Source organism: Zophobas morio, unplaced genomic scaffold (assembly GCF_036711695.1).
Source record: "Zophobas morio isolate AGI-343-1 ecotype UQ-CSIRO unplaced genomic scaffold, CSIRO_AGI_Zmor_V1 ptg000011l, whole genome shotgun sequence".
In the NCBI taxonomy this organism is placed as follows: domain Eukaryota; kingdom Metazoa; phylum Arthropoda; class Insecta; order Coleoptera; family Tenebrionidae; genus Zophobas; species Zophobas morio.
In genome coordinates, this window is record NW_026972116.1 from 2,718,625 (window position 1) to 2,829,690 (window position 111,066).

At 33.1% G+C, this 111,066-nt stretch overlaps 6 protein-coding genes across 8 annotated transcripts; 4 read left to right on the forward strand and 2 right to left on the reverse strand.

Moving 5' to 3' along the window:
- Positions 1-398: 398 nt before the first annotated feature.
- LOC135126668 (acetylcholine receptor subunit alpha-like 1) lies at positions 399-55,866 on the reverse strand. 2 transcript variants are annotated; one of them, XM_064052724.1, is made up of 7 exons: positions 55,732-55,866; positions 39,206-39,406; positions 9,620-9,664; positions 9,451-9,560; positions 1,910-2,090; positions 927-1,856; positions 399-876 (listed from the first exon to the last, which is right to left on the reverse strand). In XM_064052724.1, exons 2-7 carry the CDS (start codon positions 39,398-39,400, stop codon positions 673-675), a joined length of 1,665 nt encoding a protein of 554 aa, XP_063908794.1. In that variant the 5' UTR covers positions 39,401-39,406; positions 55,732-55,866; the 3' UTR covers positions 399-672. The 2 variants fall into 2 exon arrangements, with proteins under 2 accessions (XP_063908794.1, XP_063908795.1); XM_064052725.1 differs by lacking the exon at positions 55,732-55,866 and having other exon boundaries at positions 9,620-9,719; positions 39,206-39,288.
- LOC135126741 (uncharacterized) lies at positions 20,361-25,451 on the forward strand. Its single transcript, XM_064052862.1, has 7 exons — positions 20,361-20,394; positions 22,274-22,417; positions 22,465-22,794; positions 23,166-23,317; positions 23,380-24,103; positions 24,229-25,136; positions 25,200-25,451. The coding sequence occupies exons 2-7, from the start codon at positions 22,279-22,281 to the stop codon at positions 25,449-25,451; spliced, it is 2,505 nt and encodes an 834-aa protein (XP_063908932.1). The 5' UTR covers positions 20,361-20,394; positions 22,274-22,278.
- A 284-nt stretch (positions 55,867-56,150) lies between the features above and the next one.
- Positions 56,151-94,924, forward strand: LOC135126671 (uncharacterized). 2 transcript variants are annotated; one of them, XM_064052727.1, is made up of 4 exons: positions 56,151-56,190; positions 79,699-79,892; positions 94,520-94,630; positions 94,679-94,924. In XM_064052727.1, the coding sequence occupies exons 1-4, from the start codon at positions 56,185-56,187 to the stop codon at positions 94,860-94,862; spliced, it is 495 nt and encodes a 164-aa protein (XP_063908797.1). In that variant the 5' UTR covers positions 56,151-56,184; the 3' UTR covers positions 94,863-94,924. The 2 variants fall into 2 exon arrangements, with proteins under 2 accessions (XP_063908797.1, XP_063908798.1); XM_064052728.1 differs by lacking the exon at positions 56,151-56,190 and adding an exon at positions 79,451-79,536.
- On the reverse strand, positions 58,267-73,619 carry LOC135126745 (uncharacterized). The gene is made up of 5 exons (XM_064052865.1): positions 73,451-73,619; positions 62,495-62,876; positions 62,274-62,438; positions 58,535-58,642; positions 58,267-58,402 (listed from the first exon to the last, which is right to left on the reverse strand). The coding sequence occupies exons 1-5, from the start codon at positions 73,617-73,619 to the stop codon at positions 58,267-58,269; spliced, it is 960 nt and encodes a 319-aa protein (XP_063908935.1).
- On the forward strand, positions 73,809-79,128 carry LOC135127406 (uncharacterized). The gene is made up of 4 exons (XM_064053847.1): positions 73,809-73,957; positions 74,009-74,199; positions 78,699-78,806; positions 78,901-79,128. The coding sequence occupies exons 1-4, from the start codon at positions 73,820-73,822 to the stop codon at positions 79,103-79,105; spliced, it is 642 nt and encodes a 213-aa protein (XP_063909917.1). The 5' UTR covers positions 73,809-73,819; the 3' UTR covers positions 79,106-79,128.
- A 279-nt stretch (positions 94,925-95,203) lies between the features above and the next one.
- LOC135127407 (uncharacterized) lies at positions 95,204-96,516 on the forward strand. Its single transcript, XM_064053848.1, has 4 exons — positions 95,204-95,494; positions 95,544-95,740; positions 95,795-95,905; positions 96,336-96,516. Exons 1-4 carry the CDS (start codon positions 95,348-95,350, stop codon positions 96,478-96,480), a joined length of 600 nt encoding a protein of 199 aa, XP_063909918.1. The 5' UTR covers positions 95,204-95,347; the 3' UTR covers positions 96,481-96,516.
- The last annotated feature ends 14,550 nt before the right edge of the window (positions 96,517-111,066 follow it).

Genomic DNA, 111,066 nt, shown 5'->3' on the forward strand with positions numbered 1-111,066 from the left:
TTTACGTGTTTTGTTTAGTCCGCGTAAATCGTAAATTTGTATGTTGTTGTGTATTATTTAAATTTTCGGCTGTACCTTAAAATAAAATTGTGAACAACAAATATCGTATACGAGAATGCCAACATTTTTTTTAAATTGAAGTGAATGCAGTTCATTTATAAAATCGATTTAAATATGCATTTACATTCAAAGTTTGGGTTGATACAGGGTTCACAAATTTTTTAAAAACAACTGTGTCTACGCATCTAATTTTTAGTTTTATTAAATACACATAAAACTACTTTATTTTGATAATAAGAATCATTTTTTTTTCATATCTACACTGAGTTTATTATGTTATGTACAGTACAATGAGCATGGTGCATTTATAAACATTATATAAAATAATAATGATATAATAATATCGAAAAGGATTTATTCAATAATATTATGAGCAAACTACAATATCTTATAAATGAAACAGCTTCAACATTATAATATTATTGATTTATCAAATACAGAGAAATGAGCCGTTTTCTGTTTTATCAATAAAAAAACTAGCTACAGCAACATCATACGGCTCACACCCAAGTACCATGTAACATATTATAACAATTACTATGTTAATGATTATCATCGTTATCTCAACTGAAGTCTTAATGTCAACAAATCCCTTTTTTGGAGGGACTACAATTACAACTCTTCCGGAACCATTTTCAGAAGAGCCATTTTCTTCTTAGCCACTTTTGAGATGAGCACATCAATGGGTTTTGTGGTGTCATAGAGCGATGGTGCATTGAAAATTATAAGTCCTGTTCCAACGACGCAAGCTAGAGTGAAAATCCAAAGAAAAAGTCTGTCTAGGACCATTGCGACGTATTTCCAATCTTCTTCAACCTTAAAGAAAAATTCTGATGACTGAATCTCTAACTTTTGACAAACATTACGTTTTCAAAAGAATCCTTGTTTCTGACATGCTGGGCAATAAACCTCGAGTCAGCTATTGTCTTCTCCATGTCGTGTATGTCCATTTTATCAAAAGAGGGACTTGCGTCGCTAGTACCATCAAAAGTGTTGGTCCGACAACTAGCTGGGCTGTACAAGTCTTCGTCGCCACCTGAGAGGGGCATGGAAGGAAAAGGAGGTTCACCAAAACAAGGACCCATACCTCCAGAAGCTGCTACGTCAAATCTAGAGGGAGGTGGAAGACCCAGATCGAAACTGTCAAAAGATGTTTTTTCGAAAGGTTTGCATTTTTCCATCATTGGGACTTGGATGACGTCGGTAAGCATACTGTCTTGACATTTGTTATCGTCGTCGTCGTCTTTTTTCGGTCGCTCGATGAAGAGGAATTTTGGTAGAATGTCGATAAAGAAGAGACGAACCCAAGGAGCTAATTTATGAGTGACGGGCGATCGAAAGTTGACGTTCAAGACAGCGATGGTGATGACGACGGAGAGAGTGCACAACAACATTGTGAAGAGCAAATATTTACCTAACAGAGGCACTGTTATGGAAGTTGGAGGAATGATCTCCACCAGCAGTAGAAAGAATACAGTCAAGGAAAGGAGAATGGAAATACAGAGTGAGACCTTCTCACCAGAATCGGAAGGAAGGTAGAAGACAAGGATGGAAAGAAACGATATGCCTACGCAAGGAATGATTAAATTGACTGTGTAGAAAAGGGTCTTTCTTCTTAGCGTGATGTTGAAGATGATGTCCGGGTAGGGTTCTTCGCAGCAGCTATAAAATTTTTCGTTTCTCACGGCTGGCACTTTCATTATGTCCCATTCCACTGATATGTAATAATCTTGAAGATCTATGCCTACATCGATCTTGTTGGAGTCTTGTACTTGCGACAGATGGCGTAAATCAACCTGCCGGATAAACATGTGTAACACGTGGCTAAGATTAATCTACGATTACTTACCATGTATCCGTCATAAGTCCACGATCCGAATTTCATGAAACAGGTTTGTTCATCGAAAGGGAAATATTCAACGTCGATTTCGCAAAAAGACTTATAGATTGCTGGGGGTTTCCATACTACTTTACCCGTGTGGTGAAGGATGGCTTTGGTCATTATTGTTACCTCGTAGTTGCCATCGGCACTGGAAAAGCAATTTGTGTTAAGGAAAACTTTATAATCACTTTGAATTTTCGTCTAGTACGCTAATTACTTCATAATAGTTTTATTAAATCGCTTTGATCTTTGTATATGATTGGTAGCGGAAACCGATGTGTGAGGAATACCTAACAAAGACGCGTCTATTATCGGCAATATTCAAGTTGTTTCACAAAGTTGGCTGCGCGTGGCTTGGCTCTGAATTATTTAAATTGCGTCAGATATTGCGAAGGAGGTGCTCATTCTGTATGTTGGATAAAGTGGTAATTGCGATGTAGAAATCTGGTTAAGAATTAATTCATCTTCTTTGTGAATATACTTTGCTGTAACATAAATGAGGAAAATGGACCAGAAGTAATAAATTTATTAGTAAAATTAAGTAATATCAACTAGATTTGTGTAAAAGTATGTAACCTGTACAATGCACTCCCTAGGCTCTAATTTAAGACAGACAGATCCCACAAGTGCGTACGTTAGGGTGCATTTTTAACAAAAGATTTATTTCATCATTTTTTGAAATTTGAAATGACCGACCTCATGAACATAAATAAAATTGGTTCATCGGTGATCTGAACTCTACTCATCAAAATTTCAAAGTAGTCTATTGTATCGCATCTACGTAGAGTGTAAAACTTTCAATTTGATACAGTTTGCAATTTTTAAAATGGAATATGTTCAGAACCAATATGTTATGGAAACATGAATTCATATGGACTTTAAATAGCAAACTGATTAAAAAAAACCGTATTGTGTACTGTCACAACAGTGTAAAAAACCAATCCATTTATACCGAAGTCAACATGTTAAGTATATGATAAATCTATGTTGTGGCAGATTGTCAATGCACAAATCTATAAAACAATAGACCAGACAGTAAAATTCAAAAAACACTCATAAAACAACATATAAAACAAATTAGTCAAAAACTTGAAAATGAATAAAATGATAAATAACGATAGTGTTGTTTTATAGTGATTCATTTGTCAGGGACATACCTAACGAATGTGATTGGGAAACTGAAAGATGAAAAGAAGTTGATGTGCTTGCTATGAGGTGTTATGCATAAGTTTTCCATGAAAAGCAAAAGTCAACAAACTGTAATGGCTGTCTAAATGGTGAAAGAATGGTCTGCTAAACGGTGTTAGAAGTATATCATGCGTCGATATATTGCAAATAATTCCATGTAGTAGGCACCATATGTCTTTGAGGTTTAGTTTTGTGGAAGAGCAGTCGATTTTCAGAAACCTTCTTGAAGTAGTAATCAAGTAAATGTTGAAGTATTCAAGTATTTGAACACGAAATCTTTAAAATGTTTTCTGTAATCCTCTTGCACTCGAACAATTTGAACGACATAAAATCTCTGTTTTCGCATGATGAGGATTTATCGGAATTTGGCAGTAAACTTTGACCAGGTTTAACGATATTAAAAGCCTCTTTATTTTCAAATTTTGTCCCAGCTTATGAAACTATAGTATTTAGGGTCCGATAATCTTTACAAAGTCTTTAAAAGTTGTCACTGTTGGTGAGTGGATGTAAATAACTTATTCTCTCAGATGACGAGAATGATTGAATAATCCTCGTTTCAAGTAAGTACTTGCTACTTACTTTGCTGTTCCCCTTGATGTCTGTACAAATGATAATTTCAACATAGCAGAACTTTTTGGCATTTTGCTTAACACAACGATGTTTATTGATACGAGATTTTGTTATTCTTTATTAGCAAATTTTTTATACTTAACAAATAAAATTGTGTAGAAAATCTGTTTCAGTGGTATAGTCACTCATTAAAAATCTTCGTACCCTTCGATGATAGTATTCGGGTGTAATACGCAATATGTATGTATATGTTTTTACACAGTTCCATTTACACTAGAAACTTTATCAAAAACTGTTGAGAGTTTGAGAGCATTTCCGTTCTGTTTAATTATCGCCAACACGGAACGAATGAACCTGGTAAGAAACCAAACCAATATTTTTATATCCTACAATCATTATTTTAATTTACCGAACTGTTTGCTAGTAAAGAAGCCATGTAGTAATCACTGTTTGTTAACTGGAATAATATAAAATGATGTAAAATTTTTTTTTTAGTAGGTTTCTTATTGTCTGCAATTTAAACTGTTAAATAGTTACTGTGCAGATTTTACACTTTAAAAGCTAGAGCAACACAGGATTACAGTCTTTCATTTTAAAAATTACGGAGTAGTCTGTTTTGGAATTAGAATAAGATGATGATGATCATGATCCTTTTTTTTTTAATTAGAAAGGACATATTTTAAAAGCATCCAGAAACTTTTTTTTTACATTTTGAAAGATCAACGTAAATTACATAATTAATTTATAACTATTACTATATACAACTATATCAGTAATGTACATGCTACTCGATTAATGGTATTTTTCTACAAAGGTGATAGTAGTAGAAAAAACTTTTTATATGTTAGGTATAGTTATACAATAGGATAATACTTTGGTCAGTTTCGTCTCTAATTTTAAGTAAATAATAAGAATATTCGAGAGTTGCGTGATGCACGAGTAATTAATGGACCCTACCATAATGAACGAAGCGAATGTGATAAAATTAGACGCTTAAAAAACTTTCATCGCAAATTTGTTTTTACGGCTATGAATGAACGTATTTGAAATAGAATTAATTTTTTATAAACTATTTACAGGAGAACTGGAAATACTACGTTGGCAGTTTCAGCGAAACAATGTATCAGTAATATAACAAATATGGTTAAGTCTTTTAAACTTGTATATTAATCTGTATGTGGCTACATATGTTTCGGTACTTCAATTGATGAGTAACATCATCAGGACTACAAGAAGTATGTTGGTTGTGGAATATTTTATATAATTTAGGGCTTATCAATCAAGTTTATATGTTATAGATGTTTTGTGTTTATATGTTTGTTGTGGATGTTGTTTTTGAGGTTATGTTGTGTGCGTGGATTTGTCGGTGCCTACTTAGAAGTTTGAATCTTGGTACGAGCGTTCGTTGTAATTGATTTGTCTATTGAGGTTGTGACGTGTGTGTATATTTTGAGGTTGAGGAAGGATTTTATATCATCTAGGACTAGGTTTGGGGAATTTTTGTCACATTCTGAAATGTATATTTGTTCTAGGATGTATCTGACATGATTTTTGGATGATGGGTCTAGAATTAGGGGTCCTGTATCGGTTGTAAGGTCGTGATTTGCGAAAGTTGACGTTGTGTCTGGTGTGTGTTTCTTTTTAATAGGGTTAAGGTGTTCTTTTCTTCTAGTATTGATGGACCTAAAGGTTTTACTTAATTATACAGGGTGTCTCAGAAATAAGTACATTAATTTTAATCAGTTATAGAGCTCATTGAACTCAATAACTTTTTTTAGTAGAGTTTTGTCAAGAACTTTTTAATTATCAAGTTAAAAATTGTTAAAGTTTTATCCCAATTAAGGTTACCCGCCCATTGATCCTTAGTCACCCATGGACACTAATAATTATTACAATTATTAATAATTTATGGTCAAAAACGGTTACTAGGATACGTATTTTCCTAATCTTGTCAATGTGACAAACATTTAGAGAGAAATTGAAAATCCTGCTCCCTAATGGTGTACGGAATTTCATCGGCCCAAATGTGGGTGTTGAACACCTTCCCTCGTGTAACCGACCTCATCAGTTGATCGTATAAGAGATACAAAATTTGCTTGTTCGTTTATTTTTCTATTAACCCACTCACAAAAGTTTTGCCTACGTGGTAAGTCTGTTAGTTTGAATAACTGAACTTTCTGGTCCTGAAAGGGGTACATTTGTTCTCTGAGTATCCTCCAAATACTACTCTCCGATACATCACACTAGACAGTGGTACGTGCTAGTGCCCGGTGGAGCTTCGACACTCTTCAAAACAGCCTCTTCAATATTAGCAATTCTCTTACTACGTAACTTACCCCTATCCTGAGGTGCAGGTTTAAAAAATCCGTACTCTCGAAAATGCTGCAACGTTCATAAAATTGCGCACATTTGGCAGACGACGATTTGGGAGGTTTTCTGAAAAAAATCGTTGGGCGCGAGTGCCGTTTCCCCGAGCTTCACCGTACGTTAAAACGATATCGGTGCAGTCCAAACTTGAAAACAAAGCCATTTCAACACATTTCGTCTATAAATTAGAAATCTGTGCCAAACAAACTTTAAAGAGACAACGTTTAATAAAAACATTGACATAAAAATGATTGTCAGTGTCAAAACGGTTGCTAGGGTACCTTCTTCATTGTTGTAGTGTTGTTATTATTTAAGTTATTATTTAAGGTGAACATAGATGGCTCGTGAATATATGGGTGGGAAAATTCAAAATTCGACTTGAGTTTTTGAAAAAATGCTAGATAAAAAAGTTGTTCCGTTTCATGAGTTCTGTTACTGGTTAAAATTAATGTACTTATTTTTGAGACATCCTGTTTATTTTTTGACACGTGGCAATTGAGTTGGTAGATTCCACTGCATTCTTTTTGTTTGTTTCATCGATTTACATAGAAAAAAATATTCTAATGAACTCAGACCTGTATAGAAAACACATCCAAATGTGGAGAAGATATGTAGACGACATCTTAAACAACTTCCTAACTTTCGTTAACACCTTATACTCGAATATCGAATTCACAGTCGAACAACAAAATTATAATTTTATTTCAATCCTCGACTCACTATCAATACCCACAGAAAACTCGACTTCGCTATCTACAGAAAACCCCCTAATACAAATCTCGTCATCCCATATAACTCATACCAGCTATTTAATCACAAAATAGTCACTATTCATTCTCTTTTCCACAGACTACTCTCCATTCCTCTCCATAATATATCATTCAATCAAGAACTCGATACCATTTTCGAAATTACAACGACTAATGGGTTCCCATATGACATCATAAATAACCTATACCTAAATAAAAAATATAAATACACAACCCTTAAACATACAAACCTAGCACACACCGACAACCACAACATAATATTTTGCAGTTTCTCAGATACAGAAAACGTCACATCCAAAATACAAACAATTATTTACAATTATTTCAGAACACAACACCAAAATCACACTAACTACCAAAAAAACTCTACAAACATATTTACGCCAGAAAATAGATAAAACAAACAAAAAAGAATGCAGTGGATCTACCAACTCAAAAGCCACTGTGGCAAAATATACATAGGTCGAACCTTTCACTACTACAACAAAAGAACACCTTAACCCTATTAAGAACAGACACACACCAGGCACAACGTCAACTTTCGCAAATCACATCCTTTCAACCAGACATAACTTCGATACAGGACCAATTCTACACCCCACATTCAAAAACCGTATCACTGACTTTCTAGAACAAATATACATTTCAGAACTTAATAAAAATTCCCCAGACCTCGTTCTAAACGATGTAAAACCCTTCCACAACCGCAAAATATATACATACACGTGATAACCTAAATAGACAAATCAATTACAACGAACGTCGCACCAAGATTAAAATTTCTAAGTTGGCACCGACAAAACCACGCACACAACATAACATCAAAAACAACATCCACAACAAACATACTTATACACAAACATCTATAACAACTTGGTAAGGCCTTAAGAATATAAAACTATTCCAAAACCCACATACTTTATATTAAATATAACTGAACAAAAATGAATCTCAATACATTAATGTATCAGTATTTCAGGAAAGACAAAAGCAGACAAAACAACTTTTGAATATTAGATGTTTGCAGAAACTTAAAAAAACCTTTGTTTTAAGTATTTGTAAATGCATTACAAAATTGTTGAACAAATAGGGACTCGACGATTATCATATTTGCTGGGTCTTTAAGACTCTTAAAATGCAAAAATATAAGTTTCTAGTTAATCTTTGGAGATCCATTCTGTTCAAGTTATATTTAATTTTGGATATTTGTCTGCCTCTTGAACGTAATAAATGATTAGGAGATTAAATAGTTGTAGTTACTTTACGACATGTTTCGACTTTATTTAACGTCATCATCAGGTTATGTATATGTTCAACAAACTACTAACATGAAACTTAACACTTGAAAGAATATAATGATAAAATTACAATTAAAATTAAAATATATCCGAGATGAATACAAAATGGTGTTACTTTTTATATATTTTTTCTCCTTTTTTAAAAAATGATGAGAACGCAACAACATTATAATCAATGCTAAACTGTATTGTCAAAGTAATATATTTGCCCTCAGCAAAAGGTTAACGACTTCGTTTAAAAAATTGTCGAACGAATTCGTGCTTCGAAACGTTTCTTTTATTTTTCAGGATTCTTACACAGCAACAATAAATAATTTACAGATTTATTTTATTGATTATCTCATAAAAATATTATCTAATTTCCCTGAAATGAGCAGTTGATTACATTTTTTATTTTATTGTACATATTAAAATTTGTATATTTATCAACATTTATAACAATGAGTTGAAAAATTATAGTTTATTCTAAATAAACATTTTTAAAATAAATTGTTTGCATTCAGTTGCACTTTACGTTTTACCGAAATCAGTGCGTAACGACGCCAAAAATGCTAAAAATTTTGGTAAAAAATTGGCAATTTTAGAGTTTGCGAGGTAGTCACTTAAAAACTGTTATCACTAAAATATTCTGTTTATTTTATATCTGATTAAAGGTTTAAGTAGACGTGATGTGTAATCGAAAATAATATTTATATCAGAATTTTGCATCTTATTCGAAATCCTAAAAGTCGCTTGAAATTGGTTTCTTTTCTGAAAAAACAACGTTCGTCAAACTTGTCCTCTTACATCAATGAAGTTTTATAGCAGCAAAGAAAAAAGAGAAAAAGCAATAGATTGACAGAGTTTGTGAGAAAGACGGCGTTAAAGTTATACCGAGCCAGTATTAATGTTTTCATAACACGCTATTGTAAAAAAATTTATTATATACTATACTATAAAAATGTGCATTTTAAGGTGATGAAATCTTTGTTAAAACGAGTCATTGTTTTTAGAAAATGCACCATAAATTAAATTCCCCAATCTTTTTAATGAAACATAACAGTAAAATTATATTCCGTGAACCATATTCTATTTTTGTGCATTCTTTCATATCTTTACTCGTAAACAGCAAGCCCAAAATTACATAAAGAAACATTTCTGTGTATTTTTTAATAAGATGCCGCACTGCGGTGCTATTCCATTGTTCGGGAATTGCAGAGACCGCCACGGATCCCACGTAACTCCCTATTTAGAGAGAAAGTAGGCATCCATCACGGTAAATTGCCTTAATTTCTAAATATGCCGCCCTTAAGGTTTTAAATTACGAATAACTCACTTGTTATAAAGTACAATGTCTGGAAGCCAAATGTGTTCAGATGGAACATGGAGAGTTTCAACGCCGTTGTAATCGTCCGGATTCCACTTTAGCTTATAATCGTTCCATTCCTGAAATGCACAGCTGCGGATTTACACCTGAAATTGGATACGACTAAATCGTTTCATACCTGTTCGACCCAAACGTTGGTGGTCATGATTTGGTTCTTTAAATTCTGTGGGAAAAAGTGGGATTTAGAATTGGTGGAATGTCGTAGATCAATCCAGCAACTTCAAAAAATAAATTTAGGAATATTACATTAAACGATTTCTTTAAATTTAAAGTAAGACAAAGTAATCACACTATATTAAATCAAGATAATTTAAAACTATTACACATTCGGTAAGTAGGCATATACAATAATGATACTGCGAAGTTTTTGAAAAATAAATGCTTATACTTATATTTTCAAAAATGATAGGAATTACAAAATATTTTGTTAAAATTTAAAGCTTGTAGTCAGTTTGTTTTAATGAAAAATAGAAAGAAAGATGTTAAATTAAAAGATGTTGAAGTATAGCTGCTTTCAAAATAAGAGAACAAAACCCCCTGCAACGACTCTACTTGACTTAAGGATATTATAATCTCAAGCGGTTTAGGGTCATAAGCTTAATTCATTATACCCGGTACAAGCTGCCAATCATTTCTAATGACCCACACCTACTGCTTAGGGTTGGAAAACCCTAAAAGTCAAGTCAGTTTTCTAGGTAGTTTTACTCTTATTTTGAAAGCAGCTATAGAAGACAAGATTTTTCGTTTACATGGTTCATTTCATAGTTTTTCGACGTGTTAGAGCTGCTACGGAGAGAGCAATAAAAAATACGCTCAAAGACAGTCGTGGATTTTTAAAAGTTTGTCTTTGATCGTTACACTTTCAACTCAAACTTTCAATTTGACGGTAATCTGACAAGATAAAAATTCTATCAAAAGCAAATCTTCAAAAATCTATGGCTGTTTCTGATTGTGCTTTTAATTGCTCTCGCAATATTTATTGGATAAAAAGAAGGTTTGTCACTTTTATATGTCTGTCATGTCTTTGTTGGGGATTAGCAGACAAATAATTTTCGAAACAATTGCAACACATCACTGTGAAAAACTACAAATTGTTTCGTTCTGTATTTGACAATCTTGGTCAAATAACTACATATATACACGGGGTATTATAGGCTAAGAGAAGTTCTGTCTAAATTTTTTAGATCAATTTTTGTTTTATTGTAACTATGAATGATTACGTCATTTCTACTGCTAAACCATAAAAGCGCATTACTTTAATGAAGTTTCACAGGTGTCATCTGGTTTCGTTTGCCTATCCTTTGTCCTTTGGCTATTTTACTAAAAACACATAAACTCCCAAATTACCAACTGATTATTGGGATATTTTTGATGTCAATATTTGTCGATTCGTTCCCAGTATAAATTTGACAAAATCTTGCGCAAGGTAAATCATATCGCTTGCAATGGTTCAATAGTGAGTTCATGTTTTTAAGCTAACCCATACAGGTTAAAATAAAATTTGTAAAATGAACTTTTACACCAACTCGATTTATGTGATTATAGAACATCGGTTAAAATTTCTTTATTTATCGCCTCTAGAACGTTGATGAGGTTATCATAAATTTTATATAAAAAAAAAATGTTAAAAGCATGTTTCAAGAGGTGTTGCTTGTGCTTCTGTAGTTTTACTGTTCAACTTTTTGGTACAAACTGTTCACATCTGTATACTGGTTCGAGTCACACCCTAGGAATCACTAAAATATAGATGCGAGAGTAGTAGTGGCTACCGGTATTCGACAGAATTAATATTTGGGGCTATCAGTGTGCGTTTCCACACCTATTGATCATTTTTGGTGTTTGTTTATTATCGCCATCTTCATCGCTTCGTAAAGGAATCCTTGAACTCATCATAAGAAGACAACCTTTAATCATTGAGCCAAGGTAGGTTCACAAACCATCGTGGGAGTTTCGCTACCAGTCGGTGTCCCAACACAAGCGTACACAATTACTGAATTACACATACATTTTTTAGTTTTTGGAGACGGATCAGCGACAGATTCGCGAAGCATAGACTCCTTGGGTGCTCATAACATGCATTAATTTGATCGTGAAATTTGTTTTTGTTAAATCTGGCAACACGCCCTACATTCGGTTTCGCATCTTATATCGTTCGTTTTCAGTCGTTTACAAGTTCGTTTCTTTCCTTGTCACATATTATTTAACATTAGTTGGGTATTCGGGCCATACATATGGGTATTTCGCATCCACTTTGGCTTTTACATCTCACTTGCACTCCTTTCAAATATCACGGCTACAATGGGCAAAGTTGTCGTTGTTGGACCCATTGTTTCGTCGCATTGAAAATCTGGCCCGGATCGACAATACCGAGCACGGTGGAAAGTATTCCTCTTCAGTGACGGCTCGGCGTGTTGCAAAGCAGTAAGTTATGCTCGGCATTTGACAGCGTAGCTTCGATCCAGGTTTCAGTATATAGTTGCTTTCTTTGCAAAGTGATATTCAGCCCATTTTTGTGTTCACAAGACTCGATTTTTCGCAATTATTACTTTTGTAACTTTAAACAGAGTCACTGGAAATTCTGCGTTTCAAACATATGCTTCACCACTTCAGTAGTTACTGATCGACATCACGATTGAATATTGCGATTTATTTACTTGGACGATTGCCCGAGGGATATTTTTGCCGCGCTCTGGTTATGATTCATGACCAGAGAACGAATTCCAGCAACTAATAACCCGGCAAACTGCCAGTGCAATGGTGCACTGAAACCGCCCGTTGAAGCAATTAACTTTCGAGTGACTAACTGTACGGTACAAAAGAGGGTTTTCCCCCAAATTCACGTACATTCAACAACGTCCATACAACACATTAGATATAAAACTCAGCCATTATAGCATAGCATTATAAACTCATTTGTACATAGCGTTAACTAAGGTTTGGTTACTTAAACTGCAATCGCACCGTACTTCATTTATGGTTGGAGCCTATAGATTTATAGAACATTTGCGGGTTACCCCGGTAGTCCGCTCTCTGCTCATCACCTACAGTTTGTAGTAGCACACTTTTAGTGACAATTCTCCTACGTACTAAGGATGTTAATTAGAAACTATACGCCGGCACTGTTCGGCCGCTACTCGACAGCAGAAACGGTTCGTGATATGGGCTATAGTGCAGAGAGACACAAGTTCATGTGCCCTCCTAAACATTTTGCTGATTTGTTAATTTTTTATTTACCGAGCGTAAGCTAAGGGAGTATATAGTAATCGAATCCATCGGACGAATTGCTCAAATTTTCTCGACATTTCATGACCACTAGAGTACGAAAAAAGCGATCTCTGTCTGTTTGACTGTCGTTTGAATCATTTTTTATTAGACACATAATCTCCAAAACTACTGCACTGTTTGATGTCAAATTTTGTATGTATGTTAGGATATGATGTAGATGGTAAACGCCAACCATAATTTGGCTAATTATCCCCACCAACTATTTTAAAACGATTTAAATGTTATAAAACAATATACTCCTATAGTTGTGGTGTACGAATCCATTTTGAGTTTTTTCCCTAACCGTCCAAATTTTCGCAAAAACACTTACAAAATACAATAATAATTTACTACAAAGCTGTTGGTAATTTATGACAAAGCCGACCTGCCGTCACACGTTCGATACCAAACTTTTTTTTATTGATCAAATTAACAAAGAGTAACACCATTTTTTCGAAAATGTGAGAATATGCACGTCTTTTATTAATAGTGATGAAATAAACATTATACTGAAATATTCAGAACCTTCGATTATGATTTCATTAATAATTGTAGTACAGTTTCGGTCAGAAAATCTTGGGCAGTATTTTTCTGTCATTAGAAAAAAACACGATGTTATCTATGCTTTATTGTCATAATGATTAAAAAAATAAATTTTGACATACGTCATCATCCACATTCCAGTCTACGTCAAAGTAACAAACATGGCAAATTTGAGGTTATAGGTACGTAAAGCCTGTTTTAGAGCTTATGTCACTGGAATGACAGAACTGCCCAAGATTTTGTGGCCGAAACTGTACTTTGTTAACGTGACATTCTTTCGCCATATGAGGATAAACACTTGATGTTAAGATGTTATAATAGGTAGAAAATATGTTCTCCCGTTGCTTATCTGCTTTAAATATATTTTATATTCTATTCTATATTTCTACTCAAAAATGCATTAATTATATGGTAGTACCATTTAAATAAAAATCAAGTTAGCCTTGCATCTCGAAAACAAATGAAGCAAAAACATTTTTTTTTGCGAATAATATACGATAATATATACCTAATATACATACAAAATTTGGCAGCAATCAGTCCTGTAGTTTCGGAGATTATCTGTTTAAAAAAATCCGGACAGACGGCAGACAGAGCACAACTTCCTATACCCCTATACATAATTTCAGTTGATTGGTACAATTGGTTTTCAAGATATTTAACCGTTTCCATCATTCTAGCGACGGTTACTTCGTCGATAAGCAAATGACGCAGTATATGTTATTGTTTTAGAGTTTTCTGGAGATAATTTTTTAGACATTCATTAATATATCATATTTAGTTTTGGTTATTACATCCAGTGCATTGATTGATCTATTCTACCAACCATAATGGAAAAATATGAATGCGTTGTAAAGCACATGCATAACGACAGTGTAATAATAACAGTTATCTAAGGTAACTGTACCCTATATTGCCTACCTAAGCTTTGAGATTTTTTTAAATTTTTGTAAGAACTTGAAATGGAAGAGTAATGGTGGGAGTTGAAAGAGGTTACATTTTTGTACATAATTTTCAAATTTCAGACATTTTCAAAACTATAGAGCCGAACAGTACCCGGTTTAATTAAAGTGTGTCTGTACGCCAAATTGAGTACAAAATCGAAAAAAAAAACAAAAATAAGCACTGAAAAAAGTTTATTGACAAACAAATTGTTAATTTTCACAATAAGGAAAAATAAAAATATCTTTATCATTTTTATCCTGGTGTACGTATTTCTTACATACGGAGCATATTCTCATATCTTTTAACGGAGCATATTCTCATATCTTTTACAATATTTTCTTGGTACATCTGGCAAAAACAATTTTCGTGCATCTTCTGCGAGCTTGCTTATTGTTCATAGTAATTTAAATCAAGTTATTCACAAAAAAAATCAAACGAGAACTGTAGTATGTACCCAACAGGCCAACAGCCCGCCTAGGCCATATTGATTCCACATCACAAGCGAACATATTATCAGTAACCGCAACTGAAAAGCTGTTAAGCAGTACAACTAATGCAGATCATTTAAAAGCGGAAAAAAGGAGCTACACAATTATAAAGATATGAAATTGCTAACGTAATTGAGATTAAAACTGTCCAGAGAAAACTTAGCGGCATAAAATAGAACGCACACTGACTCGTCAAATCACCATCACAAATAATTCCATTGTAAGTAAATGAAGCGATGTATTACTTTACTGATTGCTCCTAAATGGTATAAAAACGTTCCAGAATGTATCCCAGTGGCGATCTACCACATTTTGTTGAAACATATGAGAAAAAGCCAATAGGCCATATTGGGTACTACGCCATATTGAGTTTAGTCACCTTATTATTGTATTTTTACGTTATGAAAATGGGATGTGCTGTTTCTGATTTGAAGGGAAAAAATTTGACACCGGCAATCGCACCCGGGCCTTTCGTTTAGAAATCAGACTCCCGTACAACTAAGCAATTTTCTACGTTTATTAAGCGATGTATTATGTGGTAAAAGAACAGTGATGTTCAGCAATAATAATAATAATAATAATAAACAAAATCAGGGCGGATTCACAAAACACAAGTGTAGGAGTATAATATTTTATGAAATATAAGATATACTCCTATTAATTATACAAAATTTTGAGGGGAAGTAATCACGTTTTTGGTGGGGATGATTAGACAAATTTGGTTAGCGTTTTACCATCTACATGATATACCTAATATACATACAAAATTTGGCAACAATCGGTCCTGTAGTTTCGGAGATGATCTGTTTAATAAAAATCCGGACAGACGGCAGACAGACGGACGGACAGACAGACAGACGGAAACGGGAGACCAATTTCTTCGTACTCTAGGGGTCATGAAAGGTCGAGAAAACGTAATAGTAGAGAGTCGACCGACGGACTCGATTACAATACTTCCTTCACTTACGCTCCAATACTTGCTCCGCTTACGCTCGAGACTAAGAAATTGGCCGAAGGTTATTTAGCCTGAACTTTCCCTTGCCCCTGAAGTAGAATCTAACAAATCCAACGACTTTTGGAAAAGAGTCAAACAACACCTCTTTTCATTTAAATTATTATTTATTATATGCAAAATTTTATCTAATTTTGTTGAATTGTACACATTTGTACACAAATTAATTTTTTAATATTATTGATACTTATGTGACAAAAAAGTAGCAAGCATTCGTTTGATTAACAAGTAATTAATTTTTTTGAAAAACCAAAAGTGAAAACTGACAGTTATCTTGTGAACTGTTTTAAACAAAGATTTATTTGCAGGCAATCTAGAAAGTGGATGCAGATTCAGACTCTGAATTGCCCTCAGATACAGAAGAAAGTGCTAATTACGCATTAAGTTGTTTAATACTATAAGGGCCGGTTGCATAAACGCAAATCAAATTTAATCTCTGATTAACTCCAAAGTAACGATTGTTATTATCATAGTTACAATTGTTCTTAATCAGAGCTTAAATTTGATTTGCGTTTATTCAACCGGCCCTAAGTCAGAGGAAAGATATGAAGTCGCATATAAAAATTTCGAAGACTGGTAGGTGTCAACAAAGGAAAGTGAATATTGTTAATGGAAAGGTAATGTTGGAATATTTTAGTTCTACTTGTGGGGTCAGGGATCACATTTACAAATTGCACCTACAGTAATTCAAGTTCAATGTTTAATTACAATAAACAATAAAAATAAACATTGCTATGATTTTCATTTCTAATTGTGTAAGAGTTATGTATTTAAAGTTACATAACTAGTTGCGTAATAAATTGAAAGTTGTTTCGACCGAATTTCCCTAATTCCTGAAGTACAATGAAACATATCCAGCATTTTCGAAAAATTATAAAATTTGATTTTGCAGAGTTTATAATTTTTATGAGAACTCCTATATGTTGAAATAAAGATATGTAAATAATGTAATGTTGAAGTAAATGTAAAGAAGCGTGCTACGCGTATAAGATTTTACTTTACAAAATTTTGTAATGCTGATTGGTGCAATGTAATACTAATAATGACAGTATTGTATTCCCCCCCCCCCCCCCCCCCCCCCAAATTTTCGGGAAAATGGAGTGAGCCGTTCTTGATTTAATCCATTAAATAAATTAATCTATTCATGCAAATTTAATAGTTATTTATGTATTAAGGGCATAATCAGGGAGATTGTGGCACGAGGGAATGTTTAAAGCCCGACGAAGGAGGGCTTTTAATTTCCCGAGTGCCACAATCGACAATTATGCACGTGGTACATACAACGTTTTATTCTATTTTAGTTTCTAAACTATTTTTAACGAAATATTGAGTATTTTCGGCAAGACTGTGTGAATTGTGCCGATGCGAATTTTAATACATAGCTGGCTATTATTTTGATGTTGTTATGGATACCACGTTGATTATTTGATAATTCGTTTTTCAAAATGTAAATTAAAGAAGCGGAAAACCTTTATTCAAATGAAAGTTTAGAACAATTTGAACTCGGTCAGGTAATGATTTGGTAAAGTATTATTTTTCCAACTTAAGAAAAACGTTGAATATCGAAGCGTGTTTGAATAATTAATTGATTAGTGTAAATGAACAATCAATTGTTGCTTAGCAATTTTTGACAGATTTGTGCTAAAAAGGCCAATTTAAGCCCGCATTTGGGTGCTTATAAATAAGATTATGGTTCTAAAATAGAATAAAAAATATTAATGCAATGATAAATCACAATTATATATTCATCATATTTTCACATGACGTCATCCATTTTTTGGGGGGCAAAGAGATATATTTTGATTAAAAATTTACCATGCCTGCAGTAATTTCAAAACATCATCATGAGTCATTAATTAATTTTTTGCATATAAGCAAATTGAAAAAATATGAATGCAAATGCGGTAGAAATGTGCGGTACACTACACCTATTTCTTCGTAGTCTATGGGTCATGAAACGTCGAGAAAACGTACAAGTAGATAGTTGTCCGACGGACTCTATTACAATACTTCCTTTGCTTACGCTCGGGAAGTAAAAAAAAGACAATTCATAACTGTCAAAGGTAATGAAATATGCCATGTTTCATAGCGAAATTAGATAAAAACATTGTCCCATGGGGAGATCCAATCGGCAATCTCCTCGTTAGTAGTTTGATAGGATTTCAACTACGCGATTTCCTCGCTAAGCTCCACTTGTTCTGAAACTGTTGTAATAATATATTCTGTTACAACGTTAGAATGAAAATTCGATACGAGTAGATTGAATTTTCATTCTAACCGTGTAACAGAAAGAACGGACTGTATTTTCTCCATGGCCAGAAAGTATGAATCGAAGACAATTAAATCTGAATAAAACAAGACAGTCACCAAAAAATGTAGGTACAACATTTTCGGAAAAGGAGTCAGTTTTCTTTTCTTCTAATAAATCCGCTTGCCTGACGGTGGCACGTGTTGCGGTTTGTAGCTGTCGAGTTTTCTGAAGGATCCACTGTAAAATTCTTAAAAAGTCAAAGCTATAAACGCTATATATTTTGGAGCCCAGTATACTAATTGCATTCGTCGGTAGCAAAAACACTTTGCGCTCATTCTTGTACCTTCTGTACCGGACCGGACCGGCGGATCGTTGTGTTTTCAATCTTTATTATCGATCGTTTGCCATCGAGTTTTTGGTTTGTGTGCGGATACCATGGAGGTAGAATAAGAGGAGGGAAGGTAGTTTGAAAAAGCGCCTGATACCGCGCTTTCGACTGGGATCATCTAACTCGTCTGAGAAACTGGTTGTTACAGTGGCGTGCTCGAAAGCATTTGATGGAGATACGATACAAAAATTAACACGTAGCACGTTAATGGCAGTAATTAAGTACATATATATTTAATTGATGTTGATGGTAAGGGGCATGAATGGGTAAAGGTCAAAAAAAAATGTGAGCCCATTCGTATCCAAAGTGCACCGCCTCTGATCCTCTGTTGACTATTTCCGATGTAGTACGGAAAGGGTCAAAAACGGCTCTTGCGTGGAGCTTTTTACTATTTTCTTTAACATTGGTTAAAAGCGGAATGCTCCCTCCTGTGATTTTACCTCCATGGCGGATACAAAGACATCGAGTTGAATCGAGTGACAGAGCAAATTTTAAAATATCGGTGATGTTTCAGTTGATGATGAAATGTTTGTTCTGTACTATATTAACCACACAACAAAACCGACAAAAAAACGGCCATCCTGAAATATTTCGCAAAATCTTTCTTTAAATAAAATAGCAATCACTAGTTAAATTTTTTGTCGGTCAGTATAGAAGAATCTGGGTAAGAGAAGTATTCTCGAAGTGACTTGATAAAGCAAAAGGAGGGAATAATAAAAGTGTGGTTAGACCGAAAGTCAGTCATGAGTGTCATGACTCATGAATACCGTCGAGCAAAATTTCGCACCGGTTGGAAATTTCAAACACTCGTCGTTCACTTGCTCGGCCTTGCACGACGACACTGCTGTGACGATGTTGTGGTTGTGTAACGTTCCGCAGCAGTGTTGCCAGACCTAGCGGAATTCCGCGACCGGTAGCGGAATTTTGACCAAAGAGCGGCGTAGCGGCATGGTGCAAAAATTCGAGTATACAACACTTTGTATATTGTATTTATACAAAATGTTATTTTGAGTGGCGGGTGTAAATGTCGAAATTTTTAACCGTCCAACCCATCAACGTGACGACGTGATTTTTGCCTATAGCGGCCTGTAGCGGAATTTTCGGCGACATGTAGCGGATTTTTATCATTTAACTCTGGCAACACTGTTCCGCATAAAACGTACGTGTACGAAATGTTGCATCTCAACGTTTTGCCACAGCATAGACATCAATCAGTAGAGACAGCTCGTGTCGGCGCCTTTGTTCTTTCTGACCCGAATTTTAAGCCGTCGTGGATGGTCGTTGCCTAAACTATTCCTACGTAGATGTCGCCACCCAATTTAAAAAGTATCACTTCATTTACAATTTAACATAATTGGTATGGGTCGACGCAGGTAAGAATAATTAAGGAATTCATGAAACCGGAAGTCCATAGGGATTAAGCGAAAAAAGATATTTGACAAAATGTACGGCTTGGGTCATTTTTACCCACGTGCGACTGCTTATGGGTTAAGCAACGTCTCGAAAAAAAACTCAAGATTGTGTAGGTCAAAATATATATATATATATATATATTTATGGCTAACTATCAAAGAGAGGACTCACTGTGGACCATACTAAATGAGGACCTATAGAAAAAAGGAAACTAGAGCCGTCAAAGTCTTGGTATAACTTTTATTGGTTAGATGGCGCTAAGGGAAGCACCAATATACACGTGGAAAATGAAAGGCGGCAAAATTTGTTTTTACGAGTATATTATCACAAAGTGAGGACTGCACCATTCTTCTGTTAATGTGAGAATCGTATATTTCGTTACTCAGTGCAGACACTGTGAGGACCTTTACACATGTATAAAATCATGAACATGCTAAAGTAAGGTCCACACCATGTTGCCATGTTTTCTGAGTTAAGATTTTCCGTATCACACGTTTCTAGACATAACAAACGAATAACCTTTTCATTTTTACGCGTTGGGTTGAAGTGTTGTGTTCGTAAATCGGGAATTGAAATTATCAAAATAAAGGTAAGTATGGTAAAACTGTAAATAACGTACCCTTGAAACAAATTTGTTAGAATATTGTTTGTTGAATGGTATATTTTTATTTTCCGAGCCTAAGCTTAAAGGAAGCTTATCCTCGACATCATTTCACAAATGCTGTATCTCTAGATTCCGCCTGTCTATTTGTCGTTTCTTCTGTAGGCGATTTTATTATGCAAGTATGTTTGTAAACTACTGGACTGATTATTATAAAATTCTAAATATACTTTATTAGTATTGCGCCGCAGATTGTAAAACACTATCCAAAATTTGTTATGTAAGTTCTGTTTAAAATTTGCAAAAAAAATATTTCAGATGTTCTTGTGAATTAAAGAAAATATTTTTTTTAATGTATTTTATCAATTTATCTTTACTTTTGAAATTGGACATGTGGAGGTTCATTAATACATTCATTGTTTTAATCTTACATATGCAGATTTCCGAAAAAAACGTAAATTTTTACAAAAGGCTTGTAATGGGAGTATATCGTTAGTCTGAGTTAATTTGATTTTCTTCAAAAAAAAATTAAATATACAAAACTCCATAATTCTTAGGATAGAAAAATTAACGGATAATACACTAAAACAAATAAAATAGTAAGTTATTCTTCTTATTAAAATTAATAACTGTTCAAAAACATGTACCAACGTCCAATGGTTTTGAATTGCACTTTATATTTCATAGTGTAATGGGCGATAAATTACTTATTTTTGGAGATATCAATATGAGTCAGAACAATCCTCATCGTTGCAAAGATCAAGGATGCCCTTGTGAATCCTGGATTTTATGATTTCACACCGCTTTAATCAAGGTTTATAATTTCACAGTTAAATATTGCCGCCGCTTGTCTGGATGCAATATCTTTCTCCAGTTTTATAATTTTATAGTTTAAATTTGTGAATAATAGCACTTTTGCCAATTAAAATATTAATATTAAACTTAATTAAACCTTATATGGCGGAAATACGAATACTTTTATGACTCCCCAAATAGACTGGTAACTGGTAAATAATTTTGCATAAACATCTCCTTTGGAGGGATTCTCACTTACAAAAGACGAAAGGATTCATGAGAGATCAGAGTCCCCTAACTAGTTGCCAGCCCAGTGTGTGTTTTTGTTGTTACATTAGGGGTAAGTGTTGATATCTCTGAAATGTGCATGATTTCATAAGTAGTTTTTTATTTTTAAAATTGAGTTTAATTTTGATTGTAAACTGCCCTTTGTATTCTTGAATGGATAATGTTTTGAGTTTCATATTTTTGAAATTAATTTGCATTAAAATTATTATTGGTTAAATAGTAATATTGTTTCGATGAACGCTGACTACGTGCTTCTATAGTGTTCTTTACCTTTTTAGTGTTATGTAACATTCTCATTTTATATATATTTTTCAATGTTTGTTTGTTTTATTTTTCAAAGATTTTATTTCATACCTATAACGTTTTCTTGAATGTACCAAAAAGGTTTAATAGTAAAATACATTTCTGTTAATTATAATTGTATGATAACTCTAAACTAAATTCCTTTTGGAAATACGTAGTCATTTCCATATTAAATATAATTATTCATTAGTTAGTATTTTCTATGTCCAGTCACTAGAATGTGTCATCACGAACCAACCTATCAACAAACAAATAATATTTCCATTATATGTCGGGCACGAAGACCACGACAAGAGTTTCACATTTGATGAACTAAAAAAAAGCTAAATTTAAAAATGTCCCAAGCCCGTTACAACAGGCAAGGGAAATTCTGTTTAAGTATCATTTGAACAATTTTTTGCCATCATTCGACAAAGCTAAATGCATTTGTGTAATGTATGATGATACGAATAGTATACATATTGATAATCTTGTTTTGTAGTTAGAATGAATAGAACACGGAAAATATTATTGAGGGCCAAAGCTACTTTGAAGGCTGATGCTAGTACTTTGGATTTACTGGAAATCCCAAAATATGAAAGTACGAAAGGACTAGATCAAAATGAAATAACCATACTTCTTTCCAGTGAGTACTGCACATAAGTTATACCTATTGGCATCATAATTTTTTAGATCGCCATAAGTTATTTAAAGAAGTTATATCAACTGTTGGTGAAGAAGTTACATCAACTCTTGATGATGAAACCGAACCCTATGAAGACAGCGGCGAAGAATACATTCCAGATTCTGAAGAGACATCTTCCGACAGCGATTCTGAATTTCAAAACTTTATAAAGTTTCCACCATGTGTTTTACGAGATCGCCAGTCTGATATGGAGGAACAAAAACAAAATGCGTTGAATGGAGGGAATAGAAATAAGAAGAATGTAATCAACAAAAATACAGGAAGAGAGACACATGTATTAACTAATTTAGACCAACCAAGTACATCTACATATATAAGTAAGTATTGCCAAAAATTTTAAAAGGAATAACATATTTTTATTATAAATTTATAAATATTGTCTTTGAGTCGATAAGACTATAAGCATCAGTCTAATATTTACAAAAAATATAACTTTATGTGAAAAGAAGTAGATATTTCTTACCATGGGAGACGATAAAGAACAATAATACAAATTGTGAAATAGAAACAGTTAAGATTAATGTATTAATTTCATGTCTCCCCAAAGCAGTTGTCTCTACTATAAATAATGCTCCATGTTCGGATGGGGTTTTTATAAATATCTACTTTAAATATTTCGTTGTTCTTCAAGTTTTATTGAGACTTGAATACATCCCTACTGTGTGAATGAAAGTTTATACTTTTTTAGATTGTCCAATATCGTTTAATGAAGTCACAACAACTACTAATGAAACTGATACGTACGAAGATCGTGATGCTGAAAATGTTCCAAATTTTGAAGATACATTTTTTGACAATAATGAATTCGATCAGGCAAATCAAAATTTAGACACAGGAGAGGTGTGTTTCATTGTTATAAATAGTTTAATTTAAAATATCTATGAATATCTATCTATTACTAGGCACCTAATTCGAGAAAGAAACGTGTATGGAATAAAAAAGATTATTGCTTTTTTTGCGATACAGAGGTCATGAAGTTTTCGCGACATGTTATACGACATCACCATTCTGAAATTGAAGTTCAAGAAATTTTAGCGCTAAATGTACGAAGCAAAAGAAGAAAAGATCTCTTTACCAAGCTCAGAAACAAAGGAAATTTTTTGAAAAGTGCTGTTGGTAAACATGTGGTACCAGTAAGGAAGCCTACATTGAATAGTTTAGAGCAACTCTCTACTACCGCATACCTTCCATGTAAGCATTGCAAAGGGTTTTATAAGAAAAAATTTCTTTACAGACATGTGAAAAAATGTCCACATAATAACGATGATAAAACCATAAGAACCAATGCCCAAAGTGAGGGTCAATCTTTGTTTGCTGCTTACAGAGAGAATGATATTTTGCGAAAAGAAGTATTTCCAACGATGAGACCAGATGAGATATCATTTACAGCGAAAACAGATCCTTTAATATGTGCTGTAGCTAGGAGGTATTTGAAAAGCCATCGTGACAAACAATTCCGATTAGTTGCCTCACGCAAAATGAGACAACTAGCCTCCTTACTTATAGAAATAAAAAAAAAGATTAAGGTTAAAAGTTTATTCCAAGCACTAGATCCATTAAATTTCGATATTCTTGTTCAGTGCACTAAAATAATCTCCCGATATGACGCCGAAACGGACTCTTATGGTGCTCCATCACTAGCATCTCACATGGGAACGGAATTAAAAGACTGCATTGACGTGGCTTACAACATGTCACTTAAAAAATATAAAGCAGAAACAAATGATGCAAATAATTTAAAATTTTGAAAGAATTAATTGTTAATGAGTGGCGGTTCGAGGTATCCACCATAGCTAACAGTGACTTACAACAAAAAAAGTGGAACAAACCCTCACTTATTCCATTAGCCGAAGATCTTACTTTGTTAAAAGCATACCTACTTGCTGAAAGCGACAAATGTAGAAATACCCTCGCGGAGTATCCAGAAAATGAAAAAGCTTTCAAAACTTTAACTGAATTAACCTATGTGCAACTGCTTCTCCTAAATAGAAGAAGGGTTGGCGAATTACAAAGAATGACCGTAACTTCTTATACTGCTAATATAAATAACAAAAGTACAAATGAATTCGATAGCTGTATCACTGAAAGTGAAAAAGTCCTGATGAAATCCTTCAAAAGAGTTGTAATAAGGGGAAAACGAGGTCGAGGAGTCCCGGTTCTGTTTACGGAAGAAATGGTCAGAAATACAGATTTACTTTTGCAAGTCCGGAAACATTTTATGCGACACAAAAATGAATATTTATTTGCAAATACAAAATCCTCTAGTAGTATCAGTGGAACGAAGGCAATTTACAAGCATGTAAGGCTTGCCGGTGTAAAAAATCCGGCTGCTTTGACGTCGACTAAATTAAGAAAGCACCTCGCAACGATGTCTCAAGTAATTAATTTATCTGAACAAGATTTGGAGCAATTAGCAAATTTCATGGGACACACGTCTGAAATACACAAAACTTACTATAGGTTACCTAGCGATGTGTATCAAATGGCCAAAGTGTCAAAATTACTTCTACTTAATGAAAAAGGTGAAGCTTCGAAATATAAAGGGCAACGCTTAGACGACATCAACATCAATTTAGATATAGTAGAAGAGTCAGATGGCGACAGTGAAGGTGATGACTTCAATGAACAAAACATAAGAGGCGAGATTGATAAGAACAACGTGAGTATTATAGGTATTTCTTATTATTTCACAATATTTTAATGTTTTTCCTGTAATTTAAAGAAGGAACCCACTTCATCTAAGAAAAATTCTATGTATGTTTCCCAAACGAAAAAGAAACGTACGCTAGAGCCCTGGACGGATAGTCAAAAAGAAGTGGTATTAAGCTATTTCAAAACTCACCTGAAGAAGAAAATTCCACCCAAGAAAAATGAATGTCTCCATTTAAAAAGTGAACATCCCGATTTATTTTCCAATAAATCTTGGGAAAAAATGAAAATCTTTGTTGTAAACAAATATAACCAAAACAAATAAATTTTATTTCAGATTATAAACTTATTTTTACTTCCCGAACGTAAGCGAAGGAAGTATTGTAATCGATTCCATCGGCCGACTCTCTACTTTTACGTTTTCTCGACCTTTCACGACCCTTATAATACGAAGAAATAGGTCTGCCGTTTCCGTCTCTCTGTCCGTTTGTCTGTCCGTCTGTCTGTTTGTCTGTCTGTCCATTCGTCTGTCCGTCTACCGTCCCGATTTTTATTAGACAGATAATCCCCGAAAGTACTGAACCGATAGTTGTCAAATTTTGTATTTATATGAGGAATATCATGTAGATGGTAAAACGCTAACCAAAATTTGTCTAATCATCTCCACACATGTAGTTTATGATTCCGTATTGAGTTTTTATGCGAAACGTCCACATTTTTGGAAAAAAAATCAAAATTATAAAACAACACTTTGCAAATTTAATTTTGAATTTCCAAAACCGAATGCTTTGAAATCTTGCAAATGTTTTACAATTATGATACGCATGATAAATGTTTAATCAAAATATATTTACTTAATAATAATAATAATAATCATATTTTATTTATCCACCAGCTATACAATTACAGGATAAATATATTCCACAATAAACCAAAAGTAATTAAATTAAATATGAATTATAAAATTGATTCCTAAATAATCCACCCTTCCACAAATCATCTAAAAACTATTTAAAATAACAGATTTTAGTCTGCGTAAATTAATGGTGAAAATGTCAACCTCTGAACATAAATTATTAATACTTCTACACATAGATAATATGTATAGGTGACTGCGCGTAATGGTCCATACTCGCTACAGGTAGATAAAATGTGTCCGTCATCTTACTATTTATTCCTGGGACTAGTAAATTAACCGATGCCAATAAGTATCTACTCATCAGAAATTACATATCTAATTAATTTTATAACAAATACAATTTCATACATAATCCTACGATTGCTTAAAGATATATACGAAAACTCTTTCAATAACAAATTAGAAGGATAACTAATGTTCAACGAAGCTTCTATACCTCCGATAATACAAGATTTTTAGGTATTTGCACTGTACTCTTTCAACCAAATCAGCATAATTCTTATAGCATGGATTCCAAACAACAGAACATTACTCCAATTTACTACGAATGTAAGTATTATAGAAACTGACAAGGGCTTGATTATTGAGATCACGCGTACTTCTTGTAAGAAAGCCTAAAATGCTGTTACACCGTTTGCACAACGTCTCGACATAACTATTAAATGTTAATTTGGAATCAAATATGACACCAAGAATGTGTCACAACGTTTCAGTGCTTTTTGATTAATTGCATAGTGATAAACAATGGTATTCTGTTTCCTTGAGAAAGTCATGACCCTACACTTGTCTTTATTTAGTACCAAACTGTTAGGAGTACACCACTAATAAATCATGTTAAGGTCAGTTTGAAGTAACTCACAATCTATTGCAGATTCAATAGTTCGAAAATTTTTAAGTCGTCCGCATAAAGTAAACAATTACAAGAAAAAAGACCCTGCACTACATCATCAATAAAAACAGAAAACAACAAGGGTCCAAGCACTGACCCCTGTGGAACTCCAGTCGGAAGTTCATATAACCGAGATTTGAAAACTTGATATTAAACATAGTTTTTCCTACCCTGCAGCTAGGAACGAACAAACTCAACCAAATCAGCAGACAAACCAAAGACATGTAGCTTATGTAAAAGCATGTATCGCATCAAAAGCCTTAGAGAAGTCACAGTAAATTATATTAACCTGTAAATGGTTGTCACGGGGATGTGAAACATAATCCGTAAAAGAACAAAGATTAGTAACAGTAGATTTTCCTTTGACAAATCCGTGTTGTTTGGACGACAGGTGATGAACCATATGGAAGGAAATGGGTTTGTTGTTCTTTAAATTGCTAAGTGCTGCTAACACCTCAGTATCACTAAATTCCTTTACTACGCAGATATTAACATTAGAATTAGGCAGTAGCTCACATGTAGAATTTACAGCAGAATTTCTTTCATACACAGACTCAAAATGTGACAAATGCATCGGAAATATTCTAGAGACTATCAATAATATCACCCTTGATATTTAACATAGAACTTAGAATACGCCTTTGCCCCTTGAGACTGTTTATAAACGACCACCGTATTTTAGGATCATCTCGAATACAATTAGATACCATCGCAAGATGGTCAGTCTTAATACTTGATTTTACAAGTTTGCGATAATTCTTAAATTTAACACAATAAATAATATTAGACTTGGTAGACCTCCATATTTTCAAATAATGTTTCTTAACTCTTATGACTCGCCTAGTTTTTGAAAAACACCAAACTGGAAATGAACATTCACGTTTACAGATAACTGGTACAGTTAGATTTAAATAAGAATTCAGTATGGCATAGAATGTGTGCAGGCATTCTCAATATTATTACATTTGAAAACCGGAGTCCTAGTCAGTACTAAGAATAAGACTAACAATTCATTAAAATTACATCTCTTAAAATTATATGATGTAGAATTAGATACTATAAAAGGTTTAAATCTCCCAGATGGGTATTGAATATCAAATAACAATGCAGGATGCTGAGTCTTCTCGTACTACGGTAATTTCTGAGTGGCTTAAACATCTGTTATTAACATTTTTCACCTCATTAATTTGTACAGCACCAACAGAACTAATAAAATTTACGATACTAAGAGATTTAGAACAAGCTACCTCATTCAACAGTGGAGCGTTGAAATCATCCGCAAAAATAAACTTTTCATTAAACAAATCACTTAATTTTAGCTTATGAACTTGATGCTCATATATCAAGGATGGGGTAAATGAAGGAACAATAACAATAACTACGAAATTCAGTCCTCTAAAGTGCAATCGTCAACAAATAACATCAACTTTGTAATCATTCAAAATCAGTTTCAAATTCAATTAACTTACAACCAAACCTCGATTTTACACCACCACCGATACCTGAGTCACGATCACACCTAAAAACTTAATAATCAACTGGAAACAATTCAGAATTTAGTATATCATTAGCCCATGTTTCTGAAAAATAATATCCAGGTCATCACCAGCTAGAACATTTTCATAAAACTCAAGAGTTTTAGTCCTTATACCCCGCACATTCTGATAATAACATCTTATAGAAACAAAGTCAAACGGTTGGATAGTTACAGTTTTTTTGCAACAACTATCTGAGGCATACCATTCGAGTATTTAAAAAAATATATTTTCCTCCTTAGCCGTCCTATCATGAAAGTCCGTGATAATTTTTCTCTTCAAACCAAGTTGCCTCATTGTTAAATATTTATTGATAAATAGTTTGAGGTTGCGCACAAAAGTTTTTAGATTTTTGCTTTTCTTTAATACCAATCCCACGTCATCCTTAGAATTTAACACTGTCCTTAAAGGTCGAATTTTATTGTCAGACCTATCTTTCCCTAATCAAAAAATCCCAATTTTGCCAGTATCGACTTTAACATCTAAACGTTTAAAAATATCATTCACCAAGTTTAAATCACCGGCAGCTCACTCAGATTCATTCAAATTAAAGATATTTTTTCTTTGGCATTACGCTCATCAATCTCGCCCCGAACATCATCCATAGTAAAAGAGTCATTATTACAAATACGAGGTCGATTACTTTGTGAGGACAACAATACTTTAAATTCACTCATTTGTTTCTGAAGCCATTCAATGACACTAGTAAGACCGAGAATTTGCCCAGCAACATCAATCGTAGAACAGGCAGTGCAGTTTATATTCTTTTTAGATCTGAGAATACGAATGTCTTTTTCATTTAAGTTCGCATAATTATTACTTATTCCCTCCAACAAATTCGTGACGTCAGCTCACAATTTTGCCGAATAAATCCTATCTAAATTGTGTAAAAAATGATGAATCTGTCCTTGTAATTTACCATTCCTTTCATATTTTTTGGATTTGCGTATACAGGCTGACTCAAAAAAATTAATGAATACGTGAATTTATTTTATTGATTTAATCAGGAACTACGAAACCGAATGCTTTGAAATTTTGAAGATGTTTTAAAGTTATCATAAACATGGTAAATTTTTAATCAAAATGTATTTGCTCATCCCCCCTAAAAAATTGATGACGATACGGGGTGTACCAAAAAAATTAATAACTGGGTCAACTGCCAGTAGGCAACATCATAAGAACGTGTGCGTAAGTACTATACACAAGGTTGCCACATTTACGGTCCTCATTTGCTACCTTGTGATTCCGTTACTGCCGTGCGGTTAGAAAATATACATCAGAGGTAGCGCCTCCAAGCGGAAACATGCCCAACTAAGTTATACAGTTTAGATCATTTTTCTCATCAACTGAGGTCCAACTTGTTTTTGTAGAATTTTAATCTATAATGGTGGGATCGACATATAGTAAAATTTGAGTGGTTTAACAAAGTGAGGTCCATATATTGGTCCTCACTTTGTGCTGGACCTCACTTCAACCGTGAATTTTCCCTTTGAGGGGCTCACTTTATACTCTGGGAATAAATATATATATATATATATATATATACGTATCCAACCGTCGTTACCAAACCCAACATATTAAACAGACGTTACCAAGCCCGGCTGTTTTTCCGAGTATAATATAATAAATTTAATGGTTTTTGCAATAACAAACTTAAAAAAAAGTAGAGGGGTAAAATTATTCCTTGAAAAAAGTTAACACCATATTCATCCAACGTTACCAGACCCACTATGTCCAACAGCTTTCTCAGTCCCATTTCAGTATAAATAACACAGTAAACCGACGTTATCAATCCCGACATTGTTGCCACATTAAATTTATGGAAAATCGCTTCACATTGGACTGATTTGTAAAATTTCTTGTGTATCTTGAAAGTTGGATTTACAACCAGTGGATATGCAAAAGTGTCACAAAAGAAAATAAGGAAAACCAAAAATATATCTTATCTGTCTGTCTTTTTGACGCCATGAGTGCCATGACAAACGGATAACTCATTAATAAAATTAACGCCAAGGCGATTTTTTTATTAACAGATATGCAAATTTAATAGATATTAGTAACATTTTCTTTTTACTAGTTGTACATGTGTATCGAGTTAGTTCAACCAAAATTTGGATACCTATTCCCACTTAAAATTTTAAGAAAATTTATAAAATAACATAATTTTACACTCGCGATTAATTAATGCAATTTTTATTTGACCTTAGACTTACAGATTTGTAAAAAAAAATGTTAGCACAAAAATTTTCTAGTTTATTTCATAAAGTTTTTAAATGATATCTAAGCTTTTCTTACACATAACATAAATCACAAATTAAGATTTTTTAATATTAAAATCCTAAAAAAATCGAAATTTTAACCACAAAATGGTACAATATGTGTTAGACACTTTAAGATTGATTTAGAGATCTAAAATTGCATATTCTTTAAGAGTAACTTTAATATTTCAAATTATTAATTAAAAAATTTAAGCACGCTAAACTAGTAATAAAAAGACCCTCTTCAAAACAGTTACAATGCTCCATAGCAATTATTTAATCAATACTTGTTAATAAGGGCGATTAATAATCGCCTATTAACAAACGAGTTGGTTGCAATACTTCTCCGGTGATTGCAATTTCATACACGAAGCTGCTAAAAATCAGTTCCAAATTTCCTGATATTTATAACATTTAAATAAAAAATTTCACTTCAAGTGCGCGGGGGTATATCTGATTGCTGTATTAACCCATTAATATATAAGTCGTTTATTAATAGCCGTAATTAATGAATGATTTCGAGACAGAATCACCAAAAAATGTTTTTAAGCCTAGCTGGCAGTTTTAGAAGCACAACAAAATGCTCTATAATTTTCTGCAATTTTAAGCTTGTCTCTGTCTATATTGTTAAATAGAAAAAATAATTTCATGAATTATCGGTAATCTTAGTGTCAAAACTCAGTGTATAAAACGTTTGCAAATTTACAGGCCCTCGAAGGATCTCGATCCCTTAATAATACTTAGCGTGGCAAACGCTACAATGAAATTAGTGCATGTGAAGTCCATGTGTCATTTTAGTTTTCGTGTACATATTTTGTCTGAACTATATGAATTCTGCAAATTAATCCTTATGCTTGCTGAGACACATTTTAAGACTTTCATCTTTCTCTAGATTGTCTGTTTCCCATCTAAGTATACCGGGTGTCCCACGTAACATTTTCGGGCGCAATAACTCAGGTATTTTTGAAAGGATTGTTATGAAATTTGAAATGTAAGTATTTTGATAGGTGAAGATTAATATGAACCGGTGAAAATAATCATTATCTTGAAAAAGTAAATTTTTCATGCCTTAATTTAATTTTGAAATAATTAAGTTTAATTAATTTGCATCACTTGATTAAACATGAAAAATAAATACTGTATGCAAAAATTCATCTCCGAAATACGTCTGGTTAGCCAAACCGAAAAATGATTGCGAAAATAATTCAAAAATTATTAAAGGATAGGTAGCTATGGAACAAAAAATTCCTATCCTCGCATTTTGGATACCCTTGCGGGAATTTGATGCCTGTTTGCCAGGCGTAATTTTTTGAATTTTAAGAAAATACTAATTTTCAGTCAGTAATTTTTTTGAGACAGCTGTATACCCAAATCTAAAAAATATGAATGCAGTGATAAATCACAAGTATAAAGTCATCATATTTTGCACATTTAAGATAGGATTTATTTAGCAAAATTTTGAGGTGATGTCATCAATTGTTTTTTAGGGTGGATGAGCAAATACATTCTGATCAAAGATTTACCATGTTTATGATAATCTTAAACATCTCCATGATTTTAAAACATTCGGTTTGGCAGTTCCTGATTAAATTAATAAAATAAATCACGCATTCAATAATTTGTTTGTGTCATCCTGTTTATGCAAATTCAAAAAATATGAATAAAATGCGGATTTATACCGCAAAATTTTGATGTTTCATAATTTTGATTTTTTTCCAAAATTCTGCACTTTTCGGGTAAAACTCAATACGAAGTCATAAACTACATGTGTAGGACTATGTTATTTCATACAATTTAAAACCCATTTACTATGTGCAATTTTAAAGTGACGTCATCACATTGTTGGTGAGGACGATTAGACAAATTTTGGTTAGCGTTTTACCATCTACATGATATTCCTAATATACTCGTAAATACAAAATTTGACAACAATTGCCCCGTACTTTCCGAGATTATCTGCCTAATAAAAATCCGGGGCTGCAGACAGACGGACAGACGGAAATGGGAAACCTATTTCTTCGTCCTGTAGGGGTAATGAAAGGTCGAGAAAACTTAGAAGTAGAGAGTCGGCCGATGGACTTGATTACAATACTTCCTTTACTTACGCTCAGTAAGTAAAAAATCAACTAAATGCGAAATTCTAACTAATAGAAATAAATGAAACATTTGCCGACAAATATATTCATTAAAAAAAATTGAATAAAAACTAAATGTTGCTTTAAAAAGATTGTTGTCGAAATTTACCAATAGATGTACAAATTAGATGTAGCTAAAAGAATGATCTCTGTCAATTAATATTAAGCAAGGATTAATTAATTTAGAATATAATCAAGTTCCTATCTTCAAATAAAAATTAAGTAAAATATGGATACGTACATCATTATAGCGAATTTGAAAATAAGAGAGGATAAAAAAAAACTACACTTACAGAAGTATACAATTTTGCACTTTTCAAATTACATTCAGTTAAACGCTTTGGTGACTTGACCTGACCACGTTCATTATAACTGTAAGTGCTCATTCACAATGGGCATAAAGCATAAGGATGTCATAAGCATTAATGCATAAGAATTTATGTTTAGTGCTCTATGCTTCTATTCGTTTACAATGAGCATAATGCTTAGGACATCCTTATGCTTTATGCCTATTGTGAATGAGCACTTATGCTCATTGTGAACGAATACAACCATAGAGCACTAAACATAAATTCATATGCATTCATGCTTATGACATCCTTATGCTTTATGCCCATTGTGAATGAGCACTAAGGCATAATTATGCAAAATTTTGAGGAGTCGTTTTCTAATTTCTGAAATTAATTGTCAAATTTGTATAATTTTTATATATTTTTCAAAAAATTTACATATGTCGTCTACTAAATATAAATACGACGATCTGATTTAAAAAAACTAATTTTTAACTTTCATTTGTTTTTATCTACGACATACAACTTTTGTTCTTTAAATTACACCAGACACCCTGAATATTTTTTTAAGATTCATGTAGAGATTTTTTCTAAATTTATTGATGTATTATAGTGTACATAATACGTTAATATTTTCAAACATTAATAATTTAATACATCATATTTGCAATAAAGTGTCTTGAGTTAATAATGTTTTCGTATAGAAGTTTAATTTTCAAATTTAAAACTCCTATACATTAATAAGTGTTATAAACCGTGTTAAACTTGCTATGTAACAAAAATTTTGGTACATTTTTCTATTACAATTACCTTGCTATAAAAATTAAATTAATTTTTACCACAGCTTTTTAACAAAATGCGAAACATGGTACATCAATGTATTCAGAAAAAAAAATCACAAGAATTAGAAAAATATCTAGGATGTCATTTAAAAAACAAAAGTTGAATGTCATAGGCAAAAAAAGAAAATTAAAAATCAGTTTTACAATTAAGATCGCAATACATTTAAAATGATTTAATTTGATCTATTCAAAAAAATAAGATAGCTACGGTCCCGGGCTATTTTTTTTTTCGAACATATGGTATATTTAAACTAAAAAACCTTATCTTTATTATTTTTATTAAACATAAGGCTGAATTATGTATTTAGTTAATAAGCATTTTACCCCCGTCTCCACGATAATCCTAAACTGTATCTAGAATTTCAAAATAATCTGTATAGTATATAATTTTGGAAATTGTCTCTAACAAGAACGGCGGACAAATGGCAATGAAAGACATAATTTTTCATATTCTAGGTCTAATAAGAGTTATGTAACATCGAGAAAACATGAAACTAGCCGTTCCTCAAACGATTCATTGTAACAATGCTTTATTAATTCAAATAACATATTTTTACTTAATGCAAGCAGTCAGATACAAGTAGAATAAGAAAAGTACTCATGATTTTCTTAAATACTGAACTGATCTGCTAGAATGCAGTGTTGTAGATTTACGGATCTGGTAACGTTGGTCCGATGTGGACGATTTTATGCAGGCAGATATTATATACAGCTAAGCGACACGACGCCCTCTGCAGAAAAGGGGAATGAACTATTTCTGTATAAAATTTGACGTTCAACAGTTTTACCAGACCCACTTTTTTATTTCAATTTTTAATTGTACTGGGTCCAAGAAGGCGATATACATGGTTAAACGTTGTCAGACCCGAACCCGGGTCTGGTAACGTCTCAAAAGGTCTGGTAACGTTTACTGGATGTATCGAGTCGGGACTGTATAGGCGGTATAACAACTATATATATATACATACATGATGAATAAAAAAATTGTTTATTGAGTGAAGGTCCGCTTATACATATAATTTTTTGTTACGTGTAGTTTGTTTCTTATTATTTTTATATTTAATTTTACCACAACAACGGAATCATATATAATAATTTTTTTATATTTATTTCATAACCACCGTTGTTGTTCGTTTGCGACGACTTTTTAAACAAAAAGTGTGTTATGTTTACTATCCTTTCCAAGAATTCCAAACACGAGGGAGAGAATAAGGCGCACAACAGGGATCCTGTATGAAAATTCATCGAACAAAGATTTTACCTTTTATTGTGAAAATTTTATTTTTATACTATTTGTACAATTCTACTGGAAAAGCAGTCTTAAACAAGCAAAACCGGCAAAAATATTGTAACAAAACTGCCAAATTTCAAATATTTTAGACGTCAGTTGGGCGCCCTCATTCGGTCATAATGCGAACGACCACCCACGAAAACGGGTCACGAAAAACGGCGAGCCGTCTCTACTGATTGATATCTGTGCTGTGGTTTTGCTTCGTGAAGTTTTCTTCTGGGGTTTTTTTGAGTATCATGCGGTTTAGGGCAAAGCTGATTTAAGAGAATGAAATCAGTCGAATTAATATAATAAAATGCTATCAAACTTGTTGAGTGGTAATGAATTAAAAAAATATGGATTCTCAGTTAATAAGCAGCATCACCAAATTATGACATCGCGTCGGGTAGACTTGGCAGATAGGCTATAGGTCATGATCTCTTTGCATTTTTGCAGGATGTATAATTCTTGTCATTACGATCGATTCATCTCGACACCAGCCCTTCAAACCGCTATAACTGTAATAATAATCAATCCGATATAAACGTCCAAGTCTAATAACTAATGTTGTTAAATCTCAAAAAATGAGTAACACTCATTTTGTAGAAAAACTAGTTTCTTTCTCTCCGATAGATATGTTCTCAGTACTTATACACATACAGATGATTTATCTAAATTAAATTTGTTACGGTTGAATTTATTTCAGTGATGTATATGAAAATACAAATTTCCATGACATTTGTAGCAGTCGGGGTATAATTAATAAAATATTTGTTTCACAGTCAGTTTATCAATTAGAATTATTGGGTTTATTTATAAATTAAACTAGCTTTGTGGGGAATTATATAGGGTCGCTAGAATGTATGGAAACTGTTAAATGTCTTGAGAACCAATTGAACAAATTAATTGAAAGTAGGTGTAGGGGTAGAAGAAGTTATGATCTAATTATTATTTGCCGAAGAAATTTTTTTCCTTCAGTTGTTTTCGAGATGCAAGGCCAATCTGATTTTATTTAAATGGCCCTACCATATACATATTTAATGCATTTTTGAACCGAGCTTTTTTCTGAATTCATTGATATATTGGAAAATAATACAGTTAAGTACATGAGTGCCACTTTTTCTTTGCGAACAGAAAAGATACTGTATATAACGAAATTTTCGGGAAAGAAAAGTGATTAACTTTTTACTTCCTAAGGTTAAGCGGAGGAAGCATTGCAATCGAATCCGTCGGCCGACTCTCTACTTTTACGTTTTTTCGATCTTTCATAATCCCTAGAGTACGAAGAAATAGCTTTCCTGTTTCCGTCTATCTGGGTGCCTTTCTGTCTGTCCGTCGGTCTGCCTGTTCGTCTGTCAGCTGTCCCAGATTTTCATTAGACAGATAAGTTCGTCTCCGAAAGTAGTGGGCCGATTGTTATCAAATTTTGTATTTGTATTAGGAATACATATCATGTAGATGGTAAAACGCTAACCAAAATTTGTCTAACCATTCCCACCAATAATGTGATGATGTCACTTCAAAAATGTACATAGTAAATGGGTTTTAAATTGTACAAAATAACATAGTCCTAAACATGTCGTTTGTGTCTCCGCATTAAGTTTTTACCCGAAACGTTCAGATTTAAAAAAGAATCAAAATTATAAAACAACATTTTGCAATTTAACTTTGAACCTGCAAAACCGAATACATATTTTTTCAGCATTTAATAAAGTTAGCGGTGTTGGGTTTGTTATTAATATTTTGTAAAATGCCACCATGCCTTCTTTAATCGAGACGGTCGCTATCGCTATCCAGCTGTTACGTAAGAATCGTAACAGCTTTTGCAGTCAATTCATAGAGGGGTTATTAATTTTCAGAAGTGATTGTATGGTGTTCGGTCGAAACCGCATTTATGGATGAAAAACAAATCTCTTTGAGGAGCTACATGCAATTGGTTTGCGTGGATGTGCATCCCGAGCTTATTGCAAGAAAAGTGCAGGTGGTTATACGATTGTGAATAAAAAATATATTCTTTCGCTTTCTGTACCTGAACTTGCAGCTTTGAAGCATCTTGATATAAAAATTAAAAAACATTCTACGTGTACAGTGTATTTAAAAAACGAAATTAACTGAGCTGTAGTGGAGAAAATAAACATCCAGGAAGAGTTTTGGAGTTTTAGAGTAAAAAAAACCGATTCCTATTATCATGTACAAATTACAGACTCTAAAATTTTGTGGTAGTTACAAAATGAGTATGTAGGGATATAATTAAATTAAAAATAAAATATATAATAAATATTTAGAGATTTACAACTCTTGACACCAGTGTGAAGGAACATGTGGATAAGTGTGCTGAGGGAGGTCAGAAGCTGTCTCTGCACTTATTTGCGGAAAACTCAGAATTACTATTAGTACCTTAATTAGATATTTATTGCAAATTAATTTAACCGAATGGGTTATGGTGTGATTAACAGCATTAAAAAGTCTTTTTGCGTTTTTTACCCGATTTCATAGCGGCTCAGAATTTGTTTTACCACAGCGGCTATTCCAATTGGTAATTTCTAAGAGCATTAAATTGCTGGTATGCAATATCTGCAATGCAAACTTAAAATAGGTAACAGGTTTTTCACGCTTTTCTTAAAAATGTGCATCCTGTGTTCAGGCTGATATTTTTAAAACGCTTTAATATCATTACACTCGTTTTGACTTTTTGAACGATTTGATCACTGCTACAGTGGACGGATAGTTATATGTTAGTGGTATTAATATCTATTAGTTATGTTTAAGGAAACACAGTAAGTATAAACTTTATTACGCAATTTATTTGTATGTAAAAATTGAATTTAAAAAACCTTAATAAGCAGTAACTGCATGTCATCGATCGAAATTAGGCATTTGTAGAAAATTAATAGGGTAAATGTGTACAAGAGTGCGCATATGTATAAGAGTACGCACTGATGATTTCTGCTTATTAGTGCCATCTGGGTAAGATGAAGTTATACCATTCAGAATTTAATGCTAAACCTGAGATAAAGGTGCAAAAGTGACCTGAATATAGTTTATCGTTTGGTCGTACTGACGATTTGATGTTCACACGTTGTGTGGATGTAATTTTTACCGCTCATAGTCTTAGTTTTTTGTAAGGTACGTACCAGTTCTTTTATTTTACAGTAATAATTTTCATTACCTGTAACTTTTAAGGTCTCGTTATACACTAACAGTTTTATACTTTCCATCCATCAAAAGCTTTTAACTTTGAAAACATTAGGTTATGTACAAATGTACAAGAGTGCGCAGCGAGGTATTGTATAAGAGTGCGCATTGCTTGCAATACGTAGTCTAATAGTCTTGGAGATACATATCATACGATAATGAATTATTTAACTCTACTACTTTGTACTGCTTCTCAAGTTGTGTGGTGGTGGTTATGGTGACTTTTTTTTATTTTTACTTCCTGAGCATGTTGTAATCGAGTCCGTCGACCGACTCTTTATTTTTACGTTTCCTCGTCTTTTCAAGACCCCTAGAGTACGAAGAAATAGGTCTCCCGTTTTATGTGTAGTCTGTAGTCACTTATTCCCATTTATTTTCACCTTAGAAACAAATATTTTTTCATAAAATGTAATGCGCACTCATAAGCGTTCAAATGCGCACTCTTGTGCAATGAACTGTCTAAGAGTGCGCATTTACACATCTTGACAAAAATTGAAATTACTCTTAAAATATAGTGGTGTTGGGACGTACAATTAAATATATCGGATCTCTAAACATGTATATAACGAACCTATATCATAAAATTGGTCTATCCAAAAAAATTAAAAAGTTGTTGACAATTTTACACTAAGTGCGTACTCTTGTACACATTTACCCTACCTAAGTTTTTTTGTGTACTACCTGCCAAAGCGTAATTTTTTTGGTGCTAGACGAATTTTGCTGGAATGACCCATTTTCTAACTCACCACATCGATTAGCTGGGATAGTTTGAGACCCATTTTGACGGTGAGTCGATCTGAGTTGTTGCCGACAGGTCTGATGAGGCGGTTGTAGTTTGATAGAAGATCATCGTAGAGACGTTTTGCGTCTTGGTTGCCAACAACAACAGGGCTGAAAGCTCCTAGTATCAACCATGAAAGGGCGAGCAACAGCTCCATCATACCTCCCTGGAATGAAATTAACCCAATTATTGCTTCACTCTGTCAGCTGGTCAACTTTATAATTATAGCGCACTGCACCACTAATAATTTATCATCAGAAATGTCAGTGAAAGGGTGACTCCAAGGTAATAATTAATTAAGGGCCGTCTAGAAATTTACGGCCTTCTAACAACTGTCATAACTTTATTATGGATGAATTACGTCGCTAATTTGTCTAGGCGAACAATATTGAGATACAGAGTCGTTATTTCGCAATATCTGCTTCTGGTGTAGAATTTGGATTATCATGGAAAAATAAGTAACCGATACAAAATTACCTGGTTAGTACAGAGATGTAAGAAACCATATTTTCAAGTAAAATAGTGTTTTATATTACAACTGAGAGAAATGCTAGATATATTATTAGCGAGTAAGAATGTAGTCGCGTTAGAGCTAGTGATACTGCTCTCACGAGCTTGTAATGGTATTTCGCTCACATATGATATACGGTGTTTTATCTTACAGTAGCAGCTTTTACATTAAAGTAAGAGTAAGATAAATCCAAATTGACAGCTCATTTAATCTAAAAAGTCACATTACATAACTGGTCAGCACTTTACTTCACTTGTTAATATGTTGAATTAAATTATTAAAATGAATACAGCATAACACTAGCACAAATTAAAGATAACTTCACTTTATGCAGCAACTTCGCGCATAGATAAACTGACCATTTTTTTTTAAGTCAAAACGGGACGTCCATACATACTACTAATAAAATAAATCTAATATAGAATATAGATATACCATACATACATAACATAACATACCCCAGTGGGAAGGTTAACAATAAAAATAAACAGAACTTTTTAATCTTCTTTCTTTATTTTATGTTCACAAAAATTAAAAATATTTTTAGTATTATAAGTAGTTATGAAAAATAAGAAGCAATCACCAGCTTCATTAAAGTAAAGCACCATTTATGTGACAGTAATTATTAAATTGCAACATAATATTATATTTTTAGTTGTATTTATATTTCTCGGAGGAACAAATTTGCTTTAATATTGATGGTGATGCGCGGTTTTAGAAAACGGAACAATTTTGCGTTCCAGATCATTATATGGGGACAACGGGACAGGTGGTCCAATAAACGGACAGTCCCGTTCAAAACGGGACGTCTGGTCACTTTACGCATAGAGTAAAAGACTTATTAGAAGATACCAGTGGCGGCTCGTGAAGTTTTCTTCCGAGGAGGCTCAAATTTGAAAAGCACTACTTTTTATATCTTTCATTATCTGAATATTTTTTTTTTGTCATGCCCACGAAAAGAACACTCCTGCGTTGATAGATAAACTATTGTATCGATTAGTCTTTTCAAAATTGCCCTATTTTTACCAACTTTCTCGTTATAGTTTTCAATATTCCTCTTATGAGCGGAATCTAAAGTAGTAGAAGAAAATATGTGTTCCTGTGATTTTTCATCCCTTTCTATTGCTCGTGACAAATTTTGTAAATTATTATAGCCTGTTTTATCCCAAACGGAAGATTTATCACTTGTGAATAATACACAATTCCATCAGTATAATTTGTTTCTTAAAAAACTGAAGCCGTTAACCATTTAGTTTTAGTATAATTATTTTCATGAAATGCTCTGTTTTGCTTTCTACCTGTCATTGTCATTAATGGGAGTGGTGGTGTTGGTCTCCCCTTTTGTTTTATAGCGATCTTTTTATCACAATCAAAGCTACTAAATTCATTTTTTAATATATAATTTACGTATCTGCACATGAGACTGAATTATTTTCGTTGCTCATTCTCGTTAATTATGAGTAATATTAATATGCCGATAATACCAGCTGTTTTTAACGATCAGAAATAAAACGCAAATAAATGATACAAAAAACACCTTAGGCTTTACGTAGGTACTAAAGCCTAAACACCACTCACCACTGAATAGGGAGCACGCGAAACCACCTCAATATTTTTCCAATTTACACCCGATCGCGCCAATTAATAAGAAAGAGATAAAATTATCCGTGCGACTTGATCTGAAAAGAGATGAACTAGCCGGAGGCTAGCGGCCTGAAGCGGCACCCCGATCGACGTTTTAGCCAATGCAGTACCGAATGACGATGCGTCAAGGTTGCGGTCTCAATACTAAGATGAATTCTCGGCGGAGGCTAGCTTCTACCTCTGAAGCCAAACGCGGAGTGGTGTGAATTATGATTGTAAGGGCGCAAATATAATTTTTTTCGACATTTTAACCTGATATCTGATGAAAGTAAATTAAATCAAACAAAATATTCTGAAAAGTAACAAATGTCTACAAAAATACAAATTCTTTCATCGAAAAAATTAGAGGAAGCTCAGCTCCAAAAAACAGAGGAGGCTCAGCCTCCCCTGCCTCCTCTGAGGAGCCGCTACTGGAAGATACCCAACATCTTAGCAAATTCAGTTTGTTAATATGATAAATTATTCTGCAGAAATTTAACTAGTACAAATAAATTCAGTTATACACATATCTCTGGTTATACCACTGAGTTTCCAAGTTCATAGGAGGTAACAGCCTTCTGGTCAAAACTTTGATCTTGTGAATTTCAATTTAATCAGCCTTCTAAATGGATTTCTCACAACCGAGAATCGCTCCAAATTAAAGTGACACCAATAAATAATCAAATAAAAATCAGTATATTAATGAATGACATGGCTAAAACATAAAACTGAAAATCGCCAGGAGAATTTCATTTACTAAAACACCAATAATTAATTGCTCCTAAACGTATCCATATTTTTATCTCATAGTATAACATATTTAAAGACAAAGACCAACGAAACCATGAAAAAATTCATCAAAATTTGTTTGTCAATGATTTGTAAAATACTAATCTTATCCATAACGGAGAAAATCAGTACTGTTCTAACTACGACACATTAATGACGAAGAAAAGGGATGTGTTAAACGTTGTGAAGCACGATTCCGTCAGCTTTGAACAAGGAAGAAAAGAATTTGGAAACGTATATTTTTCGTTTATCGATTATAAAAACCACAAGCTCCACATTCTCGGTTGCGCAAAATGATTGAAATATACATGACTGATTACAAAATATGTTCTTTTCAATAGAATTTTACAAGACAACTTTTCAAATTACCTTGAATGATCAAACAATTAAATCAGATCCAGTAACAACGAGAAGTCCACTAGGATTTTGCTTGACAATAAACCTTTTCTCTGAAATCCTCAATAGCTGCAACTATGGTTTCAGCATAGAATTGACAACAAAACAGAAAAAATATTAAATCATTTGCTGTTGTATACATAAGGTTGATCAAAAATATTTCCAGGTACAAAAATTTCGTTTACGTTTACGTTAACAATGAAGATCTTTGTTATCGACAGCAATAAGTTTGGCTGTTGAATTTTTTCATGTTGAAGTGAGCTAATGAAGCTCAACGATGCGTACTGAGCTAATAAAGCTCAACGATGCGTACTGAGCTTCACGCAGCCATTTTCTTCTGGATGCACCTCGACGACACGTCCTCTCCTCCAAGTTAGCGGCGGTGTGATATCCTTTAGGAGGACCAAAGCGTCTAGACTCAGTAGCGAAGCTTCACCCGTTGCTATTTTGACTTGTCCTGTAGTTGACAGAGGTACTCCTTAGACTTTCTCTGCCAGAAGTGTTGTTGGATCTGCGTAACACGCTATCAACTAGACAACCGATTAATGTTGATGTGGCCATACTGCGGCTCTGTCATAACTATTATGGGGCTTCTACTTGGAACGCCCAGGTGTGAGGAGCTCTAAATCGTTGGGGTCATCACTTAGTGGACATAAGGGTTACGAATTTAAGCATGCTTCTATACCTGCTAATACGGTGTACATTTCCTCAAATGTCAGATGCGCGTTGTCTATTATGCGGTTTAAGTGAAATTTGGTAGATTTTACGCCGGCCTCCCATAATCCGTCAAAATGAGGTGTCTTAGCCAGTATAAAGTGCCAATTGATATTTTTTATACTTAAATACAACGTGACAATTTTTCCCCAAATTCCTGCGATTCAAACATTGCTGATAGCTCCCGATTCGCTCCCACAAAACATTATCTGATTTTTTTTGGCATGGCGCGTTTCTCTATAAATCGTTTTAATCAGCTTTAGGTGTATTACCTTTGTGGCGAAACGTAAAAAAAGAGTAATGTGCGCTTTTACGAGCCTTCTATTTTTGGCCTTACCATCTTTAATTAGGATAAGGCATAATCAATTCCAGTGTTGTGGAATATTTTGCCTGATTTTAGTCGAGCTTCAGGTAAATTACTCATTACTGGATTTACTCCGATCGGATTCATTCTGGCCTACCTTCCAATGGTCAAAATCTCGAGCGTACTGAGGCCAAGGTAGTTAATGAACTGGCATCTCGTTTTCATGAAAAATAATCAATTTTTGTTGCATTATGATTAAGCAGTAAGACACTGTTCATATGCAATCTCTGCCCTTCTTAAACGTTCATCTACTCTAACTAAACCTTCACTGTCCCGAAACGAATTTTACGCCTTTAATCTACTTTTATTACTAACAAAGCCATTCCTCTGAAGAATCGAAATTTCTTCCGTAAATTTGACCTCTGCAAACTGTTTACAATCGCGCATGGGTTGTTCTAGTTAAGTCAATGGCCAAAAGGGTGTCCGTAATTTTAATCCCCGGATGTCCAGAATGATGTACAAATTTAAAAAGGATGATTCCAACACGAGTGAAGTGAGTTCACTCGAGTGTAATAATAGCCCATTACATGCGAGTAAAAATACTATTTTATCTACGACTTAATAAAAAAATTGCAGTTAAAAATTTATTTTTTATTTTCCAAAATTGATTGTAGCGTTAGAGTCAGTAATACTGAAGCAATATTAACATTACTATTCAATTTTAAATTTGAAAGATTTGATATTCCGGCTTCGGAATTAGGTCTTGATTCTTCCGATTGCGATTTTTTTTATTACCTGAAGAACAATCTGGTTTTAATTGATGTTAGAATTTTTGTGGCGGCATTTATTTTATTTGTTAAATCCCTTTCAACGTACTCTCAGCCACAGCGTTGGATTTCCATCCCCATGCATTTTTAGATTCATGATATTTGGTCCTATATCGGTAAATAATATAGCTGAAGATCTTCGCAGGCAACGATCCGTATATTTTTTTGCATTTGCTAAAATTTAAATAAGTGGCTACTTGCTTGCCAAACGATCTAAATTTATTAATTCCATTTATTTGTACGGAGCATTTGCCTTTTTGGAAATTTAAAAAGAATGAATTTATAGTTACTTTTGATGGCCGCAAGCCGCAACGAAATATGCTTTTTAACAATACCATAAAATGAACCAGTAATTGAAAACTGGCGTGTTACTTTATTTTTGTTTCCGGAATGTCAACGAGAAACACTGTTTGATGGTCATGAACCCTGATCTGTTTTCATTACATAAAGTTCAGTGGAACGACAACAACCCATAGCTCCCATAATCGCGCAAAAACATTTTTAACTAATTGTTAATTTTTAAAATAGAAAGTGGCTACCTTAGTAGTCAGGTATTGCCAATGAATTTCCGTATTTTTGGTGCTGTGAAGACTGCAGCTTTTTTCGGTTTGTAACCATCGGGTGTTCTTTTTTAAAAGGAACGGAACTTTTTGTAATTTTCTATGTTTACGTCCTGATGCACTCTTAACGTTGCTCTTAACATTGAGTACGTCTTCCGTAGTTAATAAGACTTGTATTTTTTTGACAAATCAATAAAACACGTCGAGATATTGTTTTCCGAAAAGGAATTGTTTTTTTGTGTTCTCTATTTCAAAAATATAGTGTAAGCAAATTTAAAGTAGCAGCTGAAACTGTTTTCCTAATTTCAGGTAGAGTACAGACCATATCATCATCACTGTCGTTGTCCATTTTCGCAAAAACACAGCGAAAAGAAAACACTTTGAAAGAAGAGAGCTCAAGCCTCGGTTTACAGAAAGCGAATTAAAGTTAATTTGCGATTAACTTTTAATTGAGGTCCGTTGCTAGGCAACGTGCATGTTTCAACCAATCACGGGCTCATATTCTACAGTTTAATCAAGTTTTCCTTAAGTAAATATTTTTTAACAGCTACAATCAAGCGGGGAATAACGGACATATTTAACTACAAAATTTGTATAAAGAATAGAAGAGTTACTAAAGAGTTGTAGATAAAATAACTGTTTCCAACTTGTTAAATCTGAACGAAGGTATAACTAAATCTTCACAAAACTTCAATGTTGCCTTTAATTAGTTCCAATGTAGATGTAGTACTAACCCGTTTAGTTAATAATTTGAAATGATCGGTAGTCACGAAAGGCTCATCAGGGTTGGTCGAGATTAGAGAATAACACCAGATGAATCTGTATATTGTAATTCTAAAATATTCAGTGTCGTTAGCTTTTCAACAATCTTGTCAATGTTATTTGGTCTTAGTATTCGTAATAATGGAAGTTTTCCCTGAATGCCGATTATTTCCCGGCTAGTGATGGATTCGTAAAAATAATGATAGTAAATTTATTAATGCTACCACAGTTTTATTTTATACAGGTTCAAAAGTAGGCAAATATATAAGTTAGGTATAATGTGCACACATAACGGGTGTTTAGTTGAAAAAGTTGTCCAGCTGGCGTTGCTTTTTCGATAGATGAAAACGTTCCGAAAAACCCATGTGCAAATTTCACGGAGTTCCCATGTCTAGTGGAATACTCCAAAACGGATTCTTAAGGAGAGAAGGGGGGGGGGGGGAGTAAATGGCATTAACTATTGCTAAACTTAGAATCACCTTAAAACGTTTGCAAGATTTCAGAGTATTCGATTTTGTAATTTCAAAGTTAAATTGTTTACAGTAAAGACGTTTTAATGGTGTTAGTCAACGTTGATATCTTTTTTACTAAAATATGGTTGCGCAGGAGTTTTTTGTTTTATAAAATTTTAATAATATTTACTATTGTAAATTTTGGATACGTCACCCCATTGTTTGTTAGGATTATTAGACAATTTTTGGTTAGCGGTTTACTATCTACACGATGTTCCTAACATATATATAAAATTTGACAACAATCGATCCAGGAGTTTCGAAGATGATCTGTCTAATATAAATTGACATAGACGACAGGCACAGAGACAGAGGGACAGACAAACAGGCGACAGACAGGCAGACGACAGAGAGGTAGACGACACACAGAATAGATAGAAACGGGCAACCTACTTTTTCGTACTCTAGAAAAACGTGAAAACAGCCAGTCTTCGGATGCACCCAATTACAATATTGCTTTTTTATTTGAACGGTCGAACTGAAAGTCATACAGAATTAAGTAAAAGGCAAAAAAAATCCTTACAAGAATGTGTCTTCAATAACGACATATTTAAAGTAATTTTATACAGGCGCACCAATTCAACGATACTTGATTAAAACATTCTTTACGACAATTTGACGTTCACTCACAAAAACAAAATATCAATTCAGATAGGCAGATAAAAAAATGTAGAAATTTTGCCACTGTCGTTAGATTCATCCTAAACAATTTTTAAATTTTTTGTAATGTTATAAAATGAAGAAATCTGTGTATAAGACAGTAATGAAAGTGCAATTGATTTTAGATATTCAACAGAAAGTAAACGATTAATAAAATACGGTGAAATTTCGAAAAATAAAGCTTGAAGCTATATCTTCTGGACCTGAGCAAAAACATATTTTTTAATTATTTATTCTTTGCTCCATAAATGGTCCTGAACAACGTATCATAGAGTTGGTGTGCCATTTTTTGAACACATGTATGTAGAATGCATACTTTCACGAGAAGCGAATCGAAGTGTGGCAAAATAAATTTGGAGGAAGAAAATTTTAAATATTATGGATTAATTAATGCAGAATAGCTGTAGTTTTTAGGGCGCCTCTCGGAATCCTAAATGTCAAGTTGTGTAATAAAGAAATATTTTTGCTAATAATGTTGTTGATGTTATTTTCGTGAAGATTCCATAGTAAAAAAAAATGGTGGAAAGTTTTTTCGAAAGGAGTTCCCTCACACAGTCCAACAAATTCCGCTTTTTAAAACATAAAAAAAAAGATTTTGCGAATTTTTACTTGTGGTAATCTTTATGTATTATAATTAGAGTTAGGTACAACCGAAGTGATGGGTAATCAACCAGATAAATATTGAAAACGACGGCACGACGTCTTAACTAAACAGATGTATGGAGTTACGTTGTGAAGGTAGTACCAGATATTTCTTAGCAGCCTGGATTCAGGTATGGGGAGCAAATTATGGAAAAACATGTACGAAACTGGTGTCGACATACATTAATTTTTTTATTTTTTTCTTCCTTGTTGTAATGTCCACTAGATATGATGTTATCTTCTTCTAAATGGAGCGACTATTGCCATTGGTGGATTATTTCGCGCACTGTTTTCAAATACTATAGAGGGGACAATGTTAAAATTAAAATATTACACCCACAAGATCTAAATAGTTAACTGTCGGCTCCCCTTAATTTTTGCTACTACCTATTAACTATTTATAAGCAATATGACGTATAACGTATTTCCTAACTTATTAAATACCACTAAACTAACCGAATATGTGCTCATTACTAAATAAATTCGATTTGACTAATTTGCTCTTGATTTTAGACTGCTTTGAAGCAACATTGTGTAACTCATTTTTGGAAATTTGATAAGACTCGAACTTATAAAAGAGCAACAGATTTCACACTAGAAAAAGATTTTGACTTGTACGACCACAGGATGATAAATTGTATGAAATAAGAAGCGATTTACGCTAATTGAATATAAGAACGACAAAATTTTGCTCGTGTGTTTTCATGCGGTAGAACATGATGAAGAAAGAAACGCATGGTACATACACATGCTGGTGATGTTGGTCCCAGCACTTATGTTGTTTTTACATTTGGTCAACGTAGATATACTAACCGACATTGAAAACCGAACACCAAGGACGAGTGGGAATTTTATAATGATTTTAACACCATATATTTACAGAGGGTCGGTGACCAATCGATGAAAATTTCAAGTTAAAAAATCAAAGAAGAACCAAGTTTTTAGTAATAATGTGTTTGACCACCTCTAAGACGTATGCACTCATTGACTCCTCTTGGCATGGATCTGATAAGATCATCTTTATCCGGCTGAGGTACCGCATCCCATACGAGCGTATCTCATGTCATAAAGCTTCTAGGGTCTGTGGAGGATGCATTAACTTTGTGAGCTTTTTACCCATTAAATTCCATACATGTTAAATGGGTGAAAGGTCAGGTGAACGGGGTGGCCATGGCAAAATATTGACTCAAATTGATTTAAACTAAAACATGCAACATGAGGACGGGCGTTATCCTGTTGAAAAAGGGATTTGGGAGCGTCTGAATATATGGCAAAAGATGGGGTTCTGCAATCTCGTGGATGAAACGATGAGCATTCATGTTGCCTCTAATAAAGACTAGAGGTGACCTGCTTCCATACGCCATAGCACCCCATACCATTACCCCCACAGTCCGATGCATTTGTCTTTCCATTGCAAATTGCAAATTCCTCCGTTCTCCTCTTCGTCTTCTCAGCCTTACCCGACTGTCATGCATTGCCAAACACAACCAGGATTCATCACTGAAGACGATGTTGTTCCGAAAGCTGTCGTTCTCTGCACCAGAGCAGCCGGTCACAGCGGTGTGCAACCGTGAGCGGAAGCACATAATGAGGACGATACAAGAGAAGTCCAAAGGACCGTATTCGCCTGGAAATCGTTCGTACTGTGACTAGTCGTCCTGTCTCAGCCAACCATTATCTCCAATTGATCGAGAAGTTGCAAAACGGTCTCTTAAAGCTGAAAGTCGAAGATGGCGGTCTTGACGATGTGTTGTTTTTTTTATATATCGGATGTTTCACCTAAGACTATATTTCATTTATTTTTCGGCCGACTTTTTTCAAAATTTGTATTTACGTTTATTGAAGGCTGAAGAGTTAGTTTTATATGTCAAAAATTTATTGGTTGTTGTGATCTTTAATTTTAAATCTATTATTTCATGTGAGGTAAGAAGAAAATTTCGGAATTATTCCTCTTTAAAAAATTTGCTCTTGAAATGGCAGAAAACAAGGATTTTCATTAATGCGTTCAAAACAAATTTGGCCCTGAAAACATTTGCATGTTTTTTCCTTAAAATTGTTGGTCAACCCTGATGGAACAACTAATTTTCTCGCACTTTTGTCACTTTTGAAGTTTCAATTTTGTGCTTCTTTTAAAATGCCTGAAATTTCAATTTTTTTGAGAAAAAAAAATATATGTGTATGGAAAATGTCGCAGAAGTATTCCTGCTACGATTCGAGTTCTCAAGCAATGGTTTCCGGAAGAAAATCTGACAAAATTCAGAGTTAAACATGTGCTTAATTTATGTGAAGATACCGGTAGAGTTCGTCAACTAAAAAGTATTCCATGTGATTAGAGCACCCACCGCAAGGAAGGATTTGCAAAATAGAATTCGACACGCTTTTTCCAGCATTATCGCCAATATGAGCGGCAATAGATGCAATTCTAAATCAAACAACAGTCAACCAGATTTACGAATTTAACTCGTTACTATGGAAATTTGCAATTTAACACTCTTTAAATTTAACAAGTTTGATTCAGAATTGCCCTTAATATGTTACAAATTGTTGTCATAGATTTTACAAGGCGATTACAACTGTGCATGGAAGATGGAGGAGTTTTTGAACGTTAACTAGTGTAATAAGAGATTTAAAAAGTTATGAAAATTTTCGGGAGTGTATGACACCTCAAGTGTTAGTGAGATGTAAACACATAGGTCGTCACATTACGAATCTCACTAACACCTGGTTGCTAAGATTAAGCACATAAACGAAACACAATGAATGCTAGAGAACTCGATGGAATATGCTGTACTGATGAGATCAAACAAGATCGAAACTGCAGTCTACAGCTGTCCAAAGGTTGTCTAGCCTTGGGTGTGATTAAACACTTTGCAATTTAGAGGAACGCGGCCGCTATCCGCGAAAGTGGTGACCCCAATGCACAGATAGGTAATTCAGCGTCCGGCGGAGCTTTTGTCTGGGAAGTAGCTGTTTCTGTCCACTAAGACACGATGTATGTGTTGCTTGGTGTATTAAGTATCACAAGTTCAATTAGCCATTTAGCTGTCTAATGAATCAGTCGAGATTTCTCAGCTATTTTTGATGCTTTTTGTAGATAATTACCATTGTTGGTGAGAGTAGTGTCATTTACAGGGATATGCAGAAGATATGAATAATAGAGGTGTAAGAATAGATTCTTGGGGAACGCTCAACTTAGTAGAGATTTTTATTTCTTTCTCTTTAAAACTAACACTTTGGGTACGAGTGGTGAGAAAGAATCTTAATAGTCTACAACTTAGAGCATGTAAGTTGTGTGTATAAAGTCTACGAACAGGAGTGATGTGAGATGAATTCAATCAAATGTACTTAGTTTAAGAATTCAGGAAATTGTGAATTATATGAGTTCACAGTGGATCTGCAAAATATTTTTGAGATAACTTGCTCAGATATTTCGCAAGGACTTTCTCAGAACTTAAGAAAACAGTGAGCAGTGAGATAGGCCGATAGCTGTTTATGGCTTCAGGATAATCTTTTTTAAGTAATAGCTCCACCACCGCGTTCTTGAGACAATATGTGAACACACTCTGAGTTTTGCAGTTATTAATAAGTTTAGTCAATGCACACACAATAGTGTTAATAGTTTTCAACACTTCCACATTGAAACAGAATAGCTTGACTCGTTCTCAAACTCACAACAGATATTTCTTTAAGCATAAACTAGTTATGACATAAAATACCATAGTTTGTTATTCACGGATAGAAGGATGACATGATTTTGAGACCAGGTAGATTGTTAACTATATCAGATGCAATGTGATTCTGTGTTTAGAATTTATGGTTCTCCAACTGAAGTAAAATTTAGTGTGAAAGATTCTAATGAAGGTATGACTTTTTGACTACAACGTATTACTATTGAAAGTATCTAGCTAAATGTTTCAGTTTATATGTATGAAGGATGTTTTATCTCCACTCATAGATTAGACTATTTGAGAAATAAATGAAGCTAGAGAGACTCTAAAAAATAACTAATAAACTGGAGAGCATAACTATAGCCCCACCTGCAATTTTCATTTTTTTTGTCGTTCACTACAATTGTAACTTAATGTAACTTACAAGAGTGATAAAAAAGACAAAAACAATAAGTAGGAAGTGTATTTGAATTTATTTTTAAACAATTAATGACTTAGGTATTGAAAAAAAAATGTAAAACTGAATGGTGCATAACTATAGCCCCAGTTGAAATAAAAGAAATTAAAAAAAGTTTGCCATGGCCCTACTGTCAAAACATAATTTCACTTTCATTAAATGGTATTTCTTTGTGACAAGAATCGTGAGAATGTCTCGTGGAAGTTATTTAAGTAATTTAGAAAATCGTTACAATTACAGGGAGCGACAAAAAATTGAAAATTGCAGATGCGGCTATAGTTATGTTCTCCAGTTTAGTTTGGTGAAGTATAGCCGAGTTAAACACAAAATTTTATGGTAAAATGATTTTCTGAGTGTGTTTTTTCATTGCGCTTTGTCGATTTCCATAGGTCAAGCTAAGGCAGTATTGTATTCGAATTCGTCTGCTGACTAGGTACTTCCAAGTATTCTCGATGTTTCATGACCCCTGGACTACGAAAAAATAGGTCTCTCGTTTCCGTCTGTCAGTCTGCTGTTTGTCGCCTGAGTCTGTGTCAATCCTCAAGTGAATAGTACAATGCAATTTCTAGCAATAAGAATACAGGTTTTGCTTACTAATGCAAAAAATATATTCGTGTAATATTTAACATTTAGTTTCATTTGATTTCACGACCAGATTGTATTATTACAAGTGCGCGGAATTCTATCTCAGTGCTGCAATTCCCCAGTTGAAGTAAGGTATGTTTTACGGCGAGTAGCGGGGACGCTTTGATCTGGTCCACAAGGTCGTAGCCAGTGCGTCTCTAGGAGTGTTTACAGCTAAGAAAAAAGCTACTTCTATATTACTTCAAATAATAATACTCGGTGCCCTTTATATATTTTCAACCATAGCATTTGTGATCTTGAAATATTATATTATGTTTATATACTCCAAAAGAAAAATATATTTGTAATCAAAGTATCGACGCGGCAGCACTGGATCGAGCGCATGAGATATTATTCCACGCGTTGATTATTACACTTCTTATATGCATCTAAATAAATAGAACTCATTTTAATGAATGAGGATGCAAGAATTGAGTATATACGGTCGTGATAGAATGAAATAAAATTAAAAATTGTGTATGCACGAGGGAAAGACCATAAGTAGAATGTGGAAAATTAAAACAAAAACTAAAACAAAGAATAGACAACCCAGGAAACATGAAGCAGTATTTTTATTATAATCCCAAGCGTGTTAGAAAGTTTATAGAGGAAGACTTGAGATAAAAAACAACGTACTTTTTATGACCATCAAAGGTCCACTCAAATGAAGGCAATAAAATTTTATTGCATAATTATGAACCATTACTTTAAATGAACATATAACTTGACTAACATTATGACGGAATATTTTACAGAAATTATTTGGTACAATACAAGATTTTTTTAAGTGTTGTTTTTTATAACATCAATTTTACTTTCAAAACAACAATTATTATTATTTTGGCTTTGTCACCGCTGTCAGAGGCAATATAAATTAGGATGGACGACTGTGATCTTTAAAGGCAATGAAAAGATAAACAACAGACAAGGTAATTTTTATTTGGAAGATTTTTTAAATTTAAAACGAGACTTTGTAATTAATCAAATTGTTCTTAGTTCTGCATTTTTTTAAAATGTTTACATAAATATTTGTGGTGAGATAATGCAAGTTCGGATTAGCATTATATCCAAAATGCATGGTAAGAGTATAGGAACATATCTTTAGCATGTTTATTTCACGTAATTGTAAAAAAACAGTGCTTATTTTACAAGTTTTGTCACTTTATCACCTAGGGAAGTTTCTAGGTCAAGTTGAAATTATCGCTTTTTTACTAAAGATTACACTCCATGTTGTCCGTAGTCATGCAGTTCAAAGAATTGGATTGATGAATTCATGAAATCGAAATCTTTTTGGAAGAAATACTTGACCTACTACCTTGTCATAAATTTATAAATCAAATAATTTGCATGGGTACGTTTGGGTTACTTAGATAATGAGGTTTTTATAATAATTGGAGGTATTATTAACAGGCAACACCGAAAAACAAGTTCTAAAACATTTATCTTGTGAGGCACTATTATGTATGTGAGTATGTATTAGTTTTTCAAAAATTTAGATAAGCATATACGAGTATTAAGTGTTTCTGAAGTGCTTTTTCCAATCCTCGTTTCGTCTAAATGTGTAGAAAATTTTCACAGCGTGTGGTAAAACCATTTGTTGGCTTAGAGTAATTTAACAAAAGATACCTCCCAAATATTCATGTTATTCTACATGGTTTGCCGAAACAAGCATCTGGGAAGTAGGCGCTTTTGAAAAAATTAATTGCGAATAGAAGTGAATCATTGATTTTGTTATTATTAATATTATTATTGTTAATGATATTATTGTTGTCATAGAGCGGAGACAAGAGCCTGTTATGTTGAGCACAAGGAAAACAGGGCCAGTGCTAGCTGTTCACTACGGTAAGGGGGTGTTCTACGTTAGAACGATATAGAGGTTGTTCTGTAAAAAAGTGGGAAATCGCTCGCGTGTTGGACCATCGATGTGAATTACACTCAAATGACAAGTCTAAAAGCACATTATTTTGTACATTTTAAATATAATCTACTTAGTAAGATTTTGAGATGACATAATTAAATTTTTAGTGGGGATTAGCACACAAATTTTGGTTAGCGTTTCACCATCTCAGTAATTCTAGGCAGACGACAGATGACGTCTAGAAACATTCTTTAGTTTATGCTTAGGTAGTAATAATGGAGCAAAAGTAAAAGATGAAATTTTAAAATAAGGAAAAATTTATATAACAGATTAAAGGAGGGAATAATATAAATATATTTTTTAAAATAAAATCTTAAAAACAATAAACGAATACGTAGTAATTGTTACACTACCTTTTGGATCATTGATTTGAAAGCAGAAGCTAACTAGTTTTAATGCAGCGCCTCTGAAAATGTGAAATTTGTATGAGTAATAGAAAATTGTGAAAAAGACGGTTTCAAAAAAAAAACTATGTGTAAGAAATAATCTCGAGAAGGAGCAGACAGTACATTAAAGTGGTAAGAAATTTACTGTAAAAAAACACCAAACAATGAAAAGGGATTATTATTTTATAGTTATAATTAAACATCGACAGATTGATTCTTGTATTAACAGTAAATCTAAAGATTCTTAAATGATTTTCTAAAATAGGGCATGAAACATCAAAACCTCAATTATTTGAAAATTCGGAATAACATTTGAACTTTTTTAATGTAAGGACAATTGTCATATTGATGGCAAATGATGGATGACTAACGATATCCTAAAGTTTTGACGCTTAAAAACACAAGGCAAAAAGTAAACTCAGACAAAATTTGAATTTACTGGTAGACTCTCCAAAGAAAAGCAGAACTGAGATAATTGATCAAAATCATCGTTAGCTTCCCGTAAATGCTTTTCTTTGTAATGACTTATTTATTTTGTGCGATAATAATCTCTTGTTGATGGTATAATGCCGTAGCGTGAAAAGCATCGGCAGAACTCAATTTGTCGAAATACAATATTTATATGATCGAATCGGTTTTTCTTTAAGTGAATCAGGAGGAAGCAATTTCGTTCAAATTTTTTTTTTATATTCAGGAAAATATATTTTGGTTTCAATACAACATCTTTGTGTGGTATTAGTTTTAAGTTTTTGCCACGGATGAATCGTAAATGTACAGTGATTGAAAACTGATTGTATATTTGCATGCATGGGTAATTAAATCGAGGAAACGAAAAAAAAGTAGCATAACGTAAATCAAACAAATTGTTTTGAGTTAGGGGAGTATCACGTACGTGTTTTATAACAATTCTTTGGAGAGCTTCAAGTGGTCGTTGTTCTAAACAAGTTTCCGATAAAAATGTTATCTCTCCAGTCAGCACGCATCAAGATCATGAAGACAAAGATTTAAGATGACAAAGAGCCGTCGAGTGGAGTTTTTAAGTCATGCAGTGAACGCCCACTTTCAGTGCTAAACAGTCGTCAGAACTTCAGTTTTGTTTAAAAGTAACGTTTATTTAGTAAAAGATCGAAGCTCTTACCTCTTACATGATCTGCCCATCAAGTGTAAAAACGCACGTTGTCGATTTACTTTTCATGTTATCACGCATCACCGTCACTGCGACGTGGTCCTGCAAGAGTTGTGCTGTCGGCAGGACATCCCTAGCTACTGGGGTGCAGCATCCCTTAGCAGTTCTTTGATATGACGGAGGTTCGCGAACGGATCCGAGGAAAGCCAGTCAATACCCGGTCGGAGACTCGATCCGGAGGGCGGACCGGAATTATCGCTAACACCATGAATGAAGGATTCACCAACAGCAATGCGATATGCCGCACCACTTCGGATTGATTCCCGTATTAATTAATTATGGAAAGTTACTCCTACCCAGTTGTTATCTACAGCGGAAGGACACGTAATTGATGGCTTTGGAAAGCCAAAAATCTACTTCCTGTTATTCTCGCTGGATCAAGATCGTCCAACAGGCTACAAATACATGCAGGTACAAATTTTGGATTATTTAACATAATGAGATAATTGTAAAAAGGGACATAACCAGAATTGACATATTATACATATACATATGTACATATGTGTATGTATATAATTACAAAAAAATTGGCAGCTAAAACGATAAATACATATTTAATGCAAATATTTACAGTACATTAATTAACTGATAAAGTCACAGATTCTTGGGATCAAATTAACTAATCCAAACGATTAGCACCCATTGTAAATAGTACGTATTTAATTTTTTATAAACCTTATCGTCAAACAAATTTCCTCGTCAGTTATAATTTTCAAATTTTACTCTTGCAGTCGCTATGTGATAGATTTGGTACTACGGTGATTTTACTCTCAGTAAATGATGAGTAACGGTGTTTCATATAAAAAGCACATATATTAAAAATTCCATATAATACGTTCCACATCTTAAACAATGCATAACGCTTTTTCTTCAAAAATGATTGAAAGGATTGAAATTCTGATATCTTAATCTTATTTTTGCCATTGTCGGTGTTAAATCATTTTGTATAAAAACCTTGCGTAAGAGTGAATTCCTCTTTAGGGTTTATGTCTAAATCAATACAAAATTTTCTAATAGCCTCGGTTGAGTTGTTTATCCTGTCTCCTTTTTTTGTGGAGAAAGAAAAAAAAAAAAGAAAAATGGAAAATTTCATGCTTTAAAATTAGATTCTATAAAAATTTTTATATAAGATAATTTTAGTGCTCTCAGCCGTTTCATTAATAATTTCATATTATACGTTATATTTTATATATTGTTTTACAAAACAAAAGCTTTTAATTTAGTTTCTGAGTCAATTCATGGATGTTTATTTTTTATATACTTATGTATTTTTGCTTTTCGACAGTTAATTACTCCCTATTGTAATAGGGTCATTTTCAAGAATAGTTTTTACTTTATATCTATATGCAACTACCGTCTTTTTACAAAAATAAAACATTATTCCAAAATATATTATACATATTTCTTTCGGTTACAAATAGGTAGGTAATAATTAAAGTGTTAGAAATATAAAACAAAATTGTTTACCGTAGTTTTGAAGCCACACAAAGTATTGAAAAATTCTTTAACAGACACTATTGACAACAACAAAATTCGTCGGTTGTAATGCTGCGAAAAATTTTTGGCAATGATTTCTTAAAACAAACACTTTGACTGGGAACAGAACACGTTGTATATGTAGCTTCTTGCGTAAATTTTCACATCAATTTAACGTTAAAAATTTGGTCTACATTTTTTTAGGTTGTACTTGACATCATTAACTTATGTAAGTATATAATATACATACTTCAGTTTGGATGTAGTGTAACACAGTGGTGTGGTCCCAGGAATTTAGAAAATGAAATGAGGCGTTCATAATTTAATCAAAAGCATTAACTTTCTGATCCATTAGTTTGAGACGTCATCAATATTCTGTCGGGACGATTACACAAATGTAGTTTGGCGTTTTACTATTTACATGTTATTCTTCAGATACATCTAAAATATCAGTAGTCGCTTCGGAAATTGTCTACCAAAAGCGTTGCGCATAGTAGACAGGCGACAGATGACAGACAGACCGAAATGGAAGATCTTTATTATTTTTTTATTTATTTTTTATTATCTCGGAGCTATGAAAAAATATATGTATATATAAAATTGTACAAAACTTTTCTAGAATTACAGAACATTTTACTTTAAACAACATTTATTGTTTAAAATTGTTACTAAATGTTTTCTTTAAAAATCAGTTTGGAATACTTGCGGTTTAAAATGGTAAAATTATGTAAAATAGTGTGTTCTCTCGTTGGAGATAATTTGATGTGCCCCAGTTTGATCCTATGAAAAACTTTATCATAATGCAGCACCGTTCCAGAACTTTAACAAGTTTCTACATTCTAATAAAAAAGTGATGCTTTTTGCACAGACACATTTGGTGGAGGCGCCGGTTTCTCAATTCACTTGAGTGTTCTTTTTGTTACAATAAATAAAGTGCTGACTCTAAAAATATTTACAATGCTGTAGGGCAAGTAATAGCAATTTACATGACCTTTTAAAACAGTTTATTGATCAAGAAAATGAAAACATGTTGCTCCAGATTGAGTTGTCACATGTTGGATACATTTCAGTGCAATTATGTTGTTTGTTTGCGGCCAAATCGTACTCGTCTTTTTCTTCGTAACCTTCATCTTCGTGATGTCTCACACTGAAAACAAACATTCTGAGAGTCTGGTCAATCCGAGGCAATTAAGGGTCGATTTTGTTGCGAATGTCTCTCGCACTTAAAATTGCGAAGAAGAGAAACTGAAAAGTAGGAAAAGATTTATGTAGAGCATACCTAAAGATAGCTTTAATAATTTCTTCCATAAAGGTGCCCCGTTCTATGGTTGCTTTGCTGACTTCGCAAACGGCCTTTAGTAAACAAGATCTGCCATCCTTACTTAGTCTGTAAATAACTTTTGTTTAAACAAAGACAAAGTCGCTAATACAAACAAGGTTCATATTAAATTAAATGTCATCAGGCAACATCCAAACTAAGTTCTGATGGTAACGAGTTTGAAAAATTCGCAAGCATTTATTTTTATAATTCTTATAATAATAATATAAGAGGTTTCAATGCCAGTTTTTGTAGATTCCAATTTTTTATAGTTTCAGTTGTGGTATATGTTACTGTGTCGAGTAGGGAAAAAAGATATCGAAATATGTTATTATACTTATAAAATGTAATAATTAATTGTTGTTTAGGATGTAACAGAGTACAATCTTGAAGTTTGGTGCTACTTTAATTTATATGATTTTATTCTATTTTAGAACCATAATCTTATTTATAAGCACCCAAATGCGGGCTTAAATTGGCCTTTTTAGCACAAATCTGTCAAAAATTGCTAAGCAACAATTGATTGTTCATTTACACTAATCAATTAATTATTCAAACACGCTTCGATATTCAACGTTTTTCTTAAGTTGGAAAAATGATATTTTATCAAATCATTACCTGACCGACTTCAAATTCTTCTAAACTTTCGTTTGAATGAACGTTTTCCGCTGCTTTAATTTACATTTTGAAAAACGAATTATCAAATAATCAACGTGGTATCCATAACAACATCAAAATAATAGCCAGCTATGTATTAAAATTCGCATCGGCACAATTCACACAGTCTTGCCGAAAATACTCAATATTTCGTTAAAAATAGTTTAGAAACTAAAATGGAATAAAACGTTGTATGTACCACGTGCATAATTGTCGATTGTGGCACTCGGGAAATTAAAAGCCCTCCTTCGTCGGGCTTTAAACATTCCCTCGTGCCACAATCTCCCTGATTATGCCCTTAATACATAAATAACTATTATAGTCCTTGTAAAAAACAATGCATTTTAAATCTTTGTGTTTTGCACCTTGTGCATATAGATAGTGATACAGACGAAAAATTTTAAGGGTATCTTTCTGACGGAAAAATAAGAAAAATTTCAGATGTACGATTATAAAGTAACAATTAAAATAAATAAATAAATAATATAGAAAAGCTTCTCTTATAACATAACAGTTCTTAAAAACGACCATTATCAACTGTAATCTATGCTTTTATACCCTGCTGCATTGATGGGTGCACGGGTTGGAAAATCTCGGAGGATGTCTTTTTTCACAAGATGCGAAAATACGTTTCGTAACTCATTTTTAATAGTTGTTCTATAAACTAGCCATTTAAGTTGATATCAGAAGAAAAATTCAGAAGTGTACACCCCTGGCCTCTTCGATCTCCAGAATTAATTCCTTTATTTTTTTTTTCTTTGTTGTTACTATAGATCTCTAGTTGATACCTACAACACCAACTAAACATAATGACGAAGTATGTATTACAGTTGACGATAGTCGTTTTTTTATTATTATTATGAATTTATTTTTTTGTAAATTGTTCTTTCTGAAAAAAAAATGTATTAAACATCATGTAACTTTAAAATCATGCGTTTTTACGCTGGTCAAGTTTTTCACGTATATTATACCGCGTGTCTGGAAAATGGCGGAATAACTCTTGAGTACGTTATATACGGGGGTTTCGGGAGTCTCGAAAAAATAATAAAAAAATTCTTTATGATGTAGATTACGAAAAAAACGTAATTTTATAAAAGTAAAATTGGCAACACTGCACACACCTAATCCGTGAATACTTCCGGCTTACTTTCTGGTTTCTTAGTAATGATAGTGATTGAAATCCACCTTCGTTTTATATCAGGCAAACATTGTTGTTAAATGGAATTTTATCAAGTTATTGCAAAAACAACATAGCCATATCTTTGTGCATTCTAACGGAAATGGTAATTAAACATGGTCATGGGCGAGAAAAATATTAACTAAAAGTTTTACTACTAGTTATTCTGATAATGAATGAGTTATTTAGTTGTTAAACGTAGCAAATGAACCAATTTTAAAATCATTATAACTCCACCAAAATGTGAGAAGGATTTTTTTTACTATTTTTCCCAGACTCACCAGTTGATTGTTATGAGCGTAGCGGAGAGTTAATCCGACATTTTCCAGACACCCGGTATTATAATGCTTTAGAAACATCTACTAGTTCTTCAAATTTCTTTTCAGTGCTTCATTTTAAAATACATTTCGTGTCTTCATTTTCTAGTTTCTGAAGAACTTTGATGGTGAAGACTTATGTTAATCATTAATGAAAATACCTGCGATTAAAATAGTAAGAATTTTAAAAATACTTATTAGAAAAAATTGTACCATATGTAAATAGATTTTATTCATGTTTGTTTATTCACTTGCCTTTACTGATTTTTACAGTAACAGTTGTTGTTTCTGCTTTTCCTTTCGTTGACTCAGTACATTTTTATCTGCTAAATTTTATATTAAACTGCTGAGATCAATGTATATATTTAAATAAATTTTCTGTGCACTTAATTAAATACATAAATCATTGTACATGCAACAGTGTTTGGACGGTGCTAAGATTACCATAATTCTAGAAAGTTGTTCAAATTTACTTTGTATTTTAGGAAAGAGAGGTGACATGTGAAAATAATAAGTAATGGTAAATCATGGACTATAATTTAGTGCATACGTGATTCAGAGACGCTTTTTTGTTAGTTTTATTACCCAAGAATTCTTTATAGCGACTGCTGGAATATCAAAAGTTAACTTTTCCACACAGTAGCATCGGTCGTAAATATACATCTTAGAGTACATAATGTTCTCTTATAACTTCAGTAAAGAAAATTTCTTTAAGGAAATTTTTTTGAAGATACTTTCAAGTGTTCTTCTACGGCGATTCTTACACCATAGTTAAAAATATGTCTGCTTTCCATGAATAGATTTATTTTGAAAACTAACAAAATTATTGACTACAGGAACACCGTGCCAAGGAATATTATAGTGGTTTTATGATTTTGACTCCTTCGCTAGCCTTATAAACAATAATGCACCTGATTAGATGCGATTTGATGACACTGTCCCCAACTTAAACAGCGGATATTTATTGTATTTGGCTAGCCCGCTTCACTTCTCAACAGTATAGGTTTTTCATAGCGATATTAGTTCATAAAACCATTATAGTTCTTGGCACATTATAATCATCGAGTTAGAAGTGACCACTTGACAATATTTAATAGTTTGAAATTAAAAAATTTTGCAAGCTGAACAAATAGATATACTTTGGAAATTAGACATTATTTCCATTCTTTTAATTGGATTCGTAAGAAGCTTTTTACGTTACAAAATTGAAACAGTGCCCATCTTTTTACCATAGACCAGAGTTATTATTATAGAAAGAAATACTTGGAAAGTTTTATAAAGTGGTAAGTTGCTGGTTTAAAAAGGAGAAAATCTCTATATTATTTTCTCCAATTCTTAACAGTTGATGTAAAATTCAATTAAACATTTTTTTTTTATCATTTCATGCATAATATGGAATTTTTTAAATCAATTAATATTAAATAGCATTAGTCATTATTAATATATTTTTTACATATATTAAATTGGAATGTTTAGATAACATTAGGTAATTTAGTTTATGATTTAGGTCATGGCTGAATCGTTAGAAGTAATAAAAAAAGTTATTTACCCAGTAAACAATTTTTCAATTTTTGTATACAAATCCCTTCGTGTCCTCCTATATACTTTATGGTAAACAGGATGCAAATAAGTTGTAACAGGTTCACTGTGAACTTTTCGTCTCTTTTGCTGAACATTGTTTGCAGCTACACTTGTTCCCTTTACTGTCCTGTATCTGTAAAATTTCGACATAATTATGTTGTGTAATTGCAGAGTTAAACTTTATATTACTGGTTGTAATTCCTATTAGACATCGGATTTGAAGAACTGTAATAATTGTCCTTCTTTTTATCGTGAACACTTGTAAAACCCTGATTTGTCGCGCTTAGCTTAGAGTATCCTTTGATGGTGGTGTAACCAATTGCTGGTGGTTTATTGATGAGAAATGGATTGTAATAGGTTTTCGTGTAAGTGACAGACGTTGGTGATTTGGTATTTTGTAACGTCCAGCCACCGGATGTGTGCTTTTCGGGCTTGTCAATACGATGCAGGAGTTCCGACTGTCTTCTAAAGGGCACAAAAGGATCGTGCGGTAACTCCCATGCCAACGCTACAGTGGAACCCACAGTGAAAATTTGACCCATACCAATGGAAGGCGTAGTAAAACAGAAAACTGAAACAATGTAGAATTTTTTTATAAGATTACGTTTTTGTATCAATTAGATTTTTTGAGGTATTTTTATTGCAATATCGTGGTTCATATAATCTAAGGATACAGATTTTCCGTTTTCGTTTTTGTGTACTTGGTGTTCGATCCGTTAGACGTTTATTATGAAATAAATAATATGTATTTAGCAAAATTTTGAGAAACCATTAGCAAATTTTTGGTGGGAATTTTGAGACAAATATAAAAATTTATAACTATGCGTTTGGTAATTTCTGAGATTGCTTATCTAATAAATTTACCAGCAGACAATAAATGACAGACAGACAGGCAACCTAGATTTTATGGTCCGGAAGTTATGAAATAGTGAGAAAACATGGACTTAAGCAGTGGTAAAAAGGATCTAACTTAAATAGTTCCTTAACTTACGTTCGAGAACTGAAAAAAATTACAAACGCAGTAAATTAAAAAAGCATAATGTGTAAAAATTTTACGGGAGTAGTAGTTGAATGTTAACATTTGAACATTTTATGTGTTTACTATTATTTTTATTGTTTTTGTTATCATTACAACTATATCTTATTAGGATAATGTTCTTTACAATGTCAATATGTATTTCGTTTCGCATATATAGAAAAACGGTATTTAGACAGGAGCTATAAAATTAGCTTATATTCGATCTGCAATATGTATGGACACGTAAGTTCGTTTTACATAAACTGTCTCTAAAACTGAATACGTCTCCATCGAACGGTTCTTGGCTACTATGTATAAGGCGAAATTTTAACAAGAATCTATGACCCATTAAGTGGATGAATATAAATATGTGTTTTCTTAAAAAATGGCGTAATTATTATAATAGAATTACTGGTAATGCTTCTTATGACAAGTGTATTTTTAAAATTCCAATGGGACGTTGCTACCTTATTCCTGCTACAGTCAAAGAGGTCAAAAAAATTACAGTGGTGTACATCTGCGTTACAATATTTTGTGAGATAAACAGCCATACGCGCGTTGTTGTGGCATAAATTAAATTAAATCTTAATACCTTAATGTACATTTTTGAAGAAGTATTTCTTGAAACGAGCGGAAAGAAATGAAATGTTTCGCACCATCACAAGAGCAGATTTGAACCACACACCCTTAAATCTGTCGAACACCGAAGAAATCCACACCCCCCACACAATAGACAAAATAATAAGTGGGCTAAAACAAAAACAACTAGATGGAAAATTCTACAAAGACTTAGAAGAAACTCATGTCAATAAGAAGATGTCATTGATTTGGTTAAAAAAATCAAGTTTGTATGCCGAAACAGAAGGATTTGTGTTTGCTATTCAAGACCAAGTAACCAATACCAAGAATTACAGAAAATACATCATCAAAGATCCGAACATAAGAAACGACTGCTGTCGCCTCTGCAAAGCAAAACCTGAAACGATCCAGCACATAATCTCTTCCTGCAGCATCCTAGCACAAACTGACTACAAAGCTAGACACGACAATGTCGCCAAAATCATCCACAAAGAATTAGCAACACTTATGAACTTAATCGAAGATACGACACCCTATTACACTTACATTCCATCTCCGTTTCTTGAAAATAACAAATACAAATTATACTGGGATCGCACAATACTTACAGACTTAAACATTACAGTTAACAGACCAGACATCATACTTATCAAAAAACACACGAACGAAGCCATTCTCATTGACATTGCTGTTTCTAACACAAACAACATTATTCAAACATACCACACCAAGATTTCAAAATATCTACAATTATCGATAGAAATGAAATCCATGTTGAATCTTAAAAAAAATTCAATTCTACCCCTAGTTATCTCTAATGTAGGTGTAGTTCCAAATAGCTTAGTTGAGAATTTAAAGTCTTTGCATTTGAATGATTCAATAATTATCAAAATTCAAAAAGCTGTTTTGTTAGGAACATATCATATTGTTCGTAAGTTTCTTGAACAGTCTGATCATGTCAGTCAGATTAGATTAGCACCAGTAGGTCAGAGTAGTGTAGGTCACTTTCCAAGTGATGCGCGGATAAATGGTCGGTAGTTACGCTAGACTTTTGGGGATGGGGTGAGATTAGAGAATAATAGCAGACTAATTTGTATGCTGTAATTCTAAAATCTCGAAAGTTGTTCTGTTAATCTAATCAATGCATATCATTACTTGGTCTTAGTACCCGTAATGATAGAAGTCTTGCCTGAATGCCGGTCATTTCCGGGTCAGTGGTGGGTCTTAATCATATATAAATATTCCATAAAAAACTAAATTGTAGGTTACCCGGCAAAATAGAATATCTTCACTGTCTGTATGCCACTCAAAGGACAGTACAACTTTAGTGTGTAACGCTTTTTCTATTTCAAATAAGCAATAACTAATAAGTGATGAAATATTGAAGAATGCGCGATGTGACTGTATCTTGAAAACGATAGAAATATTGAAATTCTATAAATCCCATCGTTTATAGCTTGAAGGGAAAATCTTAATTTAGTATACTGCAGTGTGACGCACATATGGCGTCGGCGGCGTGACGCAAACATATGTTTTTTGAGTTGAAATTTTTTTCAACTTATTTTGATAGACTATAAGACTGCCATTAAGGTAATATACGAATTTTTAAACATACAAAATTAAAGGTGAGTCAAATAAAGGACTATCACTATTTGACGACAGTTCGAACATATAATGAAATAACTACTTTTGCAACAGATCTTGTTGATTATTATGAAAAATAATATGTGAGAATTTTTCAAATTGTAAACACTATTTTTAATTTTTTTTGGCGTTATCACAACATTCATATCATTTCGCTAGAACAATTCAACTTTCAGAAAATTTCTTCCGAATAAGGTGTTTGATATTTGGAACTCCCTGCCTTATTAGTCTGTAGTCGACGTTCTAGACTTTTGCAGCTTAAAATGGCCTATGATGGTTTCACTTCAACAACTTATATCCTATTTGTCTATTATAATATTGATATACTTTAAAGACCATTCTCTGCCCAATTTCTCGTTTTAATAATAGTAATAACAGTAATTAAATAAAACACGGGATTTTCTTAATACCGGATGATCCAAGGTGTTACTGATAAGGGGAGGCTGTGATCAGCGCACGTAAAGGATGATTGATAGAAAGTTAACATTTATGGGGAAAAACAGGGCTAGCTTGCATTTATCAGTCACAATCTCACTGTGAGAAGCTTTAGTGATGTGAAGAATATTATTTATATAAATTATTTATTAAATATGTATTATTTATGGATTAACATACGTGAGACTACACTGTATTTTTTATTTTTTTTTATTTAACTTGCATTTTGTAATACTTACATAAGTATATTATACTGTCCTGTGATTGGATAATAATCTGTTGGGAAATAAAGTCTTATTATTAATATTATTTATTTTGAAAATATTTGGAACCTTAGATCATATAATAAATAGATACCAATACTCAAACTGAAAGGTGTGACTAGACATGAAGCTATCTGTTGTCGTTTTCTACGTCCAGGGGAGTAGTATAATGCTATCCTTGTGTGATCACCACATCTTCATCTTTGTTATATGCATTTCATCTGTATATGTCTATTTCACTTCCATCCTTGTACCGCACCAGCGCAACAAATCGCTTTTGACAGATGTTTCTTCTAACCTCTCTTTCGAGTTGCTGTACAAAAAACAATTTTAGAATTTAGAACAAAGATCCTATTTTAAGTGATGTAGTCATAAAGGATCACAATTGCTGCCAAATAATTTACTATTCCTTTCGTTATCTACTGCGAATTATTTATAAAATCAAGCTGTCAACATCTTTCTTCCGAAGTTAGTTCAGACATACTTCCTAAAATTTAGGCGCGCAAAATTCAAATAGTGATCAGGCAAGGATAGCTTCATTGTAATCCCTCCATGCACGAGAGAGATGTGTGACAGTAGGATGTCGTCACAGGCTGTCCTAGGGAAAGAACACGGCATGGTGGTATCTATTTATTGTATGATCTAAGTTTGGAACATACTGTACAAAAAAAAATTGAATATTTACACCCTCTGAAGTACAGTCCAGCTATTTTAACTTCTTCGAAAAATTATAAATTTAAAATAACCCTTAATAATTTAAAGTAGAGAAATGTATGGATTGCTAAAAGTAAACCATAGACAGTAAAGAAAAAACTAAAGTCGCGATCTTTTCTATAGAACCACTCCCTAGTGTAAATTTTCAAAATTTGTTTGGTGTAAGTGACCTTGACGGGTTTCTGGGGGAAAACATATGTGTCAAAAATTTGACAGGTTAGATGGCCCCATTGTCAATGTAGATATTTTATTTGAATAAATACATGAACAGAACATACAGTCTGCACGGGATACAGTGCGGCATAGCTGAGGGCAACCGGAACATTCGTGTTGTGCTAGTTTCGATTGCCATATCAACTACCGCTACCAACCGCGTTCGGCGTAAAGTACTAGATGACAGGGCTACCAACTTGACTTTTTATCGAGTGGTTTCGTAGAAATGACCGCTACTGTATTGGCTACATTAGAAATTGAACCCCGGACCCTAAAAAATGCAAAGCTTCTGCGGTTGCCACTGGGCTATACTCATTGTTTCGTATGGTACGTATTATGTAAAAGAGCATTATTACGAGAAATTTTAAATAATAAAAATAATAATAATATTAATAAACAAAGTCAAGGCAAATCCATAAACTACAGGTATAGAAGTTTGTAATTTTTTAAAATTTATACGGCATGCATTAAGCAAAATGTTGAAGTGACGTCATCACTTTATTGGTGGAGATGGTTAGGCAAATTTTGGTTATAATTTTACCATTCACACAAAACTCCTAAAAATACATAGGTATAAAATTTGATGACAATAATTGGTCTGGTAGTTTCGGAGATTAACTGTCTAATAAAAATCGACATAGACTATAGATAGACAGTCGACAAACATACAGAAACGGGAAACTACTTTTTTCATACTCTAGGGGCCATGAAATGTCAAGAACACATGAAAACAGTCCGTCGCTCGATGGACTCTATTACAGTATTTCCTTCACTTACGCTCGAGAAGTAAAAATGGATAGTAAAAAATCTATTATTTTTGCCATTTACAAGAGAAATCTGTACTTTGTAAAAAATGTTATTGGATCGTTCAGATCAAATGAATCGTGATATTCATAAAATCAGAAAAAGGTTGGCATTATTCTATGGGCATTCTTAACCTACGAAGTATTTACAACTGTCAGTAGTTCCAGAATTAGCATCGTATTATGCACTCCATTATAGTGGTGTGTTCCACTTTGAATCTTTTGGTTAACTAGACTTTACAGTAAACTATTTTTATTTTCAAACGGGTAAGTACTACTTCTACTCGGCCGGTAAGTAAAACATTTATACCCCGCCGGAGTAAAAATAGAATACGTTTATGTGAAAATCATCGTGGTTGTCAACTATAGTAACTAATGTAAGTCAATGCACGGCAATTTTTTAATGAAGTAAGGAGACAAGAAACAATCATTTCAACAGAATATTAATCGGTTGAAAATAATATATTGTATTTCATTCGGAGTTTATGCGTTTATGTGATTCGTATGGACTTAATTCGCCTCACTATCGCTCGGCGTTTAATCGTCATACTCCGTCACTTAAACTCCTAATAAAATACGTATCTATTATTTTTCCTAATATAGGCTATAACGTTTAAAATTATTAACGTATTGTTTTGATCTTCATTTTTGATATTTGTATTCTCCTTTGTTAGTGGCAGATTATGAAAAGAATAGCCCTTTTATTTAATGTCTACTTGAAAACGTCTTTTACTGACCAGAACTTATTTTTATTAATCATTTGTAGTTATGGTAGTATGTAAACAAAGTTTACTTATATGTTTAATCAATAATCAGGCCTGCCTGCATGTAATTCATCACTCAATTTGATACCATTGGAAACGGTTCGTTCAACCAGCAAGTGACTAACAAAAGCTGTTATTTGTAACTGTTACATTGGTGTCCTTGTCCAGCTAAGTAGCAGTTTTTGCCATCACCGTAAAACACAGTATTCCATTTACAGAAATGAGAAAACTGACAGTTTGCAAATTTAAGTACCCTCTATAAATAAGTCGAAACGCTCTTCAGTTTTTTAGATTTGCGGAGGTACTAAAATTTTAAGTAAGATTCTCGATTTTCATCTATAAATGTGGCGCAGTTGAGAATTTTTAAATTTGCATGATCGTTTTTTTTTACATAAAAATGTGGATATGTTTAAAAAATGCTGGTTAAAAAACCATTGTATTTGACCTTATTTTTCAGGTGCAATCTAAATGTGTACAAATACTTCGGTCCTACTTCCGGTTTCACCTAATTCTAAATAATGCCAACGTGCAGGGATGTAAAAATGCTACCTGCCTTAATCGCATCTCGGGAGGGGTACATAATATAAACCTCATTACAAACCAACTTTTCAAATAATGGCAGCAAACATCAAAGTCTAGTTTATTCTCACCACCTTGGCGTCTATGTACTATTTTAATAATTCAAGGGGAATGTGTAGTTTTCCGGGGCTAGGTCGTTGGGTCACGCTGTATATATTAACTTTATTCCTTAAATTAAATTTGAATTTCCTATAAAATTTAAGCAAAAGCGTGCGTCTTTTAATTTGCTTTTGATGAAAGTTTCTACAAAATTGAACGTTATATCCGAGTCTGAACCTTATTTCACGACTGACAGAATTAGAAGCTGTGATTCTCTTTTTAAATTAGGAGTGCTGCACGTGCCGGGCCTCTGTTTTATGAAAAATTCAATAAAATGCCGATGTCGTCAATACATAGAACCCGGAAGTTTCGGTTTGCGTTTAACGGCTGTTGAAAGTGGAAGAAAGCAATTTGTCATTCGTAAGTTCGGACGTTTATTGTTTCAGATTTAGCTGAAGAATGATTTCAGTTAGTGGTAGCCAGTTACTGATTCTTTTTTCTAATTAATATGATGTATTAGGTAATTATATTAATTTTTTTTGAGCAGTAGTGTGGTCGTAATTCCCACTAAGAGAAACACTAATTTTATTATTGTGTTTTTTTTAGTTTACAAAAAAATCGTGTGATTTAAATACTTAATTAATTATAATGTGCGTATGAATTTTAAAATTGTAGCTATAAAAGATCGTCTTGTGCTGTATGTTTTAAATTAGGTTTTTTATTAAAATTTTTTAGTGACCTCATCAAATTTTTAATGGAGACAAATACTTATAGTAATTTTGATACGTACATAGTGTAATTTTAATAATAAGAGGACGGTGTTTTCAAAACTCTGTAATGTATGTTCTAAGATAAATAGCATAATTTAATGTTAAAAGTATGTGTATTTGTACATTATGTATATGCATAAATCATATATGTATAGTGTATTATAATATATAATACTTTGAATTGAAAGAGATTTACAGAAAAAAAAAAAAAATAGGTGGCGATGAACAGATAAATTTTGGATAGCATTTTATCATCTAGGAGTACTTTATATTTTTAAGAAATGTTTAAAATTTCGCAATAGTCAGTCAGTCCAGTAATTTTATAAAATCGCCAGTAGATGACGGACATACGGAAACCGGAGATCGACATTTTCGTATTCTAAAAGTTGTGAACTGTCCAGAAAACATTCGTCAAAATGGTCCTATTACAGTACTTCAAAAGCTTGCACTTTTTTATTTTTATTACATGATACAAATTAATACAATATACAAAACCATGTTTCTTTGAAAAATTATAAAATTTGATTTTGCGAAATTTTACTTTTTTTGAGATAACCATTATAGTACAGTAAAAATAATATAGAATACTAGTCACAGTGTAAGGGAAAAAAGAAAGGGCCACGTTGGGATCGAAAGCGAAACCATTTTCGCGTTGCCACTCCGAATGTGGGCGCCTAACCGCTTTATGTTTTGTGATTTTTTTGCTAAAATTTGAATACCTAGAGGAAACACTCAAAGTGGATTCATACATCCCAAGTGCCGGAGTATATTGCTGTAAGACATTAAAATAATTTTAATCTAGAAACTTTTGAGATGACGTCATCAAATTGTTAGTAGGGTGATTAGCAAATTTTGGTTACATACAAAATTTGACAATAATCGGTCCAATAGTTTTGGAGATTCTCTGTCTAATAAAATTGACAGACGATCGACAGACAACAGACGAAGCGGGATACTAATTTTTTGGTATTTTGGGGGTCGTGAGACATTGAGAAAATATGAAAGCTTAATTTACACTCTGGAAGTTAAAAGACCACATACATTTTTTGTTTTTGCAGTTTAGATATAAAACATTGGTTTTAAGGTTACTGCATTATTTTTTGGTATACAAACTTGGGGTTACAGGTTTATATTTTAAAAAATGTCACATATTTTATCATATTTATTATTTTATCACTAAACAGGTACAAAAGCGAAAACGGTTGGACAAATGTTTGAGACGACCAAGAAAAGACGTCAATAGAAGCCTGTTCTCAAGTGAGATAACAACCAACGAAGAAGCTTTAAAAAAGAATACCATGACACTCAGAGAAACTAGGCCAAAAAGTTCAAAACAAGCCAGCAGTGATGAAAGCAGTGAATCTGAGGCGTATCGCGAATATGAAGACGATATTGAAAAGGACATTGACGAAGATATCTGCATAATATGTGGTGAATTCGGTAAAAACAATGAAGTTTGGTGGCGTTGTGTTGTATGTGGTAAATGGGCCCGCAAAACTTGTACCGAGTCAAACAAATTTCATTTGTGATTTTTGTAATTAATCCGATTGGGTTAATAGCGGCCGGCGGTCATCATTACCTTAAGGGTAAAGTGTAATGATGGCCACAAAGAAGATTTTTTTGAGTTATGCCATTTAAAAAATATGTTTTCTTGAATGTTCATATTTTGAATATATATTTAGATACCTTTGTTTTAATAAATAAATCATCTCCTTATAGTTTATTTCTCTTTGTTTCAATAAAATCTAGCAAAATCCTTAGGCGGCTACCATTCGACAAACTCCCCCTAACATCTGACATTATTTGTCACAGAACATCATATTGTTTAGCAATTTACGATGTTTATAATAACATTAATAAATGGTTTGCAAGATTTCAGTGTTGTCGGTTTTGTATTTTCTAAAATAAATTTTTAAATTTTCAGGCAAATTTTGTTTCCTAAAAATTTAAATATTTGCTGTAAAAATAAAAGCTAATTAATAAACCGCAAATAGAGAAGCATTTTATTTTTGAAATTTAAGTAGGCTTTATCTAGCAAAGTCCTTAGATGACGTCATCAAATTGTTACTAGAGACGAGCAAACAAATTTTGGTTAGGGGTTTACTATCTACATGATAGTACATTGAAAACTCCACAGTATTTCGGAATAAAACCGGCACCAGGCAGAAAAATAAATTGATGACAGATAAATGGAAGCGGGAGATCTACATTTTTATATTATACCAGCTTACGCTTGGGAAGTACCTACAATGAGTACATATATTAGTTTTTGATAGATCCGTGTAAGTCTTTTTGTTTTTGTTTGGATAAAAGTAAAAATTATAAAAATTTAAGTTTTAGATAAAAAAGAATTAACAATAAATGAGTGTAAAAAGCAACCACAGAATAATATAAACAATTAGGAATGAGCTTATTCGATGTATTTTTACGGAGAACGAGAAAATAGTACCTGGAATTAAAATGTATATATTGTAATTGAAGTATGTAAAAGAAGGAATTCTCTGCAGAGTCTAAAATATTCACGAGAAATCAAATTAGACAAAAGCGTAAAATTATATTTTACGTACAAATTCAGTACGTGAGTGAGTGAAATACGAAATGTGCGAAATATATCTGCAGTTCAAACGTTAGTGCAAATATGATGATACATGTAAGTATATTTGTAATATTTTTTAGTGAATGCAAAGTGTATGTAGTGAATGTCAGGCAGAAAAAGCTCAAATAGTCTGTAATACTTGATTAAAATTTCTTCTTTATTTTATTTAACACAGATCTGAGTTAAACCCAGATAATATGAAAATACAAATGTGTATCCCCGATGAATAGCTAAACAAAGCTCGTTATACATTTCAGACATAACGAATACGCTTCAAACACGCACCGCAATAAGTTACGTTTTGTGAAAAAAATAAATTACCGCTTTGTGTTCAGATCTACCATATCGTCAGTGACAAGTTGCCTAAAGCTCATACAACTGTAAACTTAAAAGAAAAAGGACCCTCTAACTTTATATAACACTCAACGATTAAATTTATAACTTCAATAAAACCGGTTCTTTTATCAGTTTATTCCAATCTTTCAGTTGCATTTTTACAATTAGCAAAAATCCCTCTTTTCTGCATTTGTGTCAAATCAAATTTTTTCGGTATCGACGAAGTGTCTACGTAGCGAATTCCATATATTGCGAGGGACTGTCAAAATGAGATTCAAATGATATTTTATCTGCAATCAATACTCGCGAGATTGACACTTGTGTGGTGGTTTAACGGTCTGAAATGCGTATCTACACCACTTAACACACAATAAAAAAATGAGAATACTGACCTAGTTGCAGAGAGCTGCCTTCAGGAAAAATTAAGTATCGTCTTTTCCGTGACAAAGTTTTGCCGGTGTCGTTGATTCGTGCCGATATATCATTCTCTAAACTTTGCAGGGTTGTTCTTATCATTAAAACTGCGAAGAAAAGCGAAAATAGGGCGACTTTTGCGAACATGGTTAGTGTGACTACTATTCGCACGCTTTACTAAAATTGGTCTTGATAAGGCGTTAATTGTTTCAACGGTTTGTTTCATAGTTGAACGGTACTTTAGTAGTTAAATATTTAACCTCGTCGTGATTAAATTATCACAAGTAGCCTAATTTCAGATTTTATTGACCGCAGTTTGCCCAAGTTTTCCAACTTGTTCATAGAGGATGGAGATCCCCTTATATCTCATTGGAGTTTTTATGTTGTTTGTTCCTGAAATAAATTCGGGTGGATCTAGAAATGACAACGTTATTCTTTCGCGTCGTAAAAGATATGTAGCTTTCCCAGACGGATCTACTCTGATCGTAAGTTTTTTCTCCCTTTTTTTTTTCACCTCAAAATTGCAGTATTTTTAGTGGGCGTTTTGCATGACGGCTCAAACTATCCTTCCAATGGGAATTTTTACAGAGGGGGTGAATTGGGGTGTTGCTTATGATTTGCCCAACAGGACCACGTTTAGAGAGTATTTTGAGGATAAGTCTAATTACATTCTAAGAAGAAGACACCGTAGGGATTTGTACAGTAAGGCGGAAGTTATCATGGATTCGTAAGTGCTTAGTATACATCCATTCGAGGTTTAAGTCCTTTAGGGAGGGTCTGAATTGTTAGAACGCGGCCAGAGCTGCGCTGCCAACTTTTACATCATTTTACATGTGAATAATGCTGCCGGTTTGCGAGTTTGCGATTTGTTTTATTTATTTCGAAAGTTTGTTTTAGTTGTGTATTCGAAACCGCGGTGTTTGTGAACCGGGTCTGGAATTAATAACCTCATGATAGAATTGAGAATATTTTAAAATTAAAAATTGTTGTGTTAGTTGTTCCTTGGAACTAAGTTGTTTTTATACATACATTTTTATCCTTCATTAGGCCAATTTCGTATTGTAATAATTTTTTAAATGTAATTTTTTATGTAGGTATATGATGATAATTGCGAAACGGACCTCTAAGTTATATAAAGTATTAGTAGAAACCCAAAAGAGTAAAATATTTTCAATAAAATAGTGTACCACATTTCAGAAGTTCCTTAACACTAGAACTACCGGAGAGGTCAAATTGACGGTTTCTATATTTCAATGATACATAATTTTTGAAAGAGTAGCACAATAAGGCTGCTACTCCATGACTTTTCCTAAAATATACTTGAAAATATCTAGGTAAATTTTCATTGAAGTCCAGAAGGTTGTGTAGGTAAAGTTACAGTAAATTTGCATAATTACTTCTAAGAAGTAATTCTTAGAAGTAATTTAAATTAGCAACGACTTCACAATTGGATGAGGATTTTATGCTTACCATTTCATAGAAATATACAGAAGTAACTAGCAAAAAAAAAACATCGGCAAGACGTCATTCTGAAATTGGCAGTAGAAGTAAAAAGTTCCTACATTTTCCAAAAGAAACCAACAATTACACCTAACACAGTAGTTGATAATAAAACGCAACGTAAACGGCGACAAAGTCAGATTGATAAAAGTAAAAAGAACAAAACAAACGAAGAATACCTAAAAACAAAAATGTGGCCTTGTACAAAAAAATTAGAAAATTGAGCAATTGTGTAAATTGTGCTAACAATAGCTGAAGGAAGAGTTATTATGGTTTTTCTTTTGTTTAAAAATTTGTCTATTTTACAGGAATACATCTTTTTAAAGAGGGTTATATTATCTAAAATTGATTTGCTTGAAAACTGGTTGCCGTCAAATTGACCGATTCGGTGCTCCTAAGTAGATAAAAATGCTGGTATTTTAGTGTTAAAAAATTGTTGATCGTAAGAAAATATACCAAGTACATTTTAACCTTAAATATTTTTTCACAATATTGATTTTCATATTTGCCTTGGCAGTTGTTGTGTGCTGTGTTTTCTAAGTAAAACTCGTAAGCCTCGCAGAAGTTGATTTTTCTAGACGGATGTATTTTTACCGACGTAAATTGTAGTAGTTTCTGGAGATTTCTTTTCTTTTACTAAAATTTATTAATACGTTTTGGTTTAAGTACACGAAATTATTCTTAAAATCTGTTAGGTAGACTAAAAACTTAATACAATTTAAGATGTACCAAATATACAACATTAATAATTTTGTAAAATTTTTTCGTTGTTGAAGTCCCGATTATAAGGAAACAGATGCAGCCTGCGTATTTATAGAATTGAAGGGAAAAATAAGTGTGGACTATTTATTAAATTACTATAGAAAAAGAAGCATCTTATCAGTATATTTCAAGATCATTTTTCTAAAAACAACTTGTAAAGACATGATCAACTTCGATGACTTCATTGTCGTCCATTAGGGACTGTAGTTCTGGAAGTTCAGGAAAACGAGATAAATTTTTTGACTTCATCAGTAAAATATATAATAAATTACATCAATTACTAATTTTTGAGATATCGTGTATAAGCAAATTTTAGATAAGTTTCATGTAATGCAGTTTTGAGATGATGTCATCAAGTTTTAAGGCAAAAGATAAACAGATACATTTTAACTAAATAAATAAAAAATAAATTTTAAAATATTTACAAGATTACAGAATAGTCAGTTGTTTGATTTCTAAGTTATATTGTAAAATATTGATGTAAAATTTTGACTTTTCACAGACAACATAGAGATGGTAAATGGCAAACAACAGACGGAAACGGAAGACCAATTTTTTTTGTATCCTAGAAACTCCTCTGCATTTATGAAACGTTGAAAAACATGAAATTAGCAATTAGACAAATATTTACCCTAACTTGCGCTCGGAAAGTATAAAAGAAGACCATAGTTAACGTTAAAGGGTCATCTAAAAAGCAAACATAAATATATAACATAAAAGAGAATGAAATTTTTGCATTCATAAATTACTTATTGATTAAATGAATGATTAAGGTCAATTAACTACCGTGACATATGGTTATTAACATCCTAAGCTGTTTTAAGTCTACGCCGATCAATGTAAGAAGTATTTTTACATTTCCTATGAGTCTCATGACAGAAAACTGTTCTCTATATTTTAATACTTTTCGAAATATTAGACGTTTAGGAGCAGTTCGTACTGTAACCTAATTGAAGCATTAAAACTTTATCTTGAGAATTTAATTTGTTGTATTTAATTACACTAATTACACACTAAAGTCAACAATTGTATTTAAACCATGTTTTAATGTTCCATTTTGGCCAAGTATCTGTAGCAATCATTTATTGGTGTTTTAAGAAAAAGAAAAAAAATAATACTAAACCACCGTAATACAATTTGTGATTCCTGAGAAAATACTTGATTTGATAACTTGTTAATTATTAAATGACTAAAGGTATACGTTTTTAACCAGTAAAAATTAACTATTTTCCATCATACAGAATATTCTATTTTTGTGAAACAACATACTTTAATAAAGTCCCACAATATTTTTACATATTCTAATTCTTCTCTTCTTAGATTTTACAAGCTTACTTAATTTTAGAAAAGTTCCGTTTCGATGTTCCCAATTATTTCAATTTTTTTAACAATAGTTTTTACAAGCTTGTTTCTTTTAGCAATGCTTAGAAAAATAACAACAGGGTAATTTTTAATGTTTGTGATACAATATTTTATGATTTTTACTATGAGTCTTTTTCTAGGGGATTATGCTCACAAATTATTGATTATAATGGTATTTGCTTTAATTAAATGTAACTGGTCCCCGCTCCACTACAATAATTATTGTTTTAGTTTTTGTAACACCTCCGGCTTATTTTCCGTTTCACCTCAAGTGATAATAATTTTTCTCTAAAATGGTCACTTTAGAGTGTTTTCACTGTACAATCGATGCCATCAAAACAATTCATTTATTTACACGTGCCAGTTTATTACAGTTAAGGTTAATTACAATTTTAATTTAAACGGTTCATTATCGACAATCTTAGTGAAACATACATTTTTTACTTATCACCTTTTATTTTTGAAGAATAAATTCAACTTTTGTGAGGGACACACTTTATTTTTATTTCTTTGAAATGTTAAAAAATCCCTTCTAATTGAATCACAATTTATTTCGATTAAAATATACAGTCTACACAGGCCGCAAGGCGAAAAATGAGAAACGTAGGTATACAATTTTTCATTGTTTTTTTTCTTTAAATAAACGTGCATAACATTTAAAATGTCTGAAATTTGGTAGAATATTTTTATAATTCATAATTTTGGAAGTAATTATTCAAAATACAGTTTCTGAAACAGTGACGACCAAATTTTAAAATTTTTGAAAGTATTGCAAAGTTCGAGATGTTTTTTGCACAGTATGCGCAATTTAAAAATGTGGAATTTTTAGTGTTTAGCAGTCTAGAGATAAGCAGTAATAATGTGGTGTTTATTTATTTATTATTTGTTTTTCGAATTTTCAAGAATTTTAATATACTCACATTCAGCTATATTGTAACGTAATTGTTCGTTAATCTGATACCAAGTCTTCATATTCTCAAATGTTCCAACTCTTCTTCACCTTGTTAAGATAGTTTTGATTTTATGGACAATTATGTCATTTCAGTAAATCGATAAAATGTAGGCTCCACATTATGACATATGTACTGTTCTCGTTATTTAATTTTAAGTAACGTGGAGACAGACGTCGATTCCTATCCTAAATTTCTACAATCTCTACTTCGTGTAACTGGATCCACATACATCTTTATTTAATTTCATGTTTGACATGATAATGTGACATGAACTTTCTTCTGTCTCCAATTAATAATATATTACGAGTTAAATTGAATTTTTCTGGGCACGTACAAATATAGATTTCAGCTTAAAGTACAGAAAATTTTCTACTTTATTTACGACCCACGTAAGGAAAACGCTCGTGGATGAATGCGTTAAGGGTATCGTAAAAGTAATGGCGAAGCTGTCCCTGTATAACTAAATTAAAGTTAAAACGTAAAAATAAACAAAACTTATTGTGTTTCTAAGGAAATTCGTCGTAATAGAGATTTATTTGTCACAAAACAACAACTAAATGCAATCAATACTTCGAAATTGTTTATTTTTTATTCCCAAATTTTCATTATTTCATTGTTAAAGCTTTTATCAGTACAAATCATCTTTCAGAATGGGTTTTGATGGCAGAAGTTGTATCTATAGAGCTTTATGCGAAGCATCTCGTTTGCGTCGTAAAAGTCCCACTTTATCAGAAGAACTGATCCGCCTTGTCTTCAAGTAAGTTATTTAGTGTTGGCTTGTCGAGATTGAAAGTCGTTGCAAACGATTTCCCCTTTAACGGAGGAGATAATTAATCTGTATTGATTGATAGGTTTCCGGGACAGAGCATATCGCTATTCGAGCCTGAAGAGCATCGCTTATATCATTCAGCGTATCGACGAGGACGAGAAAACAAGCAACAGGATTGTGCCAGGATGTTCCCGGCATGTTCAATCTCGCTCATAGATCTAGCTTTAGGATATTACAACGATTACGCAGAGGAACCTCATTATCAAGTATCAAGATCCAATTTATGACGGAAATTGATGCAAAAAAAATTCTAAAGAAAACAGTTTTATAATTTTGTTTCAATAAAAATTTGATGCTGTACACCAAATCTGTTTGAATATTCAACCCTGTTTATGCAACTGTACTTCTGAATCTACCTTTTTCTCTAAGACGTATCTCGCTTTTGCTCACAATTACATTTTGTCAACAAGACAACATTTTATTTTCTCATTATATATCCGTAACTGTTTTCACAGTTACGTTTCAATTAACAACCGCGCACCAAGGAAATGTATTTTCGAACATTATGATTTATGGTTGTTGACGGTTCGAGATGGTGATTACTCGAATCATATTTCTTTCTATCACGATTATGGTATCTATAAATAGTGCTGCTAATGATAAGATTTTGTCCCGTAAAAAAAGATATCTTGTTTTCCCAGAGGGATCGAGTTTATCTGTAAGTATTTATGGTTTTAAATTTGAAAATTCAAGAGGACAAATTCAAACCAGAATTTGTATGCTTTTTTTAGGAGTAATTATTCAATGGTGTACGAATCTGTTTTAATTTTAGATTCTTTGGTTAACTTATCTTGTTACATTAACCCAATTTAATTTTCAGATAGCAATATGCATGACTGCTCAAATGGGGATAACGCCAGGTGAAATATTCACGGAAGGCATAAACTGGGGCATTTCGTATGAGCTTCCGAACGACACGAAAACGTTTAAAGAGTTTCTAGATAAACCGAAAGAAGTCGTACAGAGGCGGCATAGGAGAGATCTTTACGATAAAATTGAAAATATCATTAAATCGTAAGTTAATGCCATAAAAGTTATCATTGGAGTTCAGTTCTGTAATTCCTATATAAAAATAGTAATTAAAACAGTATTATTAGTAAATGGTTGACCGTAAATTATGAATTTTCTAAAGACTTTCTTTCTTATTATTATGTTTTTTTGTTCCACTCAAAAGTCCGACATAAATTGCATTAATACTCAGTGGCGGCTCGTGACCCTTTGAAGTAGGGGACACAATTTGATTGATGAGTTAAATACGAAGATATAAAACAGGCTGTTATTACCAATTAATAGACAAAATTGTGTGACGGAAATAAATACAAAAATACATTAAAGAAAAGTAAAAAAGTACTTGTCCACATACCTTTGGTTTTAAATCATTACTGAGAAGACGCACAAAACAAAATAATTTATTATTTTTTTCACAACCGCACATCCATAAAAGTTTATCATGCTTGTTATGTCTATTAAAATATCTATCAAAGTTTCTTGTTTTGCCATGAACACTTTTTTTTATTAATAAATCGGGGGTGGCCGTTCCTAAATTTTTTACTAAAATGTTACTGTCGTAAGACAGAACGATTTTTAATTAAATATGCAACTGAATTAATTATTTCTATTTAAAATCAAACAATTTCACTCGCTCAGAATGAAAATGAAATCCCGCAACTGATGGGAGTTACTAGTAGTGGTCACTGTTCGAGCAGGACCCGATTCCAGCTGAATACAGCGACTAAACGCTTGGTTTCCATGGCAACGGTGTAAACAAAACGTCTAAATGAGGCATGATTTGGTCTCCGCTTTTATCAGCACTTCAGCAACGTATCATATATCCAAGACAGAACATCTTTAGAAGTTTTGTTACATTTTATACAAATGGAGCAAGATAAAAAAATAGTTTTGATAATTATGACATAAATTTCCGGATAATTGTTTATAGACGTTGTAATTTTGGGGGCGCACGTGCTCTGGCTTAATAAAGTCATTAAACTATGAATGAAATGTAATATTTTATTTTCAAACGATTATTTTCTGCCTTCTTGTTCATTAAAAAATGCTTTGCATTGACTTACCACGGTTACTATGCTTGACAACCTCAATGATTTCTACATGAACGTATTCTTTTTATACTCGGGCATAATAGTATAATGCAGTTTATATAAATGATTATTGGGTCGAAAGAGGTCATGGAAGCGTGCTGCCTATCACTTTATATAGACTTTACTAAATGCCCAAAGACTCACTACATATACCACACGCATCTATACAACTAGTTGCCTAAATACTTCATGTCTAATTAAAAAACCATTGTTCAGTTTTCTGTTGCAACAGGAACTCCTGCCAGCTGAAACGATTTTGTCAAAGATGTTTGTGAATTCAGCTAGAGTCGTCTCAAATCATCAACAACTTTCTCAGATACTGAAGGTCTTCCAGTAGATTTCCTTTTGTTGAGAGTGCTAGTTCGACCAAATCTGTTGATTATATCTCTAATGTGAGTTTTTAACGATGTTTCTTGATTTTGCAAATCAAGGTTTTTGTCCAGATATTCTTGCTTTCAAGTGGTTAGAGAATACACCCACCCTCTGTTTACGAATGTCCGATTGCGATAATAAGACATAACAATGAATGTGTCTTGTTCCAACGGTGTTCGCTTCCTGGCAAAAAAAAAACAAATTTTCGTATGCAAGCACCAAGAGTTTTGAAAACGGCTGTTTTGTTATTTTGCGCTTGGATCAACGAGAATTACTGTAATTCACACTTGAAAAACACCAGAACAATAAAAGAGATGACTTTAAATGACAGGTTACAAATAACATCAATGACAAGTGAGAACTATTATAATGAGTTATAATTTCAGCGAAGCGGGATTTTTTAAATCCACGGCGAACTACGCCCTTAGGATTCATAAAAACCCTAGGTATATATGTATAGTCCGGCGGAGAATAAGGCGTACTTATACGCCGCTCAAACACGCTGTCAAAAAAATTGGTCTAAAGAGTTTAGACACAACTCTCCTGGCTGTCGGAAACGTGACGACTGCATGCCTATTATGTTTTTTTTTATTACATCTTTGTGACGGGGCATTTAAAAAAAAATGTGATGACGTCATTAACATTTTTGCAAGGACACGTATATCAGTTTGGATAGATGTAGTGTAATGCTAAAAATAAAAGTACTGTATTCCCAAATTTTCGGGAAAATGAATTGGGTCGTCTTGAATATTGATTTATAATCAATAAAATAACGAAACAGTTTACTCACGTATGCCGCGTGTATTCGCAGAAGCGACATGTATAAGTATTCTTAATTTAAGACAACAAGCGGTAACACTTGTTGAAACTATATACGTGAGAGTGTAACAGAGAAATTGCAAACAATACCGATGGTCATCCAGACTTTTTTATTGGTTCGACTTCCGCTTATTATATAAGACATTGAATTTTATTTTATTTGATGGTGTAATTCACAATTGGTTGATTATAACTTGTCCATACCACGTTTGTAATGTTAAAGCAAACTTATAAATAAGCATGCTACGCCTATGTTTCAAAGGAGTCTTTACTTTACAAAATTTTGCGTCTATCAAATTAGGTTGGTGCAATGTAATACTAATAATAACAGTGTTGTATCTCCAAATTTTCGGGAAAATGGAGTGAGCTATTCCTGATTTAATAAATAAAATAAATTGACCCATTCATCAATTTTTTTGAGCCATCTGTTAAGCAAATCTAAAAAATTTGAATGGAATGATAAATTACAAGTACAGACTCATCATATTTTGTACATTTTAGATAAGACTTATTCAGCAAAATTTTGGGGTGACGTCATCAATTTTTTAGGGGGGATGAGCAAATACATTTTGATTAAAAATTTATCATGCTTATGATAATTTTAAAACATCTCCCAAATTTCAAAACATTCGGTTTTGTAGTTCCTGATTAAATAAATAAAATAAATTCACGCAATGATAAATCACAAGTATTGACTGATCAATTGATCATACTTTGCATATTCCAGATTGGAGACTTAAACCCCGGTAACAATGTTCTAGTCAACTGTTGTGATAAATACCGTCGTGAGTAAAAAATTTTGGTCCTCAGTGTAATTTTTTTACACAAAATTAAATGGCAGATACTGACACTGACGACCAGAATTTTTTGCTCGCGACGGTATTAATAAAAATCATCTTGTTTGTCAATCACAGTAATCATGTTAAGTCAATGCGAGGCAAATTTTTAATCAAGCAAGGAGACAGAAAATAATTATTTCATACGAATATTAATAATATGAAAATAAAATATTGTGTTTCGTTAGGAGTTTAAGTGACATTATAGTTATGATTCGTACAGAATTAATTGTTTATATTCCTCACATGGAGTATCATTTAAATTACTAATAAAATAAATATCTGTTATTCTTACAGACAAAATAAAAGTAAGGTTTTTAAATATTAGCATTGGTTTTTGTATGGAACTGTATAAATGTAAGTATATAACTCGTATCTAATTGGGATGTTTCTGTAACGGTTCATTGTTAACGGTTTTTATCTTTGTTCAGTAATAATGTTTATTCTTTATTGTTAAAAAATTTCGTAAAGTTTTTCACATCGATTTTCCTCTTCTTTAAGGCATCACGATTACTAAGAATAGGAAGTCAGGATGTCTTTTTCAATAACAATTTTTTTATAATTTTTTTTGTAAGTTATTGGGAAAACAGTTTTAATATAACGATATTACTGATACATAAGCAATGTTACATTTGAAGGTACATTTCGATTAAGATTTTGATAAACCAATTTTCGATTAACACTACGGATTGGTCAAGGGAACGTTAATTTCTTCCTGAAATTTCTAAAAAGTTTATCATCTATTAACCTAGACACAGTAAATAATAAAACTTGTTAGTTAGTTAGTTTAAATAATTCGTAAATGTAAAATCTAAACATATTCAGTTTTTTATTAATCGAATTATAACGAGATTGCTTGTTTCTTGAGAAGTCTTTAACATGTCAACGACAGATCACAGACACACAAAAACGACAAACTTGTGTTTTAATTACGTAAAATGAACTTTTCTTTTGAAAAGTATATAGTGTAAGTTTGCCATGAACAGATTGTTTTGAAATTGTCAAAAATAATAATTTGTCTACAGTTGGTCGATTAATATTCCGCTAAACAAAGTTAATTTAACTATTTTAAAAATGCACGTAAAATATTGTTTTTGATACAAAATTTAAATGTGGAACAGAAGTAAGATACCGCAAGTTTAAATACCATATGTCCATTTCAGGCAAATTCTTAAGACTTACTAACAACAACACTACAAAAGCATGTATATTTTGATTACTTATTCGCAACATAACGTTGTAGCTTAGTAATTCCAATGTTTTTGTTTTTGTTAACTCTGTTTAAAAAGTAAAGTTTGGCATATCATCAAATTTTTATTTAAACTTCTTTTGTAAATATGTGCAATTTGTAAAATTAGTTTCTTATTGGAGCATGTTTTATGGGTTAAGAAAATTTAAAAATTTTATAACTGTTGAGTAGATGTCTTAGAGAAAACTGGTTATGAAATTATACTCTAGCATACAACTTAACTTTACAGAAAGAGTCGAGAAGTATTTTTAGTAAGCGACCATCAGGTTACATCTAGAATAAATTAACATACTATGTATAAAAATAACATATACATAATAATAAATGTGAACAATTATCCTAACCATTAAGTAACGAAACGAAATTTTTGAAACTTGTTTCGCTTGTTTAAACAGGACATACCACGAGAGCATGCAAACAGTGATTTACATTACTTTTTTAAGGTATGTTGAAGTTAAAATTTGAAAATATCTGAAGAAAACTGCCCTGTTACTTTTAAAGCAATGAAATTCTGGTTTGACGAATGAAATCGATCCCGACATTTCTGAAAATGAATAATAGGGCATGCATTACGTACATTGTAATAAATAGTCTTATGTCTATTCGAAAAATGTTAGTCGTATAGATCAACATTAAATGAAGTATTTATTTAAGAGACGCTGTACAATTAATGTTTAAAATAATTAGTTAAGAAGTTGTTACAACAATCAAGTTAAAAATACGACAACATCAATTTCTACCGTACTTGAGCTCCACGGTTCCCTCTATCCATGATTGCCAGCAAAACAATCACAATTCCAGTTTGTTAGAACATTTATTGGAAAACTTGATTTTGTGAATGATATTTTTATTACAACACCTGTACATTAAAAAGATATGTACGAGCTGTTAAACTAAAGGAACATGCTAACAAAAGTTTATTTTGATGTCATCAACTTTTTAGCAAGGATGCCTTATATCAAAATCAATGGATAGGTACAGTACAGGTGTAATGTAAATAATGACAGTACACTATTGTCAAAATCAAAATGGGGTAAGTCGTTCTTGATTTGATAAACAAAATAGATTGCCTCATTCATCAATTTTTTTTGTGTCATTCTGTATAAGGCATTCTCAAATATGTATATGAATATTTACATGATAAACCGCAAATGTAGACTTATAATATTTTTTACATTTTATTAGATAGGAATATCAGAAAATATTTGAGATGACATCACGTTTTTAGGGTGATAAACAGATAAATCTTGGTTAATTTATTATGCTTACGTCATCGTTTTGCAATTTTAATTTTTTGCTAAAAATCTGGTTCCCACGTCCCTGAAGTACAATATATATAACAAATCCAGCTTTTTCGAAAAATTATTAGTTTTAATTCTGGGAATTTAATTTTTTTTATGACAACCTCTATAAGTTAAAATAAAGTTACGTATGTAATCTTAAAGTAAAGGTAAAGAAGCATGGCATGTAAAGGGTTATCGAAAAGTTTTTAGATTAAAGTTAGCCATGGAAATATTTGTCATGTCTTTGATTAAACTGTCAAAGTCATGCATAACCCTTACGGGCGATGAAAAAGTTTTCAGATTAGAGTTACTACAAAATTTTGTAATGACGTCATCACCATTTTTGCAGGGACACGTATTCTAATTTGGATAGGTTCAATGTAATATTAATGATAACAGTATTGTATTTTGCACATTTTAGATAGGATTTATTCGGAAAAATTCTGAGATGACGTCATCAACTTTTTTGATTAAAAATTTACTATACTTACGATAACTTTAAAATGTCTGCAACATTTCAGAGCATATGTAATAAAATCACCAACAGACAGACGACAGACCGCAGACAGAGGGAATCGGAAGACCTAGTTTTTTTTTTACTTTAAGGACCATTAAACGTCGAGAAAATATGACGTTTATCGGATCGACTCTATTGTAGTACTTTCTTAGCTTAAGCTTAAAAGTAAAAATTAGCATATATTCACATTTTAATCCTATCAAAGACAAATGCACATAAAATTGGCATACAAAACCAGCGTTTCTAGTTTGTTATGTCTCAGTCAAATGATCTAAACTAAGTATAACAAAGTGAATTTTACTGAAAGTGCTTACGTTTTTCATAATATTTTCTTACACTCTATAAAGGTGTAAATTAATTTTCAGAAGTCGTAATATTTTGGACTCTTGTTAAAATGTTCAAATTCAAAATTTAATCATTCCACGCGAGGAAAATAGTTTAGTGTAAAAACTAATCCCCCTACCCCCTCCTTGTAGGTGGGGCTGGGGGACACTTTGAAATCTTTTGGAAAATGAATTACCAACATTGCTTGAAAACTTGACCTTAGAAGTGCGACAGAACATGTGGTTTCAACATGCTGGTTGTCCAGAATACTTTTCGATGGTAGCACGTGAAGTACTTGACCATGATTTTAATGGTCACTGGATCGGTAGAGCTGGTCCGATAAATTGACCTGCCATATTACCAGATCTTATTTCGCCTGATTTTTTTTTATGGGACTATCTCAAAGACAAGATTTACAAATCAGGACAAACAACCCTTGAGAATATGATTGAGCGAATCAGAAATGGTTGGCCCGAAATTCAAGCAGACATTTACTTTAATTGAAAGATGATAGAAGATTTAATAGAAAACTAGTTCGTCAACATCATTGTTCTCAGTTTATGCGCCAGGCATTTATATTTCTACAGGTAATCATTTCCAAATTATTCGAAATTTGCAACATTAATCAACTTGGTTGGCGACAAATTTCAAGTATTTACATAAAACATGAAACATGGTGTTTTTTATTGTCAACGAATCGCAGAATCGTATACATAGGTTTTCAGTAGGATAAATTAAAAAAATGAATTTGGCCGATTCAGAACCATCTATCACGAATAAAAAAAAAACTGTTTCAGACAAATTATACGTACTTTAACTATAGACTCCGAATCTGCAATAAAAAGTAGCCGTTCCCAGTTAAGATTTCGAAGTTAACTCCTGCTCCACCTGTAAGGAGAGGGGAAGGAGGGCTAATTTTAACACTAACGAATTTCCCCTTCGGCATGTGTACCTAAATTTTGATTCTGGACATTTTTCGTAGAGTGCTTATTTTTCGAGATATTTGAAAGTTTCAGGTTAAAAGAATCACCCTGTATAAAAGCTTTTTGTAGGGACGTTTCTTGGTATCAATGCAGTGATCTAGATTGGTCAAGGAACTTATTTCATGTCGCAAATTCCCAATCATTGTTTTAAGCCGCAAGAAGCACTACATGGTGTCAACAGGCCAGATTTCAGGTCAGCGAAGTCTGACGGAAGCGACCTCGTTGAGAACTTCCAAAAAAAAAATTAAAATAATTTCGAAATAAATCCAAACTTTGATAGAACAGATAGTTCAAATATGCTATGTAGTACCAGTCAAGTACTATAGAGTTCAATTTGATGTATATAAATTTTATTTCAATTGTAAATTGGTCAAGTTTTAATTAATTTGTCAGTGGGAAGTAGGTTATTGAACCAAAATTATGTAAATTATTTAGTGTTTTTCCTTCACAGAATTACTGGCTTTGGCGTTTAGGTGAATTGAAATCATACGCTGCTGCGACATTTGAAACATATTTAATTTTTTTTTGCACCATGTTTTAGTTTAAAAATATGGAATGAATGTAAACGCAATAACACAGTCTATATCACAGAGGTACCTCCACGGTGTATGTATTTACAGTGACTATGATAAAAGAGCAAGAAAAAAACAATATTAAGATCTATCTTTAATTAATCTTTATTTTGAATACATTGCGCTCTATCTTTCCTCCCTAGTCAAAGAGCTTGGTATCGTCGAAATCATTGTTTGTGGTAATTATTGTGGCAGGCAAAACAATTTGTGTAATTTAAACAAAGCTACAACTAATAATTTACATGACTATACAAAAACTCTTTGTGATGTAACCTAGCATACCTTAAAATACTACGTATTTAATTTTTTCATAACTAGTTTCGGCCGAACTATGCTGACAGTAAGACTATTTGAATTTAGAAAAATATAGCAGATTTTCTTTTAATCCTACTTGATAGTCCGTTGACAGCAAACTTCGTTGTTATATTTGGGGTTATCGTACAAATTTTGTTGAGTTTTATCTCGACTGCTTTATATACCCAACCAGCCATGCAGTAACGAGCTTATTACGCAGGTATATTGCCTCAGAAAATGCGCTACAAACATAAAAGACACAATAGCTTTTCACCACGCGGAATCCAGTCTTGATAGTTATTGATGTTCTTCGAGTTTCAGTGTGATTTTTATGAATATATTACTGTCTGTGGACTTCTCATTGCGAATAAAATCGAGTACTGTTAGAGGTTTTCACAGCTAAAACCGGATGTTTTTTAGGTTGCTTGAGAATATGTACAAATCCAATTATTTTTAAAAATATACTAACATGTAAATGGTAAAATTTTCATGTTTCTTTTGACTTTTCATATACTATTGGAGCTCCTATAGAGTACGAAAAAATAAATATGCGTTTCTGTTTGGCTATCCTCTACCGTTTGTCTATTCTGTTAACGATTTTATTAGGTAGATAATCTTCGAAACTACTATATTGATTGTGGTGAAATTTGATGTATATTTTAAGAATGTGATGCAACCAAAATTTATCCGATCCTCCCCACCACCACCTGATGACATCACTTCAAAATTTTACTAGGTAAATTCTATTTATATTATATAAAATAACATGTTGGAGTACATGTGGCTTATCATTCCACCCTTATTTTTGCTTTAAGCGTCCAGATTTTCGCAAAAGAAAGTCAGAATAATTGTACAATAACATTTTATATTTTAACTTATAAACTACAGACCTGAAATTTGACACATTTTAAGATCATCGTAAAAACGGTAGATCTCTAATCAAAATTTATCTGTTTATCCTTTCGAAAATCTTTGATGACGTCTTACAAATTTTGCTAAATAAATACTTTTTAAAAGGTGCAAAACATGGGTTTTTAGAGCTGCTTAGATTATGGCATCTCAATAAAATGAATGAGTGAATTTCTTTTAATTTTTAAATCCAAAATGTTGAGAATAAAATAATGTTGTTATTGAGTTTTAGGAAAATCTCCCACTGCAAAAGCAGCATTTGACCATAATTATGTTATTGATTTATTATATTATTTGCTGTTACATATTTCCTTTAATTTAATTACACATACTTCCAGTAACCGTAATTAATTAATTTCCCCCTCCCGTATTAGATAAATAACATGCTTAAACTAACAGTTATAAACAATAAATGGCTACATTAGATAAGTAGTATTTTCACTTCCCGGGGGTAAGTGTTGTAATCGAATCCATCGGGCGACTTATTAGTTTCACATTTTCTTAACGTTTCATGATCCGTAGAATACGAAAAAAGTGGTTTCCCATTTCCGTCTGTCTGTCGTCTGTCGGTTTGTTTGTCTGTCTGTCGATCGTCTGTATCAATTTTTATTAGATAATCTCCGAAAGTACTGCACCGATTGTTATCAAATTTTGTATGAATATTGTAAGTAATAATAATAATAATATTAATAATAGTTTATTTCTCTACAGGTTTACAGATTTACAGAAAAATAAATACTATTTAAAGTTAAGGAAGACGATGTGAAATTAAAGAAAATATTATAAATACTAATAAATTAAACTAATTCTAAATGTTTAATGACATAACAAGAAATCTCTTTAAATGGTGGAATATGAAAATCACATTCATAAAGTGCTTGGTTAAAATGTTTGCACAAAACACTTACTGGGGAATTATTTGATATATTTGTCCGATTTATTTTGGGGTAAAATATAATATGTTGGCTGGAGTTATGCCTAGGCACTGCAAAGTTTAATTTCAACAACAGCAGAGGACAATCAATGGTGTTGTTAACTAACTTTAACAAGAAATGAAGGATTAAAATAATTTTAGTTGACAATAAATTTACATTAAATTTTCTTAATAATGCATCGTGGTGATAGCGTCTTTCAAAATATTTGACGTAAAGAAGAAAACTTACAAATTTTAAAAGTTTTTGTTGCACTGATTCAATATTTAAGTTTAGTGAAATCTCTACAATTTCTATATATTAAACCATAATTTACAAAATGCTTTAATACTACCTTTAATACTACACTACATACACGAATTTATGTAAAATTTGCAGATTGTGTTGTAATAGTAGACAATCATTTAATCTGTTGGTCCTGTAGAATATTTCAAATATATAACAATATTTTTTCACTGAAGCTGGTATCTGGTAAACGATTAATAAACAGCAGGAAAAGCAACGGCCCCAAATTGGAGCCTTGCGGTACTGAATTAGGAGTAAAAGTTTCAGAGCCATAATTTCTATATCTGACAAAATTTGTTCTGCCCGGAAGATATTATTTTAACAAAAGTAGTAGTGATTCCCAAAATCCAATTAATTTTAGTTTATCTAATAATATAAAATGTACTATTCTATCAAATGCTTTAGAAAAATCAGTAAAAAATGCGTGTAGCTAGCTAAATTGGTAATGGTGCAGCGTTTTTCTGCAAAACCATGTTGACATGGAGATATTGAGTGTAGAAAATCTTTGTTTATATACATATACACATCTATTATATGATTGTTTCAAATACTTTTGCGAAATTGCATAGTAATGCTATTGGATGATATTGCTCGATCTTTGTTGGATTATGTTTTTTAAATAAAGGTGCGATACATGCTCTTTCTGAATATGGAATGTAGTGGTTTTACAAATATGATAGCACAGTCTTTTAAGAGAAAATTCGGATTTCCATCTGGACCTGATGTTAAATTATTTTTACTTCTTTAAAATATTTGGTTCATCACGTATGTGATTTATATTAATTAAATAATTCGATATAATTTTTATCATCTGTGTATATTTACTATTGAAATTTGAGCTTATATATGTATGTACAGCAAAAGTAATCGCAAAAAGCATTTACTATAGAGGTAGTAGTTGATACTTATTGTAGCTTAGTCCACGTAGTATTCTAGTTTTGCCTTTTTTGTTTTGCACAGAAAACAAAATTTTTTCCCTACCGACACAGTTTTCTACATCTAAAATATAATTTTTGTAAAACAATCAGGGTTTTGCACATTGTACGATACGGTTTAAATATTCGTAGCCATGTTCAGAGGGATAATTTTAGTACCTTTTATGAGCAAGAGATATTCATTTCAGATATTGTTTAAGTTCATTACTGTACCAGATGGGGTAAGCAGCATTTCTGGATGAATATTTGCGAAATTCTGGTACTGTAATGATATCATTCACTGTATTGTAGAAAGCATTGCAGGCTCTTGTTAAAGAGGCCCAGTCAACATTTGATAACAAGTGATAAGTGGGAAGTTAGACTTTTTGAAATTATATTGATCTGTCGAATCGTCAATAGAGAATTCTTTACTGCGATTTGATATAAAGTGTAGTATGATGTAAATCTTCATTGACTAAGAACCGAGTGATTACCGAGTGAGGTAGCGCGAGTAAATCCCTAGCTTAATGAGCCCCCAGGACATGCTGCTCGAAGGTCTTCATCTCGGGATTTTTGGATACGGCCTGGGTATAGTCGGAGATGCCTCGTTTGACGGGGTTGCATTCATGTGCTGAACCTAGCAGCTATGAATGGATCACTTTATGCATTTATTCTGTTTAATTAGAATAATCATCACACTGGATAAAATAATCCAAGTTGAGTTGTTCAGTGATTTCTGAGAGGAATCGAAAATTCACTTTGACATTTCGATTTTCCATGGCAAATCCAAAGACGCAATCTTCGAACTGAGACGGAACGAATCGGACTGAGCGCGAATTTCAAAATACGATTTTTAGAGCTTTTTTACAGTGAATGAGTGCGATGCAACGATTTGAAAAAAATACTTATACACAAATTCTTCACTCAATAGTAGCTTTAAAGTGATCTGGGGAGATCTTATCACATAAAAATCAATTTCCCATGTTAATCCCCTATGTTCAAACATGGATGCGGCACCCTGTATTATTTGGAGTAATGAAGTTAGTTAAAGCTTGAGCCTTACTGGTCGTTTCTAGTTATTTTAACTTCTATGATATCTATAGACGGTACTTCGTTAGTAATAAGTGAAACAGTTCGCATCGCTGCTGTGAAACAAGCAATCGGTAGCTAAAAGACCACCAGCCCCCTTAGTTACACCACCGTCTTCAGCGTTTTTATCTTCGTGATAAACAACATAGTTATCAGGAAAAATTTTACCATTTAAAATATCTTTTAACCAAATCTCCGATATGGCAATAAGATCGGTAAGTATTGGACGTTAAAATAGATTTGAAAAAATGTATAGGCTTTGTGCGTAGACCTTTAACATTTTGATATATACAATTTAGATGACGACTGTTATTAGGTAACTTGTTCAGTTTAAATGAGCAATTTTTGGCACTCCATTGTACTTAGTGGCGTATTTTTACATTATTTTCACCATTTGAAATTCTCACTATTAACTGTTGGCTTACCAATTTATAGTACTCTGTTTAGGCGTGCGACCGAGTGGTAAAGAAACGTATTAAAATTTTAAGTTATAACGTCCTAGACGTTGAATTTTTATTACGTTGGTTTGCAGTGTACTACTTACTAACTGTAGAACCTTATTACGAACCAAACTGTTTTGTTCAGTGCGTTGAGTAGGAGAGTTATTTTGTTCAGAAATGGCAAATATTATGATATTATTTTACCGTCTCTGTCTTTCCATGTCTTCCCGTACAACCTCTTCTACTTGAATAGCCGGTGAGGAGGGTATCACTGAAGTAATTTACATTTTTAGATTGTTGATTTGGGCTTCAAATTCAGCTCGAATTAAATTCAGAGATCTGGTGACTTCACTACGTAAAGAATCTGTTAGCTCTTTCAGATTTTTGAACCTGTTCATATTTGTGTTTATTAGAAGTATTACCTTCGATCTTAATTAACTTAGATTTTGCTCGAGTAAATTTTATATCTCCTCTTGTTAATCCTACACATTGTAGATATGTATAGATTATTATTGTGATATACATCACAATTTATTTTGTAGAGCTAGATCTTATTGCACCGTTACAATTTATACAATTATTCATTTAGGTTTAGGAACTAAAGATAAAGGTGACAAAACTTCGCATTCAATAGCCGATCATGAAGGTCATGGAAATGGTGACAATAAGGAGATGTTTTCTACGTAGTACGTAAAAAGAAACAATGTTTCAATGAAATCCAACATATTTCTAAATTATGACGTTATTACGCAAAGAAATGCAAGTAAACTTAGGGGAGCCAATAGTGCTAACCGGGGCAATCGCAAATATCAAAAATTGACAAAATTTTTTGCAGTGACAGTAAAATGCTAACCAAAATTTGACTAATCATCCCCATCAAGAATTTATTGACGTTCCCGAATTTTCTCTAGGAAACGTCATTTAAATTTTATGCAAAAACATACTCCTATACTTGTGGTTTATGAATCCGCATTGAGTTGTTACCTGAAGCATCAAAAATTTCACAAAAAAATTCAAATTATTTAATAAGCGTCGGTGCACGTGCCGAGGCCGCGGCGTAGGAAGTAGAAGCCCCGACCTCGAGAATTCGAATGCCGAAACGTAATTATGCGTGAACTGTCGCGCGTTCGATTCTTCCTCATGTACCTTTCGTTTTGATTTTTTATACTGTTCCTGCAGTTATCTATATTCTTTTTATGTGTAGAGGTTATCACAAATAAAATGTCGCAAAACCAAACTGTATTTTTCAAAGAAGCAAGTTGGTCGAAATTTACTCAATATTTTTTTTATCCACTAATTAGATTAATTCTTGAAAGATCACTGACTCAGAAACTTAGTCTTCGAAATAAATATTTTTTAAATAAATTCATGTGTATTTTTACCGACTGTGTGATTATAAAAACATTGACCCTAGTGATATTAATGTCATAAAACTTAATTGTGCAAAGTTAAAAATGACAGGAACTGATAGTCATTTGCTTTTATAACAAATGCGATTGCATAATTTATTAATTTTTTCAAGGCTGTTGATCAACTTTGCAAGTTAAACCTTGTTTAGATTTTTCTTAATTTAAAGGATAATTTATACTAGCGTTTCATTACTTGAATTTGTGCTAACAATGAAGGCTAAGTGAAATTATTTTATGCAGTTAATCCAGTTATTACAGTTGTATTTATTGATCCACAAAAGCTTCTTGAGATGAAAAGTGACTCGTCTTTTCTAGAATGGGTTACAATGGGCGTAACTGCGTCCTGAGGGCTTTATGCGAAGCCTCCCGTCATTTGAAACCCAAAGGGGAGAGTCTGGTAGACGAGATCCTTCGAATCGTATTCAGGTCAGTCGTTAGCGATAACTTATAATATTTTATAATGTTGTATTTTAGATATCCGAAGAAGTATAATATGGGGAAAGAAGAGGAAAAACATTATCAGTATTATCGAGCATCACAGAACGGAATCGAATTTAACGGAGAAGAATGTTTCGAAATGTTTCCGGGGTGTCCTTTTTCATTGATTGATCTGGCTCTCGGCTATTATTCCGCTTTCGGATATTATCCTGATACATAAAAACCTCTTTCAGAAACACAATATAAGAAAATTAGCAAATAAAGCTGAGTTGTTTGTATTGATTTAAGATTTTCTTTCGCGATTTACTGGTGAAAGATTGCGTTTGCCTGACCCCGGTATTAATCTGAAATTTGACGTGACATGTTGAAATACATTTATCACTGACGTTGCTGAAAATTGCTTGTTACATTTTTAGACTAGATACCGCTTGAAAATTGATTGTTGGTCAAAACCTGTATATATACTTATTCTCAAAAACACAAGCTCTACCATTATTCTTAATAAAGTTCTAAGTGAATTTTCGTATGAAGTTAAACAAAACTCACTTACGAGTAACGTTTCCTTTAATTTTGTGATATTTTTAAAATAAACAAAGAATCCTCCGTTACTTAACAGTAAAGCGTTATCTTTAACGTATTCAGAACGCTGATTTAACACACTCGGATAATTTGCATAATCGCTTTGCAGTAGCTTTGCGTTCAGCAATGTTGATCGACAAACAATTTAAACTCGTTTTCATGTTTTTTATTTTTCATTGCAATTGGTGGTATGTGAGACCAAATGAAAAAAACCCCTCACTTATTCGAACAAAAAGAACACTGATATGGGAAAAAGGGAGAAGTAGACTACAAGTTTGTATAAAAAAGTTATTTTATTTTTTTCTATAAGTTCGTGTTTTAGATTATCACAGGATTTGGTGTTCCAGTTGATCTTAGTCTAGAAACTGTCATCATAGCAGCTATCATCAAAGGGAATTATGTGTTACCGTCAAATGTGTCGGACCTTAAACCCTTCGGCAATGTTTACTACCAGAAAAGGAAAAAACGAACGCTTTCCAGATGGGATATTTACGAGCTTTTAGCTCAGTTGTGGCAACAGTAAGATTTATTTTTTTTATTTAGGTGAAAATTCATCATTCTGTTTTTTTGGAGGCGTGGATTTGGCGGTAAATCTTGCATATTGAGAACCATTTGTGAGTTATCGCATAGGCCTGTTGATAAGAATTATGGGCTTTTTGATGAATTAGTACATACTGTTTTCACGTAAGTTATACCTACAAGGCTTGAGAAATTAGGGCGATACATTATTGATTGTGTTAATAAAATCGAGATAATTTGACGAAATAAATGTAGATGCAAGCAACTAATTAAAACAAAAGCGACATACAGTTTTAATGTGTCTATTAAATATAGTACAGAGGTTATAGATTTTTTCAATAAATACGGAAAGTATTTTTTAATTAACACAGTTGTTTTTACACGATACTTCAAACTTCCCTGTAATTTTAAAAACATGTTTGATTTACAAGATATTTATATATAAAGTTTATTAAAAAAATATTTTTAGAAACCCTTGTAATCGATAGTACCTAACTGTAGTAATAAAGCTAGTTCTTTTTGTATTTCAAATAATAGCAAAGTTAAACGTATCAGTTCAGCTGTTTTGTAACACTAGCATCGGTTTCTGTTACAGCCCGAGTAGTACTAAAGAAACCGTTCGACAACATAGTGACAACGAATATTTTGCAGCTCAAAATTTAGGAAGAAAGACTGGAGACTCTTGTAAGGCAGAATTTTCAGAATGTAGAATTGATTTAGTAGATATGTTTACAATGTAATACTTGTTAAACTAATAAATGTGGAATATATTTTTATTACTAATCCATTAATTTCTATCCTGTGTACAAAAAAATTGGTTGAAAGTTGTTTTGACAGAACTTCCCTCGCCCCTGAAGTACAATGAAACATATCCAGCATTTTCGAATGGGCGCAACCTCAGAGGAGTCCGTCATCGTTTCTCTGTCATAGTGAACTATTCTACCTGCGATGGGTACCTGTCTCTGTTTAGATTAGTACCTAATAGTGACCAGTTCACTTAAGTTTATGTTTCCGTGTGTTATTGTTTGCGATTTAAAAATAATAAAATAAAAACCACCCCTTCCTGAAGTGTGCATGTTACGCTACTAATAATAACTGACAGTCCGTTGTCAGATTCTGATGATTCACCATGTTGAACTTAAAATAATCCATCTCTAACAACACTTGGTAATAGCAATCTGACGCTCAAGTGTTTATTTATATTTATCCATCGAAAGAATGTCACGTAGAAATTAGTTTGATTTGAATGAGTATGTCTTCTCAAAACACAGGACTAAAATTATTAATTAAACCACAATCGAACAAAATGTTCTGAATATTATCATTCCTATTTTATTATTATTATATAAAGACATGCGTATTCTTCACATTTTCGAGAAAATGGGGTGACTCGTTCTTAATTTGACCAATAAAAAATTGGAAGTGCTGTTCTTGATTTGACGGATAAAAAAAGTTCGAAGTGCGGGGATCCGCAACCAGAACTTCCAATTCCACCTCCAGCGAGCCACCGGTCACGTTTGCGGAGCCACGTATTAATTATATTTATCGTATGAATGATGTTTAAACAATAACAACTATAATAATAGTAATAAAACTCAAAAGAAAGGAGATTCATAAAACACAAGTGTGGGAATGTATAACATTTTATACAGTTCTTGGAGAAAATTTTGAGAGGGTGTCATCACGTTGTTGGTGGGGATAACTAGAGAGATTTTGGTTAGTGTTTTACAATCTACATGACAACTTTAAAACATGTTCAAGATTTCAAAGCATTCGGTTTTGCAGTTCTTGAATAAATCAATAAAATAAATTCATTAATTTTTTTGAGACACCCCGTATAAGCAAATCTAAAAAATATTAATGCAGTGATAAATCACAAGTATTGACTCATCATACTTTGCACATTTAAGATGGGATTTCTTCAGCAAAATTTTGAGGTGACGTCATAATTTTTTTAGGGGGGATGAGCAAATACATTTTGATCAAAAATTTACCGTGCTTATGATAACTTTAAAACTTCTCCAAAATTTTAAAGCGTTCGATTTTGTAGTTCCTGATTAAATCAATAAAATAAATTCCTGCATTCATTAATTTTTTTGAGTCACCCTGCATATGCAGATGCAAAAAATATGAATCGAATGACACATTAGAAGTACAGACTTATCATATTTTGTACAATTTAGATAGGATTTATACAGCAGAATTTTGAGCTGACGTCATCAATTTTTTGGAGGGGATAAGTAAATATATTTTGATTGAAAATTTCTCATGCTTATCATAATTTTTAAATATCTACAAGATTTCAAAACATTCGGTTTTGCAGATTCAAAATTAAATTGCAAAATGTTGTTTTATAATTTTGATTTCGAAAAATCTGGACATTTCGGATAAAAACTCAATGCGTAGGATTGCATAAACTGCATGTGTAGGATTATGTTATTTCATACAATTTAAAACCCATTTACTATGTGCAATTTTAAAGTGACGTCATCACATTGGTGGGGATGATTAGACAAATTTTGGTTACCATTTTACCATTTACATGATATTCCTAATATAAATACAAAATTTGACAACAATCGGTCCAGTACTGTCGGAGATTATCTGTCTAATAAAATTCCGGGACGGCAGACCGACAGACGGACAGACAGACGGACAGACGGACAGACAGACGGACAGACAGACGGACAGACAGATGGATAAACAGACGGACAGATAGACGGACAAACAGATAGACGGACAAACAGACAGACGGAAACGGGAGACCCATTTCTTCCTACTGTATGGGTAATGAAAGGTCGAGTAAACGTACGCTTACGCTCGGGAAGTAAAAAGAAATACTTAAACGATTACTTTAAAAAACACTTACATTAAGCAAAAGAATATTGACAGGGAATATCGTTATTATAGTTTTGTATTCCTTTGTTTATTTTTTTTTTACTTTCCGAGCGTAAGCTAAGGAAGTATTGTAATCGAGTCCATTACTACGACTAATTACTTCCATGTCTTCTTAACGTCTCTCTAGAGTACGAAACAATAGGTCCCTCGTTTCCGTGTGTCTGTCTATTGTCTACCTTCTGTTCGTGTCTGTGTTGATTTTTATTAGACCGATAATCTACTATACTACCGGACCGATTGTTGTCAAGTTTTGTCTGTACATTAGGAATATCGTGTAGATGGTAAAACGCTAACCTAAACTTGGCTAATCATCTCCATCAACAATGCGATGACGTCATTTTCAACATTTACAATAGTACTAGTTATTTAAATTAAAGTAACATACTTCTCCACTTGTCGTCTATGAAAGAGTTTTTATCCTAGGCATCCAAATTTTTGGAAAATAGAAAATTAAAATGTATCTCGAAATTTTACACTTTAACTCCGGAAAAATGTTATTTAAATTTTATAAAGTAACATAGTCCTGCATGTGTGATTAATGATTCCATCTTGAGTTATGACCCTAGTCACACAGATTTTTGTAAAAAAAAATGTGTAACAATATTTTGCAATTTGAGTGTCAAACTACAAAACCGCATGTTTTGAAATCTTGCGAACGTTTTACGGTTATCTTAGAGATAACATTACAACATTTTTGCAACGACAGGTATATCAATTTGTATAAGTGGAGTGTAATATCACTAATAATAGTATTGTATTCCTAAATTTTCGAGAACATGGAGTGAGCCGTTCCTGATTTAATCAATAAAATAAATTGACTAAAAAATATCATTACAGTGATAAGTCACAAGTATAGGCTCATCATATTTTGCACATTTTCGATAGGATCTATTCCGCAAACTTTTGAGATGACGTCATCAATTTTTTGGTGGGGATAAATAGATATATTCTTATTAAAAATTTAACATGCTTACGATAATTTTAATCCTTTCGAGCCGATTGACGCATGTATACGTTGGAAAAAAAAATTGCTAGGCTGGTTGATGTACTTTTCACTTTTTTTTATAATCAACACCCTGACTACATAAAACTACTTGTTAAATGTTTTGGGGACCTCCTGACGTATAATACCAAACCTATAGTATACCTTCAAAGTGTTCGATGAACATTCACAATTTTTTGTACTGCATGTAGTAATAATAATAATAATAATAATAATAATTTATTACAGCCCAACGAGCAAGCTCATATAAGGCAAAATAGTACATAATAACATTTGAATAATTTCACAATACACAAAAAAAAACATACAAGTTATTAGTAAGTAGACGTTCATGCTAATTGTGGTGTATAATTGTAACATAGATTTTTACACGTACAACAAGAAAAACGAAAGTTTTCAACACATACATCTAAGTGCGCAGCATTAACGTTATATAACCTAGTGTAACAAAGTTCGGTTCAACTGCTCCTTTTGGCACGCCCACACATCTGGCACCCCAGCCAGCTGTCTGTTTTCACCCGACAACACGAATGATAACCCCTGCGCCCTCTCGCGCATCCCTGCATTGCGCACCCCGCTAGTTGCCTGTTTTCATCCCGGCGACACGAACAATACTCATAACGCCCTCTAGCGCACCCACGCATCAGGCATCCCCCCAGGCAGTACCATTTACCCTCAGGCACTACCTGAATTCACCCCAAGGCAGCGCTATCGGCTAACACCCTCGCACCACTTCCGCCCGTCTACCCTATAAAGAAGCTCTTGAAATCATCTGAAATCAACAAGAAGTACATGCTAGAGTATTCTAAAGCTCGATAGCATTTTGTTCATCTCAGCATCGCCTTGCATCCTAGGGGTCTTGGTGGTCGGGAGTGAACAGCTTCTTGGACGGGTTAAGCATCCAGTGGCGCATCCAGAGGGGTCCCACCGGGTCTACAAATCGCGTTAGTCAAACATCCAGTGGCGCATCCAGAGGGGTCCCACCGGGTCGACGAATCGCGTTTGTTTAGTGTCGGTGTGCAAAGACTTTCGTGTTTTCGTGTTCAAATACTACTTTCGTGTTTTCGTGCTCAAGGACTATTTTCGCGTTTAAGGACTTTTCTTGTGTTTAAGGACTATTTTTCCTGTGTAACGACTTTTGTGTTTACGGATTATTTTGTGTGCAATAACTTGTTAATAACCCCTGAGATTGTGTATATATATTGTTATCAATAAAAGAGTTTCGGCTCACTGAACCAGCTACAGTGGCGTCCCGAACGTGAGGCTCGAATTAAGTTGTGCACATTAGAATCGTTCGCGAAGTGTTTTATCAGTTAACGAGTAACCGCGAATGCGCCCATTATCATCACACGTAGGTAAGAAAGGGTTAAGAAGAAGTCCTCGACACACCATGGCCGTCCAGTTCTCACCAGAACAATTTGAGGCATTTATGGCCAGATTACCGACAGCAGCAGCACCCGTGCTAAACGTAGCACCAACAAATCACCGACGTAGCATCACCGCGTGTCCCGCACGCTACGACGGAAGTCGCAACAGGGACAAAGTGGAAGAATTTGTCACCTCAGCCACCATATTTCGCACAGTAGAGGGGATCAGCAACGAAGACGCTTTGGAAGGTCTGCCCCTCCTACTCACGGGAACGGCCCACACCTGGTGGAAAGGTGTCAAACTACAAATTAAATCATGGGATGAAGCCATGAAACGACTTCAGGAGGCTTTCGCTCCACGGAAAGCCGCCTATAAGATCTACTTGGAGATCTTTGAAGAGAAGCAGGTCGCAAATGTGTCCACAGACCTTTTTATCACTAGGAAACGGAGTCTGCTCTCACAAATCGAGCAGCCCCTCGAAGAAGCTTGTACAGTTGGACATGGTGTTTGGCCTACTACGCGCCGAAATCCGTGAGAAAATCTCCCGCAGCAGTATCACTACGTTCGAAGAACTTTTGATCGGTGCCCGCAAGGTCGAGGAGGACCTGGCTGAAAAAACCCATGCCACCCCTGCACCACCTAATGGACCAAAGAAATTGCGCTGCGAATTCTGCCGTGCCGTTGGACACAGCATGGCCGAATGTCGAAAGAAGAAAAGAAGCTGTCCACCCCAAGTTGCGCCTGCCAATACGACGACTCCTGCAGCCAACACTTCATCGACACTCAGATGCTATGGCTGCCAAAGGCCAGGGTTCATGCGACGAAATTGCCCTACCTGCAATCCAAGTACCAGTGCTGACCGCCCAGTAGGATTCTGCAGTTTAAACCCGGTGGGACCCCTCTGGATGCGCCACTGGATGCTTAACCCGTCCAAGAAGCTGTTCACTCCCGACCACCAAGACCCCTAGGATGCAAGGCGATGCTGAGATGAACAAAATGCTATCGAGCTTTAGAATACTCTAGCATGTACTTCTTGTTGATTTCAGATGATTTCAAGAGCTTCTTTATAGGGTAGACGGGCGGAAGTGGTGCGAGGGTGTTAGCCGATAGCGCTGCCTTGGGGTGAATTCAGGTAGTGCCTGAGGGTAAATGGTACTGCCTGGGGGGATGCCTGATGCGTGGGTGCGCTAGAGGGCGTTATAAGTATTGTTCGTGTCGCCGGGATGAAAACAGGCAACTAGCGGGGTGCGCAATGCAGGGATGCGCGAGAGGGCGCAGGGGTTATCATTCGTGTTGTCGGGTGAAAACAGACAGCTGGCTGGGGTGCCAGATGTGTGGGCGTGCCAAAAGGAGCAGTTGAACCGAACTTTGTTACACTAGTCATATTTAGTATAGGGGAATGTAAGTGTTGATTGGTACGTGATACCTGATTATAAAATACAAGTAGTTGACGATTATTAAGTCTAGGTACACAAAAGTTAATCTGAGAAAGAAGGTTACTGTTCTGAATAATGCCATCTAATAATGATACCTAAATCTCTAAATTCAGTAGGTACATCTCTTAATCTCTACTCCTCCAATATTATAATTATATTCTATAACATTAGTTTTCCTGTTATATGACACAATACAGCACTTGTTAATATTTATGTCTAACTTGTGTATTTGACACCAACGAACTATTGCATCAAGAACTTTCTGCAACTTTTCACAATCCTGGAGATTATCAATTATTTTTGCTAATTTAATGTCATCTGCATACAAAAAAATACGACAATCAAAGTTTAGACTTTTACCACATCATTAATATAAATAATGAATAATAAGGGTCCTAAATTGGATCCTTGACAAACACCAGAATGGCATTCATACACTGGTGACCTATAACCTGAATATTCAACATATTGCTTTTGGCCACTTAATATCGATTTAAAAAGATTAACTAAACTATCGCATAATCCGAAATTATGTAACTTTTTCAATAGAATTGGGTGGTTTACAACATCAAAGGCTTTGGATAGGTCCATGTATACTGTATCTACCTGTTGTGTGCAGTTTAAAGAATCTGAGACAAATTGTGTAAAATTGCATAAATTCGTACATGTTGATTTACCTCGTACAAAACCGTATTGGTGATCGGTTAACTGCTGTAATATATGGCTATAAACGTTATCAAACAATATGATTTGAAATAACTTTGCAAAGTTTGGAATAATTGCAACAGGTCTGTAGTTTGTTGTCTCAAATTTAGAGCCGGATTTGAAGATAGGACATACCCTTGCAATCTTCCAACTTTCTGAGAAGACCTCCGTTTTTAAAATTAAGTTATAAAGATGTTGGAGGGGCGTGATAAGACAAGATATACAATCACGAATAAAAAAAGCCGGAATAGAATCAGCACCCATTGTAAAATTTGCTTTGATTTTCCGCACACATTTAGAAATATCCTTTTCATTTATAACAAAATTATGTAAAACAGATACATTTAAATTATTATCACAGATGTTATCACAGTCACATTTCGTATCACATTTCTTATTATCACACTGATTTGAACTTACAGATGAGTTACCACTATTATATTGTTTAAACACGCTGCTGAATAAAATGGCGAAGTTAATGACAATGTCCTGAGGATTGGCAAGTTTTTTCTCACCATGCGACATGACTCCGGGAATTCTTGACGATTTGTTTTTCTCATTTACAAAAGACTATAGCTGAGAGGGATCGTTTCTAATTTTCTCTTCCGCAGAATTTAAAAAATTCTGATATTCTTCCCTTGCTGCACTCCTTATTCTTTGATTTAATTGCCGCGCCGGTTCTTTGTGTGACAAAAGCTTGTATTTTTTATACATTTTCCAATGATACTTCCTTTGTATTATTGCTCTAACAATGTCGGTATTAAACCATACTGGATAGACGTTTTTTTGTTTGTTTATTCGTTGAGGAACGTATATAGAAAACAATTTAGTAATAACATTAGTTAGATATTCGCAACCCTTATTTATATCTTCAATTAATGACATTTCATTCCAATTTACTTTTGATATAGCTTCATATAATCCTTTGAAATCAGCTTTTCTAAAATTAAATGACTTCTTATCTGTTTGTGCTGGTTCAAATTTGGTTTCATTTATGACGTTGATAAAAAATTTCATTAATAATTAAGGATGGTGACTGTCCTCTTTTACCTGGGGTTCTATATTGTGCTCGATGGAAGAGCTTATAGCGTCCGATGTTACAATTGCATCCAGTATACGGCCATTAGCATTTAGAACGCGATTATGTTGTATTAAGTTGTTGAAAGTTAAAAATGAAACAAACGCATTATACAAATTTGTGGGACTGCGATTATCATATAAGCATGCGTACAGTTCTGGTATGTTAAAATCACCGGCGATGATACAATAATTTGACAAGTCGCAACAGTTTTCAAGATGATCCAGGAGAGCTCCATAGTCTTCAATGGGGGTTGACGGAGGAATGTACAAATTGATTATTAGTACGGGGACATTTTTGATATGCATTTTGACTATTAGTAAATCGACTTGTTCCAATGGTGAGTTCGTGGATATGACTTCGGCTGAATACGTGTGAAAAATGGCTGTTAGTACACCTCGACCCCTTTTTGCATTAGAGGATCTGAAAACATGGTAGTTGTTGCACATTATTTCACTTGACTTTATCGAATCCGTTAGCCATGTTTCCGTTAACATAATAATTTCAAAATTTACAGTTGCAGAATTAATGTAGAAAATATTTAGTTTTGAATTTAAACCTCGAACATTTTGATACACAGCTCTTATTTCAAATTTGCTATTACTTATTCGTTGAGCTGAATCTAGTTTTTTACAATTTTTGGCATTCCATTCGTATACTTTAACTTGATATCATTTTCACCTCCATCCTTTCTTCGTTTAAATTCAGATCTCACATTACACGTACAACAAAAAAAACGAAAGTTTTCAACAAATACATCTAAGTGCGCAGCATTAACGTTATATAACCTAGTCATATTTAGTATAGGGGAATGTAAGTGTTGATTGGTGATACCTGATTATAAAATACAAGTGGTTGACGATTATTAAGTCTAGGTACACAAAAGTTAATCTGAGAAAGAAGGTTACTGTCCTGAATAATGCCATGTAATAATTTCTATAAAAAGGTTAAAGAGAAGTACTTCCGTCGATCTACAATGTAATCTACAATGTAATGTAGGCCGGCTGACGTACTTTTACGTCCGATCGACGCGTTTTGTAACCCCACCTATACGTTTATTTTGTATGCACTTATTGTTTTACATGTAGCCCATGTAATTAGAGGTTATAATGGATAGCTTGAAAAGAAAATTCGATGAATCGGGTGATGATGTTGGAGTGACAAATAACTCTCTAACACAGCATCGACATCAGGGATAATTTTCAATGGATTCATGATGAAAACTTTTCTGCTCATGATTACAATTTTGAAGCAACTAGTACAGGTATCTCAGCTAATTTACAGTTGGCTAATGCAGATCCTGCAGATTGTTTTCAAGTATTTTTTGACGAGGACCTTATTGCTCATATAGTAAGTGAAACAAACAGATTTGTACATTCGAACAAAAGTTCTTCTGAACCCGCAAAAATGATTCCGTAATGGAAAGACACAGACATTTAATGAATGTATTGCTTTCTTGCAATAAATATTTTATTTGGATTAGTCAAAAAAAAAGCGTATAAAGGATTACTGGTCTACCAATCCTATATTGGCAACGCCATTTTTTGGAGATGTTTTTTCAAGAGACAAATTTGAACAGATCCTTCGAGGATTACACTTAGCGGACAATAGTACATTAGATGAAGCCGATAATATTCTGTTAAACAAACTTAGTTCTGTGTTGACACCTTTTTGCGATTTGTGCATAGATGAAAGTCTAATGTTATACAAAGGAAGACTAAAATTTCGGCCATATATTTCGTCGAAACGGAGTAGATTTGGTATGAAACTGTTTCTGTTATGCAATGTCAAAACAAACATTTTTTATTATAATCAATTTCTATTTTTTATAAATATTTGAAAAATAAACATAATCATTACATTTTGATTTGTAAACTAGGGCGACTGACGTACTACTACATCCGATGCGACAATTCCTGAAGTCGGCTGGAGCGAACGCTCAGTGAATCCTGAAGCTGAAAGCGTTAAAACGTCTGCAAAATTTCAAAGCATTCGGTTTTTCAGTTCTTAATTTATTCAGTAAAATAAACGGACTCATTCAATTTTTTTTTCAGTCAATTTGTATACGCAATTCTCAAAAGCATTAATGAAATACTCCTAATAAACTACAAGTACAGACTTGTCATATTTTGCACACTTTTGATAACATTTATTTGGCAAAATTTTGAGATGACGTCATCAATTTTGGGGGATAAACATATTTATTTTCATTAACAACTTACCATGCTCACGATAACCTTAAAACTTCTGCAAGATTTCAGAGCATACGGTTTTGCAGTTACAAAGTACAAAATGTTATTATATAATTTTGATTTTATTTCTAAAAATCTGGATATGTAAAAATTCGACACGGATTCATACTCTACAAATGCAGGAGTATAATATTTCTTAAACTTAAAAACAAATTTATGAATGTAAATTTTTGAGATGACGTCATCCAATTGGTGGTAGGGATAATTAGCAAAATTTTGGTTAGCGATTTAGCATCTACATGATAGTCATAATATACATACAAAACTTGACAACAATCAGTCCAGTAGTTTCGGAGATTGTCTGTCTAATGCAAATCGACACACAGACGGACGGACAAACAGACAGACGGATAGACAGACGACAGACAGACGAAAATGGGAGGCCACTTTTTTTGTACTCTAGGGATCATGAAATGTGGAGAAAATATGAAAGTAGTAGGTCGGCGGATGAACACGATTCCAATACTAAGTTAGATCAGGAACTAAAAATGTGACAGCAATGACAAATCACGAGTATCATAAATTCATCATAATTTGCAAGTATTCGGTACCATACTTACTTTAAAACGTCTGCAAGATTTGAAAGCATTAGTTTTGCAGTTTGAAAATGAAATTGCAAAATGTTGTCATTCAATTTTGATTTTTTTTCCAAAAATCTGGATGTCTCGGATAGAAACTCAACACAGATTCATAAACTATACTGTGGATGTGTTATTTTGCAGAATTCAGATCCATTTATTATATACAATTTTGTCGGGTACTCATCATATTGTTGCTGGGGATGATTAAACAAAGCTTGGTTAGCGGTTTAATTATTTTAGAAGATTATCTGTCTAATAAAAATTGACACAGACGTTAGACAGACAGACGGAAACGGAGGACTTATGTTTTTGTACTCTTGGAGTCATGAGACATCGAGAAAATATGTAAGTAGCCAGTCCCGTTTGCGTCTGTCCGACTGTATCTGTCCATCGGTCTGTGCGTCCGGCCGTATGTAAATATATGTATATTATAAATATAATATGTATGGTAAAACGCTATGTCTAATCATCCCCAATAACAAAGTGATGATACTTTCCATTACTTGAATATATGACTAATGATGATGCCGTTCAGTGCTAATATGATGTTTTAGACAATATATGCAAAGCATGTGTGTTCCTCGGAAAAAATTGCACCAACGATGCTATCCTAAATGGAGAAGTGATATCCTGTCTGAAACAAAAACATAAAGCATGGGCGAAATATAAAAAAAAGACGTACCACTGAAACAAATGAAATTTTTAAATCTTTGCGGAACCGAACAAAGGCATTATGAGAAACTCGCATAAAGCATATGTGCATAGTATTTAATGTGAGATTAAGATCAATCCAAAAAAGTTTTGGGCCTTTATAAATGACAGAAAGCAACAATCAGGAATCCTTTCCACCATGAAGTTTGAAAATGAGGAACTCCGCACACCACGTGGCATAGTCAATACATTTGTCAAATTGTTTGAGCGATCGTTTGATAAGAACTTAGCTAACTCAATTTATGTCAGTAGAAGACAGATTAATTCAAATACCATTGATATAACACAAACAACGGAAAATGAAGTAAGTAAAGCCATTCAGCCATTGAAGCCTTATATGACTGCGGGTTCGGACTCTATTCCGTCGTTTTTGGTTAGGGATTGTGCAGCTATCTTGACAAAGCCATTGACAATTATTTTTAATTTAATACTAAAGCAATCCATGTTTCCACATGCTTGGAGTGAATCCCGTATTGTACCTTTATACAAGTTTGGCAGTAGGAACGAGATGATTAACTACAGACCAATTACATTGATAAACAATTTCGCCAAGATCTTTGAAATTGTCCTCCACTCCCAAATGTATTCGCATGTTACTACTTGTTTAGCTCCTCAAAAACATGGTTTTACAAAAGGAAAGTCAACTGTGACCAACTTAATTTTGAAAACGCAGTTTTTAGCTGAATGCATTGATAAACGTAGCCAGGTCGACTGTATTTATATGGACTTCTCAAAGACTTTTGACCGTCTGAATCATCAGTTATTATTGACAAAAATGGATGAGTTTGGATTTTCTGCATCCTTAATTCTACTTTTTAAGACGTATCTTCCCAATAGATATCAATATGTATACCACGTCTGATAAGTTTGCTCAGGTATCGGGTGTTCCTCAGGGGTCTGTCATGGGACCACTTATGTTTAATATATTCCTCAATGATATAGTCCAAGAAATTGATCTAAAGTGCTTGCTCTACGCAGATGATGTTAAAATGTTCCATGAATCAAGACAAGTGTGTTATTAAAACCTTTAGCTAGAAAATTTCGTAGGTATTATTTGATTATAATTTGAATGGAGTTGTTTTGGAAAGACCGGAATTTGTTCGTCATCTGGATTTAAGGTTTGATAGTAAACTCGACTTAATTAAGAACTGCGAAACTGCTTTGAAATCTTTGCAGACGTTTGAATGTCATCGTAAGTATGGTCAATTTTTAATAAATATAAGTTTAAGTAAGTCTATATATTTATCCCCACCAAAATAAGCTCACAATTTTGTCGAATAAATCCCATGTAAAATGCAAAAAATATTGTGATATTTTTTTTTGAATTGTGTATATAGGGCGACTCAAAAAATTTATGAATTTTCCTGAAAATTTGGGAATGCAATACTGTTATTATTAGTATTCCATTATTAATAATTAATTAATATTGAATCCAAATTGTCATTCGTGTCTTTGCAAAAATATTGATGACGTCATCATAAATTTCCTTTTAAGAAAAAACTCATTTCAACCATGCCCGTAGCACACTTCTTTACATTTAATTTAAGATTATATACATATCTTTGTTTTAACTTATAGGGCTTCTCTTAAAAAAAATATTCCCAGAATCAAATTTTATAATTTGAAAAAGTTGGATATTATTATGTTTTATTCTACTTCGGGGGCAACGGAAATTTTATCGAAATACTTAACCTTAACTTTTTTTACCTGTACTCTAACAGTCCACACATATTTTAATTTTAAGTAATAGGGTTTGTCATAAACAATAAGTCAAATTCGCAATATTAAATTTTATTATTTTTCGAAGAAACTACTTATTTGTTCGACTGTATTTCAACGGCGCGGTAAGTTTTGTCTGAATAATAACGCTAGATTATTTTTTTATTACTTAATACTTCCCCAGAGTAAGATCCATGTTTTCACGACGTTTCATAGTTCCTAGAATATGAAAATTTCCACCAAAAAAGTGCGGACGTCATTCCAAAATTATGCTAAATTTATGATTTCTAAAACGTGCAAAGTATTATCGTTCTGCAGCTACGGTTTATTGCTGGTACAAGTTTTTGGAAAAAAAATAACACATGGAAAAAAAACTATTTTTTCCTATTTTATGAATAGGTGGATAGGTACATGAAACTAGCCGTTCTTCGAATTCTATTGCAATACTTCTCTAGCTTACACTCATGAAACAAGTTTTTATATAGAAAAAGTTTGATTTATAGTATAGGTGTTTCGACATGATTTTCGTATTTCTGAACCATAATAACCAGTGCCGGATTGAGAACCTGGGGGCCCACCGGGAAATTTACAAAGTGGTGCCCGTATATTACATATTATACTATTATTTCGAGTTTTGTCAGCGACATTGCCGTCTTGAAAAAACTGGTGGAAAGTTATTTGACAGAACTTTCTTCGCCTCTGAAGTATACAATACATCATATCCAGCTTTTTCGAAAAATTACAAAATTTGATTTTGCGATTATTTTTTTATGAGAACTCCTTTAAGTTAAAATAAAATATGTATACAATGTTAAAAATAAATGTGAAGCGGTGTGCTACGCATATGTTTCGTTTCAAATGAGTTTTTCCTTTACCAAATTTTGTGATGACGTCATCAATATTTTAGCAAGGACACGTATGTCATTCAGTATATTACTAATAATTACACTGTTGTATCCCCAAATTTTCGGGAAATTCTAGTGAGACGTTCCTGATTTAATAAATGAAACAAATTGACTTATTCATTAATTTTTTGAGTCATCTGCAATCAATGTCTGTCTAAGCAATTCTAAATAAATTACAACGGGGCGCAGTCCGCATAAGTGAGGACAAAATGTAATATGTTTCAAATAAATAACCAACGGGAAAACCTGTTTTCTCAGTGTTTCATTACATGCGTAATTTCGAGTGTTTATTAGACTTCGAAAGTGTGCTGGTGTGTTTCGATGATAAGTATCTGCGTTAACAGGAAATGAAATTTGATTGTTTTTGTCTCCTCAAAAGAGAGTTTTTCCACAACAACACGTTCTAGCCATAGCGCAAGAAAAAAAAGATACAGTCAAATTTGGCTTACACGTGCGACCCGTAAATCTACTTGTTGATTTAGAAACCACCACTCCACTGAGATTTACATCCTGTGTTAGTGGTAAAGTGTTATTATACTATGTTAATTTTTTTGAAAAAATTTGGCCGTTTAGGGAAAAGAACTTAAAACGGATGCGTACACCACAAGTATAGGAGTATATATAACATTAAATTATTCTATTTTAACATCCTTCAAGATGACGTCATTAT

Bases quoted from the DNA above. Each gene is read 5' to 3' on its own strand.
- LOC135127406 (XM_064053847.1), top strand. From the start codon at position 73,820: ATGGAGATCCCCTTATATCTCATTGGAGTTTTTATGTTGTTTGTTCCT. The intron at 73,958-74,008 runs GTAAGTTTTTTC...CAGTATTTTTAG, and splicing joins CAGACGGATCTACTCTGATC to TGGGCGTTTTGCATGACGGC. The intron at 78,807-78,900 runs GTAAGTTATTTA...ATTGATTGATAG, and splicing joins CTGATCCGCCTTGTCTTCAA to GTTTCCGGGACAGAGCATAT.
- LOC135126668 (XM_064052724.1), bottom strand. From the start codon at position 39,400: ATGATGGAGCTGTTGCTCGCCCTTTCATGGTTGATACTAGGAGCTTTC. The intron at 9,665-39,205 runs GTGAGTTAGAAA...TTTTTCCCACAG, and splicing joins TATCCCAGCTAATCGATGTG to AATTTAAAGAACCAAATCAT. The intron at 2,091-9,450 runs GTGAGTTATTCG...TTGCTTTTCCAG, and splicing joins GACATTGTACTTTATAACAA to TGCCGATGGCAACTACGAGG.
- LOC135126741 (XM_064052862.1), top strand. From the start codon at position 22,279: ATGAATAGAACACGGAAAATATTATTGAGGGCCAAAGCTACTTTGAAG. The intron at 24,104-24,228 runs GTGCTCCATCAC...AAATTTTGAAAG, and splicing joins CGCCGAAACGGACTCTTATG to AATTAATTGTTAATGAGTGG. The intron at 25,137-25,199 runs GTGAGTATTATA...TGTAATTTAAAG, and splicing joins GCGAGATTGATAAGAACAAC to AAGGAACCCACTTCATCTAA.
- LOC135126671 (XM_064052727.1), top strand. The intron at 79,893-94,519 runs GTAAGTTAATGC...CGTCTTTTCTAG, and splicing joins ATTGAAAATATCATTAAATC to AATGGGTTACAATGGGCGTA. The intron at 94,631-94,678 runs GTCAGTCGTTAG...GTTGTATTTTAG, and splicing joins ATCCTTCGAATCGTATTCAG to ATATCCGAAGAAGTATAATA.
- LOC135127407 (XM_064053848.1), top strand. From the start codon at position 95,348: ATGTTGATCGACAAACAATTTAAACTCGTTTTCATGTTTTTTATTTTT. The intron at 95,741-95,794 runs GTAAGATTTATT...GTTTTTTTGGAG, and splicing joins TTAGCTCAGTTGTGGCAACA to GCGTGGATTTGGCGGTAAAT. The intron at 95,906-96,335 runs GTAAGTTATACC...TTTCTGTTACAG, and splicing joins TTAGTACATACTGTTTTCAC to CCCGAGTAGTACTAAAGAAA.
- LOC135126745 (XM_064052865.1), bottom strand. From the start codon at position 73,619: ATGTTCGCAAAAGTCGCCCTATTTTCGCTTTTCTTCGCAGTTTTAATG. The intron at 58,643-62,273 runs GTAAATAACTTT...AGTTATTTACAG, and splicing joins ATTGAAAAATTGTTTACTGG to ACTAAGTAAGGATGGCAGAT. The intron at 58,403-58,534 runs GTATGCTCTACA...GTTTGTTTTCAG, and splicing joins ATTATTAAAGCTATCTTTAG to TGTGAGACATCACGAAGATG.